This window comes from Vitis riparia, chromosome 4 (genome assembly GCF_004353265.1).
Source record: "Vitis riparia cultivar Riparia Gloire de Montpellier isolate 1030 chromosome 4, EGFV_Vit.rip_1.0, whole genome shotgun sequence".
Taxonomy (NCBI): Eukaryota; Viridiplantae; Streptophyta; class Magnoliopsida; order Vitales; family Vitaceae; genus Vitis; species Vitis riparia.
In genome coordinates this window covers 20784302-20908946 of record NC_048434.1, presented here as the reverse complement: position 1 = coordinate 20908946, position 124645 = coordinate 20784302, and the positions used below count along the sequence as shown (strand labels likewise).

At 35.0% G+C, this 124645-nt stretch overlaps 14 protein-coding genes, 2 long non-coding RNA genes, 1 other non-coding gene and 2 pseudogenes across 30 annotated transcripts; 7 read left to right on the top strand and 12 right to left on the bottom strand.

Annotated features, from left to right (window-relative positions):
- Positions 1 to 1567: 1567 nt before the first annotated feature.
- Positions 1568 to 4995, bottom strand: LOC117912263 (jasmonate O-methyltransferase-like). Its single transcript, XM_034826791.1, has 4 exons — positions 4863 to 4995; positions 2877 to 3287; positions 2517 to 2783; positions 1568 to 2129 (listed from the first exon to the last, which is right to left on the bottom strand). Exons 1-4 carry the CDS (start codon positions 4950 to 4952, stop codon positions 1782 to 1784), a joined length of 1116 nt encoding a protein of 371 aa, XP_034682682.1. The 5' UTR covers positions 4953 to 4995; the 3' UTR covers positions 1568 to 1781.
- Positions 4996 to 15017: 10022 nt separating this feature from the next.
- Positions 15018 to 16149, bottom strand: LOC117913314 (annotated as a pseudogene).
- A 6890-nt stretch (positions 16150 to 23039) lies between these two features.
- Positions 23040 to 30617, top strand: LOC117912259 (cell cycle checkpoint protein RAD17). 8 transcript variants are annotated; one of them, XR_004650997.1, is made up of 14 exons: positions 23040 to 23440; positions 23992 to 24049; positions 24497 to 24582; positions 24688 to 24735; positions 25557 to 25610; positions 25914 to 26016; positions 26712 to 27028; positions 27114 to 27468; positions 27796 to 27921; positions 29085 to 29283; positions 29365 to 29425; positions 29584 to 29807; positions 29970 to 30380; positions 30491 to 30617. XR_004650997.1 is itself a non-coding variant. In XM_034826781.1 (14 exons), the coding sequence occupies exons 2-14, from the start codon at positions 23258 to 23260 to the stop codon at positions 30007 to 30009; spliced, it is 1854 nt and encodes a 617-aa protein (XP_034682672.1). In that variant the 5' UTR covers positions 23040 to 23149; positions 23247 to 23257; the 3' UTR covers positions 30010 to 30617. The 8 variants fall into 8 exon arrangements, 7 of the variants coding, with proteins under 7 accessions (XP_034682672.1, XP_034682676.1, XP_034682671.1 ...); XM_034826781.1 differs by having other exon boundaries at positions 23040 to 23149; positions 23247 to 23440; positions 29970 to 30617; XM_034826782.1 differs by having other exon boundaries at positions 23112 to 23126; positions 23247 to 23440; positions 29970 to 30617.
- An 804-nt stretch (positions 30618 to 31421) lies between these two features.
- Positions 31422 to 37884, top strand: LOC117912266 (L10-interacting MYB domain-containing protein-like). 2 transcript variants are annotated; one of them, XM_034826793.1, is made up of 3 exons: positions 31422 to 31533; positions 36391 to 36744; positions 37073 to 37884. In XM_034826793.1, the coding sequence occupies exons 2-3, from the start codon at positions 36391 to 36393 to the stop codon at positions 37613 to 37615; spliced, it is 897 nt and encodes a 298-aa protein (XP_034682684.1). In that variant the 5' UTR covers positions 31422 to 31533; the 3' UTR covers positions 37616 to 37884. The 2 variants fall into 2 exon arrangements, with proteins under 2 accessions (XP_034682684.1, XP_034682685.1); XM_034826794.1 differs by lacking the exon at positions 31422 to 31533 and adding an exon at positions 31948 to 32281.
- Positions 37885 to 38067: 183 nt separating this feature from the next.
- On the bottom strand, positions 38068 to 42103 carry LOC117912257 (protein ALTERED PHOSPHATE STARVATION RESPONSE 1). Its single transcript, XM_034826779.1, has 4 exons — positions 41202 to 42103; positions 40774 to 40979; positions 40462 to 40688; positions 38068 to 39262 (listed from the first exon to the last, which is right to left on the bottom strand). Exons 1-4 carry the CDS (start codon positions 41896 to 41898, stop codon positions 38479 to 38481), a joined length of 1914 nt encoding a protein of 637 aa, XP_034682670.1. The 5' UTR covers positions 41899 to 42103; the 3' UTR covers positions 38068 to 38478.
- A 24-nt stretch (positions 42104 to 42127) lies between these two features.
- LOC117912269 lies at positions 42128 to 42635 on the top strand. The gene is made up of 2 exons (XR_004650999.1): positions 42128 to 42345; positions 42539 to 42635. It is a non-coding gene; the product is annotated as an uncharacterized LOC117912269 (long non-coding RNA).
- Positions 42636 to 45826: 3191 nt separating this feature from the next.
- Positions 45827 to 48779, top strand: LOC117912265 (probable L-ascorbate peroxidase 3, peroxisomal). The gene is made up of 9 exons (XM_034826792.1): positions 45827 to 46182; positions 46612 to 46736; positions 46964 to 47013; positions 47160 to 47225; positions 47303 to 47351; positions 47632 to 47714; positions 47807 to 47886; positions 47988 to 48171; positions 48276 to 48779. Exons 1-9 carry the CDS (start codon positions 46025 to 46027, stop codon positions 48483 to 48485), a joined length of 1005 nt encoding a protein of 334 aa, XP_034682683.1. The 5' UTR covers positions 45827 to 46024; the 3' UTR covers positions 48486 to 48779.
- Positions 48780 to 48900: 121 nt separating this feature from the next.
- LOC117912261 (protein POLLENLESS 3-LIKE 2-like) lies at positions 48901 to 61172 on the bottom strand. Of its 2 annotated transcripts, XM_034826789.1 has the most exons (5): positions 60906 to 61172; positions 50515 to 50708; positions 50193 to 50405; positions 49941 to 50096; positions 48901 to 49862 (listed from the first exon to the last, which is right to left on the bottom strand). In XM_034826789.1, the coding sequence occupies exons 2-5, from the start codon at positions 50677 to 50679 to the stop codon at positions 48972 to 48974; spliced, it is 1425 nt and encodes a 474-aa protein (XP_034682680.1). In that variant the 5' UTR covers positions 50680 to 50708; positions 60906 to 61172; the 3' UTR covers positions 48901 to 48971. The 2 variants fall into 2 exon arrangements, with proteins under 2 accessions (XP_034682680.1, XP_034682679.1); XM_034826788.1 differs by lacking the exon at positions 60906 to 61172 and having other exon boundaries at positions 50515 to 50766.
- LOC117913313 lies at positions 54615 to 58111 on the top strand (annotated as a pseudogene).
- Positions 58776 to 60909, bottom strand: LOC117912260 (protein POLLENLESS 3-LIKE 2-like). Its single transcript, XM_034826787.1, has 4 exons — positions 60710 to 60909; positions 60388 to 60600; positions 60135 to 60290; positions 58776 to 60056 (listed from the first exon to the last, which is right to left on the bottom strand). Exons 1-4 carry the CDS (start codon positions 60872 to 60874, stop codon positions 59166 to 59168), a joined length of 1425 nt encoding a protein of 474 aa, XP_034682678.1. The 5' UTR covers positions 60875 to 60909; the 3' UTR covers positions 58776 to 59165.
- Positions 61173 to 68108: 6936 nt separating the features above from the next.
- On the top strand, positions 68109 to 69259 carry LOC117912276 (myb-related protein 308-like). Its single transcript, XM_034826806.1, has 2 exons — positions 68109 to 68494; positions 68577 to 69259. Exons 1-2 carry the CDS (start codon positions 68232 to 68234, stop codon positions 69040 to 69042), a joined length of 729 nt encoding a protein of 242 aa, XP_034682697.1. The 5' UTR covers positions 68109 to 68231; the 3' UTR covers positions 69043 to 69259.
- Positions 69260 to 70023: 764 nt separating this feature from the next.
- Positions 70024 to 71725, bottom strand: LOC117913528. Its single transcript, XR_004651109.1, has 2 exons — positions 71375 to 71725; positions 70024 to 71283 (listed from the first exon to the last, which is right to left on the bottom strand). It is a non-coding gene; the product is annotated as an uncharacterized LOC117913528 (long non-coding RNA).
- Positions 71726 to 73419: 1694 nt separating this feature from the next.
- On the bottom strand, positions 73420 to 78127 carry LOC117912310. The gene is made up of 3 exons (XM_034826849.1): positions 77992 to 78127; positions 75177 to 75290; positions 73420 to 73788 (listed from the first exon to the last, which is right to left on the bottom strand). Exons 1-3 carry the CDS (start codon positions 78007 to 78009, stop codon positions 73633 to 73635), a joined length of 288 nt encoding a protein of 95 aa, XP_034682740.1. The 5' UTR covers positions 78010 to 78127; the 3' UTR covers positions 73420 to 73632.
- A 26-nt stretch (positions 78128 to 78153) lies between these two features.
- TRNAI-AAU lies at positions 78154 to 78227 on the top strand. The gene has a single exon. It is a non-coding gene; the product is annotated as a tRNA-Ile (tRNA).
- Positions 78228 to 78890: 663 nt separating this feature from the next.
- LOC117911990 (proteasome subunit alpha type-7-like) lies at positions 78891 to 82162 on the bottom strand. The gene is made up of 3 exons (XM_034826389.1): positions 81869 to 82162; positions 80873 to 81287; positions 78891 to 79325 (listed from the first exon to the last, which is right to left on the bottom strand). The coding sequence occupies exons 1-3, from the start codon at positions 82039 to 82041 to the stop codon at positions 79164 to 79166; spliced, it is 750 nt and encodes a 249-aa protein (XP_034682280.1). The 5' UTR covers positions 82042 to 82162; the 3' UTR covers positions 78891 to 79163.
- Positions 82163 to 85050: 2888 nt separating this feature from the next.
- LOC117913039 (histidine kinase 1) lies at positions 85051 to 95505 on the bottom strand. Of its 5 annotated transcripts, none has more exons than XR_004651074.1 (14): positions 95033 to 95503; positions 94192 to 94434; positions 93297 to 94088; positions 92822 to 93069; positions 92045 to 92204; positions 91560 to 91686; positions 91319 to 91408; positions 89327 to 89521; positions 89171 to 89240; positions 88901 to 88943; positions 88291 to 88431; positions 86480 to 87676; positions 85429 to 86234; positions 85051 to 85288 (listed from the first exon to the last, which is right to left on the bottom strand). XR_004651074.1 is itself a non-coding variant. In XM_034827904.1 (14 exons), exons 1-14 carry the CDS (start codon positions 95216 to 95218, stop codon positions 85256 to 85258), a joined length of 3645 nt encoding a protein of 1214 aa, XP_034683795.1. In that variant the 5' UTR covers positions 95219 to 95505; the 3' UTR covers positions 85051 to 85255. The 5 variants fall into 5 exon arrangements, 3 of the variants coding, with proteins under 3 accessions (XP_034683795.1, XP_034683793.1, XP_034683792.1); XR_004651075.1 differs by having other exon boundaries at positions 85051 to 85279; XM_034827904.1 differs by having other exon boundaries at positions 85051 to 85279; positions 86106 to 86234; positions 95033 to 95505.
- A 2140-nt stretch (positions 95506 to 97645) lies between these two features.
- On the bottom strand, positions 97646 to 102168 carry LOC117912638 (protein EARLY-RESPONSIVE TO DEHYDRATION 7, chloroplastic-like). Its single transcript, XM_034827325.1, has 4 exons — positions 100781 to 102168; positions 99627 to 99793; positions 98359 to 98443; positions 97646 to 98010 (listed from the first exon to the last, which is right to left on the bottom strand). The coding sequence occupies exons 1-4, from the start codon at positions 101656 to 101658 to the stop codon at positions 97827 to 97829; spliced, it is 1314 nt and encodes a 437-aa protein (XP_034683216.1). The 5' UTR covers positions 101659 to 102168; the 3' UTR covers positions 97646 to 97826.
- An 88-nt stretch (positions 102169 to 102256) lies between these two features.
- Positions 102257 to 104177, bottom strand: LOC117912639 (alpha-mannosidase-like). The gene is made up of 3 exons (XM_034827326.1): positions 104088 to 104177; positions 103387 to 103458; positions 102257 to 102553 (listed from the first exon to the last, which is right to left on the bottom strand). Exons 1-3 carry the CDS (start codon positions 104151 to 104153, stop codon positions 102359 to 102361), a joined length of 333 nt encoding a protein of 110 aa, XP_034683217.1. The 5' UTR covers positions 104154 to 104177; the 3' UTR covers positions 102257 to 102358.
- A 7367-nt stretch (positions 104178 to 111544) lies between these two features.
- Positions 111545 to 124145, bottom strand: LOC117912637 (alpha-mannosidase). Its single transcript, XM_034827324.1, has 29 exons — positions 123760 to 124145; positions 123586 to 123669; positions 123198 to 123286; positions 122923 to 123097; positions 122586 to 122705; positions 122415 to 122498; positions 122257 to 122328; positions 122013 to 122126; positions 121061 to 121161; positions 120855 to 120948; positions 120338 to 120505; positions 120129 to 120215; positions 119284 to 119349; positions 119140 to 119196; positions 118769 to 118988; positions 118370 to 118506; positions 117404 to 117469; positions 117246 to 117305; positions 116952 to 117023; positions 116225 to 116272; positions 115999 to 116118; positions 114956 to 115021; positions 114680 to 114792; positions 114487 to 114571; positions 113269 to 113379; positions 113100 to 113195; positions 112968 to 113015; positions 112443 to 112511; positions 111545 to 111981 (listed from the first exon to the last, which is right to left on the bottom strand). The coding sequence occupies exons 1-29, from the start codon at positions 123967 to 123969 to the stop codon at positions 111793 to 111795; spliced, it is 3021 nt and encodes a 1006-aa protein (XP_034683215.1). The 5' UTR covers positions 123970 to 124145; the 3' UTR covers positions 111545 to 111792.
- Positions 124146 to 124645: the final 500 nt, after the last annotated feature.

The following is a 124645-nucleotide window of genomic DNA, read 5'->3' as shown; positions in this document are numbered from 1 at the left end:
TTATTAAAAGCACTTTTCAACTAGATATTTATCTTAAACTTTTCGACTAGAGTGTATTTGATAATGATTAAAAAATATATTTTTAGTCTTTTTAATATTTGAAAAATAAAAATTTTCAAGTATTAGAAATGTCAAAACAGTTTTTAAAATCAGTATCAAATGCATTCTTAATTTAGTTGTGTTGATAGATATTGATTAGGCAAATTGTCCAAATGAAAAAAACAAATAAAATAAATAAACACATCATACTTTTTACAAACTAAGAATATTGAAGAATAGCTTTCATCAACCCCTAAACCAAACAAAAAAATGATTTAAAAAATACATATTTAAATAAAAAATTTCAAAAATTCTTTTATTCCATTCTTTTTAAATATTCCAAAATGATAAATCTATCATACCTCATAGGTAATTCTTGTCTTAATTCTTGTCTTATAGAGAGAAGGAAAGCATACCATAAGTCAAATTGGCCTAATACCTAAACCAAAGCCTAGCCTTGACCTTAAACAATAATGTTAACGTGGTCACTTTCAAAAAAACTATCCTTCAACGTTGATTTCTATGTAGTTCTCATTACAATATTTGTTAGAAAGAATAAGATATACTATAAAAATAATTAAATAAAAATTAAAAATCATTATTATGAGAACCAAAATTTTCTCTTCTAGAATTTTAATTCATTTGGTTCGATTGTAGGATCGTCGTGTCTGAATTTTTATTTATCAAGGATGATGAAGTGTATGATAAAATTTATATTGCTAGATAAAAGTGTAAAAATAAGATTAAATGTAAAAAAATAATATCAAAATATAAAATACTGAGATTGATTTGGACAAAAAAAAACACATAAGATCTAAATATATATATATATATATATATATATATATATATGGTATGAGGTGATGAGTTACTCCTAATTTGTCCAGAATGGACCAAATTGGTATATTCAATGGGATAGAATATTATTGCAAAATTGAAAAAACTAAAGAGATGATAGAGCATAGAGCATAACCTTATGGTTGACTTAGAAGTAAGGATGATTGTGGGAGCTCCCTGAGTTGAATGTTGGATAGTAGCTGAATTTTTGTTTCACATTGTCCAAGTCGAAGAGACACCCATCCACAACAAGTACACCAAAAAGTCAGCCTCAAGGCACGTTTTTGGCAAATGAAAAGAAAGCCTCAGCTAGCCGCCCCTCGCCCGCTTGCTCTTCTTGGCTAACATTTTGAGATTTAGCTCTGAGTCTATTTGGCAATGATTTTAAAAGATAAAACTTTTAAAATACTAAAAAGGTTATGTACGGTTTTTAGAATCATTATCAAACATACTTTTAATAATAAAAAATATATTTTTTTGTTTTTAAAAAATAGAAAATATGCTTTTTTTCTTCTTAAAAACGGAAAATATGTTATTTTTAGAAAATATATTTTAATTACTTTTAGTTGATTTCATATAGTTTCTAAGCCAGCCTATAAATGAAATAAAAAATAAATAAATATTTTTTGGAAATGATCAGGGTAAAGAAACTTTTTTTTTTCTATTTTACGAAACATTGTTTTACAAAACATTAGAACTCAAAATCTGTTTTTCAAAAGCACTTCTCAAATAGAGCTTTGGTCTCTTCCTCCACCCTCCATGTTCCTCGTATCCAAACAACCATTAGGATATAGGCCAATAATCAACAGATCCATGGATCATGTACAGATGCAAATAACTAAACAAGTGTCTGAGAGGCAAATGCAGTATAACAAGTCATGGAAGATTGAGACTTGAGAGTGATATCAAGCCTTTCTGGTCATGGAAACAAGGACAGAAACATGCTCCACCTCCCTTGTATCTGCTGCAATGATCTCAATGAGCCTTTTAAACAAAGGGTCCATGATTTCGGCCCCGAAATGACTTGCCAACATCGGCTCTTGTACTGCTTTCATCGACTTTGCAATCTTCTGGGCGGTTGTTGGCCTATCATAATTTTGTCCGCCACTGGCACTGTCCCATGGTAAGACCATGATCTCAAGGCCGTCGATGCTAAAGGATCCATCATTCTCTATCTCAGTTTCTAGGTCCTCTGTGTAAGGTTGATAGTATGGTGCATTGTAGGAATCTAATTTCTCCTCTGCAATAAGCCCCTGTTGGAAACACCATTCATTATGCTTATTTTTTGGTATGAGATGAGGAAATAGAAGTGCACAACTAGGGGTGAGCAAGTTTGATGGGATTCGTGCATATGGCTCGATCATAACATGTTTTTCCTAGGTTTGGATCGAGATAATTAGGTGTTGATTCAATTCGTGTCATTTGCGAATTGAATCACATTTAAAAAGCGTATTGGTTAATCTAATTATAACGTTAAATTATTTAAGTTATATTTGACTATAGTCCAATTGAGTTGTTAAATAAAAAGATGGAATTGTTAAATGGATTATTTACGTAGGGTTTGGGTAGAACTATGCAATACTTTGCCTAGGCTGGTACACGACAAAAACATGAATTGACACCCTACGTAGAACACATACCTCTGAAACCAACCCCTGCAACGCCTGTGCTAATAGATCCCACAACAGACAACTCTCATCTGAGACAGGGTCTGGGGTTCGTCTGGCCATGAGCGACAAAACCATGCGTCCTCCGGGGACTGTTTCTTCTGATCTCAACTTAAGAAACAAAGAGAAATCCCTCTGGAACTGAGACGCGTAAGCATCTATCAGGGCCGGTGAGCTTGTTTTTGAAAGATAAATCTTCCCCTTGTTTGTAATTTGCTTGTTAAGAAGCTCTGGAGGAACCTGTGAAAGGATCAGCGTAAACCCAAGCAAGAAGAGTGAGTCAACATTGTAAGGCACTGTTTCTTTCTGGGTCAATTTGGATAATGAGCTAACCTGGGACAGCCAATGGAGACTGCAAGAAGAGTGCACAAAGTGTAGTCTCCTGGATGGAAAAAGCTTGTGGTAGAAAGAACCCGGAACAGCAGCAACATGACATGGCCCAAACTCCTCTCCATTTTCTTCCTTCATCTTTTCATGGAATGCTGGTAATGACTTGAACACAGCATTGAAGTCATTCCCTGGAAGATCATTCAAGAACACCCAAAAGCCTGGTGGTGACCGGCCTAGTTGGCGACACCTCTTGTAGATGATGGTCATGATTTCGGAGACGGCGAAAAAAGTATTTGGGCCCGATGAACAGCCAAGGTCTGCTATGGCGACACTCTCAGGTAAGGTGCCGGTGGTGCAACATAAATCTAGTACTGCTTGCTCCAGCAGGGGCATGGACTTGGATAGTAATGCAGCCTATACAACACAAAACCAATAGATTATTTAACAGTTCATAAACATGACTCAACCAATTAATTTGAAGTTACTATCACCACCACCATGGCCGCCACCGCCACATCCTCTTCAACCGCCTCACCACCTACCACCGACATCCACCCGCATCATGGCCACCACCACCATCACCATAACCATCCAACCAAAACAACAAAATCCAAAGTTCTATAGATTACAAATCTTTTGTTTTCTAATCCCCTCATTTTCAAATCCTTTAGGCCGATGTTTGATTCCAGGGAAAGAAAAAAAAAACTTGGAAATTTTTTTTTTTCACATTTGATTTATGCTTAACAAAATAATTTTTTCATTTTTTATTTTACCATGAAAATATAAAATAAAATTAAATATAATGGAGGAAAATAAATGACATGGATTTGGAGAAATGTACAAAAATAATTTATTTATTTTAAATCTATTTTTTTTCTCTCATTTTTCTTTAAATTTTCCAAAACAAACATAATTTTAAAAAATTTCAACTTTTCAGACCTTAAATAAGTTACCTCATTTATAACAATTACCGTGAGCCCAAGTTCCATAATGTTGTCCTTATACCTAAGCTTGCCTGGCCAAATTGCCCCAGGCCCTGAGCCTAGGAAAGCCAAGAGACTCATATAAAAAGGCCAGCACGATCCGTTCAATTCTGTTGGGGCTTTGTTTTATTTCTTCTAAACTCAGCCACACAGATTTTGGTTTGCTTCTTAAGAGAGCATTATCCCATTCTCCAAGAAATTAAATCCTTTTTCAGAATAAGGGTAATTTAAGATGGTATTGAAAATTGACTTTGGAGAGGCCAAAAACTCATGTTTAAGTTTGATAAGAACTTAAAGTAACTTTTTATCTAATTTCATTAAGAGAGTTATGACTTAAAGAAAGATCTGAATATGGAAGTCATTAAAAATGTTGCATCCCAAATTTTCTCATATTTAATAAAAATTTTACAATGCCAATATTTAGTGGTAGAGCAAGAAAATCACTGAATGGGGTCAAGACTTGAAAATTTATATACAGGTTAACTTAGTCCAGTGACTCCACCCCAATGGCAAGCGCTCAAGCCCTTTGAAATGAAGAGTAAATGGTCTCAAATCCTAACTCCGCGCTGTCAATACGAATCATTATTACCCTTTAAAAATCTAGACTTGGCTTCAGCATCCACAAAAGGAAAACCACCCAAAACCTTAATATGGTGTTCTCTTATGATCTGACCTCCTTGTCACAATCCTGCTAACTATTAATCCAAAATTTCAACTTTCTCTCACTTTCTGAAGAGTTCCTCTACAAACCAAAGAATTCTGAAAAATCAATTTCAGCTTGCATATTCAAGTTGAGCCCTTTGATGCCATGGACATCTAAAAGCTGTTAAGCTATTTAGTACTGAAACCATCAAAGGAGCTGGCCGCCCTTTCACCAAAAAACACAAACACAGAGAGAGATGCCATGGACATCTAAAAGCTGTTAAGCTATTTAGTGAAACCATCAAAGGAGCTGGCCGCCCTTTCACAAAAAAACGCAAACAGAGAGAGAGAGAGAAAAACCAACCTGTGATTTGGAGTTACGGGCATAGCTTCCCTCTCCGACACCTCCTTTCATGCAGATAACTTGTTGCACTCCCATGCTCTCCTTCTTCATCTCTGATCTCTCCTCTGAACTCTCTCACAACACATCCATCATTGACAATGGCTTTATAAAATAAACTCAGATGGGTGCGGATTTGGATTATAATAATGGACAAGTCAAGACGGGTTTGTCCCGTCCTGCATTGTCTAAAAGAACCTATGGTGGTATTTGTTTGTTTACTTAAGCTTAAATAAAATAAATATTATTAAGTATTAGATAGTTTATTTTTATTAAATATTAAAAAGTTAAAAAAATTTAATATATTAATTTTTTTATTTAATAAAAAATTATAATAGATCATAAAAAAATACAAAGGCAAACTAACTTAAAATTTGAAATTATATTATTTTTAACAAAAAAATTAAAAAACCAAACACTTCCTTTTTTTTTCTTTCTCTTTTGCTTTTGTTTACATCACCCAACAACTTTGGATTCGCCTTAAAATATATAAAAAAATAAAAAAAGAGAAAAGAAAAATTGTTAACTACTCTACCCACCGATATTCCAGCGAGTCCAAGGAAAAGATTCTCCGCGCATGCAGCCAAATTCGAAACCCAGCCTGCTTCCATCATATTTGTGTTCTGGTCCAACCCTACTGCACTCCTACACTAGGTTGCCCTAATGGTGAAAAGCTTATTAAATATAGCTGTGAGTTTGTTCGGATAAAAATAGAAAATTTTGTATCAAAAAAAAAAAAAAAATTTATTTACATATATTTAAAAAGCAGATAGATGAAAACACTCTTTAAAATTTTTAAAGTGTCTAAAATTAGGGATAGTAACGGAACATGTTTAGAATTTATCATTCTCATTCCATCCCTTGTTATTTAAAATAATTGTCATCTTCATCCCAAAGTTAAATGAGGAGAGGTGGAGAGTTTAACTACTTTTTTAAAAAATTTCAAACTTTTTAAAATTATGTTAAAATAAATATATTTTATAAATAATTAAAATATTAAAATTTTTATAATTTATTTCATTTAAAATTATTTATTATTATTATTATTATTATTATTATTATTATTATTATTATTATCATATATATATACATATATATTAAAAATAGAAAAATAAAAATTAGATTTAATTAAATTTTAAAATTAATTTGATATATAATGGGAATAACACAAAGCAATACCCAAATGGTTTTGAATCCATTTGAGTTTTAAAAAAACTTTCAAACTCATCTCTAATTCATTTATTTAAATTCCAAGCTTGTTTAATTAGGGGCAAGATGGGGTGGGTATTTGAAAAAACTGTCTCATTATCATCACTATTTAAAATTTTGAATTTTTTTTTAATAATATATGGCATTTTTTTTATTTTTTTAAGTATTTATATATTTAAAAATAAAAACAGGAAAAAACTTTAAATTATTAATATTTATACCAATTTTATTTAAATAAATTCTAACCTTGTGATGTTCTCTTAAAAAGAGGTTTTATGTTGCGAATTTTTTTTCTATAAAATGGGTTTTATAAGTACATAATTTGTTCTCTTAATGAAATATTCTCACGTAATGAATAAAAAATATAGTGAAAAAAAAAGGGGAGGGAGATAGAAAAGTTGAAGCTAAAGACTCTGCTCTCTTTGTTAAAGAGACAAGAGAGAGATATTTAATATATATATATAGTGTTCAAAGTACATGGAGACAGGCTGTAAATAACAGCTGGTAAAAATAACAACTTAATAACAATAAAGCTAACAACAAGTGGGCTTCATCTCGTGACATCAGTAACCAACTCCTCTGTTCTCCTCTGTTCTTGGCTTATCAGAGGGGGCAAATGCATGGTGATCACTGTGGGCGTGACTGAACCTTTGATTGAAACTTAGAGAGCTTTAGAATTTTAACCATTTCTGTAAATTTATATTGAATTGAGCTTTACGCACTTCCAAACACATAAGCACATTGTTGAATAACCATAAATCTTGTGTTATTTTATATCTGTTTTCTAGTGTAGTTTTTTCCTCGATGTAAACTTGATTGAAGAAGCAAATTGAAGATATTTGACCCATTTGGAAGTGATTTTAGGAAACATTTATAACATTTCTAATACTTGAAATTTTTTATCATTCAAGTATTAAAAATACTAAAAATATTTCTTAGAATTATTGTCAAACGAATTCTAAGAGTGTATTTGGTAGCGATTCTATGAAATGTTTCTAGTCTTTTTATACTTAAAAAATAAAAATTTTTAAGCGTTAATAATAATAAGAACACTTTTTAAAATCATTGTCAAAAGCATTCTTAGAGTGTGTTTGATAGTGATTTGAAGAAGTGTTTCTAATCTTTCTAATATTTGAAAATTTTTATTTTTCAAATATTAAAAATGTTAGAAACATTTCTTAGAATCATTACCAAATACACTTTTACAGTTTGCTTGATAATGATTATAGGAAATATTTTTAATATTTTTAAAATTTTTAATACTTGAAATTTTTTATCATTCAAATGATAAAAAGAATAGAAACGTTTTCTAGAATCAACGTGAAAAACACTTTAAAACATTTTGAAATGATCATACGTGACAAAGAATTTGTTAAACAACTTGTACATGGAGAAGAAGTGGTGTCTGTGGAGGCCTTATCCCATGTGTCCACCCACGAGTACATCCACGTGTCTGTCCACGTGGCATTATCCCAACTGGGCCACGTGACAGTTCTTCATCACTACTCGGACAATCTTCAATGCACCCGGGGGAACATTTTGTCTGGACCATTTGCGCCACTGAACGGCCCGCATCCCCCTAATAGCCTCAAATCTTCTCTAATATGCGAGACCCTAGTTAGCTGACACGGTGACACCAGATTGATTGATGACACCCTTTCTATCCTCACGTCTACTTCAGTAGACACACACATCAAGTCTCAGGTCACCAACAAGATTGAAAGGATGACAAACTATGTCATGACACGCCATCTGACACAACCCCCAACCATCCTGCAAATATAATGATTGTCTTGTCACTACTGCGCAATCATCACTACAATGACCAGCTCAGCCCTATTGAGTCATTCTCCACCTTTGAACACTATAAAAACCTTACTATAATAGAATAACATGGGGGGACACTGTGAGTTCTATGATCTCTCTTTCTCTTTTTCTCTCTCTCTCTCTCTCTCTCTCTCTCTCTTTCTAAGGGTTTCCATTCTTCCTAGCATCTGACTTGGGCTTCGGAGGGTATGCCCGGATAACCCGTCTAGACATCTTTGTGCAGGGAAACAGGAAATTCAGATTCTAGCATCTGAACGAGAGCTTTCATTGCCACCTCAAAGGGAGGAATTCATCATCAGTTGACCAGGTATCAACATTGACACCGTCTATGGGAATAAAATACAAATGTCAACACTTTTCAAAAGTTGATCATTGGTCATGGGTAGCGAGAACTATTTCAACTGGCGCAAAAGTATGGAAAGACGCTCGCGCGAGAGCGAGAGACAAATGCAATATCTACTCCTCGAAACAAGGAGACTCAGGGAGGAGAACAAAGTGTTGCATATTTAGGTGTCCTCATCGGGTCCTCCTCATAACTGACAGCTTAGATGTTAGCGCGCAAATTCCAGGCAGAACGAGGAGGCTATGTATCCTGGGAATGCATAGCTCCCCTATAATGACCAAGAAATGCAACCTGAGGAAAGGTCCCCGTCAGTTTACCACACGCAACAAAATAAGAGCTCTGACTCTACTCGCGTCTCAACAAAAAGGAAACGCGATAGGAAGTCCCAGCTATCGGATGCAATGCGCGCAAGGCTAGGGCCTTAGATGCCTGACATGGGAGGAAAATCGCATGTAACGATGACCCAGGAGGTGTATCCTAGTCCCTCAGTTGCACCGGTCGTAACTGACTAGCTCCCTCATTTGCCAGTGCAACAACCCATGGAGGATTTGGTCAGTAGGGGTCCCCCCCCCCCCACTCTATCAGTAGGCGATTGGATGACATGCTCTCTACGCCTTTCAACCTTTATATCATCAATTACGAACCTCTAAGAGGGTTCATGGTTCCAAAATTCTCTACATATGATGGAACCAACGATCCATTTGACCATATCATGAACAACAGGCAACTCATGACCCTTGACATAGGGAATGATGCGCTACTATGCAAGGTCTTCCAGCTAGCCTCTAAGGCCAGACTCTTTCATGGTTCCACCACCTCCCAATGAACTCCGTGAATAACTTCTGGAATCTGTTGAAGGTCTTTGTGGGACAATATCTATGCTCAGCATGACATAAACAAAACATTAGCACCCTATAGAACATAAAAATTCAGGAAAATGAGTCATTGAGGGAATTCGTGAAGCGATTTGGGCAGGTCATGCTCCAAGTGGAATCTTACAGCATAGACGCCATCCTGCAAATTTTTAAAAGAATTATCTGCCCGGGTACACCCTTCTTTGAATTTCTTGCCAAGAAGCCTCCAATGACTATGGACGATTTGTTCAAATGAGCAAAAAAATATTCTATGTTCGAGGATGATGTTCGCGCAACTACTTAATAGGTCCTGGTCACCAGTCGACTTGCCAAAAACGACTCAGCCAAGAGCTCTAAAACCATAAGCCAACGGAAGCAATTGACTAGGGGGCAAGGTCGATAGCAACAGTCAGACCAACCTAGTCTCACCCCCCTCAACATTTCATACAAGAAACTCCTCCCCATGATCCGCAAGCTATCTGATTTTAGATGGCCAAAGTCAATAAAGACGGATCCGGCTAAGAGGGATTAGAGCAAAAAGTGTGCATTTCACAAAGAACATGACCATACCACGGAACAATGTAGAAGCCTCCACTACTTGGTGGAAAAATTAATAAGAGTTGGGCATTTGCAATAGTATGTCCTCTTGGAAGAAAAACATGAGGAGGTAGGCCGAAATCTGACCACCATGATCCCCACAACTTTAGCGGCTCTTAGATCCGTAATTAACTACATTCATAGGGGGACCATTGATGAGGAATACAACTCTAAATGGAAGAGGCAAAGGTTACTTCATGTTGCCTCCGTACAAGAACGTGTTAGTTCCATCTAAATGGAAGAGAGCATGCGCCTAATAGATAAGGTAATCACTTTTCCCCCAGTAGACCCCAATCGAATGTTACAACCACATCAAGACGCCATCAGCCTAACACTAGGGATCAACAATTTCGATGTAAGGTAGATTTTAGTTGACTCAGTTAGTTTAGCTGACCTATTATAGATGTTCACATTTAAACAGATGGGGTTCCCACCATCAGTTCTAGAAAATCCCGGGCGAATACTGTCAGGATTCAACGGAGCTTCTACCACCTCTTTGGGCGATATCGTGCTACCCGTCTAAGCTGGGCTGGTTATCTTGAACGTACAATTTTCGGTGGTAGAAGACCTATTCCCATTCAATGCCATCATAGGGTGCACATGGCTACATGGCATGAAGGTCATTCCCTTTACATATCACCAAATAGTGAGTTACCTAACCGAAGACGGACAGATCAACCTCTATGGAAGCCAATTGGTAGCACACTAGTGTTATCAGGTAGCACACGAGTTCGAGTCCGCCACCAATAACGAACCATCCACAGAACCAATGGGTGTGATGGAACAATAGCAATTACAGAGCCCGACAGAGAGAGATCCACTTACAATCCATACATCTCTTAGAGGAAAGTGATCACTTTACCTATGCTAGCTCCCTCTTAGAACCGAAAGAGTTGCAAGCTCTTAAAGGAGTACTTCAGCAAAATGAAGATGTCTTTGTGTGGACCCATTCTGACATGTCCGGGATCTATCCTTCAATAACCTCACATCGGCTCAAAGTTATACCTTCCTCACGGCCTATACGCCAGAAGGTCCAACGCTTCCATCTGTACAGGCAAAAGGTCATTTAGGTTGAAGTAGACTAGTTGTTAGCAGTAGGATTTATAAGAGAGGTTGAGTATACGGAGTGGTTGGAAAATGTGGTGGTTGTCCCAAAGAAGGGGGCTAAATGGCGAGTCTGTGTCGATTACACCAACTTGAATGATGTTTGCCTAAAGGATAACTTCTCATTGTCGCTGATAGACTAGATAGTGATTCCACTGCAGGTCACGTGATGCTCTCTTTCATAAATGTTTTTCCCGGGTATCACCAAATTCCTATGTACCAACCAGATAATAAAAAAACTGCTTTCATAACACCACATAGACTTTATTGCTACAAAGTCATGTCGTTTGGGCTTAAGAAAGCCGAAGCCACTTACCAAAGGCTAATGACAAAGATCTTCAAACCTCTAATCGGACTCATTATAGAGATGTATATTGACGACATTGTGGTGAAGAGGAGAACCAGAAGTGAACATGCCCGACATTTAGAAGAAACCTTTCGTTTGATGAAATCATACAACATGAAGCTGAAACCGACTAAGTGTGTCTTTGGAGTCAGCATAGGCAAGTTTCTGGGATTTATGGTTACACAAAGGGGAATAGAATTCAATCTAGACCAAATCAAAGTCGTCATAGAAACATTCCCACCAAGTTCCAAAAAAGAGCTGCAACGCCTCACAGGCCGCCTAGTTGCGTTGGAACGCTTTATAGCTCATTTCATAGACAAACTAAGGCATTTTTTCCTCACACTAAAAGGAGCCAACACGATCGGATGAATAAGTGACTACGAGCAAGCATTTGGAGAGATTAAACGCTATCTTACGCAGCCACCCATTCTGAGTAACCCTCAGCTAGGCGAAGAACTGTACATGTATCTAGCGGTATCTGATTATGTTGTCAACATTGTACTCTTTCGCCACGAGAAAAATAAAGAACAAATGCTCATCTACTATGTAAGCAAGGTCATGGTTGACGCAAAAATATGATATTCCAAGATGGAGCAGACGACTTTAGCCTTAAAGAGTAATACATAGAAGCTTCGCCCTTACTTTCAGGCCTATCAAGTAATTGTGCTCACAAATCAACCACTCAGAAGTATCTTGCATAAACCTGACCTGTCTGGAATAATGCTGAAGTGGGCCATAGAATTGAGCGAGTACGAAATCAAATATCAGCCCAGGTTGGCCATAAAGGGGCAGGTCATGACTGATTTCATAGTTGAGATCCCTCAGAAGCCATCTCAACTCGCAAGACCTAGTGAAGAGGGATGGCGGATTCTCCAAGTTGACGGAGCATCCCGGGTCTTGGGGTCCGGAGTGGCCCCTTTTTTACAATCACCAATTGAATGGATGGAATATGAGCGGACAAGCTGAAAATCTTCTTTCTGCTCATCTTAATGGTATAAATAAATAGGATCTCCAGCAAGGAAAGATCCAAGTGGTATAACATATTCAAAATGTTGCACCCCATCAATATCCTGATTGCGTTCGGATGGAGGAAGGTTGGAGGAATCTTTGTAAAATGGAGAAACTGTTTGAAAAATGAAGGTAGAGAAAGCGGAGCCTGACATTGAATTGCTCATTGCTAAATACAGTGGCGTTAAATGGCTTCTCCTCAATTGACATTGGGTCACCACCTATCAAGCAGATTACAATCCCATACAGAACGTGGAAGAGCTCCCTGAACTCCCATTTGGTAAAAAGTTCGATGGACTTATTCGCATCAATGCGTCTAACACCTTATCTCGTTCGGACACCCTTCTTGCCCTTACCAGTCGTGTTGGTAGAAGGAACATCCCCTCGTGATGACATTCTAAAGCGGTGGGTCGAGTAAGACCTGCACGACACAACGACCTAACATCATAAAGCAGTCACCCGACCCTCCTACTCATAGGCAATACCTCAACTATTTAGGGGCTAGCTTACACTGGCTCAAAGCCCATACCTGGACAGAGCCCTTAGCTCAGCCTGCAAGGTAAACCCCAGCCAAGGGTTTCCCCCTTAACCATACCCTATAGGGGTCTTGAATCAAACAGAAGTGAAACCACGAAGAGCAAACGCCACCGGACCTATCATCGATGACGGTCTCCTTTCCCCAGAAAAGTACTAATACAACCCTACATTTTATACGTCGTAGTGTCTATATTGTGTCACGCAAAACCACAAACTCAAAATAATCCCCAATAGCAACTAAATATGGAAAAAAAATGTAAAAAACCAATATGAGGGAACAAGGTCTTACCAAAACTTAGAAGAAGCAACATTGACAGAAACTGAGATTTCCTAGGCTAAAACCAGGAAAAATTGTAGGACCACCGGAAAGATGGATGACCACCAAAGATGCGGCGAGACAGAATGAAAGTGTCATTGTGAAGGTAAACGATAAAGCGATAGGAAAGCAATAACTGGATGCAGAATGCAGAGGGGATAGTGGCGAGAGAAAAGAAAACCTTGGAGATAAGAAACGTCCAAATGAATCCCAAAAGGTCTGGGGTCCCCTATTTATAGGAGACCAAACCCTAAGGATCCTAAAAGGCAGTCATCAGGCAACGCACCCCAAAACGACACGCCACTTGACAAAACACCTTGACGAGAGTATCCCTCATGTAGGCAATTGACACGTGTCTCGCCCACACTAGGGAGGCTCCAAAGGACAATCTCAACCCATCCACCTCTGCCCGAACATAACTGCACGTGCTAACAGGAGGGGGGGGGGGGGGGGGGGGAGGGGGGTGCATTGTGGGGGCCTTATCCCATGTGTCCACCCACGAGTACATCCACGCGTCTGTCCACATGGCATTATCCTCACTGAGCCACATGACAGTTCTTCATCACTACTCAAACAATCTTCAATGCACCCAGGGGAACATTCTATCCGGACCATTTGCGCCACTGAGCAGCCCGCATACCCCTAATAACCTTAAATCTTCTTTGATATGTGAGGCCCTGGTTAACTGACACCAGCTTGATTGATAAGACCTTTCCCATCCTCACGTCTACTTCAGTAGATAGACACGTCAAGTCTCATGTCACCAGCAAGATTGAAAGGATGACAAGCTATGTCATGACGCGCCGTCTGACACAACTCTCAACCGTCCTGCAAATATGATGATTGCCCTGTCACTACTGCGCAATCATCACTACAATGACCAGCTCAACACTATTGAGCCCCTCTCTACATTTGAATACTATAAAAACCCTACTGTAATAGAAGCACATGGGGGACACTGTGAGTTCTATGATCTCTCTCTCTCTCTCTCTCTCTCTCTCTCTACGGGTTTCCATTCTTCCTAGCGTCTGACTTGGGCTTCAGAGGGTGTGCTCGAACAACCCGTCCGAACATCTTTGCGCAGGGAAGCAAGAAGTCTAGATTCCAACATCTGAATGAGAGCTTTCATTGCCACCTTAGAGAGAGGAATCCATCCTCGGTTGACTAGGTATCAATAGTGTGATCTATGTATGGCAATAAGTGCAGACCTACCACAATGCTTGAAAATGCATTCAATTGAATGATTTGAAAATTTCACGATTCAAGACAATATTTTTAGAAGAAGACAAAGCGAGTTGTTGTTGACATAAAGCAATGTTGAAGTTTGATCAAGTTATTGGAGCTTTGTTTTTTTTGGGAAAAAAATATAACAAAAATGCTAAAGAGATTGTTTTTTTTTTTTTTTTTTTGAGTCTTCACATTTTCTAGGCAACTAAATTGGGAATGGTTCTCGGTAGTCTTCTCATGAATGTGTCCATATAGAAGACAATGTCGGGAGCCCATGATTAGGGTTAGGAAGGCTATGATAGCTTTAGAACAACATACTACCATGTACCTTACTAAGTCAAGTGGCCAATTCTTTTTAACTTTGTTTCGATTATTACTTTACTTTTTCATATTTTCAAGTTTCAATGAGAAATTCAATGAAAAAAATAGAGAGATGGTAAAAGAAGAAATAATTAATAACTTTCCTTGCATAGTTTTGGCAAATAATAAAATAAAAAATCAAGTTCAATTTATTACCTTTCAAGTTCCTAGCCACCTTTTGGGCAAATGGAAGCCTTACCTAGCCAGCCCCCTTGCCCACCTTATCTTCTGGGCTAACATTTTGACATCTGTTCTTTCCCCCTATCGAAACAAGCAGTAGGATATATAGGTCCAATAATCCATGGATCTTGTACAGAGAGATGCAAATAATTAAACAAGTGTCTGAGAGGCAAATGCAATATGACAATATTGAGATAATTTGAGAGTGGAATCAAGTCTTTCTGGTCATGGAAACAGGAACAGCAACATGCTCCACTTCCCTTGTATCTGCTACAATGATCTCCATGGGCCTTTTAAACAAAGGGTTCATGACTTCTGCCCCGAAATGACTTGCCAACATTGGTTCATGCACTGCTCTCATCGCCTTTGCTAGCTTCTGGGCACTTGTTGGCCTGTCATAAATTTGTCCACCATTGGGGCTATCCCATGGTAAGGCCATGATCTCAAGGCCGTTGATGCCAAAGGATCATTCCTTCTCGATTTCAGTCACTATGTCCTGTGAAAGGTTCATAGTATGGTACATTGTAGGAATCTAATTTCTCCTCTGCAATAAATCGGAAACACGATTCATTATGCCTATGTTTCAGCTTGAGATGAGGAAGAAAGAAGTGTAGAACACATACCTCTGAAACCAATTCCTGCAATGCCTGTGCCAATTGATCCCGCAACAGATAACTCTCGGCCGGGACTGGGTCTGGGGTTCTCCTGGCCTTGAATGTCAAAACCATGCGTCCTCCAGGGATTATTTCTTCTGCTTTCAACCTGAGAGACATAGAGAAATCCCTCTGGAACTGAGCCACGTAAGCATCTATGAGAGGTGGTGAGCTTGATTTTGAAAGATAAATCTTCCCCTTGTTTGAAATTTGCTTGTTAAGAAGCTCCGGAGGAACCTGTGAAAGTATCAGCATCTAAGGCACAATGTTCTTTGTAGATGAATTTGGATAATAAGCCAACCTGGGAAAGCCAATGGAGACTGCAAGCAGAGTGCACAAATTGTAGTGTTCTGGGTGGAACAAGCTTGTGGTAGAAAGAAGCCAGAACTGCAGCAACATGACATGGCCCAAACTCCTCTCCATTTTCCCCCCTCATCTTTTCACGGAATGCTGGCAATGACTTGAACACAGAATTGAAGTCATTCCCTGGAAGATCATTCGAGAAAACCCAAAATCTTGGTGGTGACCAGCCTAGTTGACCGCACCTCTTGTAGATGATGGTCATGATTTCGGAGACGGCGCAAAAGGTATTGGGCCTGATGAACACCCGAGGTCTGCTAAGGCGACACTCTCAGGTAAGGTGGTGCAACATAAATCTAGCACTGCTTGCTCCAGCAGGGACACTGACATGGATGATAATGCAGTCTATACAACATAAATAAACCAATTAATTTGAAGTTACTATCACCAACATCATGGCCGCCGCCACCATCGACCAGCATCATCCAACCAAACAACAAAATCCAAAATTCTGGAGATTACAAATTCTTGGTTTTCCAATCCCCTCATTTTCAAATCCTTTAGAAAATTTCAGTTTTCCTAAAGGGTGTTCAGTAAATCAATTAATAACTAAATATAATTTCAGTTTTCCTAAGTTCAGGAAAATTTCAGTTTTCCTCCTTTCATGCAGATGACTTGCTGCATTCCCATGCTCTCCTTCTTCATCTCTGATCTCTCCTCTCGAACCTCTCACAAGTCACAACACATCCACCATTGACCATGGCTTCATAAATAAGCTCAGATGATTGCCAATTTGGATTATAATAATGGAGAGAGGAGCCTTGTCTAAAGGCAAATACTATTTTATTAGTCTTTTGTTTTCCTTTCTTTTGTTTACATCACCTAGTAAGTTAGCAACTTGGATTTTTCCCCCCGCTGCATGCAGCCAAATTTGAAACCCAGCCTACAAGTTGGGAGAATAATGATATCGTCTAATTTAGAAATTTGATTGAATTTTTTAACATTTCCAACTGTTACCTTTCTTTTTCTTGTGTGAAATTGGTTTCAGTACCTATCCATACTCCAACAAGTCCAAGGGAATATTCCCCATGTTTGCACAGTCAATTTTGAAAATTAAACCAAGCTGCTTCCATCATATTTTGTTTTCCGGTCCAACTCTACTGCACACCTAAGCTACGTTCGTTTTATCCCTCAAACAGCTAATTAAGACTCAGTTTTAGGGATTGCTTTTAACCTTGAAAAAAAAAAATTAAATATTTGATATAATTTACTAATTTAGAAAAATGTTTTTAATAATGTGAAAAATTACATATAATTTTAAAAAATCATTTATAGTGTTTCATGGATAAACATAGAGTTCGTTTAACGATGATTTTAGAAAGTTTTTTTTTTACTATAAGGTGTTTTCTTTTAAATAAAATTATTTTATAGTTAACAAAGTTTAGGAAATACTTTTTATCATTTGAAAAAATCACTTGTAGAGTTAAAAAATCATTTAAAATATTTTTTTGGAGAAATACAAAGTGCGTTTGACAGTGTTTATACTTAAAGTGATTTTTTTGTAAGTGTTTTTAGGAGTATCACCTATTAAATGTTTTTTCGATATTATAAGTGATTTTTCAAAATTTTAAAAGTGTTTCCTAAAATTTCTCAAACAACTATTTTTTAAAATATAATAATCAAAAAAATTTTAAAAAAAATACTTTTTAAGCTAAAAGTGCTTTCTAAAATCATTGTCATAAGGGCTCTTGATAGATGATTTTGCTAAAAACACTTCCATTAACAACACTTTGAGGAAAAATGGTTGAAAGCTATATTGTTACTTGATCGCTAACTTGATAAGAAATTAAACTCTTTTATGAAAGGATAAAACATATCTAGATAGAATGCTATAAGATGTTATTATAAGAGAGTGACACAAATGACAATGTTGATAACATGTTCATTGAAGCCATATTTAGGATTTGATTTTAAAGTCTTCAAAATCATTTTAATAATATTTTTTAACATATTTAGAGTTCGTTTGACAGTAATTTTAGGAAATGCTTCAAATATTTTTAATACTTAAAATTTTTTATTATTCAAGTATTAGAAATATTATAAACGTTTTCTAAAATCATTACTAAATACACTATTAATTATTTTTTTTATTGTTTCCACTTTTTCCGATTATGTTAATTATTTACTACTCAACCAAGTTTATATATAAGTTTGTGATATTTTTTGATAAAAGTAATTTTTATGAAGGTTTTTTTTTTTCAAGTCAAAGAAGTATTTATTGTGAGAATTTTTAAATTTATTTTATAATTAGGTAAATATTTCTTAGGGGAAATCATATAAAGGTTCACTAACAAACAAAATAATATAGATTTTTTTTTAAAATTTTAAAAAGTAATTTAGGAAACATGCACTCTAATAATAACATAAACAAAATTTCAAGATTACCCTTCACTTTTTCTCTCTCTCTCTTGTTAACTAATGTATGTTTTTCTTTTTCTTTTTATTTTTTTTATAAGAAAATTGACATGTGAATGTAAGTAAAATGTGGCCATCAACATGAAACATTATTTTTGTTTTTTTTTTTCCTCAATCTTTATTTTACCTTTTGACTTTTATTTTTTTTATAATATGTCACTAACACATTCTAATAAAATATTTTTAATTTCATTTTTCTTCACTCTTTCATTTTCTGATTTTAATTATTTATGAATACTTTAAATATATAATAATAATAATAATAATAAAATATAATAAATAAATAAAGACAAAAATAAATACATAATAAACATATTTAACTTTTTTACTTATAGATATGTAAATTCGTCCTGATTTTAACTTTTTTTCTTGATTAAAATATTTAATAATTTTAAGTAAAAAAGATAAAAACTTGGTTGTGGTTCTACCATTTTGATTTGTTAAAATTTTTAATTTTTTATTATATAAAATAAAAAATAAAACACATTTTTCATAAAGAATTTGTATTTAATCATTTTTATTAATTTTATTTTAATTTTATTAAAAATTAAAATTTTTGCATATCTTAACATAAACCAAAGAACAATGATATATTTTTTCCACTATAGTGATACTTTTAACATAGTAGTGCTACTTTTTTCACAAAAGAATGATATTTTTTCTCTAGAAAATAAAAAAAGATTGGTACACCATTCCCATCACATTGGTACAATTAATATATTTTAGTGTTACTTTTTTTTTTTTCACAAAAGAGTGGTATTTTTTTCTTTCAAACGAGTGTGGTATTCTCTTTTCCAAAGAGTTATGTCGATGGATGCATAACAAAAATTTTAATTTTTAACAAAATTAAGAGAAAAAATATAAATGATTAAATACATTTTTTTAATGAAAAATATATTTTATTTTTATTTTATATAAATAAATAATTTTACATTTTAACAAAGCAAAATGTTAGATGTTAAAACCACAACCAAGTTTTTATTTTTTATTTTATTAAAAATATTAAACATTTTATTTTATTAGTCTTTTGTTTTCCTTTCTTTTGTTTACATCACCTAGTAAGTTAGCAACTTGGATTTTTCCCCCCGCTGCATGCAGCCAAATTTGAAACCCAGCCTACAAGTTGGGAGAATAATGATATCGTCTAATTTAGAAATTTGATTGAATTTTTTAACATTTCCAACTGTTACCTTTCTTTTTCTTGTGTGAAATTGGTTTCAGTACCTATCCATACTCCAACAAGTCCAAGGGAATATTCCCCATGTTTGCACAGTCAATTTTGAAAATTAAACCAAGCTGCTTCCATCATATTTTGTTTTCCGGTCCAACTCTACTGCAGACCTAAGCTACGTTCGTTTTATCCCTCAAACAGCTAATTAAGACTCAGTTTTAGGGATTGCTTTTAACCTTGAAAAAAAAAATTAAATTTTTGATATAATTTACTAATTTAGAAAAATGTTTTTAATAATGTGAAAAATTACATATAATTTTAAAAAATCATTTATAGTATTTCATGGATAAACATAGAGTTCGTTTAACAATGATTTTAGAAAGTTTTTTTTTTACTATAAGGTGTTTTCTTTTAAATAAAATTATTTTATAGTTAACAAAGTTTAGGAAATACTTTTTATCATTTGAAAAATCACTTGTAGAGTTAAAAAATCATTTAAATATTTTTTTGGAGAAATACAAAGTGCGTTTGACAGTGTTTATACTTAAAGTGATTTTTTTGTAAGTGTTTTTAGGAGTATCACCTATTAAATGTTTTTTTTTGATATTATAAGTGATTTTTCAAAATTTTAAAAGTGTTTTCTAAAATTTCTCAAACAACTATTTTTTTTTAAAATATAATAATAAAAAAATTTTAAAAAAATACTTTTTAAGCTAAAAGTGCTTTATAAAATCATTGTCATAAGGGCTCTTGATAGATGATTTTGCTAAAAACACTTCCATTAAAAACACTTTGAGGAAAAATGGTTGAAAGCTATATTGTTACTTGATCGCTAACTTGATAAGAAATTAAACTCTTTTGTGAAAGGATAAAACATATCTAGATAGAATGCTATAAGATGTTATTATAAGAGAGTGACACAAATGAGAATGTTGATAACATGTTCATTGAAGCCATATTTAGGATTTGATTTTAAAGTCTTCAAAATCATTTTAATAATATTTTTTAACATATTTAGAGTCCGTTTGACAGTAATTTTAGGAAATGCTTCCAATATTTTTAATACTTAGAATTTTTTATTATTCAAGTATTAGAAATATTATAAACGTTTTCTAAAATCATTACTAAATGCACTATTAATTATTTTTTTTATTGTTTCCACTTTTTCCGATTATGTTAATTATTTACTACTCAACTAATACGTTTGTGATATTTTTTGATAAAAGTAATTTTTATGAAGGTTTTTTTTTTTCAAGTCAAAGAAGTATTTATTGTGAGAATTTTTAAATTTATTTTATAATTAGGTAAATATTTCTTAGGGGAAATCATATAAAGGTTCACTAACAAAAAAAATAATATAGATTTTTTTTTTTTAATTTTAAAAAGTAATTAGGAAACATGCACTCTAATAATAACATAAACAAAATTTCAAGATTACCCTTCACTTTTTCTCTCTTTCTTGTTAACTTATGTATGTTTTTCTTTTTCTTTTTATTTTTTTTATAAGAAAATTGACATGTGAATGTAATTAAAATGTGGCCATCAACATGAAACATTATGTTTGTTTTTTTTTTCCTCAATCTTTATTTTACCTTTTGACTTTTATTTTTTTATAATATGTCACTAACACATTCTAATAAAATATTTTTAATTTCATTTTTCTTCACTCTTTCATTTTCTGATTTTAATTATTTATGAATACTTTAAATATATAATAATAATAATAAAAAAATATAATAAATAAATAACGACAAAAATAAATACATAATAAACATATTTAACTTTTTTACTTATGGATATGTAAATTCGTCCTGGTTTTAACTTTTTTTCTTGATTAAAATGTTTAATAATTTTAAGTAAGAAAGATAAAAACTTGGTTGTGGTTCTATCATTTTGATTTGTTAAAAATTTTAATTTTTTATTATATAAAATAAAAAATAAAATACATTTTTCATAAAGAATTTGTATTTAATCATTTTTATTAATTTTATTAAAAATTAAAATTTTTGCATATCTTAACATAAACCAAAGAACAATGATATATTTTTTCCACTATGGTGATACTTTTAACATAGTAGTGCTACTTTTTTCACAAAAGAATGATATTTTTTCTCTAGAAAATAAAAAAAGATTGGTACACCATTCCCATCACATTGTTACAATTAATATATTTTAGTGTTACTTTTTTTTTTTTTCACAAAAGAGTGGTATTTTTTTCTTTCAAACGAGTGTGGTATTCTCTTTTCCAAAGAGTTATGTCGATGGATGCATAACAAAAATTTTAATTTTTAACAAAATTAAGAGAAAAAATATAAATGATTAAATACATTTTTTTAATGAAAAATATATTTTATTTTTATTTTATATAAATAAACAATTTTACATTTTAACAAAGCAAAATGTTAGATGTTAAAACCACAACCAAGTTTTTATTTTTATTTTATTAAAAATATTAAACATTTTAACCCAAAAAAAGTTTAAACCGCGGTGAAGTTAAATCTACAAACAAAAACTTAAAACCATAATCATCAATTCTGATTTTCACATGAAAATTTAAAAATATTAAAAATGTAATAAAATTTATAAAATAAAAAATCTTATGTTTTAGGAATATAAAAAATCTTGTGTCCTAAATCTCTTAATGTGTTCTTATGTATTTATTTTTATATTAAATTTGTGCTCATTAATAATTTATAATATATTATTATTTTATATTTAAAATGTTCATAAATAATTAAAATAAAAAATAAAAAAATATAAATTTGTGGAAAAAATTGAAATTTAAAATTTTTTATGAAGCCAACATATTAAAAAAACAAAAAGTGTTCGAAGTATTATGGAGGGAAAAAAAGAAAAAAAAGAAAAATCATATGACATAATTGGTTGCCACATGTCAATTTTTTTAACATAAAATGAAAAATTATGTATATCCAATTTTAATTGATCTCAATTGATTCTTCGTTACTGCTCAGAGGAGAAGTAATAGGTAGGGATGACAGGATTTGAACCCGTGACATTTTGTACCCAAAACAAACGCGCTACCAAGCTGCGCTACATCCCTTTCAATTGGTCTACAGTGTCATTGTAGAGAATACCTGTCTTGTTTTCCACATCCTTATTTCCTCCATTGATATACACAATTTTTCTTCCCATTTCTTTTTTTTTTTTTGGGTGGTGAGTGATGTAAAAGTAGAAAAAAATAAAATAAAAATCGATGACAATCGACAAGATGGGATGATGAGGGTAGTTTTGACATATTAAGGATTTTTTACTATTCAAATGCATGTTTTAAAGATTATTTTCTTCAAAATGAAAGAATTTCAAAAGCAAAAATTCAAAATTTAAAAAAATTTATTTATTTTTAGATAGGAGACTATTACATTATTCTCCCTATTTCTTATATCCAATGGAAATTCCTTTTTAGTAAATATTTTGGTTAGTTATGAATCTTATGATAAGACTTTTTGTTATTCAAGGGTTCATGATTGTGACTATTATTTTAAATAAAATAAAATTTCCATCAGGTTGGTGATTTACAGCTATTAAAATAGACCGCGATGCACCGTAGCATTATTAATTTCCATCGGCTTCTCGGCTACGCTATGATAATTGATAAACACCCGCGTTTTTTCGAACCCGCGAGCCCTCTCTCTATATATTAGATTCCAAGCAACTTTGATCTCCATTCTACGATCTCGGTTCCTCTGTTTTTGAAGTCTCGGTACTCTCTTTACGATTCTCAATGTAGGGTTTCGTTGAAGAAGCTCCATGCTGTTCTAGGGTTTTTGTTAAATTGCAGCTGCATTCATCCGTACGGAAGTATAACAGAGTAGGGTTTCAGGGGTGACAGTAATGAGCAAGAGGAGCACCATTGTGGTTTCTTCATCGGAGGATGAAGATAAAGATGGTTCATTCAATTCAAAGCGGGGTTATTCGAAGTGCAAATCGAGGCGTAAAAACCCTAGCGGAGCGAAGAAGGCACGGATTTCTGGTTCTCGGCCTCGCTTGTGTAGAGATTCCAGTGTGTTCGATGAGGTATTTAATATGTTTAATATATTTAATAAATGTGTTGTGGATTGGTGAACATGGTTGAATCGTTCTCGCTGGTTTGGAATTGGTCCAAACTGAACCTGGTTGTTGTTTTGGTGGGTAATGAAGTCTGGAAAGAAATGAGTTTGTGCTGATAGAGTGGATTGAGACTGTGGGTCTACTCAAATGTCGAATTTGTAACGATTTGACAATCAGTTATAACCCTTAGTCGAAGCATAGAAAGAAGTGTTTTTTCATGAAGAAATTAGTGGAGGAAAAAATCCCAAAATGATTATACGTTTCGAAGTCTATGTTCTATGTGAATCCAATGATGATTTGCTTGTTTTGTGGAGTAGGTTTTGCTTTACATGCGTACTATATTTGAAGAACAGGTTCTTCAGTGGCATACAAACAAGTATTGCATGCATACAGCTTAAATGAAAGTTTATGATTTGCAGATTCTTAATATCATTTCATTAAGAGAATTGGGTTGTTCTGTAATCTGATGTTTTCTCTTAGAGTACTTACAATTTGCAGTTTGACATTGTATGTTGCAGATGAGATTGTTTTGTGAAGAATTTGGTGAAGGGCTTACAGGTTTCAAGGTATCTGCTGGTATGCTATTCTCATAGTTTCTTCTTCTGAAATAAATTGCAATTGGCTTGAAGCTGTAGCTTATTTTCCCTAGCACATTGTGGACTGTTCTGCATTCATTCTGTGCTTGTTGGAGGCAGAATCTCTTTGTAAACTGATATTATCATCATCATCATCATCATCTTTCACATTTAGGACCATGATGCAACTTATCCACATGCCAATGCATAATGATGTTTATTTGATATAAAACCAATTTATGTCCCTATATACTAGAAGCTTAGGAGATCAGGTTTGGAATGTTTTTTATGTTTAAGCAAAATCTATGGAGCTGGTATTGGTGATATATTTACTGATTCAAATTAAAGTTATGAATTCTACATTGTGGTGTGAGACTTCTTGTAATCCATTTATTTCTCGTTGATCTCTGAGCCATTTTAGCTGAAAGATAGTTGAAACATGAATCAGGTTCTAGTAGGTGTGGAGGAAAGGAGCTATGGGTTGATAAATATAAACCTCGATCCTTGGAGGAACTTGCTGTTCACAAGAAAAAGGTCAAGTTAGTTTATGTTGTTTCACAAACAGGAGTATTTTAGTCAGTTTGTGTTGTTTTACAAATATGAATGTTTTAGTGACAGATCATGCCCTTGCTTTTGCAGGTTGAAGAAGTTACAGAATGGTTTGAGAAAAGATTGAGAACTTCAAGGGTATTACGACAATATTACTTATTTTGACATGCTTCATTCCTCCATTAAGCATGAGAAAACTAGTTTTGAGATTCTATATTTCTATAGTTTCAGTAAAGACACTGAATTTTACTGAGTCGGGAACTAGATTGTGATGGGGTGTTTAGGATCTAGTAAATTCCCATGGAATGGATTATGGATGTCTGATTTTTATTTGCCATTTTTGAGCTTGGGTTCTTATGAAGGCCTTTCAAAATACAACTTTTTTTTTTTTTAATTATGACACAAGTGACTATAGAATTATGCTGATTTAAAGGTTTGCTTTGGGTTGTTAATTTCAACTAAGATTGGCAATGTTGTAAGAATTGTCAAAATCTTTGCTGATACTGCTGGTGTCTTTCAAGGTGGCTTAAAATGGTATGGAATTGTTAGTAGAATTCATCCTGCTGACCCAGATATTTGGGCCCAGTTGAATGATGATTATGATGATGCTTATTATGAACCAATAATTCCTAAAAATGTGGTGATTATAGATTTCATGTATTGCACTTTATAACACAGATGTACAAGTTAATTCAATCTCCTACAAGGGTAAGTTGCCTCCAGCACATGGACTTGGGAACATAACCAGCTTTGGTCCATGTTCTGTTGTTTCGAGACCCATGATAATGCATAAAAGTGAAGATTCTTAAGGTTATTGTGATGGACAAGGCTGTTATGTAACTAAAATTATAAACATTAAAGTGCTCATATTTGCATTAGTTGTGTTTCCTTTTCTTCCATTGCCGAGGCTTATTGTATTCCATTAAGATTGTGGCTCAAGTTCTTGTTGTTGTTTACAGGAAGAAATGTGCAATCTTCTTGTCATCACTGGACAAGCTGGAGTTGGGAAATCTGTATGTTGTAGCTCTGTTTTTCCATGTCCTAAATGATATTCTCATGTTCAGCATAACTTGAACTCAAGTATTGTTGCTTGATGTCGTGTATGGGTATTCACATAAGCCTCTTAAAAGCATAACCTGGAATTATATTGATAAAATTGCAATTTTCCTTGCAAATTGTTCTAGCTTCAATTTGTAGAAGAAAGTTTTATGTTGATAAATAAATAAGAATACTGCAAAGGGTTTAGTTTAGTTTTGTACTGCTCTTATAAGCATAACCCACTGACATTCTAAAGAATTATGAATCAAACCTTGTAGGCAACTATCCATGCCATTGCGTCTCATCTTGGAGCGAGATTATGTGAATGGAACACGCCTATTCCTACTATATGGCGAGAACATCTGCATAACACAAATTCAGGTATTGCACTTAAATGTTTTTCATTGAGTAACTAGAGGCATGCTTAGGTCAGGCTAGGGACATTGCAAAAGTCGGTGCTTCATTGCTCAACTTATATGATGTTTCTGTGGATCCCATTCTTTTGAGATTGGAATTGCTCATTGCAATGCATTGAACATTAAATTGGCTATCTGCCCAGCCTGACCCTGCATCCCACCTAATGGCAGAATGCAGGAATTTTTGTTTATTTTCTCTCCCAAAGTTCACTGCAATGTTTATTGGATATCAGAATTATATGCATGCCACATCTAGTTGACCATCTATCTCCCTTGTAAGATGAATGGGATGCCACAGTTTAATTATTGCTTTTGAATAAGTAGAATGGTGTGCACTCTGTATGGTGAACATATAGGTATCTAAAAACAGAGAAGTGGTTGACATCTTTTAGCAGTGGGAGTTAATTATTATGCGGCATATATTTTTTTGGCAATTTCTACTGATTCATAATTACTTTTGGTAAATCCAAATTTGGGGCTCAAACTGCAACAATACTTAATAAGTCTTATCTTTTTTTTAATGTCCTAGAGGTTAAAAGATTTTTTCCTTGTAGGGACTATATTGTTGGCAGTTTCTGTTATATTGCTAAGAAATTATGGGTGCACAAATTATTATAAGATTGTTATTTTCTCATAGTGACCATGTTATGACATAACTAGGGATACGCTACACATCTAAGTTGGATGAGTTTGAAAGTTTTGTTGAGAGGATGAGGAAATATGGTTTAATCCCACCGTCCTTTGCTGGAGAATCCAAATCATCCGTCATACTTTTAATTGATGATCTTCCTGTGACCAATGGAAATGCTTCTTATAGAAGACTTCGCAACTGCTTGCAACTTCTTGCGCAATCAACTCAGATTCCAACGGCTATATTGATCACCGATTATGGTAAAGCTGACTCTGCAGACAACATTGCCACCGCCCGTTGCTTGGAAGAACTCCAGTTGTCTCTGGAGAATGCTGGGGCTTGTAAGGTTGCATTGCTTGACCCGTTTGATTTGGTGTTCCCTATTTTCTCATTATTAAATGCTCATTTTAAACTGGTTGTGGAAATTTCAGATTGCTTTCAATCCCATCACAAGTAACTCCATTAAGAAGACACTTTCTAAAATATGCAGACAAGAGCAGTGTGGTGTGACTGCCGATCAAATTGATCTAATAGCAAGATCTAGCGGAGGTGATATCAGACATGCAATTACATCTTTACAATACTTCTGTCTGAAACCAGACCCGATGCTTTCTTTATCTTTTTCCGAGCCTGCCCGCACTTATTCGAAAGAAAAATCAGATGAGCTCAATCCTTTGGATGATGGATTTTCTTTACCCTTTGGCAGAGATGAAACACTTTCCCTATTTCATGCCCTGGGAAAATTTCTGCATAACAAAAGAGAGAGTGAAAATGCAATTGCCCCAGGTCTGTCCTGATTGTGATGTGGTTTCTACAAGTTGTTTCACTGTTGAGATGCATGGTTCAAGTCCTATGATTCATGATCTTTGCAATTTTTTTAATTAAAGATTCATCCTCTGTTTGGGTTTGAGGCCTAAAGGACCCAGTGGTCATCCCAGACTGGCACTTCTGGGTCACTGGTTTGCCAGTTTGATTTTGATAAAATTGTAATTCTGGAGGAACAATTTCATTTTGTAGTGCCTCCAATAGGAGCTGTGGGTACAAAATTTGGTGAGTTTTAGTATCATGTACTTGTTTTATCCTCTTTTTTAAGCTCCTGTTCTTGTATTGAAGGCCAGGAAGCATTTCTTGTGAGGGAAAGATTGACAAGATTACCATTAAAAATGGATGCTCCAGAAAGGGTTCTTTGTCAAGCACATGTGCAAGCAAGACCTGTTGTTGATTTTCTGCATGAAAATGGTGAGCTTCAAGTTGCTCTCTTCTTGAATATTTTTTTCCATCATTATTTAGGATTGTAATGTTCTGCTGTTTATACTCAAAAACTGTTATGTGGAAGCATTCAGGATTCTTGCTGAGCTTACAAATAACTGAAGTGACTGTGATTCTTCACTTATTATTCCTTTATAATTCACTGTTTTGATTTTCTTTAACTGTTAATGTGGTGAGCAACATTTGAGGATGTGTATTGAAGTTTTTGTCATGCGTGTGTGTGCATTGTTGGACAAACAAATTTCCTACAATCTTAAGCTTTCAATGTATATCATGCACTCTAACATTCTCCCTTGTGATCCCATATCCACATGTGGAGAAAGACATAGGCATACACAAACCTACAGATAAACAGACCACAAACATCCTCCTTTGGGCTTAATCAAGTGGGGGAAATAAACATGTGGTAAGGTTCGAACACATGACCTCTCACCCAATGAGGCTTTTATACTATATTGGACAACCAGATTTTTTAAAAAATTTATGTTGGACAGCCAATTTTCCTACAAGCTAAAACTTTTAGAATTTGGGTCCACAATGTATATTATACACTCCAACATGTATAAACTCTAAAACCAGAAAAATTGTTTGTTGGTTTGTTGGCAGATCACATGAAGGCTCTAATCTTAATTTCACATAAGGAAAAAATGAGAAATTTGTGAACTGTAGAAAATTTGGTTGAACTTTCTGAAACAATGATTTGAATAAAAAAATTAGGATTATGACCTATCAAAAAAAAATAAAAATAAAGGATTATAATCATATGTTGAAATTCAGTTAGAAAAATTTGACTATTCAAAATTTCTAGAAAACCATAGCTCACCCGGATGATAATTCCATCAGCCATAACTTGAAAAGTGATATAAATTTTGTGAATTGTGGATGAGTAGTCCTCAATTGACACTGCAAGAAGCTGACTAATAAGATTGGTAAAACATTATTGTGATCTACGTTGCAGCTGCCTTATTCACTACTGAGTTCATCTACTGTAATGTTGTAAAAGTTTAAGAGGAAAAAATTCATTGGTACATGAATGAGAAGCAGCAAAATGTTGGCAACTTGTGTTGCTGTTGGATTTTTTCCTATTCAGATGCCACAGTTTTTCAATGCTATTGTGTGCAATTTGCTTGCAGTTTTAGATTTTCTGAGTGAGGAAGCAATTGATGATGCATCAGCTGTGGCTTCATATTTAAGTGATTCTGACTTCCTTCTTGCTGCTCATCGTGGAATGTTAGCCACAAGTTATGAGGCAGGGAATGTTCTACAATCAGCTGCTGCTTCAGTTGCTGCCCGTGGAGTGCTATTTGGAAATTCACACCCATTGGCTTCCAGGTCCTTATATGCTTGAATTAATTACTTTTGTATGAACGATAACAAGTAGAACTTCATCACCAATTTTTTTTGGGCTTGCAGGTGGCATGCTATTCGCCGCCCAAAGCTCTGGCAGGTTGAGCAATCCTCACTACATAATAAGGTGGGTACAAATAAATTTCTTCCTCCTTCAGGGGCAATACCCAAGAAAATCATTAATTGGTTTCATGCTCATGAAGCAAGTTGCAAATTAAATTCTGGTGGCAATTGTTATAACTTTGCTTATCATGTTTTCAATTTGCCTTCTGATTGTGATTGCAGTGTGAGATACTAGGCCAGAGATTGGTTGCTTTGAGCACATCTAATGTATCAGTTATTGCTACTGAGTATATACCTATGTTTAAATGGCTTAGATATGGAGCATCTGGGGGTTTTGAAGATTATCAGGGATTAATACAGGGCAATGAGACAGAACTCGATGACAATGATAGCATGATTTTGGATGAAAAGGAAAATGAGATTTCTGATGATGAAATAGAAGATTGGTAAGCACCATGAGTGACTTCAGAAGCAAGTTAGGCCTCTGAATATCTCTCAACCTGTAAAGTAGCTCAATTTGACTTTGCCCAGATCAGTTAGTATTTTCAGTTCAAAAGCATATCTGATTTGAGGCATTCTCCATTATACAAGTTACCCTGGAAATGCAGGGAACCCATGCCAGTCCGCAAGTTGAAGACCATTATGTAATACAAACAGGTGTGTTAACCCACAATGGAAAACCTTGGCAAAACATACAATCCTTGTCATCTAAAGGTTCCAATGGTTTGGAGAACTCAAAGTGCACAGTAACTGCCTAGTGAAGTAGAGGCCTTTTGTTGTACATTTTCCTGATATTGGCCACTTTGGTATTCTACTTGCATATTTCCGGATGGCCTTCACCGAATTTGCATTAGCTATTCTGGAGTCCACATGGATGGTAAACGGTAAGCTCATATGGCCCAGCACATGGAAAATTAGTGGCACAACAGCATTTCAGGAAAAATTCAGATGCAGACTGCATCTCTGGGACAACCCATCAAGCACTTGTTGCAGGATAAAAAATTGACAGGATAAAGCTGGTACAGTTATGGCTCGGACCCTCTTAGATAAGATTTTGGTATTTGTTTCAGTGTAATTTTTCCTTGTGTTGAGCATTATTTTCTTCTTTTGTTTTCCATGGTGCTGACAGATATTAACCTACTCTACCAATGGAGAGGATATGACATCCAAATCCACTGATGCTGTCACTGTAAAGAAAGTTGAACTCTGATGATGCCTTCAATAAGATGATTGGGTTTCATTTTTCATACTCTCTATTTTATATCTCTCCCTTTGACATTTTGTATGGTTACCAATTTTGGCACTACTGAAGATTTATATTTGGAAGGATAATCTCATCCCTCCCACCTACCAAGGATACAAAATTTTCTCTTCTCTTTTATTTCTTTCTTATTTTTCTTCTAAAATTTTGACATCTAGTTTTCATTGATGAGACCTCAGCATTTCCAGGGCTTTTAACCAAAAAGTCAAAAGAAAGAGTTGGTAATTTGGTGGAGACTAGCTCCCAGATATTAAAGGAAAATAAATATCGGAATAATTTGGAGTTTATTTATTTTATTTAAATATTAAAATTTCCAAATTGCTTAATATATTTTATTCAATTTATGTCATATTTATCATAAAAAAAAACGAATTTGAATTCTATATGTATATATTTTTTTTCTTAGGAAATTTAATAGCGAGTATATAAGAAAAGAATAAAAGGAAAATTAGAAAGAAAAAAAAAAAGAGAGAGGTGAAGAAAAATAAAAAATAAATTATTTTTATATATTTATTTAAATTTATTTTATTTATATAAAATTTAAATATATAAAAATATATGGCTTTTTTATATTTTAAAATTTATTTAATTTTTTAATAAATCAAATTTCAAAATTTTTTATTATTATTATATTTTACTTTCATAGAACGGGGCCCACGATGTATCTATCGATCTTTTTTTTCCTTTTAATGATTCAAATTTAATATTTTTTATATATAGATTTGAGAAAATTTTGAAATTTTAATAATTAAGGTAAACTTCAACCAGTAAACTTATTATATTTTATTTGTTTTTCAGTTTGAAAAAAAATGGGATTGGTTTTCACCGCTGGCTTCAAGTGAGGAAGAGACAGGGAGCGAGAGCGCGGGAGGAACAGAGACGAAACAAACGGTTACGGCATCTTCCTCCAGGTAACCCTAAACCTAACCCTAACTCTAACCCTAATCGTAAACTCATTTTCCCTTCTTCTCCTCATAGAATTAAGGAACCTTGTATGACAGAATCCCAAGAGTTTTTTGAGGGTTTTATATTGATTGTTGGATGATGAACAGAGATTGCAAGGTTTAGAGAAACAGAGGAGGAAGCTGAATGTGTGAATTGAGAACCGATTGGGGATGCTCTCCTGTTTCTATTTCAACCTTTGGCTCAATGCCCCTCTAAACTCTATCCCGTCTGGGCGGAGTTCAAATACCCAAATTCCCTCTCAATGAAATTCGAATTTTGTGTCAATCCCTTTTCTTCCCCTTCCCCCACCCAAAGTTCGCTGTAGAATTCAAGGATAGGCTAATTTGGTGCTAGGATTAACTAAATAATTGATTTCTATTCAATCAAACTTAGCCCTTACTGTATTCTCATAAGGACTTTAACTCTCAAACGGCTACCGCCTGCTTCCGTGCATATCAGACATCTATACCTATACCACATAGACACCCCAGCGCAGGATCCTCTCTCCTCCTGTTGCTGCTCTCTTTTAAGAGAAATGCCCATCTTTACTGTATAGAAAGCTAATGTCAAGTTTCTTTTTCCTCCTTTTTGCGGGTCTCTCAAAAGATGATTTCTATTCAACTTTGTTCGAAATAATTGCCTTACATTGCCCGTGTTAATGGAATTCCACCTCTTTCAAACTTGCCTACAATTTTGAGCGTGTGTTGAAACCAGGTATACAAGCAAACACACTGTGGGTGTTACAACCTTTACTATACTATTTTATTTCATCAAGTGCGGTTCTTGAGATAGTCTTTTTCTTACTTCCTGATATGATATGATGTTTTTTGTTTGTTTGTTGTTGTTTTCTTTTTTCTTTTTTTAATTCTTCTCTTTCATACAGAGCTGAATCTGGGTTCGCAAAAGTTTAGGCTCTTAAATATGACAATTCTTATTCTAATACATTTTCCATGGGAGATTATATAAATATATGGACTAGAATGTTAAAAACTCCAGTAACATGTACCTGAATTTTGGCTAATCTTTATGCATATGTGCACCCTTCTTTACTTGTATTGGAGGATAATTTTACTAGATAACATTCAATTAAATTCAAATTTATTAGAAAATTCCTTTATTCAGGGGCCAATTCAACAGATCCCTTTACCTAATCTCTGGCCCTTTTTTTGCTGTCAGGGAATAGGTTGAGTTGAAAGCACTGTCAGAACTTAGAATCAATTTTTAAAACTTAGACTTGAATTTGGCATTTGAAATTTAAGATTTGGTTTCTACATGAGTCTCTAAACGATTTGGCAGGTTTTGTGTATATGAGCAACCTAAACTGCAATTTGGGGTCTGTCCATACAGCATCCTATTTTTAACTAGCTACTGGATCACCAATGTCCTACCCAATTAAAACAAGGGAATAAATCTCCTTGTTGCCTGGGAACTTGCATGATGTTGGTTGTTATGTTAGGGGATATAGGAGGAATGTGACTATACTGTCTCTTCCCTTTTTTTTCTTCTGTTTATCTGCATTGAGTTGAAATTGGCAAGCCTCTTTTTCCTTATTTATTTATTTATTTATTATGTTATTACGTGGAGCATCAATAAATTATTTCTTTGTGGGGGAGTTGATGTGAACATGCGGAGGTGGTTTTGTTTCCTATCCTAATTGATTTGCATGCAGTTTATATGTTGTACATGCAAGGATCGGTCCTTTGGAATCTTCTAACATTGGAGACATGTAGTGTTATTGGCTCTATAACCTTTTACAAGTGTTATGGAGTGCTTATGGGAGCTAATGTTTCTTATATATACTATTCCCTTAGAGATGTGGGTGTTGTGAGTGAATGCAGATAGTCTTTTAGTGTGAAACGGTATTGATTCTTTTAAAAGAGGGTATGCCATGACATTTCTCATGATTATTAATTACTAAATTAATAAATTATGATGGTTAAATTACATAATAAATTATGCATTTCTTATAATTATTAATTATTTACTAATTATCTATTAATAAAATTGACATAATGTCTTTCATGACTAAGCAAAATAGAGAACCTAATAAATTTCAGATCTCTTCTTTCCAATGTCTCCCAACTACTTTATCACCTACTTTCATTTCATGTTTCGACAAATTATAGATATGAATCATTTCTCCCTTTTTCTAGAACTATTGTACATCAATAGTTCAGCCTTTAGCAGCTATGCATTTCTCATTATTATTAATTATTAAATAATTAACTATAAATGAAATCGACATTATGTTTTTCAAGGCTAAGCAAGATCGAGAACCTATAAATTTCCATGTCCATGGTTCTTAGCTACTTCTATCACCTGCTTTAATTTCATGTTTCTATGAAATTTATTTAAGAATCATTTCTCCATTTTTCTAGACCCACTACACAAATGGTTAGACCTTTAGCACCTATAGGTAGTTTTGGGCAAGTTTCCTTTGAAGTGGATACCTAAATGCCAATTATGACTCATAGTAATTTATCTTCCAAGGCAGGATGGTTTTTTTGCCATTTGAGACATTAATTTACCTAGTAAAATATCAACCCTCTGTGCCTAATATCCTAGAATATATATATTTTTTTTTTGATAGGAAAAATAGAATAAATATACTAATATAAGTGTTTAACGAAAGAAGGGGGTGCAACCTACATACACACGAAGTATATGGAAACACAAACAAACAAGAAAGAAACAAAACCACAAACATTGACTGGTTAACCAATCCCTATACTATTGACAAAATCTAACAACCTTGATTAATCCTGGGAGCTGGTCCTTTAGAGATCCTTCACCACACCGAGAGTCATGCCAAAACTTGACTTTACATCCATTATGTCACAAACGCAAATGTTCCCCCACAATTTTTTATTTATTTATTTCGCATTGTATGGTGCTTAGAAGCCCTTTAAGCTAGCCTATGTTTACCCACACAAGATTGCAACAAGAAAGGGATAAGGCAACATGAGACTATAGGGTAACTCTGCCCCAACTTGTATTACATCTATAACGAATTTACAAGAATACTCAGCCTTCTCTTAAGCAACACTCCCACACTCTTTCTTAGTGAGCTCATGCTTTGAATGGCTAGAGGGCACACCTATCTATAGGCATCACCAGCCAACAACTGCCCACATATCTATGAACAAATTATTTGAATTCAAGTTCAAATCCTTTAAAATTCAAAAATTCAAACTCAATTTTTAATTTCAGATGTTTTCAGCTTGTCTGCAAGCTTTCAACCATTTTCACATGTCCATGATTGCTTTTGATCTTGCCAGCTACAAGCTGCATGCAATGCCTTCTTTTTTATGGCTGCCACATGTTCCTAAGCTCAATAGCCCATACCACCATTTTAGGGATTTAGTTGCTACCTTGTACTTGTGCTTGCCACCTACCTTCTTATGGGAGAAATGTGCTTGGCTCATGCCAAGTGTTTAGCCTCATTCTCTGCTCACTAGCGTCAAGCCTGTAGTGCTGGAAACCCCTTCCTTGGTCCTGCCGCAATACCAAGGTCCCCTTCATGTGCTATGTTTACTGTCAGTCCACTGATGTTGTGAGCATCAGTCTACTTGCGTTGTTTGGGTAGCCCATGCATAAATCACTCGTTGCTCGTGTCTCTAGGCAGCTCATGTGCTAAGCCCTCTCTTTGTTCACATGTTTGCAATTTGCGTGATGCTAAACCCCCTCTTAGCTCATTGTCTTGTGTTGCTATGTTGGCTGATGTCTGTGCCAATCCATCTGGTCCTTCCAACCAAGTCAAGCATGCTCATCTGTGTGCCATAGCCATGCATGGTGTCATTGTGCTCAAGGGTTGCACGACACCCCATGGCATTGTGCTTAGCATGCTAGCAAGGCTCACCATCGTACCTTGCTCATGTCCAAACTCCTCATGTCGTGCCTTTGATGTGGCATAGTTTGTGTCACCATCATGACCTTTAGTCATGCAGCCCCTTCCAAAAAAAAAAAAAAAAATCCAAAAAAATCAAAATTCCACTCAGAAACCTCCTCCTCTTTCAAGAAAAAAAAAACCAGCCACCCAAAATCCCACACTTGAATTCTGGTTGTGTTGAACCACACCACGTGTTGCCTATACTAGCAACGTGTGTTGCACCTCAAGATATCACCAAGCCTCCATACGATCATTCGTAAGCCTCGGTCATCACCTTGCCTTGCTCAATAGGAATTCATGGGGTGCAAGGTGCAAACTCATGAGGCCTTGGTGCCACATCTTCTAGGTCAAGGTGTTGACACATTACCAATAGAAAAAGGGCTTCTAAATTTGGTATTCTGTTAGTGATCTTTTCAAGGTTTTGGCTTGTGACATGGGCATAAATTTCATACTTCTATATGTGAAAAAAGGTAAAATGAAAATCTCCATATGCCCCATGCTTGCTAATGAGTATTGCATCTTTAGAATTGTAACCTGCTCATGCATGATAGTATAATGAACACTATTGGAGTGATTCTCAAAAATATGGGACACTTCTTGAAGAATTTGACAGAGGTCTGCTTTGGGTGGTGGAGGCTTTGGAGGTTGAAGAAGATATTTTGCAGCACTCACATATGCTTATTTTCAACTTCTCCTTTTTCCTTTAATTTTTAGGGACATGGGCCATTATTCGTCATTCTAGACTTCTAGTACCTGTTGATATTGACTTCTCCCAGTTGCTATATACATATAATAGGGTCTATAAAAAAAAATATATATTACATATAATATGGATTCTTTGAGCAGCCTTCCTAATTGTTGTTTCTTGTGATGTTGGCTATGCGTTTGGCTATGTCTTCTGTTTCGTTCTTATATTTGTTCCGTGGTATTGCAGATGGCTAGCCGGCCCACTCGATTGAGGAGACCATACCAACAGCATGAGCAACAGCCGAGGGCTAAGTGGACAGCATCCCTCACTAAGATACTTGCAGACTTGATGGTTGACCAGGTCCGAAAGGGGAATAGGCAGAACAATTCTTTTGGAAAGAAAGCGTGGAAATATATGTGTGATGACTTTTTCAAGAAAACAGGATTGAAATGGGACAAGGAGCAACTGAAGAACCGGTATGCTGTCTTGAGGAGGCAATATGTCATTGTCAAGTCACTTCTTGATCAAAGTGACTTTAATTGGGATGAAAACACAGGCATTATCACGGCCAAGGATGAAGCATGGGACAACTACATTAAGGTATGCTCCTCTCACTTGTTGCCTTATTGTGAGCAAAAAATTATGCCTGCCTGAGATGGAGGAACCTTCTTTCATCTCAAGAGATAGCAGGAGGCTTCTTGGCTGCATGGGGTATATCTGTCTGTAGCAAAATTTTCAGGGTTATATACTTATAATACCAAAAGGGAAAAGTGTATTCTTGAAAATTCCACAGAAAATCCATGAAGCCAGATTCATCAATGATATCCTTAAACACAATATAGTTGGAGTTCCTCCAAGATCAGGAGGGAGCAGATTATACTATTTATTTATTGTCCATCACAATGTTCGGATGGAACTTACTAACCAGGAACATCCTGATGCTGAGAGTATGAGAAGCGCTGGCTGCCCAATTTACAAACAGCTATGCACAATATTCTCAGAATCAGGAGCCAATGGGACAAATGAGCAATCAGCTGAACATGAGGAAGGAATTCCCTATGAATATCCTTGTCCAGAACCTTTGAGCATGCACCGGGAGGAGTCCTCATCAGAGTCAGATGATGTGGCTGAGATGGCAGACGGGCAAGACAATTTTCAGTCTACTCTACCTACTGGAATTAGTTCTCGCAAAAGAGGCCGCAGAGGAATTGACAATGTTATTGCAGGGGCTATACTGGAAATGGCAGCTGCTTCAAAACTGAGGACAGCTGCTATAAAGCAACGGAATGCCAAATTCTCTATAACCAACTGTGTTCAAGCATTGGATGAGATACAAGGTGTTGATGAGCGTGTCTATTTTGCTGCTCTGGATTTATTTGACAACCCCAATGCCAGGGAAATATTCTTGTCTCTCAGGAGTGACAAACGGTATACATGGCTGTGTGGTAAGTGTACTGTCTCACCTAGTTAGTTCCATAGGCTTATACTAAACTCTGTGTTTGGTGCCATCTGTTCTATAACCTAATAAGCACCAGATAGCAGACTTTTTTTTGGTTAACTTCTATTGTTATACTTCAATCATTGCTGAAGGAACAATTTCTTGGTTTAACACCAAGCCGGATACAAGCCCCTAGGGATTTTTCCATCAATTGTAAGATTTTGGTGTTGGCAGCTACCAATGATATCATGTACATACCTTAGCTTATTATGGCATCTGAATCTCTTAACCCTTGCAAGATATTTATTTTTTGAAAATTTTTATTCTGTGTCATGATCTTGATCAAAATTTTCGAAGGTTTTTATTAAATGGCTCAAAATTTGAATTTTTCAATCAATTTTCTATTCAAAAATTGCCACCTCTCATTCATTTCCCACTAATTGGCCACCTCTCAAAACTGTAACCCTCAGGGACAAACCCACACAGAAACTCCCTCTCTGAACAGCATAATAAATAAACAACCCTTTAAAATCCTTCACAAAGATTCACAAAAAGAACCTCTTTTTTTTTTCCTTTTTTTTTTTGGCTTCTTCTCTAACAAAGAGAAAATTCAAACCATTCAAACAAAGGTATAAACCCCCAATTCTACCTCCATCAGGAGAGACTACTTACAAAAGGCTGTATACCTATAATTGCTATTGATTCTGCACTGTGTTTGAGATTGTATCTCATAGATCTGCGCAGGAGGTAAGTCACTGTCAACCTGCATTCGGAAAATTTCTGGGGTTCAAGCCGGCAACTGAAATGGAAATGCAAACCTATAGACAGACATCAAGTTCTGGATTATTTGGTTTTCCAGTATATTGCCCTGATGAGACAGCAGGCAGGATCCTCAATTAAGGCAGTATCCTCTTCACATCGAGCTCTTGGTCCATACACTTGGCCTGGTTGTGAACCGATTCAAATGCATGAGTACATACACTTGCAAAACCTGTCACTGCCTGAAAGACATGTGGGAACCCCATCTGCAAATTGTTCAATGTCACAGACCTTGTTACACTCACTGCCTTTTCATGCTTACTCTTTTCCTCCTCTGCTTTTGCTCTCAAAGTTGCCACCTTTGCTCTCTTCTCTGCTATTGGGTCCTTGCTTCTTGTGATGGCAGATGATTCAGGCGTTGAAAATGGGGATTGTTTGCATTCCAGTGCTCTAAGCTCAACCAGCTTCTTCTCAAGATCTTTAAATGCAGATTCTGACCTCTTCTTTTGTTTTTGCTCGTCAGCTTGTTGGACTACAATGGCATGAATTACTGTTAACAAGCTCTTTATCCCTTCAGATGCCACTTTGTCTGGAACCCGGTCAAGTGCAAGGTGCCATTCTTCACAAAGGGAGTAAATCATGGACTCCTGTCTGGTTTTGGATAGTGGGTTTTTGCTGAACTGAAAAAGGCTAAGACGGAGCCAGCCCGTAAGTGCTTGGATGTAGTCTCGTTGGGTTTTTACTAGGCTGCAAAAGGTTGAGTGCCACTGCTGGACTTCAAGCTCGAGCTGGAGAGTTGATTGCCTGTGAATCTCGGATGTGGGCTCAGTTGATGGGATAGCATTGAGATATTTGAGCTGCTGAACTATGTGCATTTGGACCTGGTGGCACTCGTACATGCTTCTCCACATGCTCATCAATCTGCAATGAAAGTAAAATCAGTAAGAGTGGAAAATAACTTCCATAAATATAATGATCCTAAGCAAATAAATGTAGTAATGAGGATCGAGCACAGTTCATCAAGCTTGTCTAGAAAATCAAAACATGACATATGGCTTAAAAGTTAAAACAACCACAAAACCCTGCCCTAGCTTCTCTACTGTCAAGAGAGAAGTAAATAGACTTTAAATCCCCTAGTAAAGCATTACTGTAGACCATTTGTCCAGTTGAATACCAACCCAGTACATCTATAGTCCCCACCTTACCCAGTTGGCCATGTACCTTATCCAATCTGATGGACCCCATCATAGATGGTACAGTCAGAACCAGAACCACATGATTGCCTCCTTTTGGAAGACATTAAAGCAAAGAGGGTTCACAAAAGATGGTTCCTCACACTAAAGGGAAGCCCAATTGAAGGTTGGGGATAGCCCCAACCCACCCCCCCAAATGGATTACTCAACTGTTGCACGGTCGGGGCTCAGTAAGTCTTTGCAACAAAAGCAAACAGAAGCCATGAAATCAAACAGTAAAAGCAGTCAAAAGCAAATTTGACTGCTTGTACTACCATTGCCCATGGCATATCATCTGATCCCAATACAATAAAGTTGAATTTGACTTTAGGAAGCAACCAAGTCTCAGAGTGGGTAAGTTGTATATCTGCTTCACTGTGCATAAATTCAAACCCCCTAGAGAACCAAACAGGATACTGGGAAAATAGACCCAACCTAAATAATACCTTATATTTTAGACATTGATTTGGGTAACCCTAGTTCTGATAACCAATGGTTCAGAAAAAAAAAAAAAAAAAAGTCTCATCTTTCAAATCTCCATCACCTGCTGCTCTGTGCCGGGGGGGGGGGGGGGGGGGGGGGGGGGCTCTTTTCACGATTTAGGCCAATATAGAGGGTCCCCATTGAGGCCTTTGTATAGCAATTTCTTATATGGTTTAGGCCAAATGTTCAGAAAGCTCAAGCTGTTAACCTTAGACACTTGATAATTCTGACTTGGCTTGAGCGCTTTAATGCATAAGAAGGCAATGTATTCCCTTTCTATGTGGTGCACATTCTTTATATGGTCTTGTTTCTGCAGTGGAATTTCACTAACCCACATGAAAAAATAAGAAATGAATAATACATTCATGTGAAGGTGGTGGTGGTGGGAGTGAGAAGAAGACTAACCCTTTTACGATGTCAAGGAGTTGTGGGTAAAGCTCTGACTCCCTTAATTTGATGATTTCAGTAGAGGTAGTTTCAATGGCCTGGGAAGCAACCATCATCCTAGACTCCAACTTTTCAACCTCTTTCTTGGTTTTCTCAGTCTTCACATAGTCAGCAGCCCTCTTTACCTCCAACTTCCTCAGCTGGGCTACACATTTCTCATGCTCTATCTTTATACTCTCAGCATTCTTCAAAACGCAAGCAAAGAAACAAGACATCAGAGAGAGAATTTCTTTATGGGGTGGTGGACTTGAAAATTTAGGATTATATTACCTTAACCTCTTGGAACAGTTTCTTCTCCCAAGCATATAGCCTCTCCACAGTAGAACAGTGACTGCTACTACCACTGATAATACCCCCACCAGCTATATCAGTAACAACCATCTCTTCACACAGTCTCCCAAACCCATTCAATTTCGAATTCGAGACCCATGGACACCATAATGGATTCGAACTCTTTCCACAGCTATAAACCTTACCTGAAAACAACAGAATCAAAACCCATTACTTGTGTTTCAAATTTTCATTTATTTCTGGGCTACCAAACAAAAGGGTCCACTCAATTGTGCCTAACGCCAAGACAACATAAGACAAAATTAACATTCCTCATTTTCTTTTGTTCTTCCTCATCAGCCAAACAAGGGTAAAGGGAAATCTAAAGCAAACCCATGATCATAGAATAAACTTGTGAAAAATAATACCTCCAGTCTGATTGGAGAAAGTGGACCTTGGAATTTCTAAGAGTAATGAGACTTCGCTACCGGCGTCGGCGGCTTTAAGAAAGTAGTCGTCGACCTCTTTGACGATCTCAGCGAGATCTTTACTGTTTCTTGACACCACCATAGCAAGCTCGCTCGATGTGTCCTTAGAGAACCCACTGACCACCGAAGGCGGAGCCGTGACGTTGGCGGAGACGGCGGTCGTGGCAGGGGCTTCCGACGCCATCGTCGTAGCTTCCCACTCCTCCTCCGTCACGGACCTTGACGAAGACGGCACGAACGGATCCCAGAAGTCCCAGCTGGACTGCGCCGGGGGCGGGGGCGGCGGAGGAGGAGGAGGAGGCGGAGGCGGTAGATGAGAGGGCGAGGCTGTGATGGATGTCCACGTATCGGAGCTGGGACTCATGGGCGGCGGTGGAGGCGGAGGAGAGGGCTGCTGTGGCGGCGGAGAGGGTGGAATCGGTGTGAGATGGTGGTGGTGGTGGTGGTAGTGGAGATTGGTCTCGGCGGTGGCAAACTGAAGGAGAGCAGAGCCAGTGCCACGCAGGGATCTGATATACATACTGTGGGCTGCAGACAGGGCTTGCCTCGCCTTCACAAACTGCTTCATGTATCTCTTCCTCGCCTTACACCTTGAAACCATCTCTTCTCTCTCTATTCTCGAGTAACAACAACCCATTTCTGATTTTCAAAAAACAAAACAAAACCAAAACGTTTTCTGCGTTCTCTCACTTTGGTAAAGCTTCTGAAGCTTTCATCGATGGCGGGTCTCAAAAAGCCACCGTTTTTCTCCTTCACTTCTTTTGGGTCTCAGAATCTTAAACCTCACTTCCTCCCAAACAAACGACACCGTTTCATCTCCTCTCTTCTCTCCCCCACTCTCTGGTTGTGAGGAGGAAAGCAACGGAGCGGCAGTTTTGAGATGTAAGCAGACAAATGAACGTTGGGCAGGGTGCCCAGTGGAGTAATTTTATCAAATAAAGTATTATGACCAAAATGCCCCTAGAATGTGCCTTTATTCACGGCATGCCCTTGGGACGTGCGGAGAACAGGGGAACTAATAAGGAAAGAAGGGAGGGGTGTTTTGGTAACTATGCATTTCAACGGCCAATACAACCTTAGGAAGGTAATATTTCAAAAAATGGAAGATATAAATGTGTTGTATCAAAAAACCAGATTTTACGCAGACAAGGATTTTTTGTAAAAGCGTTTTGCATGGACCCCACTGAAACGACACCGTTTCATTGTCTACAATTTTAATCTGCAAATTGAAATTTGGGGTGTTTTGGGATATTAATAAATTTGCTTGCTTTTTTCAGGGAACTGTGGCACTGGAATCAATCTGTCAGAGAAGAGCATTCCAGGGGAAACTGCCAAAAATATCCTCCCTTTTGGACAACTATACCCTTCTCAAACTTTGCAATTTACAACTTCCCACCTAAAAATATCCCAAAAGGTAACAATTTGTTCTTCTTCTTTTCTTAATTTATAGAGAATCTTAAAATTCTCAGGTCCACATGGGTGCTATTATGATACCTAAATTTGTTAAATTTTTATGTTACATTTTTAGTATGTATCTGTATTTCACAAAATAAGATAAAAGATTGGTTTTTAGTCTTGATCTCATTTTATTTTACTCGGGTTTTAAATTTTTATATTTTGGTGTCTATTTAAATTGTTATTTCTCTTCGTATTTAATAGTTTAAATTTACTTATTCGTACTTAGTATATCATGTACTAAATAAATATTATATTTTGATAATAAATATCGTCTATTTTGAGTCACATAGACATCTAAAATAGTAAAATGTTAAAAAAAGTTCTGTGTTATAAGTTTTTTTTCCTAATCCGACATAAGGTATCGGATTTTGATAGATTAACTTAAATTGAAGTAATCTAATAATAGATGATATATAATCTTGTAATTGATTATAAAGCATTAAGCTAAAGCAACAATAAGAAAATCAAAAGTTGCAGCCTTTTGAAGGTGAAATCAATGGGGGCACCATGTGGTAGTTCCAAATATGTTCCACAATGGTAACTTGGACCTTAGCTAACAAAATCTAAAACAATTGAGCAAGGGGCCACCATCACCACATGGTCCGCATCATACCTTGTTACTAAAATATTCATCACACACCATTGGATTTTTAGGTAAAGTTAAAAAATTTACAGGCTTGTGATTCCACATTCAACATGAGCATGCCATGAAAAAGAAATATTAAATGGGTTTTCATTTTGTTCACAAACTAAACTTATATTCTATGTGTAAAATCACCCTAAAGTAGTACATGTGACTTGAGAATTTTAATATCCTTCATATAATTTTATTTTATTTTTCAAATTTGAGAAAATGAGTTTTGAGCTAAAATAATTCATTTGAAAAACAAAATTTATGAAGTTAAAAGTCTGTTTGATTATGTGATTTAAAAACAATTTTTTGTTTTAAAGATATAAAACTATTTTTAAAATTTTTTAATACTGTTTTGTTGTTGTTTTTTGAAAATAATTTTTAAAAATAAAGTGAAATAAAGAACAATTTTTAGAGAACAAATAGAAATTGTTTCATCAATTTTTAAAAACAAAATGAAAACATGGGTTCATTTGGTCATGTTTTATGAAACTTGTTTTTAAAAACTGTTATAAAGTTAAAGAATAAGAAGCAATTTTTAAAAATAAGTTTTAGAAAACGTAACCAAATGAACCTTAATTTTTCAACAAAATAATTTTTTGAATTAGTGCATTTCAAGTATGTATACATCCATGTGACCTAAGAAATTTTTTTTTTTATAAACATAAAACTCATTCTTTGTGACTACGATAAGGTTATCATAGTGGCTAGCTACGATAAGATTATCATGGTGGCTAACTACATAAAGTTATCATCATGACTAGTTACGATAAAGTTATCGTAGTTACTAATTATAATTTTAATCATCTAAAAAAAATTAAAATCATAGTCATGGATATCTACATGGATGAGAAGCATAAGTTTATGAATTGTTCTGGTAGGGGATTTAATTTGTGAATTTTTTTTTAAATTAAATTTTTATTATCAAAATTTATTTTAAAAAAAAAACAGATGTATTAGGAAATTCAAAAGTTTATGATAAAGGATGCACTATGATTTAATAGTGACATTTTGAAATTTAGGATAAAATATAAGCTATGATTCAATAGCAATAATACAACTTTTATAAGAGTAGGAGAAAAGAATTATTGTTATTTTGAGTCAATAGTTGTTAATATATGAAGAAAATTTTTAATTTAAAATATTAGAGACTTGAAAATTTTTGTATCATGGTTGAAAGGGCTTTGCAAAAGTACTTATTAACGACTTTTTCGTAGGACTCTTTCAAACATTTCCTTGGATACCTTCAATCGTGTTTTGGAAGGAGTCATGACTCATGAGTCTTTTGGTTGAAGAAGACGTCATGGAGGATGACATACTTAAAGCTTTTCCTTATATAAGCAGTCAAAAAGCCCCTCAATTTTATGGCTTTCAAGCTTTCTTCTCAAATTTGACGTTAAATCCTTATTATTATTTTTTTATATATATATATAGAAATGAGGAGTGAAAATAAATATTTTTTTTGGAGAATATAAAAAAAAAAATTATTTCAATAAAAATAAAATTTTACCTATAAATAGAATTTAATTTAACTTTAAGAGAATGAAGTATTTTGGTTTGTTAGATTCAAGTTATTTTTAAAAAAGTTTTTTTTTTTAAACAAAAACAAAAATCTTATTTAAATAAGTTGTTTTAATTTTTTTTTATTTTGTAAAAAAAAACTATAAATTCAATTTATATCATATAAACTAATTTTAATTCAAGTTTTATTAAAAATAAAAACAATTTTGTAATTACAAAAAATAAAAAATAAATATATTTAATAAAATATGAATAGTAATATTATAATACAATCATATTTTTTTATAAATATTATAAATAATGGATATTAACATTTTCATAAAAGCATCTTTGATTTATTTTGTTGGAAATAAATAATAATAATAATAATAATAATAATAATAATAATAATAATAATAATAACGATTTAAAATTAATAATTGTTAATACTATTTTATTTTGAATAAATTTAAAAATAAATAAAATTTAATTTTTAAAAATATAAATGAACGATTTTTTTATTTCATACATACATTCGTTTGCTTATATGGTTTTTTATTTTTATTTTTTTTATTTATTTATATTTTCCATTTGTATTTAAAATAAGTGAAAATAATTTTTATTTATTTTTTAAAACTGATTTTTTATTTTATTTTGATTTTATTTTTTTTAAGAAAACAACAACCAAACAATGTTATAATTTTTCAAAAACATTTTTCGGTTTTTAGAAGTGTTTTTAAATGATAGGGTCAAGTTTTTATTATTTAGCAAAAAAAAGCCTCTCAAATAAAATTTAAAAATAATAATTTTAAATAATGTGTTTTTTTTTTTAAATAAAAAAATTATTTTAAACTATATATATGAAAGTTATTATCAATTTAGGTTTTTTAATCTTCATACCTCGAGATAAGAAGATTTTGAAGAAGAAGAAGACGAAGAAGAAGAAGGAAGGCAATCAGCAGTTGTAGTCCCTTGCATGTTTATAATTGGAATCGTATCCCTTTCCATGCAAAATCAATCCTTTGCTTCCTCTCTCCCCCACCCCTTTTCTTCCACCCATCTCTTTCGTTGTGATTCCCTCTCTATAAAGACAAACTAATCATGGGTCCTCCCTCCACTATCATCATTCCTTCTTTTTTTCCTCTTCAATTCTTTGCAGGGTGGGTGAGCTCCCATGGCAGCCCAAGCCTCAACCTCAGCCTCTGCACCAGCACCAACTCCAGCACCACTTGCTGTAAATGCAGAATACTACAAAGAAATCGAAAGGGCTCGTAGATACCTCCGTGCTCTCATTTCCAGCAAAAACTGTGCACCCATAATGCTCCGTCTAGCGTAGTGTCCCTTAAGTTTAATTTATGCTTCTTTTTCCTTTCCCCTGCATTTCATTTCATTTAGTAAATGTTAGAAGTGACATTTCGAAGGGAGGGGGAGAAAACATAAGTGGTTGCATTTCAATAGACGGGGAAGATAAGATGAAAATTTCAGAAAAATTAGGAAAAAAAAAAGAAAAAGGCTTTTCTAGGTGTTATGACTTATGGCGTGTCAGAAATACGGCCATGAACAGGCCATGAACAAAACGATTCATACATGTGTGTGTGTTTTTTGCAAGGTTCAAATTAACAGAGACTTAATATTTGGCATGTATGGGGGGAGGATCGTGAGCTGATTTTTTGCATTCTGGCTCTATTGGATTTTAAAGTAATTTAGCTTTATTGCATGAGGGGTTTAATGATCAGAAGCTAAATAGCATTTTGTTTGCAGGTTTCATGATGCAGGCACTTATGATGCTCTCACAAAGACAGGGGGCCCAAATGGCTCCATCAGAAACCCACAAGAGCTTAATCATTCTGCAAATAGGGGTTTGGAAACGGCAGTTGATCTTTGTGGTGAGATTCATTTTCCCTTTTGCCCTTGCACACTGGCAACAGATTTGTCCCTCCCTTTTTTTTTTTTTTTTGCTTGTATTGTAATCAGACTCCTTTTAATGAGGTTCAGTGCCGAGATAGTATGATTGGGACTTCATCCCACCACAACTCTCAGTTTTTCCTACTTGAAATTGAAATAGTTTTTTTTTTTTTTTTTCTAATGGGCTCTGGTTCTGCTCTGATGTCAGAGAAGGTGAAAAGGAAGCATCCTTGCATTACATATGCTGACCTTTACCAGGTGACTCTTGTTTCAGAAATCAACTGTTCTGTGATTTAATTTGAATTCATTGAGAAGCTAAGGATAAAAACAAGCTCTGGTTTGCATCATCTTTGCAAGTGGATGCCAGTGTGGTCGCTTTCCTGACTCCTTTGGGATTTTGTCAGCTTGCTGGTGTTGTTGCAGTTGAAGTTACTGGAGGCCCCACTATTCACTTCGTCCCTGGTAGACAGGTTGGTTCATGGAGGAAGCTTTTGATCACCTTTCTCAAATATTACTCCTAATTTTTTCCCCCCTGTTTTTCAACCAGGACTCTTTGTCTTCACCAAAAGAAGGGCTCCTCCCAGATGCTAACAAAGGTTTCCCATTCTGTTTTCTTTATGCTCTCTGGCCTTGTTTATGGAAAAGAAGTCATTTTCCTATTCTGCTCTATAACTCACAGATAATGCATAGAGACTTGAACCTTATCGTTTGTCGAATTCTGTCATTTCACCCCTTGGTCCCCTCTCTAGCTTTTCAGCTGTGCTCCTTCTACAAATTGTTTCTTGGTTGTTATGCATCAGAAATCAGAGCTCTCTTATACTTCCCATATAAGACCAAGCAGAAAATTTACATTTCTCTTATTAAATTTTGTTGCAGGTGCTGACCATTTAAGGTCGGTCTTTAACCGGATGGGTCTTGAGGACAAGGATATAGTGGCCCTCTCCGGAGCTCATACATTGGTAACTTCCTCCACAGATCTGCAGCTATCTTTAAAAAGTTCTTTCAGCATCCACAAATATGCATGTAGTTTTTGTCTGGTTTGGTGTTGTAGGGAGGGGCACATAAGCAAGTTTCAGGCTTTGATGGCAAGTGGACAGAGGAGCCCTGGAAGTTCGACAATTCGTATTTCAAGTAAGGTTTCATTTGAGAATTCATTGATTGGAACGCATATAAATGCAGCAATGTTTCAATTATATATGATGGCTATATGTTATGATTAATATTGTAATCAGGGAGCTTTTGAAATCATCAACCAAGTTTCCTACACCTAGTAATCCTCCAACAGGGTATTCACAGCAGAAACCTTCTTCAGCTGCGGGCGAGGATTCAACAGGGAGGCGATTGTTTATATTTTCCACAGACCAAGCATTAATAAAGGATCGTAAATTCCTAGAATATGTTATGTTGTATGAACAGGTAATGTAGTATTTTGCTGGAACCTTCGTGGATGTTCACATAGTCTCATGCAGTCTCTTGTAACCCTTTACTGATTTTCTTATCATATTTCTGGTACATGGCAGGATGAGGAGGCTTTCTTCAGAGATTATGCGGCATCCCACAAGAAGCTTTCGGAGCTAGGGTTTGTTCCACCTACATGGACTTCCAGGGTAATCACAGCTGTGAAGAACAGTTCAACCATGGCAAAAACTGCTGCAGGAGTTGCTTTTGCGACGACTGCTATAGCCATTGCTTTCTACTATAGACAAAGAAGTCAAAGGGAAGAGGAGTAAAACAGGATCGATCATGTATAAGAAGAAACCATGTATAATAAGAAGATCCCACAAAGATTCATTGAAGAAAACTAAGTTCCTAAACAATTAGGAGCTCCTCATATGATCAAAATTAAATGCCATACACTTTGAAATGAGGAAGAGAAATCAGCATTCACAATATAGAACAAGGCAAGATCCTCATTTTCTCGAGTCAAAATGTTGCTAATGAACATCATCATATGTTTTATTACAGATGTGTGCCCCCCTTTATTTTGAGAGGTAGACAAGAATTAATGAATTGCATCTACTATAACTACTGCTGCTGCTACTACCCCAGCAGGGACTGCTACCATACTCTCTGCATAGCTGCGTACTCCCTCCCTCCCCCCCCCCCCCCCTTCTGCTTGAACAGGAGCCCAGGAGAACAAGATCATCTCCAACCTAAAACCTATATTATTATAGCTTGTAAAAACTAAATTGAATTAGTTGACACTAATTGAGAGGTTAGGCTCTTGGGCTCATAGAGAGTGTTATGTCTTGAAAGACTTTAAGCCTACTCTCAATCTTATTCTGTAAAATTCCAGAACTGTTTCCAGTCTCCACAGTCTTCTTCCCTGTTTCAGTGGCTGAACCCAGAACTGCAGCAATAAGAGCCGCTTCAAACTCCTTGCTGTCTGGCAGCAAGTCTGCCCACTTGTCCCCATTTTCTTCGGGTGAAAGAGATCGCCTTCTAGTCTTATTTTCTGGTTCCATGCATTCCATTAAGGGCTTTCTGAACGCCCCTGTTTCATTCACTCCTATCGAATTAGCAGCAAGCCCTGATCTTGTTCTCTTAAGGGACTCCTGCAGTGGTTTTCCAATTGGGTCCTTGGTCATCTTTGATGAGTAGAATGGCAATGCCGCGACGTTGAGTGAGTTCGCATGAACAGCCGTTGGTTTGGCAATCTTCTGTCCAGGAAGAACCTTCATGACTCTGTTGGTGTCGAAGTTCTCATCCCCAAAATCATCTTGAGATTTGATTGTATTCGTTGTGTGCTGGTCCTTACAAGGCTGAGGCTGCCAAAGCGAGGAAGAACTGAGGAAGGCATCAAAGAGCCGACTCTGTTCGACAGGGTCGCTTCCCTTATTCAACATTTCAGACTCAAGATCAAGCAGCATCTGCCGTGCCCTCTCAAATGCTTTGAGGTGGGAATCTACACCTCTCGGGCCATCTGCAACAGCCGGTTTCACTCTTCTAAGGGTTTCTTTGGCTTCCAGAATCCTCCCTTGCTTCATCAAGCAGATACCCAGATTGCACATCTTGTTATTATCTGGAGTCATTGAAAGTGCCCGCCTGTAGGCATCTTCTGCTTCGATATAGTTGTTCCGCTGCATCAATGCCCATCCTAAGTTCCCCTGAAATGGAAATTCGTCTCAATATGGAGTTTAGGGAGAGATAGAGGACTGAAACTAGCAGAAAAACTGTCTGCTTACCAGTAACCGAGTCGCTTCTTGTCCCACGGACACCTGAAATTTTTTCCCTTGGGATCTGGCAGTCTTGGTGCGCTTCCCATTGAAAGCCATCCCTTGTTGAATCAAGAACAATTTGTGCCTCAAAAGTGCAATTTGATCATCCAATCTCCCGCATCTCTGTCGAATTGAATTTCCAAAAGACAAAAATCAGTACTCAATAATCTTAAATAGCCAGATACAAACAAGTGATAAGGAATTTCGAAAGGACAGGACCTTGTACAGATCCAGAAGGATATTATCAAGAGAGTCTTGGGCTTGATCTGAACAACGACTTCGCAACGATTTAATAGCCTCAATGGCTTCTTCAGCCCTGTTCTGTTGCTTCATCACAATGGCCATGTCCTTGAGCGCACTATCCACTCGATCTCCAGCATTAATGGCGGCCCAAAATAGCGGGATTGCCTTTTCCGGGTCCTTGTCAACCAACTGATGCAACAAAAGCCATAATCAAACCCATCAAACAGAGATCAATCGCGCAAAAGAAGAAACCTCGGTTTGTTGGCAAATTTCAAGATTACCCAGAACGGAAGCTTACCTGAACCTTTTTGGCTCTCACATAAGGAGTGTCGCCAACAGGGACTTTGTGGGTGACATGAAAGGACTCTGATCGAGTTCTTGACACCCGAATAGGCTTTGCGGGAGACGAAGGCGCAGATGTGCTGGGCCTGAAACCAGGGGGAACATTCCACATGTCTTGCATCTTCGGGGGTTTCAGAGAGAGAGAGAGAGGGAGAGTTGCGAGGGGGTTTCAGAGAGAGAGAGAGGGAGAGAGGGAGGGAGAGTTGCGAGGGGGTTTCAGAGAGGGAGAGGGAGAGGGAGAGAGATAGATAGATAGAGGGAGAGAATGAGACAGAGAGAGAGAGGGAGAGATTGAAAAAGAGATTCGAATTCGACCGTTGTATTTTTCTAGCCGTTATAAGGACCCCCTCAATTGTGTCCACGTGCCCCTCCCTCATTTTGTCCACGTGCCCCCCTTAAAAAAAAAAAATTCAGAGGGCTGCTGTGGTGGTGGAGGAGGAGGAGGCGGAGGCGGCAGATGAGAGGGCGAGGCTGTGATGGATGTCCACGTATCGGAGCTGGGACTCATGGGCGGCGGTGGAGAGGGTAGAATCGGTGTGAGATGGTGGTGGTGGTGGAGATTGGTCTCGGCGGTGGCAAACTGAAGGAGAGCAGAGCCAGTGCCACGCAGGGATCTGATATACACATACTGTGGGCTGCAGACAGGGCTTGCCTCGCCTTCACAAACTGCTTCATGTATGTCTTCCTCGCCTTACACCTTGAAACCATCTCTTCTCTCTCTATTCTCGAGTAACAACAACCCACTTCTGATTTTCAAAAAACAAAACAACAACCAAAACGTTTTCTGCGTTCTCTCACTTTGGTAAAGCTTCTGAAGCTTTCATCGATGGCGGGTCTCAAAAAGCCACCGTTTTTCTCCTTCACTTCTTTTGGGTCTCAGAATCTTTAACCTCACTTCCTCCCAAACAAACGACACCGTTTCATCTCCTCTCTTCTCTCCCCCACTCTCTGGTTGTGAGGAGGAAAGCAACAGAGCGGCGGTTTTGAGATGTAAGCAGACAAATGAACGTTGGGCAGGGTGGCCAGTGGAGTAATTTTATCAAATCAAGTTTTATGACCAAAATGCCCCTGTAATGTGCCTTTATTCACGGCATGCCCTTGGAACGTGCGGAGAACAAGGGAACTAATAAGGAAGGAAGGGAGGGGTGTTTTGGTAACTATGCATTTCAACGGCCAATACAGCCTTAGGAAGGTAATATTTCAAAAATGGAAGATATAAATGTGTTGTATCAAAAAACCAGATTTTACGAAGACAAGGATTTTTTGTAAAGCGTTTTGCATGGACGCCGCTGAAACGACACCGTTTCATGGTCTAAAATTTTAATCTGCCAATTGAAATTTGGGGTGTTTCGGGATATTAATAAATTTGCTTGCTTTTTTCAGGGAACTGTGGCACTGGAATCAATCTGTCAGAGAAGAGCATTCCAGGGGAAATGCCAAAAATATCCTCCCTTTTGGACAACTATACCCTTCTCAAACTTTTCAATTTACAACTTTCCACCTAAAAATATCCCAAAAGGTAACAATTTCTTCTTAGGTAAAGTTTAAAAATTTACAGGCTTGTGATTCCACATTCAACATGTGCATGCCATGAAAAAGAAATATTAAATGGGTTTTCATTTGGTTCACAAACTAAACTTATATTCTATGTATAAAATCATCCTAAATTAGTACATGTGAATTGGGAATTTTAACCATGTGATTTAAAAGTCTGTTTCACCATATGATTTAAAAACAATTTTTTGTTTCTAAGATATAAAACCATTTAAAAAAAAATTAAACATTATTTTGTTGTTACTTTTTAAAAATGATTTTTAAAAATAAAGTGAAATAGAAAATAATTTTTTAAAGAACAAGTAGAAGTTGTTTTCATCAATTTTTAAAAACAAAATGAAAATATGAATCTATTTGGTCATATTTTCTAAAACTTGTTTTTAAAATCTGTTATTAAGTTAAAGAATAAAAAACAGTTTTTAAAAACAAGTTTTAGAGAACATGACCAAACGAACCATAATTTTATAACAAAATAATCTTTTGAATTAGTGCATTTCAAGCATGTGACCTAAGAATTTCATTTTTATAAACATAAAATTATAGTTTTGATTACGATAAGGTTATCATAGTGACTAGCTACGATAAAGTTATCGTAGTTAGTAATGATAATTTTAATCATCTAAAAAAAAATTAAAATTGTAGTAATGGATATCTATGTGGATAAGAAGCATAAATTTATGAATTGTTTTGGTAGAGGATTTAATTTGTGAAATCTTTTTTTTTTTAAATTAAATTTTTATTATCAAAATTTATTTAAAAAAAAAAACGAGATGTATTAGCAAATTCACTTACATTTTGAAGTTTAGGATAAAATATAAATAATACAACTTTTACAAGAGTAGGAGAAAAGAATTATTGTTATTTTGAGTCAATAGTCGTTAATATGTGAAGAAAAATTTTTAATTTAAAAGATTAGAGACTTGAAAATTTTTGTATAATGGTTGAAAGGGCTTTGCAAAAGTAGTTATTAATGACTTTTTCATAGGACTCTTTTAAACATTTCCTTGGATACCTTCAATCGTGTTTTGGAAGGAGTCATGAATCTTTTGGTTGAAGAAGATGTCATGGAGGGTGACGTACTTAAAGCTTTTTCTTATATAAGCACTCAAAAAGCCCCTCAATTTTATGGCCTTCAAGCTTTCTTCTAAAATTATTAGAAGCAAGTAAAAATATAGAATGTAAAAAAGAAAATTATTTCAATAAAAATAAAATTTTACTTATAAATAGGATTTTAATTTACCTTTAAGAGAATGAGGTATTTTGGTTCCTTGCATGCAGGTTGATTTCAAAGAAGTTTTTTTTTTTAAAAAAAAAAACAAAAACAAAAACGAAAATCTTATTTAAATAAGCTGTTTAATTTTTTTGTCATTTTGTAAAAAAAAAAACCATAAATTCAATTAATATCATGTAAACTAATTTTAATTCAAGTCTTATTAAAAATAAAAACAATTTTGTAATTATAAATATATATATATATATATAATAAATTATGAATAGTAATATTATAATAAAATCATATTTTTTTATAAATATTATAAATAATGGATATTAACATTTTCATAAAAGCATCATTGATTTATTTTGTTGGAAAGAAATAATAATAATAATAACAATTTAAAATTAATAACGGTTAATATTATTTTATTTTGAATGAATTTAAAAATAAATAAAATTTAATTTTAAAAATATAAATGAACGATTTTTCTGTTTCATACATACATTCATTTGTTTATATGGTTTTTTATTTTTATTTCTTCTTATTTATTTATATTTTAAATAAGTGAAAATAATTTTTATCTATTCTTTAAAAAAGATTTTCTTATTTTATTTTGTTTTTATTTTATTTATTTTTTTTTTATAGAAAACAACAACCAAACAATGTTATAATTTTTCAAAAACAATTTTTGGTTTTTAGAAATGTTTTAAAATCAGAGGGTCAAGTTTTTATTATTTAGCAAAAAAACCTTTCAAATATTTTTTTTTAAAAATTAAAAAATAATAATTTTAAATAATGTGTTTTTTTTAAATAAAAAAAATATATATATATATATATATATATATATATATATATTAAACTATATACATGAAAGTTATTACCAATTTATTTATTTTTTCATTTTCATTGAAACAAATGCTCATTCCATCCTTACATAGTAATTGTATGGAAACAATCTTGGATTGCATCCATAGAATGTTATATTACATTTGATCAACACAACCCTCAAGAGATAAGAAGATTTCGAAGAAGAAGAAGATTTGAAGAAGACGAAGAAGGAAGACAATCAATAGTTGTAGTCCCTTGCATGTTTATAATTGGAACTGTTTCCCTTTCCAGCAAAATCAATCCTTTGCTTCCTTTCTCTCCCACTCCTTTTCTTCCACCCATTTTTTTCGTTGTGATTCCCGCTCTATAAAGACAAAACTTATCATACGTCCTCCCTCCACTATCATTATTTCTTTTTTTTTTTCCTCTTCAATTCTTTGCAGGGTGGGTGAGCTCCCATGGAAGCCCAAGCCTCAACCTTAGCCTCTACACCAGCACCAACTCCAGCACCACTAGTTGTAAATGTAGAATACTACAAAGAAATTGAAAGGGCTCATAGATATCTCCGTGCTCTCATTTCCAACAAAAATTGTGCACCCATGATGCTCCTATTATCAGCTACATGTTCACACACGTTCACCACTCTGAAGTGGTCCAACACCTAACCACGTCCTCCACCAGCCATCTCACATCCCTACGGTTAAGGAGCATGTTCTATTGTCATTGACATTAAGATCCATAGAGACAAATTTCAAGGAATCTTAGGTCTGTCTCAGGAGACCTATATCAATAAAGTTTTAGAGAGATTTCGGATGAATGATTGTTCACCTAGTGTTTCCCCTATAATGAAGGGAGATAGGTTTAATCTAAACCAATGCCTGAAAAACGATCTTGAGAGAGAACAAATGAAGAACACTTCATATGCTTCTGCAGTCGGAAGTTTGATGTATGCTTAGGTCTGCACAAGGCCAGACATTGTATTAGTTGTTGGAATGTTAGGACGATATCAGAGTAACCCAGGTTTGGACCACTGGAAAGCTGCAAATAAAGTGATGAGATATCTTCAAGGAACCAAAGATTACAAGCTTATGTACAGACAAACAAGCAATTTAGAGGTTGTTAGCTACTCAGATTTAGACTTTGCTAGCTGTGTTCATTCGCGTAAATCAACATCTGGATACATTTTTATATTGGCCGATGGAGCTATATCTTGGAGGAGCATTAAGCAGACCTTGACTGCTACTTCTACTATGGAAGCTGAGTTCATATCTTGTTTTGAAGCTACTTCACATGGTGTATGTCTTAAGAGTTTCATTTCCGGGCTTAGAGTTATGGATTCAATATCTAGGCCATTGAGTATATATTGCAACAATTCAGCTGTAGTCTTTATGACGAAGAATAATAAAAGTGGAAGTCGAAGCAAGCACATCGACATTAAGTATCTAGCCATAAGAGAACATGTTAAAGAAAAGAAAGTGGTTATTGAGCACATTAGCACTGAATTGATGATCGCTGATCCTTTGACTAAGGGCATGCCACTGTTGAAATTCAAGGATCATGTAGTGAATATGGGACTTAGTTCCCTTATGTAATTTCTATTGTACAAACTCTTATTATGATGTTTTCTCATATTGATGTGCACCTTTATTTAATTTTGAGAAAATTTAACTTCATTGGACCAAAAATGAACATAGGGTTTATTCATTAAGTAATATTGTCACATAAATTATAATGTTAAGAAATGAATACACTATAATACATGGAAGGTAACACTCATTATATTGAGGACTTATTGTCATGATTCATGTATTTGTTACTTAATGTGGATAATTGATGGACTAAGATAGACATTAGGTTAAAGGTGTGGATCAAGTGGGAGAATGTTATCAACTACATGTTCACACACATTCACCACTTTGAAGTGGTCCAACACCTGACCACGTCCTCCACCAACCATCTCATGTCCCTGCGGTAAAGGAGCATGTTCTACAAACTGCTCATAGTGTGGCCAATCAAAAGCAACGTGGTATGATGGGAAGCCATAGTTATATAGATCTCTCATGGTCCCGAATTCATCTCTCTGCTGTTTTTTATCTTTAGAAATACACCATCTAAAAAGATATATCAGAGTTTGGAAATCAAGGCTTGCACAGATTACAGTAACTCAAAACAATGGCTGGAGGTAAGTAGACGATTCTAAGTCTTTTTCAGATTTGATTCATGTTGCAAATGTTCATATACTTGGATCAAATATATATTGCATGTAATAATCTTACAGCTCCGTCTAGCGTAGTCTCTTAAGTTTAATTTATGCTTCTTTTTTCTTTCCCCTGCATTTCATCTCTTTTAGTAAATGTTAGAAGTGACATTTCGAAGGGAGATGGAGAAAATATAAGTGGTTGCATTTCAATAGATGGGGAAGATAAGATAAAAAATTCAGAAAAATTAGGAAAAAAAAAAAAAAAGGCTTTTCTAGGTGTTATAACTTTTGGTGTTTCAGTATGGCCATGAACAGGCCATGAACAAAACGACTCATACATGTGTGTGTGTGTTTTGCAAGGTTCAAATTAACAGAGACTTAATATTTGGCATGTACGAGGGAGGATCGTGAGCCGACTTTTTGCATTCTGGCTCTATTGGATTTTGAAATAATTTAGCTTTAATGCATGAGGGGTTTAATGATCAAAAGCTAAATAGCATTTTGTTTGCAGGTTTCATGATGCAGGCACTTATGATGCTCTCACAAAGACAGGGGGCCCAAATGGCTCCATTAGAAACCCACAAGAGCTTAATCATTCTGCAAATAAGGGTTTGAAAACGGCAGTTGATCTTTGTGGTGAGATTCATTTTCCCTTTTGCCCTTGCACACTGGCAACAGATTTGTCCCCTCCCCCCTCTTTTTTTTTTTTTTTGCTTGTATTGTAATCAAACTCCTTTTAATGAGGTTCAGTGCCGAGATGGTATGATTGGGACTTCATCCCACCATAACTCTCAGTTTTTCCTACTTAAAATTGAAATACTAATTTTTTTTTTCTAATGGACTCTGGTTCTATTCCGATGTCAGAGGAGGTGAAAAGGAGGCATCATTGCATTACATATGCTGACCTTTACCAGGTGACTTTTGTTTCAGAAATCAACTGTTCTGTGATTTAATTTGAATTCATTGAGAAGCTAAGATAAAAACAAGCTCTGGTTTGCATCATCTTTGCAATTGGATGCCGATGTGGTCACTTTCCCGACCCCTTTGGGGTTTTGTCAGCTTGCTGGTGTTGTTGTAGTTGAGATTATTGGAGGCCCCACTATTCGTTTCGTCCCCCCCTCCTTTTTCAATCAGGACTTTGTCTTCACCAGAAGAAGGGTGCCTCCCAGATGCTAACAAAGGTTTCCCATTCTGTTTTCTTTATGCTCTCTGGCCTTGTTTATGGAAAAGAAGTCATTTTCCTATTCTGCTCTATAACTCACAGATAATGCATAGAGACTTGAACCTTATCGTTTGTCGAATTCTGTCATTTCACCCCTTGGTCCCCCTCTCTAGCTTTTCAGCTGTGCTCCTTCTACAAATTGTTTCTTGGTTGTTATGCATCAGAAATCAGAGCTGTCTTATACTTCCCATATAAGACCAAGCATAAAATTTACATTTCTATTATTAAATTTTGTTGCAGGTGCTGAACATTTAAGGTCAGTCTTTAACCGGATGGGTCTTGGGGACAAGGATATTGTGGCCCTCTCCGGAGCTCATACATTGGTAACTTCCTCCACAGATCTGCAGCTATCTTTAAAAAGTTCTTTCTGCACCCGCACATATGCATGTAGTTTTTGTTTGGTTTGGTGTTGTAGGGAGGGGCACATAAGCAAGTTCCAGGCTTTGATGGCAAGTGGACAGAGGAGCCCTGGAAGTTCGACAATTCGTATTTCAAGTAAGGTTTCATTTGAGAATTCATTGATTGGAACGCATATAAATGCAGTAATGTTTCAATTATATATGATGGCTATATGTTATGATTAATATTGTAATCAGGGAGCTTATGAAATCATCAACCAAGTCTCTTACAACTAGTAACCCTCCAACAGGGTATTCACAGCAGAAACCTTCTTCTTCAGCTGCAGGCGAGGATTCAACAGGGAGGCAGGCGATTGTTTATATTTTCCACAGGCCAAGCATTAATAAAGGATCCTAAATTCCTAGAATATGTTAGGTTGTATAAACAGGTAATGTAGTATTTATGCTGGAACCTTCGTGGGTGTTCACGTAAGTCTCATGCAGTCTCTCTTGTTACCCCCTTTGCTGATTTTCTTATCATATTATTTCTGGTACATGGCAGGATTTGGAGGCTTTCTTCAGAGATTATGCGGCATGGAACAAGCAGCTTTCGGAGATAGGGTTTGTTCCACCTACTTGGGCTTTTTCCAGGGTATCACAGCTGTGAAGAACAGTTCAACCATGGCAAAAACTGCTGCAGGAGTTGCTTTTGTGACGACTGCTATAGCCATTACTTTCTACTATAGACGAAGAAGTCAAAGGGAACAGGAGTAAAACAGGATCGACCATGTATAAGAAGAAACCATGTATAATAAGAAGATCTCACCTCACAAAGATTCATTGAAGAAAACTATGTTCCTAAACAATTAGGAGCTCCTCATATGATCAAAATTAAATGCCATACACTTTGAAATGAGGAAGAGAAATCAGCATTCACAATATAGAAACAAGGCCTCATTTTCTTGAGTCAAAATGTAGCTAATGAACATCATCATATATTTTATTAAGATGTGTGCCCCCCTTTATTTTGAGAGGTAGACAAGAATTAATGAATTGCATCTACTATAACTACTGCTGCTACTACCCCAGCAGGGACTGCTACCATACTCTCTGCATAGCTGCGTACTCCCTCCCTCCCCCCCCTTCTGCTTGAACAGGAGCCCAGGAGAACAAGATCATCTCCAACCTAAAACCTATATTATTATAGCTTGTAAAAACTAAATTGAATTAGTTGACACTAATTGAGAGGTTAGGCTCTCGGGCTCAGAGAGAGTGTTATGTCTTGAAAGACTTTAAACCTACTCTCAATCTTATTCTGTAAAATTCCAGAACTGTTTCCAGTCTCCAGAGTCTTCTTCCCTGTTTCAGTGGCTGAACCCAGAACTGCAGCAATAAGAGCCGCTTCAAACTCCTTGCTGTCTGGCAGAAAGTCTGCCCACTTGTCCCCATTTTCTTCGGGTGAAAGAGATCGCCTTCTAGTCTTATTTTCTGGTTCCATGGATTCCATTAAGGGCTTTCTGAACGCCCCCGTTTCATTCACTCCTATCGAATTAGCAGCATGCCCTGATCTTGTTCTCTTAAGGGACTCCTGCAGTGGTGTTCCAATTGGGTCCTTGGTCATCTTTGATGAGTAAAATGGCAATGCCGCGACGTTGAGTGAGTTCGCATGAACAGCCGTTGGTTTGGCAATCTTCTGTCCAGAAAGAACCTTCATGACTCTGTTGGTGTCGAAGTTCTCATCCCCAAAATCATCTTGAGATTTGATTGTATTCGTTGTGTGCTGGTCCTTACAAGGCTGAGGCTGCCAGAGCGAGGAAGAGCTGAGGAAGGCATCAAAGAGCCGACTCTGTTCGACAGGGTCGCTTCCCTTATTCAACATTTCAGACTCAAGATCAAGCAGCATCTGCCGTGCCCTCTCAAATGCTTTGAGGTGGGAATCTACACCTCTCGGGCCATCTGCAACAGCCGGTTTCACTCTTCTAAGGGTTTCTTTGGCTTCCAGAATCCTCCCTTGCTTCATCAAGCAGATACCCAGATTGCACATCTTGTTATTATCTGGAGTCATTGAAAGTGCCCGCCTGTAGGCATCTTCTGCTTCGATATAGTTGTTCTGCTGCATCAATGCCCATCCTAAGTTCCCCTGAAATGGAAATTCGTCTCAATATGGAGTTTAGGGAGAGATAGAGGACTGAAACTAGCAGAAAAACTGTCTGCTTACCAGTAACCGAGTCGCTTCTTGTCCCACGGACACCTGAAATTTTTTCCCTTGGGATCTGGCAGTCTTGGTGCGCTTCCCATTGAAAGCCATCCCTTGTTGAATCAAGAACAATTTGTGCCTCAAAAGTGCAATTTGATCATCCAATCTCCCGCATCTCTGTCGAATCGAATTTCCAAAAGACAAAAATCAGTACTCAATAATCTTTAAATAGCCAGATACAAACAAGTGATAAGGAATTTCGAAAGGACAGGACCTTGTACAGATCCAGAAGGATATTGTCAAGAGACTCTTGGGCTTGATCTGAACAACGACTTCGCAGCGATTTAATAGCCTCAATGGCTTCTTCAGCCCTGTTCTGTTGCTTCATCACAATGGCCATGTCCTTGAGCGCACTATCCACTCGATCTCCAGCATTAATGGCGGCCCAAAATAGCGGAATTGCCTTTTCCGGGTCCTTGTCAACCAACTGATGCAACAAAAGTCATAATCCAACCCATCAAACAGAGATCAATCACGCAAAAGAAGAAACCTCGGTTTGTTGGCAAATTTCAAGATTACCCAGAACGGAAGCTTACCTGAACCTTTTTGGCTCTCACATAAGGAGTGTCGCCAACAGGGACTTTGTGGGTGACATGAAAGGACTCTGAGCGAGTTCTTGACACCCCAATAGGCTTTGCGGGAGACGAAGGCGCAGATGTGCTGGGCCTGAAACCAGGGGGAACATTCCACATGTCTTGCATCTTCGGGGGTTTCAGAGAGAGAGAGAGAGAGAGAGAGAGAGAGAGAGAGAGAGAGAGGGAGAGTTGCGAGGGGGTTTCAGAGAGGGAGAGGGAGAGAGAGAGGGAGAGATTGAAAAAGATACTCGAATTCGACCGTTGTATTTTTCTAGCCGTTGTGTCCAGCTAAGGCCCCCCTCAATTGTGCCCCCCTTGAAAAAAAAAAAAGGAATTTCAGAGGGCTGCTGTGGTGGTGGTGGAGGAGGATGAGGCGGAGGCGGTAGATGAGAGGGCGAGTTGCGAGGGGGTTTCAGAGAGGGAGAGGGAGAGAGAGATAGATAGAGGGAGAGGGAGAGAGAGATAGATAGAGGGAGAGAGTGAGACAGAGAGAGAGATGGAGAGATTGAAATATATCAGAGACGAATTCGACCGTTGTATTTACTAGCCGTTGCGTCCACTGGCGGATCCAGCTAAGGCCCCACTCAATTGTGTCCACGTGCCCCCCTCAATTTTCCTTTTAAAAAAGAAAAATCCCTGACGTAAATTTTTTTTAGCAAAACAAAAACCAAAATAGAAACTTTGCTCTCTCTAAAATATAAATGAACATTAATTACTAATAATATACTAAAATTAAAAAATAAAATAAAATCTTATTTAATATTATTCATATTTATTTCTTCCTATCCATTCAATCCTTTTTATTACACTTATTTTTTATGATTGGTTTAATTAAATCATAAAAAATAATACTTGTTAATTTCTTATCAAATACTTATATTTTTATTTGGAAGTAAGAAAATAATACGAGTTAATCAAAATTTAATCATTTTTATATCAAATAAAAGTTTTTAATGAAAGACTTTATTTTCAACTATCTTATATTTACTTATTTAAAAAAAAAAAAAATTAAGGTATTAGTTTAGTATCCATGAAATTCTTAATCTCGACTTTTGAAAATACATAGAAAAATCTAAACTTTTAAATATAAATACAAATAATGAGACTAAGGTATAAATAACTGAGATCAAAGACAATGAGATCTAAAGCCGCACACATCTTCTACTTGAAAAAAATATTAAAATTTATAATAGAAATTATTAAATTCTCTAAAATAAAATTATTGAAATTTTCTAATGATTTTTCTTTTTATTTTTCAATTCTTTTGAAAATTTCCTTTAAATATTCTTGATAATTTATTTATATAAAATCCAAAACCTTTTTTTAAATTGTTCTTAATACTTATAATTAATATTTAAAATTATTTAGTTTTTTTAATAATAATATAAAATACCATTAATTATCTTACAGATTATAAATAATGACTATAATATAATATTTTTCTTAGCTCCACCATTAGTTGTGTCGCTGCAAGGACGAAAATTTTATGATATATTATGAAAATATTCAACATGGCTAGTTAACTACTCAATAAATATACCTATTGATAGTGGTTCTAAGGTTTGGATAAAAGTTTGACACATAGTTTAGACTCCCTAAGAACCTTTGAAGTTAGTTTTGTTCTGAATTTCATCAGCAAATTTACTAGAAAACTCTATTGACCTTTGAATTGGTTTGATTGTACCTTGGTAGATTTCAAATCCTAGAAATCTAATCCTAGTTAGAAATAACTTAATCTTAAGGGCGGAAACAACCAAACCGTTTTCCTTAACAATAGTTTGAAAAGTTTCTAAGTGTTTGAAGTGATGTTCAATAGAATTTGAAAATATAAGAACATCATCAATATATATTAAGAAGAGAGAAAGAGGGAGAAATTGAAATATATCAGAGATTCGAATTATTCGACCGTTGTATTTTATCGTTCTACTAGCCATTGTGTCCACTAGCAAGATCCAGCTAAGGCCGGGGCATGTGCCCTCCCTCAATTTTCCTTCAAAAAAAAAAAAAAAATCCCTAACAATAAATTTTTTTTTTAGCCAAACAAAAACCAAAATAGAAACTTTGCTCTCTCTAAAATATAAATTTTATTTATTTATTTTTTAAAATAAAATAATAGCAAGTAAATATTATTACCAAAAAAGTAATATTGAACATTAATTACTAATAATATACTAAAATTTAACTAAAATTAAAAAATAAAATAAAATCTTCTTTAATATTATTCATATTTATTTTTTCATGTGCATTCAATCCTTTTCATTATACTTATTTTTTATGATTGGTTTAAGTAAATCATAAAAAATAATACTTGTTAATTTCTTACCAAATACTTATATTTTTATCTGGAAATAAGAAAATAATATGAATTAATCAAAATTTAATCATTTTTATATAAAATATAAGTTTTTAATAAAAGACTTTATTTTCAACTATCTTATATTTACTTATTTTTTTTTAAAAATAAGGCATTAAAATCTTAATCTCAAATTTTGAAAATACATGAAAAATTCTAAGCTTTTAAATATAAGTATAAAGAATGAGACTAAGGTATAAATAATTGAGATCAAATAATAAGACAATAAGATCTAAAGGCGCACACATCTTCCACTTGAAAAAAATATTAAAATTTATAATAGAAATTATTAAATTCTCTAAAATAAAATTATTAAAATTATTGAAATTTTCTAATGATTTTTCTTTTTATTTTTTAATTCTTTTGAAAATTTCCTTTAAATATTCTTGATAATTTATTTATATAAAATCCAAAACCTTTTTTTAAATTGTTCTTAATACTTATAATTAATATTTAAAATTATTTAGTTTTTTTAATAATAATATAAAATACCATTAATCACCTTACAGTTTATAAATAATGACTATAATATATATATTTTTTTTCCATGCCGCTCCTAACAAAAGTCCTTAGCTCCGCCACTAGTCGTGTCTCTGCAAGGATGAAAATTTCATGATATATTCTGAAAATATTCAACATGGCTAGTTAACTATTCAATAAATATACCTATACATACCACTAAAATATTTCAACTAGACTTATGAAAATGCTAAAATAAAATGTTAATGCATAAATTAATTTTAATTATTTCCTTTAAAAATTATTCAAATTATAAAAACCATCAAAATAATTTATATACATATATGTATATATATATATATATATATATATATATATATATATATATATATATATATATATATAAATTTATTTAATATTTTGAATATTAAATAGATCATAATATTAATATTAAATATATTTTAAATTCTTAAATTATGTATATTATTATTAAATATCACAAATTATATTAATTTTATACTAATTTTTCAATGAAATAACTTCATTATGTATATTATTACTTCTTTATATATATATATGTATATGAATTTTGTTCAATTTCAATTTTTTTCTCAAATTTTTTATTATATTTCTTCATATTATTGTGTTTTTAATTTTGTGATAAAAACAACTTTAATATGATATTATTACTTCTTTTAATATGATATTTTTGAAATTATGAGTTTTGATTAATTTTCTTAATCAAGATTTTGTATCAAAATATTCATATATATATATATATATATATATATATATATATATATATATATATATATATATATATATATATATATATATATATCCCGATATGTTTGTAAAATCGAATTATTAATATATATGGATCAAGACTGATATTTTCATATTGGATTGTTCGCTCATAACATATTAACACTTAGTAAATATAATTTAATATTTCACTTGAAAAAATTAAAAAAAAAAAGTGACTTACAAATACATATTTATTTTAAATTTAAGGTGTCAAAAATAATAGAATTTGAAATGAGTATTTTGTAATATAAATATAATATTATAAAAAAATATTTTATTTGTACAAATGGAATATAAAAAGGTTTAAATGAAAGTCTAATCTAAATAATTTTACAAATAAGGTGAATTTAATATAATAAGATTTTGATTTTGATAAGGAGATATTAAATATAAATAAAATAATAAAGGATTTGAATAGGAAATTTTGGACGAGGCGGGAGAAAACTAAAATTCAAAATCGTTTCGGCGGTAAGCCGTCCGATATTTCTCGGATATCGGTTGGGCAAGATATTCGGTCCGAGTTTCGAGAGATTTTCACGTGATTTTCGGAGATTTCGGCGCCATCTGAATTCTACGGAAATTTCACCCGTTATCGGCGCCAGGCCGGTCCCTTGGGGATTTTCACGTGATATTCGGAGATTTCGGCGTCATCTGGATTTTAGGGAAATTTCACCCGTTATTGGCGCCTGTCGTGAAATTTTTGGATATTTTCAGGCGATTTTCGCAGATTTCGGCGCCAAGTGGACGGTCGGATCATGGTCCTAAAATTTTTATCCCATATGAAAAAAGAACACGCTGAACCGCTGGGCTTGTTTCACTTTAATTATATATAAAGCACTTTAAATTTTAATATATGCAAAATGTTAAATAAAACATTAAATTAATAATTTTAATTATCTTATGATAAAATTTTCATTTATGTTAAAATTTTAAAAAATCATTATAATAATTTTTTAATGACATTTTTTCTTTTACATTTATCTATATATATATATATACTATAAAAGCCATGATATAGTTTTATCGAAACTTTTTTTACCTTTTTTTTTTTTTTTAGTATTTACCAAATTGTCACAACACTATCTCAAAGCACTGTTATGCAAGTTTTTTTGTAACTTTTTAAAACCTTTTTTATCCAACTTTCTTTTGAATATTTATCAAATTATCATTCCACAGCATGCCATTGACCCATTCTTGATATTATTGTAATTTCAACCAACTCTAACCCTTTTTCCAACTTAGACATATTTTATTACGATGATATTTTATTTTTATTTTTATATTATATTTGCAATTTTACCATTTATTCCATGGCAGTCAACTTTATCTCTTCTTCCCATTTAGACACCTTTTTGTTGGGATTGTGTTTTATCTATATTTTTATATTATATTTATCAAATTATCATTCCTTTTGTTTAAGGTTGCACAATTAATAATGATATTTGTGTAATTTGAGCAAACTCCATACCCCTCTCCCCACTTAGATGTCATTTTTGTAGTGCCCCCATGACTTGCACCATGCAAATTTTGCATATAGTAAAATGATGTATAAAAAAAATGAAACAAATTTTACATGGGTAGTAGACACATAATTTCTCAAAATTTTATCCTTAATTAAACCTTTTTATCCCATTATACAAATTACACATGAAATCACAAAATTAAATATTTTTCAATATTTTTGTAAAATCCAAATATCGATACATTTGTATTTATCAATGTTTCAAATCATGGTTTAAACCAAAACCTAGAAGTGTTCCATTATACCAAGAATCATTCAAACTAAGGACGTTCAACATACATTAAGTTTTTAGGTATCAATGGATCTTTACAACTCCACAATTGTTCTTGGAGCACTTAAAACAACTCTACAAGTGCTTTTCAAACACTTAAAAATGCTCTCTCATAGATTATACAAAATTTTGAAACAAGAAAAATATGATAACTAGCTTTGCAAATTGATTATAATAGAAAGATAACTAGTCTTAAGGTCCGATGAATAAGGTTTGCAAGTTTCAAAATGATTATACTCAAAGTATACCAAAGATCAAAGGTTAGACAATATGATGATTTTCAAGTGATAACATATCAATAAATGAAATTCAAGAGTTTTAAATAGAAGTTTCAAATTGAAAGCTCAAGTTACAGCTAAACTGATCAACAAAAATCTAGTTGATGGACACTTTTCAATAGTTATTGGAAGATATGAATCTCAAACAAGTGAAGTTTTGATCGACGGATCCTCGACTGGGTAAGGTCAAACTTCAACCACTCCTTGTCTATTAGCCATCGATCACTTTAATCCATTACTTGTCTATTATTCAATAAAAAAAAATATTGAAGAGAACTTATGTATAATCTTGAAAAACCTTCTTTTCATTTTCTTTTTAGTTCTATAATGTTAAGTTGTGTAACTTTTTCTCTATTGATCTAATGTGATCTTCTTTTTTATCATACTTGAAAATTAAATGTCAAATGCAAGTCTTCATTTTGTTATCATCGAAACTTACATTTAACCAAATTTTGGATGAACAAGATGAATAGACAGCCCAAGCTTTTGTCTATCCAATTTTTTTACTTTTCAATTTAAAATTTATCCTATCTCTTTAGTATTCAAAATAATTTAAGATCAAATTTATTAATCCAAGAATAATAAGAAATCTCAAGTAAACCATTCACAATAAATCTTTACACATGTACAAATTATAGCTCAATTGACCATAGATACAATCTACTAAATATGAAATATATATATATATATATAATTTTATCTACATAGATTTACTTCCATGTGTCTTATATTGGTTAGCACATATAGTCTTCTTTTATGTCCTTAAAGTAGCACCTTGTGTTCCTTAATGATTTGCTTGGAGTTTTTTTTTTTTTTTTTTTTTAAATAAATTTACTATTACTAGTTTTAAAAATTTTAATAATATAAGTTTAAGAAAAAAAGAAAAAAAATCATCATATTTGACATTATTTAAATAATAATAAAAAGTAAATGCACATTGACCAATGATGATATTAAAAATTTAAAATTGTGCTATTTCAAGTATTTAACTATAGACTCCATGATGTGAGCCAATATGAGTTGGTGATACTTTGGTTGCCACTGGATATCAGTCATGACTTCGACTGTACCAGAAATTTGGTCCATTGCTGCTAGTAAAGATGTAGAAATAATTCACATAATGGGCTGTTCAGGAATCAGGATTTGGCTCAGCTGATGGATTGAAGTGGTTGATGATGAGTGGATGAAGTGTGTTGCAAGGGTCTTGATGATGATGGTCAGAATACCAAGTAATTATTGGACTGACATGCATCACCACTGTGGTCTGGGGTCTGGGGTCTGGGCCTGGGCAGGAGAAGAATCTCCCCTACCGCCCTCAATCCCCTAACCTCCTCATCATCTGCCGATTTCCCCAAGGTCCCTCCCCAATCCTCCTGTCTTCCAAGCTTGATCACAATCTGATAAAAAGGGGATAGAAGTATGTATCTGAGTTGCATGAACAAAATTCTTAACCATGGTGTTAAATATTGAGTGAGGTGAGTCAAGGCTCAAGATCCGTCAAACTCGATAAACAGTAGAAAAAGATCCGAATGATGAAATGACATCCACACACAGTGAAGGTGGAGGAGGGTGGGTGGGACACCCTCGAGAACTTTAATTCTACCAACTCACGTTTGGAGCAATTATTGTTACCCATTATCCGCAGTCAAAATCCTATAAAAGGTCCCCCACCATTCAATCCTCTAACAATGGCAGCCGGAGCCCCCGGTATCCCCAACCCACCTCCCTATTAGGATCATCATCACCATCACAACTAATACTACTGCTACTGCTGCTGCTGCTTGCTGCCATTGATGGGTAGGTCTCCCTGTTGTGAGAAAGCTCACACTAACAAAGGTGCCTGGACTAAAGAAGAGGATGACAGGCTTATCACCCACATCCAAGCTCACGGCGAGGGCTGCTGGCGCTCCCTTCCCAAAGCTGCTGGACTTCTCCGTTGCGGCAAAAGCTGCCGTCTCCGCTGGATTAATTATCTGCGCCCTGATCTTAAGCGCGGCAACTTCACTGATGAAGAGGATGAGCTCATTATCAAGCTACACAGCCTCCTTGGTAACAAGTACGTTTCTATAACTCTTGATTCACTCTTCATCACTCAGCTACCGCTCATGGAGGTTTTTCCTTGTTCTTCTGCTGTTAAGGTGGTCTCTTATAGCCGGAAGATTACCAGGGAGAACTGACAACGAGATCAAAAACTACTGGAACACCCATATAAGGAGGAAGCTACTGAGCAGAGGGATTGACCCCTTGACGCATCGACCCATCAATGAGCCAGCTGTGGACGTAGCCACCGTCTCTTTTGGTGGAGTCCTGAAGAAGGAAGAGGTGATGAGTAGTGGGTTTGGATGCAAAAGCCGAAACCCAGATGAAGAAAACTGTCCAGACTTGAATCTTGAGCTCAGAATAAGCCCACCCCATCATCACCCCTCTCCGCCAGTACTGGACAGCAGAGAAAGGAGGATGCTTTGTTTCTACTGCAGCCTGGGATTAGAGAAGAGCAAGGAGTGCAGTTGCAGCAGCGGGAGCGGTAATGGCAGCAGTGATGATTTCTTGGGTATGAATAATGGTGTTTTGGATTACAGAAATTTGGAGATGAAAAGAGATTGAAATTTGTAACTGTAAAATAGACACAAAGGAGGGGAGAAAAGTAGACTGCTATCAGGGATGAATTCCCTTCCAACTGTTCAATTCTCTATCCCCTTGATATATGTAATTATTGAGTTCATGATGCAAGCGTTGATAATTTATTACCTATGGAAATTGTTCTGCAAAAGATTGAGGAATGTCTGTTCATATATTGAATCAAAATATCCTATTGCCTTAATTGCTTCATTGGCTTTTATATTCTGGGTCATAGAAATATCCTTTAACATCGGTACTTTTCCAACTCCCATCTCCACTACAATCTGTTGGATGTATGTAATAAAATTTAAATCATTAAATAAAATAAATAGTATCTAAATACGAGGAATAACAAAGCTCGGATATAAAAATTTGACTTACTTTCTTGTACCTACTACAAAATATACAATTTAGTTGTATCTTCATTGACTGACAATTTTTCATCCCTTCCCCCAATGTTTGGCCAACCGAAGAATAGCATATATAAATGTCATAAAAGTAATGACAATTTTTTCCTTGGTATAAGAATACGGAACCTCAGGAGAAAATGAATACCTGATTTTTTAATTATTTTATTAATAAAAAATATTATATAAATATTCTTAATTTTATAAAGTATCATTAAACAAGTTATTGCGGGTTGGAAACATACGGGAGTGTGTGTCCTTAAATGTAAATGGATGAGAATGTTCATTTCATTTTCAAAAAAATTCATCCTTACTGGATTTTGGTTGGAAATTTTGGGTATCTCATTTAATTGAAGTAGTTGATAAGGTTGTGAGAGGAGGAGAAGCAAGGAAGAGGAAGGCCAAGGAGTTAGGTGTCCTATCTAGTCGGTGTATAGGGGAGGGGGAGGGGGAGGACGCTATCAATAACCATCAACATTTATTGCCACCATCTCCCACACTTCTACCAACCAAACAATAATTGTGGCAACCCAACACACAAATCAACAAAAAGGGATTCTCCAACATAATTTTGCTGGTTTGGGATTCACTCTGTTTTTATACTGGTTTTCTTCACCATGGACAATGGGCTTTCATTATATTTTACCTGTGCAACCACTCAGATTAGCCATGCCATGTTAAGTTATAATACATGTCTTAAGAGGATAATGAGAGCTCACCTTATTGTTAAACCAATCAAAGCTAACCCTCTGTCATTAATTGCCCTAAATGCTTGATTAAAATATGTTGGTTCCATGTTTTTCGTTCAATAACCATTGTTTCAGAGCCCCAATCAAGGTTCACGGACTCACCTGACAATATCTCTGATGGGTTTTATCATATCATACATATTAAGAGGGGAAAAAAATGAAGCTATCTACCATATGGGATGCCTTCAAAGTTTAGATTGATGCTGCACAATATTGAAATGAATAAAAAAAAATGACAATTTCTCAACAACAAATCAAATATTGTGTCACCATGATATTTCCTTAATTAGTTCCTAGATCACTCTACATGACACCTAAGGGGCCATTTCTCCTAGCATACTGCAACCAACATATGCAAGCAGGAACAACTAACTATATCTGACTGAATTTTCCTTCTTCACAACCTGACTGTCATAACACAGGAGGATTGAATATGTTAATTGATGATGATGTGCTCATGTCTCTAACACTTCATGTGTGATTGCGATGGAAAGCCCATGCTTTACCCATTTCGGTTATGATAATAAGGATGATTTAACAAAGAGGCACCAGGTAAGCTAATACAATGTGTGCTACCACCCTGACAGTGACTAAGAGTGCTAACCACTGCACCAATGATGATAATTTGTCGTCTTCCATTCAAACTATAGAAAAGAAATATAACGACTTTGAGTCATATCATAAATATGTAGGTAAGATAAATTTCATGGACATGAATTGAAGCTAGAATCAACATTGTGCATGGGATTACGGATCAAATTGTGGTGAATTGTGACATCAGGGAACATTTTGGACACCCTCGTCAAATCATATAACCAACATTATCATACCTAACATTCATTATGTTAATTTGGTAACACCTGCAGTAGTACATTCTAGTCATGATAATAACAATTACATAACAAACACTATTGAATGTTGTTGTTAAAATGTTGAATTTATGGTCATATAAGATACACGATACGGTGAAATGCATGAAAACACATCACCAGCCCGGTAAATGGTTATTGAATCACACTCTGAGAGGATGCCCAAAGAAGATGAGAATAAAGAACATCTAGGCTTCCTTCCTGAAAATTTGGAACAAATATATGAAAAAGGGCATGGACTTCAGTTTTTAATGTTTCCCAACAAACTTTTAATTTGGAATAGGAACTTAACCTGATGCTAATTCATGGATCATGCACGGGACTATATTAGTTCATCTTCCACTTGATAACTGACAAAAGGGAAAACAAAGAACCCTATCACTCAATCTTGGCAAGAGATGCTAAAATACTTTGGAAAAGAACACAGAGAAAAAGGAGTAGAGCTTGGACAAGGGAAAAACAGGAGGAAAAAGGACAAATAATTCTCTCTTGCCTAGAAAGCAAAAAATGAGGCCCCATAGGACCACGATTCAAAGGCCAATGTGGGTGGTAGTTCGAGGACAGTGTAGCCAATCAGCTGAGATAAAGCTAGTACCAAAGGGCGGTAGCTGCGGAGGAGCTAAAGCCCAAAAAGCAAATGGCCCCTCCACAAATAAAAATGGATTTCACTTTTATGTCTCACCGACCCCTGGCCTTTTTCAAAGATGTTAGGTAGAAAGATTCGAAGCTTCTGATATATATCCATTTGGGCACGACTGTAAAAGGTTGCCTTGGGACCTTCAATGTTAACTAATTTAATATGGCTACTTCCTTCAACCAACATCTTCTTTTAAAATTAGTCAATTTTTTTTTTTTTTCATTTTTGATAGGTAATCTTCTTTTAAAATTAGTCATGCTACATAATTTTTTTTCACCCAATCAACTTCACTGATTGCACACCAACATTGTAACTATACCTAATCTTTTTCCATTTTTCTTCCCAAAATAAAGCAGATACCAGAACTACTCATTCATCAGTAAAGAAAAATGCTGAGCCAAGATCAGTGACAATTAACATTCATCTTTTCAAGCCTATAAATGCAAGTTTGACTAAAAGAACTGTTCAAATGTCATGCCTTTTTCCACAGATGATGTTAGGTGCATGTGCTTTTCGCTTGAAATTAATCTAGGATGTCTCCACTAGTGAAGATAAGCAATTACTAATTCAAGGGGCGCCGTTCAGGTAGCCTAACCATTCATTTCTCCCATCATGCCTACTCTCTCTCTCTCCGAACACATTTTTTGCTTTTTATTTTTGATTGGGAAAAGAAAATTTTAATAATAAAGCGGCAAGGCTATGGGATTATCATTGTTACTTCTCACACTAATGCCCTAGTAAGAGATTTTGTGGTCCTAGTTCAATTGAAAATAATCCACACCTACTTAATCAATAATATGCAGACCTACCAATCATGCACAAGCCTTTGCACAATGGACCCAACTGGTTCCCCTTTCCAGGCCCCCCCCCCCCCCCCCCCCCCCCCCCCCCCCCCCCCACCTGGTCAGCATCTCTAAATATTCAGTATCTTGATTACCACCATCAGTGTAGGCCAATGCTAAGTCCAGCTACCTGGGTTACGAATAAATATAGATTAGGATTGGCAATGGGGCAGACAGTTTCAGGACTACCCTATCCCACCCCTAATGGGATGCATTAGGAGGAGGTGTAATTAGCATAGGAGCAAGTTTGAGATTTTATTTTAAAACCCAGATGGGTTTAGTTATTATATCAATCCATCCCTCCTCATTCCAATTATATGACACGAAATTAAAATTTTCCTCTTTTTCAAAACACATGTAAAATAACAAAATAAGTTAATATCCTATAAAAACAAAATAATTTATGGAAAATTTTATTTATTTACAAAATAATATTGAAGAAAATTTTAAACCAAGCTGGAAAGGAGGGAATGGAATCTAGTTCCCCCTGCCCCATCCCACCCGGCTCAGGTCTGGGATGAAGATGAAAATATATTTAGATAATAGTGGCCAGGTCAGGATGGGGTGAACCAATTCGGGACCCACCTTATTTATGTCCCTAATATGGATCTATCAGCAACTCACCCTAATGTTCAAAGTTAAAACAGTAAAGTCTGCATGTATGCAGGACCTGAAAGCTTTGTCATGGACCAACCCAATACACCTCTAGGCAGCCTAACCAAGCTAAGCCTAAATTGCCATACAAACGTTCAGTGATGAAAATGGTCCTGCTTTTAGAAACAAAAATAAAATTTATGTACTTAAAGAGAACTAGCATAAAGAAGGCCTCAATTATGAGATGAGAACTAGGCTCTAGAATTTAGAAATGATAACTCATGGCCTAAGCATTCAATATATATATAATCAAGGATAAGAATATATAGTTTTCTAGATCACATTGCATTTATCCAAGATCAGAAGAGGAACACAATTCACGTACAAATGAAAAGGGTAAATAAACAAATAAACACCAGGACAAAAGGCAAGAAGGACAAGATGGCCATGGCAGCCTACAAACAACCGAACCTGCAACTAAGTTTGTTTTAGGCTATAATCCATGGTTCCCCGGAAACTATCTGCCTTATCAAGTCTAGCTGTCCCTGAACTTGATGATTCACCCATAGCATCAGGAGAAGCTGCTGTTTGGGATGACTCCCTCTTCAGAGAAGTTGGCATGCCAGAAATTTCCTAAGGGGTAAAGAGTAGTTGAAAAAAATCACAACCATCACCCAAACAAATAATCAGGTAGTACTCTTAAACTGAAGCAAGGCATTAATACTCATAGTTTTTAATTCGTAAAACAGATCATATATCATTTTTCTTTTGCTTTAATTTTTTCGTATCATGCATCATAAGTATTTTTATATACTAAACAATAAACAAAAAAATATGCATGTATTGAAGTATGAAGTACAGAAAAATATATAACCAATTTTATAAAAGATAATAGGATTTAAAGAGTTAAACCATATTGTATCATATGAAAACATGAAATACTAGAGTTTTGAAAAGTCCAATTTAACAAATATGACTTTAATGTATAGGTTCATTACAAAATGCACAAAAATAAACTTCTTAAATTTTTATATATGATTTTTAGTTCCAAATTCTAACTAGGCATATGTACATATATATGTTGTTGATATATATACATAGATGTCTTGTCTTTATGTGTCATCTTCAAAGTTCTAACTTTTCATGTTCATTATCATTCTTCCCCTAATGAAAAATAAATAAATAAATAAATAAGATATATATTAAAAAAAATTTATTCACTAATCACTATCATTGATGATGTTAACATTCAAACCGTTTAAATGAAAATTTTCCAAAATTTATTGTAAAAATAAATTTGCTTAACTTCTAATGTGGTCCTTAATAACAAGAATGTAGCTCTTCATGTAGGATTATTTTACATCTTTCTCTCTTTTATGATCAATTTCTGACAGTTTTGTATATTTTATGATAAATTCTTTTAATAAAAAAATGAATTAGATTTTTTTAAAAATTATGAAAAATAGTTGAAGATGTATGTATATTGCACCATTATATCACATATTGTATCGTGTATTGTGTATCATATATGTATTGATAGAAAAAGGAAAATGAAATAGTCAAGTATAAAGTAAAAAAATATATGATATGTATTGTAAAATACACTTTAAGATAAGATATGAATTTAGATACTCTTCAAGATATATATCTATATATATCATAGTATCATATCATTATTGTAAGTTTTTAAAAATTATGTTGGTTTGTAATGGCTTCATTAATTAGATGCATCATCCACTTGCCTAAGTCACCTATTAGATGAATCATGTAGATTATCTACATGAGAAACATCAAGTTTTCTACATCTAAATCATCAAACATATTTATTTTCAGATAAAAACACAAAATAAATAACCCATCAAAGGTCCTAATGGTTATCACCTAGCACATTCATAGATGGAACTATCCTTTTATTCGATGTCATAAAGGAAACTATTCTTGCAACAATCAAACTAAGCCAAAAACGAAAAATAATTGCTACTACTGCTATCCAGAAAATTGCAAAAGACACTCCAAATTACCTTCATTAAATGCAACCTTAAGTCACAAGGCCGAACTTGATTTCCAATACATGCCATCACGAATTTTGAATATTGAAACAGAACATCAGCAGCAGCTTGTTTTTTTTCTTCAACCTACAATTGCATTTAATGTTTTATAGATAGCATCACAAGAAAAAAATTCAATACCAAAAGAATTAAGTGATTAATGTGAAAATGACAAACTAACTGATGCAGATATGTCCAACATCAGTAACCACTAAAAGGGTGGACCTAAGCATTTTTCCTAAATTATAGAATCACAAGTACTCAATTAGCCCAAAAAAAAAAAAGACTTAGAAGCCAGCAATATAATTTTCCTTTAAAAATAAATTTTCTAAATGCTGACTTTTATTTCAGGAAAAATAAAATTAAACAAATACATATATGCAATATGCATACATTATATCCACATTCATCAACTCAAATATTCATTGGAAATATCATGAGTCATCAGTATCAAACAACACCATAGGCTACCTATAAATAGCTTTTAAAAAATCAAGAATGTTTGGTTTTCAACATGCATTTTTGAATCTACAAAATTCAAAATCACTAAACGGCTAGACAATTCTGTATCAAGCTTTTTCTAACTCTGCAAGGAAGACCTACAGAATTGTCCAATACATCCTTTCCATTAGTGGAACAAAGAAGCTCTCTAGCCAAAGCAAAGCAACATAATGGATCGCCTTCATAAACCCTTAGAACACAATCCATGGTTCAAAATCGCAGTATTGATCATTGACTTGGAGGGTTCAAGGCACATAGGTCTCGACGTCTTGGTTTAGTATCGGGCAATACGCAAAATAAGATAGTTGAGAAGTTCAAAAAATTATAAAAGTATTACAAAAATTATTTTTTAAGAATAATATAATTAAATAAATTAAGAAACTAATAAACTTAAAAATATATTAACATAATAATAAATGGAATGATTTCATAAATTATTAACAATAAATTAGCATATAAAATAATACACCTTATATAATACCATTGCCATATAAAATAATTCATTATCTAAATTAAAGTCATTCATACCATACTTAACATATAAAATAATAATTTTCAAACTCCCAATTCCAAATACTGTTGGCATATAAGGCAAATTGATGCAAATACATGAATACTTGAAACAATAAATTATTTTTGTATAAAACAATACATTTCGCCCTTTTCTTCAAATTCCCAACCCCAAACACCACTTATCCATGCCACTTACCCACACCACGAGAGAGGTTACCCAGTTTGTAGAGGCAAACACTACGGAGATCGAGCAAGGAGAGGCAACACTGACATGCAAAGATCATCGTCAATGAAAGAACATGATGTTTCTCATTGTTCAATCACTACAACGACAGTACCAACACAAAGATGTTCTTTCTTCTTCTTCACTGCCATGGGTCTTTCGAAGAGAATCTCTTATTTTCTTAGTTTTTAGAGATTAGGGGTTTGTTTGGCAACTGTTTTTAAGAACAATTTTCTATTTTCTAGAATAAAAAATCGGGAAAACAAATTTGACAACCAAAAATTGTTTTCTGCTTTTTGTTTTTAAGAATAGAAAACAAAGTATTTTTAGATAATATCTTTTAGTTTTTTTTAGTTGTTTTCATTTGTTTTTTTTTTATTTTAAAAATAATTATATAAATATGTAAAATAATTAAAAATAAAATACTAGGCATAAAAATTATTTTCAAAACATATTTAAAAATATTAAAAACAGGTTAAAAACATTTTATTTTCAAACAAACTTTTGTTCTACAAAACATCAAGAACAACTTCAAAATTTGTTCTTAAAAAATTATTTTTTAGAACTGTTTTCGAAAACAATTACCAAGCAAACCCTAGATTTCTCAGTTTTGGTTGCTCTTAGTTGTGAATTGAAAGGGGAAAAAAAAATATTTTGGGGTTTAATTTGAGAATATTTCGATCCTAGACAATTCAACTCAGAATCTCGTCCGAGTCAATTTGGAATCTTGACTGAATCAACCAAGTTTAACCAGTTCTTGGTTAAGTCTATGCTGAATATGGTATCGGGCATCGGACTCAGTGCAAAAAGGTCCGAAGCGGATACAACTCTCAACCTTGACACCATCTAGTCAAAGCAAAACCCCATAATGGATCATCTTTGAAAACCCTAAAAATACCATCTAAAGATTCTAAACCACTCTTCTCCTCCTCCATCGATTCATCTGTACTAATCAACCAAACTCCCGTAAGAAGAGCAACTCATTCACAAGATTTCAACCCTGCATCTTTATATCCAATCACGATTTTCCCATGTCTAAAGACTACTCCATTATCAGCAGATCCCTCTATGGCTCTTACCCAAAATCAAAAGAAGTTAATAAAATCCCACTGTTCCTTTCCGCTGAACTATAATAAACAACCGTTTATGTCCGTACAACTACCCAGAACCCCCCAATTTATCAATCAAAGGAAGAGAACACAAGGGCAAAAGGCCCAGATGAAACTCAAAAACACTCATTACAGGAAGCTATCCCCAACCTAGTTGACAACAATTCCATGACTATAAATAATTAAAATAAAAAATTCCAAAATATTTATTTCAGAAAAAATCAAAATTTTTAGCTATTCATCAACCAACAAAATGAATCTAAAACAATGCATACTGAGTTTGACATCAGAAAATCTTCCCAAATACATAATGATTGCTTGACGATGAATGATAAGGAGGGATTTCCAAGGGTTAGCGGTAAGAGTAAACGGGAGAATAACATGTTATGCGGAAGTAATAATACGAAGAATGTATAGATAAAGAAACAAAGCAGGAACCGACCTCGTAATCGTCTTTCATGGCCGAAACAAAACCGCCGTCCCCCGATCTTCCTCCCAGATTAGTTTTGATTGTGGCGAACTTGCTTGCCTAGGTAGGGGTGATTTCAGGTATTATTGTATCATATTTTAGATAAAATAGTATGTAGATGAAAACATCCCAACTGGCCTATTAGCTCAGTTGGTTAGAGCGTCGTGCTAATAACGCGAAGGTCACAGGTTCGAGACCTGTATGGGCCATTCTATCATATTTTACAAATATTTATTTTTCAAAACCAGTGAAAACATTAAAAATAGTTAAGTTGTTTTTTCCTTTCTCTTTTTCTCCTCAATATATGCCCATTTTAATCTTTTTCCTCAACATCTTTCTTTCTTTTTTCTTTTTTCTTTTAAATTTGAAAATTTAGTGAAAACTTATTCATATTTCAATTCTTTTTACTTAGGAAGTATAAAAAGAAATAAATTTATCCTCAACTCTGAAAACCATGGAGAACATCACGTCCTGCAACATCAGAGTAATGAATTCCGCAATCCGACCAGCTTACAATGAAATGGAGATGAAATTCTAGCTCCTTGTGGGGTTTTGTTTTGAAACGAGTCTTTCTTAGAAGTGCTAAGAAAAGGAAAATAAAAATAAAAAAACAATTTAATTATATTTATTTTTATTGTGAAAAATCTAAAAGAAAAAAAAAATCAAATACAAATAAAACTAATAAAAAAAAATTATAAATTCATAAATTATTTAATTTTAATATAAAAGAGTTAAAATAAATAAAATATAAAAATAATTTATTAACTTTAAATTTATTTTTTACTTTTTTCTTTTTATTTTCTTCCCCTTATATTTTTACCTCAAATTTTCTAGAAACTAAACGAAACCGCTGACCTGAAAGATTAAAAATCAACTAGAAGCAGGCACCGCAATTCACTAAATTCTTTGTCCCAAATCAGTTTCACAACCCATTTGGAGAGAAGCTGTTAAATTGATTTTTAAAGTTCATGGTTGCAATACTTCTTAACAACATTGAAAATGCTGACAATGACAGTCGCTCTTGCCCACACCAAAATCCAGGACATAGTTTTAAATTTTGAAAAGTTCTACCTTGTTTTTAACTCTTTTAAGGAAGTTGCAAGGTAGGATAAGCATCAATGGAGAAGAAGGGGGAAAGGCAAAGCTCATGTATCCTTTGGAGGGCCCTTCTTTGCAGCCTCGGCAGCAGCCTTCTCTGCTTCAATCTCAGCAACAATGGCATCAATTTCAGCCTCATCAAGTTGCCGCAGACCATGCTCCCTTGTCATCACAGCAATTTCTATGTTCTTTCCTCCACTCTCAACCACCTACATGTAATAAGATAACACATGCCAAAAGTTATGCTTCTGAAATCAAGATATACAAATGTACAAGCTATTGCCCTCATTAGGCCCTAAGTGAAAAGTCCCAACCAGATAATTACAATATCAACAAGGACATTAGTGCTGAAGCAGTGTCCAGGCACCTCTAATGACTAACATGCAGCAAGTTTTAGTGGTGTGGACCCATAACCTGATGATAATCATGCCAAATATTAACATGTTCATATAATTTGTAGTACTTTCTAGTAACTACTTCTAGCATTGTGAACACAACAATAATAAAAATAAAAAGGTAACTAGATCCTCCACCTTTATGGACCTGTGTTTATATGGGAGTGTTTGGGTGGAGTGCATGTGTGAAGGAAAGGGAGACGGGGAAGTGGAGGAGCGAGATTTTTTTTTTCCACATTTTTCCTTTAATTGGTACTGAAATTGGACAGACAAAGATAAAAAAAAAGAAAAAACACCAATCTAAGTGCCTCATACTCAACAATCTTATTACATGGTTGACAATATATTTTTTACATAAGAATGATTGATAACTCATATGACATAAATATTTTGGGAAGGCAGAAACAAATGTGTTTCTGCATTACCAACACCTGATCACACCTAAGGAGGCCTGAGATATCTATGCATCAACTTCACAATATAAGACTTGTGTACTTTATTCATAGAATGCTAAAAAAAATAAAGAAGAAATCTTCCAACTGCTTAGTATGGATCACCACTCAAGAATTTAGACTGTTGAACCAAGAGCCTATACACATAGTAATCGATCATTCTGATAGACCAAAAACTTAGAACATCTATGACTTTTCCTAACTCATGACTTAGCATATTTCACAGGACCAACAACATTGCTCCTAGGCCTTGGCTCAAGTGGTGAAGTGGGTGGAGTAGAGAGGAAGGTTTGGAATTTGAATCTCCAGTTGTCTGTTTTCTTTTTTTGATAGGAAAACAGATAATAGATAAAAAAAAAAAAGCACCTAGAAAAAAAGGGGGCATAATCCCAGTACACTGGAGTATTCTTGTATAGATATTCAAATACCTAAATAAACAAACTCTGTCATAGTTAGATTTTGTTATACAGCAGCACCATTGAAGAGCAAGCTGATAAACCAAGAGATTTGAACCAATAGATTGATTACTGACAGGTACGGTATAGAATTGACACTGACTCACTCAATGTTATAGAAAGCAGGTGACAATTTACATTGAGTATTTTTATACTGTTAGCAGTATTTGATAAGAGAGAGCAGAACATTTGGTTAGTAGCAATTAAGTAGTGACCGTTGATTCATTGAGTACAAGGAGGGGCAGGGTCACTGGACCTTTATCATTTTGGACCTTTATTTATTTATTTATTTGATATAGACGTAATTTGTGCTGGATGCAAGCAACTATGGTAAAACTATGAAAAACCTATACCACTAGCCTCAGAGAATAAAAACAAGGGAGATTATGTGCAACAAACTATGTACATATGAAATAACAAGCAAAGAAGCAGGCAAAAAGCCACTCTCAACCACTTCAAGCAATGCACGAATTGCAAGCTTCACAGTTTCTTGCCCGGAAGTTTCTTTATAGTTTTTCTCCAGGAACTCCCTCATCGAATTAGAGTTTCTCCCAGTTGCATTAGCTTTCCAAGCAGAAAATGTCCCTGATGGATCTGTCTGATATAGAGATGGCACACCAGTGTATGGATCAAAGCCCACAATCAAAGTTGAAAGGCCAAATGGTCTCACACCACCACTCTGTGTGTACTTTTGCTGAAGACCCGCAATATAGCGTGTAATATACTCAACAGTTACAGGGTCCTCAACAGTAAGTCTGTGGCTTTGGCATTCAATCCGTGCTCTGTTAATTAGGACTCGAGCATCTGCCTTGAGCCCAGCACAGGCCAGTGCAATGTGATCATCCAGGTTAACAATCTTCCTAACTGTTCTGCAGAACAGAACAGAAAAATAGTCAGCACAAAATCAATCCTAACTCCTAAGAAAAATATAATTTAAAACGCCACCCTAGTCATAACTATGGCCAAAAATTGCACCCTAAATAAGTGAATCTTATATGACTACTGGTGACAGGAAAGCAACAAGGCTGGACCTCTTCTAGACATCTGCAGTAGAAACGTACAGCATCACCAATCCACAAGAACTCCACCACCGGTTTCCTCAACTTGTATTTTTTTTTTTTTTTTGTTAATTTTCCGTATAAAAGATACAAGCATGCCACAATTTCACTAGTAGAAATGTATCAGAAATTTATGGAATTTTAAAACCTCAATGAAATGTAAGTTTGATTAGACAAGTATGTTTACATTTCGCTTTTGTAGAATATGAATCGGCCAGCCATACTTGTTCCAGATGTGGGCACTTGAGAATTCAAAAGAAGACCTCATTTTTCTAATTTGTCTAGTGAAGAGACATGGATGTCTCCAAAACCATCAAACCCTAACCCTACCTTCATTTTGGTATTTACACAAGAAAAAAAGAAAATAAAAAAGAAAAATGAAAAAAGGAGACCTGGAGTCTTGGAGTTTGGCGGTGGACTTTTTCTCAACGCCGAGAACGATGGTGTCTGTGCCGCGGACGCCGACGGCGGCGTTGCCTTTACGGACGGCTTCGAGAGCGTACTCGACCTGAAATAGATGACCATCTGGTGAGAAGACTGTAATCGCCCTATCGTATCTGGCCATCTTTCTTCTTCAGCTTCTTGTTTCTTTCTTCCTTACTCGATTTTTTCTGGAATCTCTGCAATTCCCTCCTCTTTCTTTTCAATGTCAAGACTTAGGCAACAAGTCACTCACAGATTCACCGTCTCGCTGCAAAGTCGATTTGAAATACGGACCCATTAGGTGGCTTAACGACCAATTGGAGACCGCCACGGCAGTGGTCCTTGGATAGTTTGGTCATTTAATAACCAACTAATTGTTGTTATATTTGATTAGAAGGGTAAAAGGGTATTTGAAAATAAAAAACCGGATAAATAACATTCATCTTTTAAAGACATAAAATATTAACTCCTTAAAGAAAATGCTTCCCTTCCAATCAATTTTCCAATTTGGGAGGATCGTGGTCGCTAACTAACCATACCTCATTTAACAAAGTTTGAGTTGATCGGTTTACATTCAAAATTTATTTATAATGTCTTTAAAAACTTTTTATATATAAATTTAAATAATAAATAGAAAAAAAATTCAAAAAAATAAAAAATATATAATATAATATAAAATGATATTTTTGCTCAAAAATCTAAATAAAATGAATATTATTATATAAAATTGCATATATTATAAATCTTATAAAAATATTAAATTGAATTTGAGTTAGGCTTGGATTGTTTGAATATTAACCTAAGTTTAACTCAATTTGAGTTTGAGATTAAGAAAACCTAACTTACGTTTAACCCAAGTATTGAAAATTATTGTCCAAATCTACCCAAATATCTAATTGGGTTCGGGTTAGATATAGTTAATCCAATCAAGTTGCATCCCTACTAATATCTCATGTCAAATAATTTTTGAATAAAAATTTTAAAAGTAAAAATATCAAAATAAAGGTATTTATGTGAAAGTTTTTTCTTTCTTTCTAATTATGGGTATTATCTCATCATTTTTAATAAAATATTTATAAGATAATGCCCATATTTAAAACTAAATAAATTTCATATATATATAATAATATTTCTTTTATTTGTAATATGTGTATTGTTTTTATATGATGGGTCTCATAATCTCTTTAATATGATTTTATTCAATTTTTTTAATTCAATTAAAAAAATAGTTTTCACATTTCTTAGGAAAATTTTGAAAATAACAAATTGATGTGACATTTGGATATATTTTTGTTTTATGTTTTTACATAATTGTAAAAAAATCTCTTTAAAAACAGTGAAATATCAACAAAAAAAAAAAATACTACTTCAAGTTTTAAATTTTTTAAAAGTGATTTTAATAAAATAAAATAAATTTATACCTTTTTATATAAGAGTACATTTTATATACATTTTAATACTATTTTTTGTCTTTAAAAACAAAAAATAAAAAGTGGATCCTAATGAATGACCCTTTTTTGGCTTTTTCTTTTTTTATATATATTTTTACTTTTTTAATAAATAATCACCCAAACATACAAGAATCTACTTATTCTTACATAGATATTATTTGTTTTGAACTTAACAAGTCATTATTGAGTTAAAAATAGTTTATTTGGTAAAAAAGGAATACACATAGGTGGTGTTTGTTTTTTTGGCTTTTTGCTGAAAGCAATTTGTTTTCAGAATTTAGGTTGTTTGTTTTTTTACTTTTTCATGACTTATTATAAACTTTTTACTAAATAGAAAAAGCCAAAATATATAGCTTTTTCTAAATAAAAAAAATAACATATTGATTTTTCTTTACTTTTTAATATTTAATAGAAATAAAATACTACAAAAACAAACAATCTAATTTAACACTATTAAGCGTTAATGTTCTATTTAGAATTAAGTAAAAAAACAAACACCACAATAGTGTTTCCTATTTGATATGAAATATCATAATCACATTTAGAAGGGTTACTCAAAACACTTGCTCAATATCCCACATTGAGATTATGAATTGACTACTATCTTTTGTAATAACATACTCTTAGATATTGTTCCTTTTAAATCTAATAGATTTTTACAATTTTAAAACAATCACCTTATGGACTCATTGTCAAGAGTAGGCCCCACACATGGCATCGATGCTTGATAGCCCAACCTGTCAGTGTGCCCCGTGTGCATTGCGAAGCCCCCTCATGCCCGCTTGCAACATATAAAATATTGGCTTTGACTTATATTTTCTTTAAAATTGAAAAACAAATAAACAAGCAAAACAAATATGACCTTAATGTCACAAAATACTTCAAATGATCCTCCCCATGGGCTTATATAGAAGGAAGAAAGCTTCTGGAAACTCCTAGAGCCATCTACATTAAGACATTGGTGGGAAGAGTGTGGAAGGTTCTAGAGATGCTTAGAAATGTCTACACATCTCTACACTATGGTGGAAGGCATGAGAGGAGTTCAAGGCTTTCTAGAGAATTCTAGAAATCTCTTGTATATTCTTGTACATAGGGTTATACATAGATTAATGTAGGGAGTTCTAGAATATTCTTGATTTGTAAGAAACCCTTCAAGGTTTCAGAGAGTTCCATTAGTGCCTATAAATAGGTAAAGCCCTCATTTGGCCAAGGCACCACCCAAATCACTTCCTAACCAAGCAAGTGAGCTTTCAAGCACTTGTAAAGGCTTTTTTGAGTTAATAAGAGCTTCCATTCTTTAAAAAGTTGCCTACTAAGCTTCTCAAACTTCCGAGTCGTGAGCATCTTAGCCTAGCAAGCTAAGCGTTGGGGGTTAGGCTGACTTAGCAAGATCAAACGTTTTGACTTGCCTAAGTGCCGCACGAGCTTAGTGAACGATTAAGTCCGTGACATTAAACTATAGTTTGGATGTATTTTTTTTTTAGTTTTGAAAACAAAAAGTAACTATAACTTTTATATAAAAATACGAACTCCTAAGAAAAAAAATACAAATAGACGCTAAATTAATTAATTAAAAAATATGACTTTTTTTTACAAACTTGGGTGTAAACAAATAAACCATACAGAGCCCCACGATATCAAATTACAGCTTAAAACAATCCAGCAAATAAGGTTTTGTTTTGAGTGTGAAATGAGTGGAATGAAGAACAGGAGAAGTCTTTCATTTTTGCTATAGAATTCAAGAGAGTTTGAGTTTGCACCAAAACACAGAAGATGAGAAGAAATGAAATAGAGCTCCTGGAACTGGAACCAGGTTCATACAACATCCATATTCTAATCAAAATCCTCAACTAGTATTAACAGTGAATTTTCCTTTTCAACAGCAAGTTGTTCCCAGAATTCCTTCTATTCACCATTAGGCCTCAATTCCTGCATGAACTGGAATGAGATTGGGGTTAAAAGTATCCCCAAAGCCAGTAAACGACAATAAAACTTAGGGAATAAAAAGAGAGGGAAGGAGTCTAGAGGATCAGAGTAACAAGATGGAAAAAGAAAGGGAATTTACTCATCAACATTACCTATTAGTTACAGCCTTAAAAACAAATTCGATTCATGGTGTTATGGTGTCACAATCTCCTCCATTTGGATCAACAATAAAGCTACATAAACCTACAGGGTTAAATAAACTTCATTTAGCTGGTCAGTTCCTGGCCAGATTTAGATCAGTTTATGGCCTTGGAAACTAATCACCCATCTCTGAGCTGCACTTGGTCAAGCTCTGTCTGCATTAACTCCCACCAATTCCCACATTTCAGAAAGCATCCTACCCTCAAAAAATTAAAGCAGTCTTGTTCCTGCAGTCTACCCAGAATGCTCTGGTTGATACGCTAGTGTACAGTCATATACAAACTGGAAGCTGCACTCATCTGTAGGAGGACACGAAGAACCAACTAAGGAAGTACAACCGTACAAAGATTTCAAATCTTGCATTGCCATATGCCAGTTACACCATCCTTATCCCATCAAGACAAAAAAGGAAAATTGGATTATTTTCTGTCTACTATTATGCCCTTTCGTTTTTTAATACATTGGCGTGCTGCCTAAGCCTGCAGCTTGTTAGCTATTGCTAGTGTGATTATGCAGTTGTGCTGACTGTGACAAAACAAAGTTAGGCCATTCTTTTTGTAAGTGAAAGAATGGTAGACACCATCAGCCTGTAGTCAATTGGCTTTGTAAGATAAGCATCCATACCAACCTCCAAACATTTGGCTTCATCTGATGACATTGCATGGGCTGTCAGTGCAACAATGGGAATGTGCAAACTTGTTCCCTCTTCTGACTTTCTTATTGTTTTTGTTGCTTCATAACCATCCATCTTGGGCATCTGTTTGTCACAAAGACAATAAAGTTCAGAAGATGCACATCATAGTTCAAAATGCAGATGTTCACAGAATAAAATTATCCAGTTCCTAGGATTATGGTATGTTCCATGTTAGTATATACATACCAAAGCAACATTTTGTTAGCATTTCTTCTGGAATTTCTCCCAAAAGAAAGCAAAAACATTTAAAATAGCAAAACTATGATCTTATGAAGCATTGGCAAAATATGAATTTAACAGTTCCTTACTTGACAATCCATTAGGATCAAGTCATATGGCAGGGAATCATGGATTTGCGTTTGACACCTTGTTCTGCCATCTTGTAAAAGACATTTCCCTCTACTCTCCTCTGCACCAGGCATACATTTCAAAGCATCTACTGCCTGCAGTCCATCTCCTACAGCTATGACTGTTGCTCCCATTTTTTCAAGCATTATGGTTGCGACTCTCTGGAGAACTGGCGTATCTTCAGCAAGCAGTATTCGTAAGCCTTCTAGAGATTTCTGTCCATTCACAGTCTTTCCTGAATAAGAATTACCACGCTCTTTCGGACAAGTGCTGATCAAATGTTGTTCTTGGCCTCTACAATTTTCACATTCAGCTTCTGTTGAAGGGGATGTGCTCTTGTTGCATATCAACTTGTGTCCTTCATTTCCAGCATCATGTGAATTTGGCCTTACTTGATGTGGATCCTCTGTCCTCAAATTATTTTCTGTTGAATATACTTGAGTAAATTCAACTAAACAACTGTTAGCTGTCTGGTATTGCGATGGACAAGGTTTTCTGATCCTGTCTTTTTGTTTTTCTGCAATATGATATGCATTGACAGACTTATGACTACCCATTTCAGACCTATCAGAATCATCAGAGCTGGGAACCTCCTCAAAATGGGTAGAATCAATTTCAAGAGATTCATGCAAATCACCTTCTATTCTTGTACTTTTCAAACCATTCAAAATTCTCCCTTGCATTTCAAGATCCCTCCCCTTTATGACAGCTTCCAAAATATGCACCACTTTTGACTTGTATAATGGTTTATTAACCATTAATAAATGCCCTTTCCTGCGGAGCTCCATCTTTATGAAATTGGAAGTATCATGGTTTAGTATCCATGCGAACCTTGCTTTTCCATGGTATTTGTCAAGGAAGTTAAGCTGTTCCCTCCATATATCTGTGCTCCAGTCCAGTAGCCCTATGTCAACAATTATGACAAAAACTGAGGCCCTTGTGTCTTGTATGTTTGGTGCTTCAGTTTTCAAAGGTTCACTTGGTAAACATTGCATAACAAGGCCACCATTAGGAACTGAACTTCTGGCTCGAAAAAGTTGCCCCAGAATTTGAGTCAGTTCATTCCATTCTGATGCTTCCCAAGTGAACACACCATTCTTCCGTAACCACTGGGACATAATCAACCTACCCATACTACCACTTAGTGCAAGCAGTACCTGCATTCAGATTTTGAACAATTTTGTGCACATAAGTTGGATTGAATCAATATGTTTTCACCTCAACTGAACATGAACCTACAGTGTTGATCATGTGGCTTTTCCTTGTTTAACTAATTCTTGTTGTCCATTTTTTGTGGGGGTGGGTTGTTGAGAGAAGTTCCCAAGCTGACAGAGACAGAATTTTCTGCTTACTGCAGATGACTTGTGTATCTGTGCACATGCTTCTCTTTTTTTTTTTTGGCATTGTGAAATAAATCAACAACAAATTTGTTGGGAGCAAGCTTATACTTCTACAGTATTGTTGCACCGTGTAAGTGACTAACCTTTTTTAATATAACATACAACCTACAAATGCAGAATGCATTATACAATAGATACTAGAAAAATTCAGTTGAAACGCCTAGTCTTAGTTGTGTTGCTGAAGGGAAGGAGAAAAAAAGAAAGGTGTATGTGAGTCTTCTGGGTGTTGATGCTTTAGTTCCAAAAATATAAACTCAAATGGACTAGATGATGAAAATATAAGTCATAATTTTTTTCCTATCATTAGAAACCAAATAGTGTGTTAAGAGGTAACAAAGCCATAAATGGGAAATGAAAGCAACTTTACTCACTACTAGGCTATGCTCCCCAAATTCTAGTTGACAATGCTGTCCTGCTCCCTCTATAGGTGTATTGAGAAGCAAGTAGAGTTGCATTATAGTCCCTGGACTATTCTTCTTCACAACCTTGATTTCTCCACCCATCTTGTTAACCTGTGAGTACCTCTCACATCAGAAAATAGAATAAGGATATTCACATAGAAGTAGAGGGGAGCATAAAACATTGAAAAAAAAGAACTAATTTGTCTTTCACTGAATTGTAGTGATGCATTAGTTGCAGTTCAGATGTTGAAAGATGAATTGACACATGCATGACAGACATCTAAGATCAGTGTGCTATGGGCAATTAGGCTCTACAGAAGATGCAAAAATACAAATGGCTGTCTAAAGGTTGAGTAATTTGCAAATGAGGGTGATATAATCAGGATGAGTGAATGGATAGGAGAACTACTAGGACTATGAAATAGTGGTGTTGGACCCCTTCAATAATTGAAGTTATCCATATGCCATGGAAAGGAGTGTGGTTTCTTCTGAGACCTAAATTGAGAATTTATATTGTTGATGCAGAATGATTTTCCTTGTCATGCATGATAGATACATATAAGTTGTAAACTTAACTCACCAAAGTTCGAACAATGCATAGGCCAAGACCGGTGCCACCATGACTGAAAAATAGAAAAAAAGAAAAAAGAAAAAAGAAAATCATAAAGTGGAATATTCAATTTTCAGTTGTTCCGTGGATCATTTGCAAAAGCATTGGTGTATAGTATGTTTCTTATGGCATTAAAACAATAAACCAACATGAATACTAGAATGTGCTTTCATTAATTAAATCCTTCCAATTCACAAGTGCATCAACCAGTGAGGACAGTGAAACTTGAATACTACTTACGTTCGAGTTGTTGAGGGGTCAGCCTGCTCAAAGCTTTCAAATACTGACTCCCATTTGCTTGGATCAATTCCTGCAAAGAAATGTTAGAAAGAGTGAGTCACTAAGAAGCAGAAGGTTTAATCTTGCAGTAGTAGCAGCTAACTGTAAAGCCCATACCACAGCCAGTGTCATCCACTTCAAACCAAAGAGTCATCTTGTTGTTTTTCTTGCAAGCCCTCTTGGCATGGTTCCGATGTTGCTTGAACTTTGCTTTAAGTGCAGATCGTGATGCCTTCTGATTGAGGGGAAACTTCCCAGAGTTACCATAGGCATTTGAATTCTCACACCATCCTCGCAGAATAATGTGACCCGCTGTAAGCATTTGAAACTTTAGTTCATGTGAGTTTGCTTTCCTACAAAATTGATGATGTGGATTGATACAGATTTACAGGGATCCTACGATTTTGGATGAAATTACTTATCCACAAGAACTCTATTTTTTTGTTTTCCCTTTTATTTATATTGCCATATATGCACTCACAAAACAGATTAAGGTTTGCCATATTAGATGTTGTGAAATGGTGGCACAATCTTTTAAGAGGGGTCATAAGTGCAAAATCATATCAAGCTCGTAAGCTAACTTATTCATCCATAAATGAGAAAATTTGACCAGGACTTGAAATAATTATTAAAAAAAGAAAAAAGAAAAAAAAAAGAAGCATTAGCAGAAAAGTGTGTGCAGATTTCTTTGATAAGTATTTATATTGACTAGTGGAAACAGAGAGGGTTGATACATCCATAAACATAAATGCTAACAACTTAAGATATATGAAACAATAAATTTAGTATATTTTTTAAGGAAATGGATGTATATCGCAATCCATATTTTATCTTAAGTGTATCTTATGATACATATATGAGGTTAATTGCATGAGTTTTAAAATTGAATTTTTATTTTATTTATAATTAGTTTTACTTTTATCTTTTCTCCCAAAGGAGTGTGAAAACACATAAGAACTCTTGAACGGAAATGGAAAAGAGATCTAATTCTAGTTCCTTCAAGTATTTTTCATAATTTTAAAGAACAATAGAATTGAAACTTTTTTGTTAAAAGAATTATTATATTAATTGTTTAAAGTGTACAAAAATGGGTTAGAAATTGATCACAAAGGGAAAAAGAGGTCAAATAATCCTACATGAAAAGCTACATGGTTGTTATCAAAGGCCATAATGGAAGTTAAGTAAATTTGTTCTTACAATGAATATTGGATAATTTTCATTTGAATGTTTTGAATATTAACACTGAAAATGATGGGGATTGGTGAATAAAATCTTTTACTTAATATACTACAAATTTTTAATTTTGTTTTTTTAATGGGGAAGGAATGATGGCGAAGATGAACAGTTGAAACTTTGGAGACAACACATAAAAACATATATGTCAACATATATAAGCACATATGTCTAATAATAATTTGGAACTAGAAATTTAAAAAGTCTATTCTTGTGGATATTGTGATAAGCCTATACATTAAACTCTTTTTTTTTTTTTTTTTTAGATTGAACTTTTTAGAACTCTAATATTCAATGTTTTCATACCATATAGTATTGTTTAATTCTTTAAATCTTATTGCCTTTCATGAAATTGGTTATATATTACTCTCTATTTTATGCTTCCAATATATATATATGCACATATATGCATATTTTTTCTATTTATGCTTCACTGTATAAAAAAAAACTTACGATACACTATACAATATGATACATAATATGGAAAAATTGAAAAACAATACACGATGCATTTTACAAGTTAACAACCATGACCATAAGAGCAAATGGCAACTGAAATGAGAAATCAAGATAACTCTCCTCTTATAAACCTTCTATAAATTGAGGAATAGAAGAAACCCCTAGAGAAGAAGAAAACTATATTATCTTCAACCTTGTGCTTATCCATAGCCAGGAGAGCCAGAAAATGGTTGACATGTTGGGATATGCTTGTAGGCTGGTGAAATATGAGAGACATTAACTCTTTTTAACTGGGATTTTAAGAAATTTTCCCTAAAAAACCATGAATAATGAGTTTTTCCTTCCCCCATTCAATTACTCAAGCTGCAATATTGCACAACTAGAACTTGCATTTAGCAATAGGAAAGCTGAACTTACATGTTGTAAACTTGATAGAATTGCTGATTAGATTTGCAAATATTTGAACAACTCTAGCAGAGTCTCCTCGAACTAACTTTGGCATATCATCTACAAAATAAGTATAGAAACCAATAACACAAATAAAAAACAGATATTAGAAGACAAATGATCATTTTATTCAACTGGTTACCTCAGTTCTTTCAGATTTATTATTAGAGTTGTGGTGGAGGGCTTCAAACAATGAATATTATTGTCATACCTGAGAGATCTAGAACAGTCTCCACATTGTGGTTAATGCACTGCACAGAGAACATATCAACGAGTCCTTCAAGTTCTCGTCCCAAGTCAAATTCAGCATCTTCCAGAACCAGTTTCCCAGATTCCACCTATATGAAGTTTTTAAAGATGGTGCAAAAATGAGTTTCAAGGGAGAATTTCAGTTTTTGGATTAAAACAATAGTACTTCAGAACATATTTCTGCTCCTAATTATATAATTTTTGAAACAACATTGTTAACTAACATAAGCTTGTACCAAGCACATGGATGTCAGCAAGGCCAGCTAACCCTCAAACTTTTGATAAGGCAGTTGGCTATTAAACATCTGATCAGTGTTTGCTAGCGATTGACTGATTCTCTCACTCAATAGATCATATACAAACTTTTATTATCTTCCTACACATCAATTGTTATAATATACTTATCCTGCCCATAAACAAAACATTAAGCATGTCTTCATAGTGCACCTTGCTGATGTCCAAAATGTTGTTTAGAAGTCGGAGTAGAGCAGTTGAGCATTTACGAATCTGGGTAACTGTTGCATATTGTTCATTTGTGAGACAATCATCGCATATAAGAATGTCCAGCAACCCAATCACTGCAGCCATAGGTGTTCTCAGTTCATGACTGTAACACAACACAAACAATAATTAATCTCCCATAGTAACTGACATAAAACTCAGATGAGTCCTCAAGCATATAGCCTACAGTTTCCTAAGAAAGAAATAAACATCTAAAGAAACAGTGAAGGTTAGATATCAAGATGCACATCAGCAGACCAATCAAGCATGTATAATATCAGTTTCAATAAGAATCTGCAGACCAAAGGCAAGGTGGAAATTAATGGAAACAAGGAATTAGACCTGAAACTGGGTGTCATGTCATAATTTGAATGGAAATCTTCTATGGAAAAGAAAGAAAAGAAAAAAAGAAGAAGAAGAAGAAGAAAAGGAAGGAAAATTTATATCATTGGAAAAGTACTCAAATGAGAATGAAGCTTTCATCACTATAAGGGAATTGTTTTTCAACTGATAAAAAGTGTGGTCTATTATTTAAAGGTCATTTAACTAATTAAATATAAGTTCATGTTCCCATGTGTTATGCTTAAATTGAGTCATATTTGATGCTGCTAACCCCATTGGAAGATATCCCCTGGTCTATCATTCTCGTTCCTCCAATAAATAAATTCACTCCATGTCATAAACTATTTGTCAGTATAATCTAAAAGTCAGATTAATACTAACCTCATGTTTGCTAAAAACTGGCTTTTATAGTTGCTTGATGCCTCAGCCCGCCTTCTTGCATCAAGATGGCTTATCAGCTCTGCTCTTAGTTTCATTTCTTTTGACACTCCATTTGTCAATATCAAAATGCAAACACATCCAATGACTAAAATACACAGAGATGCAGATATTAGTATGATCAATGTTTTGAGGGCTCTCTCCTCGACCTTCCCCATTATGTATTTTCTTGGAATGATGATAACCCCCACCTGCACAAAGTGTTACCTTTTTTAATTTCTTGATAGCTTATAATAATATATAACATGAGCCAATCAACCAACAAATGAAAGCATTGGCATTCTTTAGCATAATGATACACAAAGCACTCCATTTGTAAACTCTTCTACCTGGTCTCCAACACCTTCCTACAAGTTCTTGAAACCGTAGGACCTAAGTTTTGATGCAAGGTAGGAGTAAACATAGTTAAAAAACTTACCATGGGAAGTCTCTTTAAATTTAGAAAAAACGAGTCAATATAATAATGCTCATGACCAAGCTTGGCATTCTCCACGTGAACCACATGACTTGAAGGAAATTTGTAGCCATAGGTTCTTTGGAGCCACTCAGCTCCCAAGCGTATGACTCGATCCTCAGAATCGATAGCCAGCATAAGCTTCGGCCCAGTTGATGAATTTGTTAACAAAGGAGCATTTGTTGAAGTAGCTAGTAAATATCCCTCTTGAGAGGTCAAATAAATGTGCCCACTGTGAACTTCCACAAGTTCTTTCATCAGCTGGCCGACACTATAGAGTGCTGTTGTGACACCGACAACAGCCACTATACTTTGATTGGATGGATCCCAAACTGGCAATGCTGCTGAAAGTAACGGTGAATCTGTATACTTGCTAACTGCTACATGCCAGGAAGCTACACCATCAGGAACTTGTGATAGGCCTGCAATGTTGATTTGATCATCTGGAGGGATCGCTTTTGGCTTTCCTATTCTCTCACCAGATACAGGATCTAGTGGCACATGATACCAAATTGCTGAAATGTTACTGTGTATGGATTGATCATTCCACCCTTGATGAGATGACAGTGTATTGGAATTGTAAGACCCACTGATTGAATAATTGACAAGATCAGAGAAGATGTAGAATGTATTGTTACTCCTGTGATCTCTATGAAAAGCCTGGACAAAACCGTTCCTGTAGTTTATGGTTATCGCATTGAGAGCTTTACGGCTTGCAAATAGTGCCCATGTTACATCCCTCATCACTTCATACAGCTGCTCAGAGTCAGAATCAAAATGTTAATGAACACTATTGCCCAACAGACCAGAAAATATTGAGGAATAACAATTTTAACAGGAGAATGGCTAAGTAATCAACCTCAACTTGTTGTGCTTGAGTAGTGGGTTTGCTATACCGTTTGATTACATACTCTGACAGCTTAACCTGGGCTGTTGTTATTTCAACAGTAGAATTCAAGATGTTCCACATTCTTAATATGGGACGCTGTAGAAGTTCATAGCGAAGGCCGTAAGCTAAGCTGTTTATGGATTTCGTTGTATAGATCCTTGTGAAGTGCCATGTCAAGATTGTTAGCAGTCCAATTAAAATAGCTAGCATGACCTGCAGAAAACCATGAACACAAGGTAATTTGTTGATCCTCCAAATTGGTGTTTCTAGGTATACACAGAAATTATATTTTCCAATACAGAATAAGTTCTTGTAGTTTACAAAAGACGGAATATCTTACAGTTCATGAAAAAGGAAAATACACAAATTATTCCTTTATTGCTGGAAGAGGCAAAAAATCAAGTGCACAATTACGGCTGGGAAAGGGGATATGAGGCCAAAGATAAGAACAGCATCAGTAGAATCTCAAGCAACTGAGAGAAGGCAATGAACTAGTATTGCTTAAGCAGAGATGGGAACGTTTCATGGATTGTGGGTGACCATATAGTTCTGCCATTAAGTTGACACAGTGGCTATTCCTTACCAAGATGCTCTACACCCTCATGTCTGAAATATTCCTCTTGAGCCTTAGCAGGCATAAGATGATTGCATTCAAGATAATTTAATGTGCATCATCAAGATTAATCATACTAAGTTATGCACATCAATATTCACAAGCATGTCTAATTGTATAGTTCATATCCGAGTTAATTGTATTTCATAACAATACCACAAATTCATTATACTAAAGTGCAAAGAAATTTCCACCAACCATGATAGCAAGGCGAGCAACGAAGACACTGTAGTAGGATGAGAGACAACTGTTACTTGGATACTGGAATTCTTCTTGTTGGACTTCCCTATGGAAAATTCTTCGACCATGAGGAGCTTGGTTTCTTCTCCAAGGAGTGACAAAACCAGAGATTCTGTTGAAGACCCTTCTCAGGTGTGATCCCATTGGCTCTGTTGGAGACGGTGGAGATTCAAAACTTACAGGGTGGGTTCTATTTGCTTTCTCTGCCACACCTTCTTTCGGGACTATGAAAATGAAACGAGCTTCCAGTATATGATTAGCAACAATGTTTGAGAGAGAGAGAGAAAGAGAGAGAGAGAAAGAGAGAATTCTTGGGTTTGTGGTTTATTTTACTGCTGGTGTCATTTCCCACTTTATGAAGGCACATTTGTTTGCAATGTTCCAAAGTGAGGGTGTGGTCTTATTCCTCATCCACACCTCCCTCCTTTTTGCAAATGTCTTTGCTAAATTTGACCGTTAATTATGGGAATTTAAGCAGGAAATAGATTCAGATCACTACAATCCTGGGTGTGCCCCATGTCGACTATGGGAACTATCCTATTGGCCCATGGTTGGAAACATAAAGGTTCAAGGTGCCAAATTCTTTCCTTTTCAGGGGTGACCGCCTTCTGCCTTTTGCCTAAGGGGTAAGGTGTTCTCTCTGAGTGGAGTGAGTTGTGAAATGTTCAAGAAATAAGAGTTTTAATGATGCGATCCAACTACAATGATCCCCATCAAATTACAAGTCGTCAATACTGGGTAATCGCCCAAGCAATTAATTTTCCGAACAAAAAAACCATAAAAAAGAAAGAAAGAGAAAAAATAAATAATTAGTTATTACGGCTTATAAAATGATGAGATGGGCAATTTGGCCATATGGGAATCCTGGAGATCCGGGTTGCGGCATAAGGGATGGGGTTACAATTTAGTGACTTACAACTTACAAGGCATAGCCTATGAGCTTCATGTAGAGTCAAATTAGTCCCACAAAAGGCAAATCGGAAATTAAAAAACGGGTTAAAAGTAATAATAAGAATAAGACTAGGTGTTGATCTTATCTCCAGAGGGGGGTAGTGCGGGTCCGATAGCAAGGGGTGGCTAAATTTAATCACACAAAGTATGGGTGTGCATTATGTGGCTTGACTAGGCATGCATCATAGCCTCTAGAACATAAAATTAGTGATTCCAACTCAGTAATCCATCATCCCCGTCCGTATGGGAGGGTTATATGGATTGCTTTGCTTATTAACACCTAACACCCACTGATGCTAAGGCACCGGTGCGTGTTTCACCTTTTAAAGTTTAAAGTAACAAAGGGGATTAGTGGGAATAAATATCTTGAGTTAATTTATTGGTCCTGGTTTTCTTGTCTTCCTTTATCCTTAAACTTGTAAAGCCAGAGCAGATTTCCTTCATGGGTCTGCTGTCCTCTTCCTTTGAGATTATCTTGGGAGGTAAAAGAAAAATCTAGGTTTCATTTTCAGGTTTAGCTTTCTCTTTCGCAAAGCCCATTTCTGTAGGAAAAAGAAATAATAGAAAAAGAAAAGACCGGCATGGGATGGCGAGGTGTGTGGGTGGATGAACCATTTGATAATTGAGGGTGTGTTTGTCCACTAAAGGAAGATCTGATTCGTTTATGTGGACTGAGGTTGAAAAAGTCCATGGCCATTGAGGGAGCTAGTGGAGCAAATTAAAAGGAACACAAACTCACACATACTCATCTCTTCATCCCACGTTGATGCCAGCCAACCCCTTTTATGTACGGTCATAAGTGTGGTATATACTCGTCTTCACTCATACTCGTTACTAATCTTGTGAGTCAACCACGTATTCCAATGTAGTCTACTCTTGTCAATCGTCAAAGAGTTGTTGGGTTCCACCAAATTGTTTGATTATGACAGGCTGGGCCCCTCAGGGTAATGCTTGAAGCAAAGGGTATTGCCATCAACCCTATCTCCTCAACAAGTGTTGATCCCATACCTGATCTTGAAAAAAGTCCCCCAAGATATCATGGCCCCATTGGCAAGGATCCTTGTTGATGCTGATACAAGCACCAGAATAAAGCAGCACGATCTTCTGAATCACGCTACCAAACACATATATTCTGCCTTGTCTCTCTACATGCCCTGCCCAAACCAACGAAAACGATACTTACTTTGACTAGTGAAATACTAGGAACCGCCTCTCCTCATAAATTCACCTAACACACCCTCATAGTTGAGAACTAGTAATCCCACTTACACCATGGGAGTGCTGGGCAGTGGGAACACCCATTTTCATGTTGGTTCCAACTATAATTTTTCATCAGATAAAGAAATCCAAAATCAAACCAACCTGGGGGCACTTCTTAATTTCTCCATCCCAGAACTCCAAGGAAAATGCCACAGATTACTTCAGATCGATCTGGCTCTCTGAGTTTGTATCAAACCTACATGCAACATTTGGTTTGGTGATGGCTCCCTTCCTCTTCCTCGGCACTGTCTGGATTAATGACCTTTTACTGGGACCATTCAATTTCAGCAGGAAGTTTTGAGTATGTCCAAATCGACCCTAGATAACTAGTAACTCATCCTTTAAACCTAACTTTGGAGAGGCCCTATCCAATCGTTTTCCAGTTGATTCTTGTGATAAACTCACATTCATGTAATTCTTACAACATAAAACAAACAAATAATATAACTACAAAGAAGGTACACACACTGAAACTTTCACCTACAGATTAACAATATGCACAGCAGCAATCAAAATTTCAATAATCACATCCTATCAACGGTTACTTGGATCTCTTAGCCACCTTCTCAGCTGCAGCAGCTTTAGCAGCAGCCAGGCTGGTAGGTTTAATAACACTTTTTGGGTTGAAAGCTTTCCGGATCTTAAAAACAGCCCACGCAGCCCCTACAGCATGACCTGCAGCATCAAGCCCTGTATTTGTTGCCTGACCTGCTTGCTCCCCATACCTGCATCATGGTAAATGCAGCCATCCAAATTTATGAGTTCATCCTTACAGAAGGATAATGTCTTACTGTTCTTTTACTCTGTTACGTCAAAGAAAAAGTAACCAAAAAAAAAAAATACTGTTATTTTACTCTATCTGGAAATTTCCAAACAGGGCCTTAGTTTTGAAATCAATAATATATATGAAGGATAGACAAAACTCCAGTTATCACTGCTGGCTTAGAAGTATATAATGGGGGAGGAAATAGTCCCATTGAATAGAGAGGGTCCTAAAGACTTGGCTGATTTCTATTGTATTTTACTTCTTTTTCCTGAATGCTTTAAAATCAAAAATATCATGTGAAGTCTACCTATGTGACACAAGTCCAGTGGTCACAGTGGATGATGTTGACATAACATTCCTTCCGGCTACTTCAACCGCATCACAGACCTTACCTATTTCACAAGAGGTAAAAAAAAAAGAAAAAAATACACAAAAATAAAATAAAACAAAATAAACTGCATTAGGAAGCAGAGCCATACACATGTGGAAAGCACCAATAAAAATTTAACCTAGGGTAATGTTGACCTAGGAACAATTGTACTTGTCTTCAAAGTTTAGATGCCGTAAATGAACTTATTTCCACACAATTCACTCCTATTTTGGGGCTTCGTGTGAGTGTGTGCTGGTGTTGGAAGGTTGGGGCAGTCCAGTGGTGGAGGGATTTGGGACTGACATAAATTTCCATTAAATTATCATTGGAAAGAAGTGAAACCATATTCTATAGGATAGATGGGCTTATGATTTTCCATTAACTTGATCTAGATATTGCTTAAGATGCAGATAATTCAAGTGCTTGATTTCCTATATAAGCACTATAGACATATTCCATCATGGAAAAGCATAGATCAGGGCTTTGCAAACCGATCTGCCTATATCACATAGGTTGCTACAGTAAGCAGAGAACTTGAATAAACTCCCTTCCTGTTGGACCAGCTACCTCTTGGGCAGCATGTTTACTTCATATAAATCTAGTGTAAGACTGGGAAGAGAGCTAAGCTTGCTCTCTGGGAATATCAAGCTTGGAAATTAAAACATATATGAAGACAATGTTCATGCAAAAGGAACTATTCCAGATAGAAAGAATGCTAAATGTCTATAATTTGACAGGAGCCGGGTGCATGGAATTCAAATCATCAACAAGTTTGATCCCTTGTAAGATGAAAAAACATATAAATTGTCCCTTTCCTATATCCAATATCATACGATCTACACGGTGTGAAATATCAACTTTCACCGCATTCAATGTATCTTAACTCAAATAACCAGCTTAAACCTTGAAGGCTGAAACAACATGGTGAAATTTCAAATTTGTCTATCTTATCTATTCACAAGCAGTGTTGTAGTGATTTGTCTTCAAAAACTAAAGCTAATAATTTTCAACTTCCAGAAAAGAGCTGTGTTTAATGTAATTTCATTGCATGATAATCCCAAATTTATACTTACATATATGGAACACACGTTGTTCTAGCGCATAAAATAAATAAAGGTGTAAACAAAGGTTATTAACCATTTTCTCCAGCAATATCTGTTATTAATGAGCATAATAGCATAAAGAGTTTGAGATGATCAACATACTAAATCCATCCAGAGAAGCAAGGACCATTTCTCCAGGCAGGAAGCCAAAAAATTTCTTGCCGACTCTTGAGTTTGCCACAGAACCTGTGAAGAATCCAGAAACCTTCACAACTCCAGAGAGGACCCCAGTAGCTACTTTCTCAGTCACCAATGTGACTCTCTCTACCCTACAGGAACAGTAAAAGCATAAAATCATATGTGGCTGTTTAGTATTAAGCAACTACTCCTAGGAAGACCAAAAAGACCCTGAGAGCTAATCAGCATCTAAGTCCCCGCCTAATGTTCGTGCTAGATGAACTTGTAAAATAATCAAAGCATACTGGTTGGAACTTAAATGGACCTATTTTTTAACAATAACATAGCACCCAAGGTGAAGGTCCATCACTCAAGACAGGTCAAAATTGAAGAAAACAGACCACTACTGGATAGTGAGGGTCCAAATGATCAATTCTGGAAAGGGCAGTGTTTTCACAGGCAATGTTTTGTTACTCCCACATAATAGTTGTTAAAGGTGCACCTAGAACCAAGGTGCAACAACTCCCCCTGCTGTTATGCCTCGTCTACTAGGGCTCAGTTTGTTGAAGAGGTGTATTTTGTCTCTTTTTTTTTTTCCTCTTTTTCTTTTCCTTTTTCCTAAATCCTGAATCCTTATTTTAATATAACATATTTGATGATACATAGGCATATAATAAACATTCGCATGTCCAAATTTATAGTTGTTATAAAATAGTTTGGGTCTCACTCGCTCGTGCACCTCTGGCCATTCTCAACAATGTCCATTGTGAACCCAGCAGTTTATTAGACAGCTCAGATAATAATGCCACCCTTTTAAATATTTCCCTAAATGATACTCTTCCAAAAAATTACCACCATATGTGAGGTGGATGCTATTTTTGGTCATCTTCCATGACTGGATTTTACCTTCATATTCAATTTGTATTGGATAGACAAACATAAAACAACCTTAAGTTTTGTCATGAATGACACAATAAATATAGAAGTGCAAACAAACAACTAAGTGAGAGACAGGGAGTCCAAACTGCAGGTACAACAAACAAAAAAAAAAAAAAAACAAAGCAAAACAAAACAAAAACAATATTAAAACAGATGAACAATGTAAAAACAAGTGTATATAGAAAAATAGCAATCCAAACCTTTTCATATTCTTCATAGTTTGGGGACTAATCTCCGTGTTGGAAGCAGGCGACATCCTTTTCTTCAAAAACTCATTCCCCCATTTCAACCTATCCACAGTCACATCCCCACACCACAAAATCCCCTTGACCAGCTGCCCAGATCCGGCAGCAATCAACCTGGCTGCAGTCCCACTATAATCCTCCACATTAGGTGCCAATGTCGTCCAGTACGCAGAGCTCCTTTCTTCCGACAACTCCTTGTCCTTCTCCAACGGCGACAACTTAACTTCCAACACCTCCATCCCCTCCTTTGATACGTCCACCACCTTGGTAAAACTGCTGTAATGCTCCAAAATTCCATCCAACATCTCCACCAATGGCTCCTGTCCCTTGGGCACAATCGTCAAACCATAATTCAACCGATTCTCCCCTTCGTTCCCCTCATCATCGCTCGAATCCGACCCCGATCCATTCTCCTTCATTGCGCGAAGAGAGAAGAAGTAATGCGAGCCGTCAACCTTCACCGACGCCTCATCTTTGGCCAACGGCCACTGGATCTCCTGGCCGACGCGGGCGAGAACGGCGACAATGTTATTCCCCTGCCAGAGACGAATGATAGATAGATCGCCGGATGCGAGCTCGACGCTGTACTGCTTGTCGATGAGGTGGAGGATGACGCCGGGTAACATGACGAGAACCTCTTCAAGGGATTCAGGAGGAGCAGTAGGGTGAGGGATTTCTGGGAAGAGATTCTCGACCAAGTCTCTCATGTCGATGGAAGGATAGAGAGAGGAAGATGAAGAATTCGGGTTTGAGATGAAGGGAGGAGGGTCCACTTGGATGATCTCAGGATACAGAGAGTTTGGTTTGTTAGGGTTAGGGTTTTGGGAAGCCATTGTTAAAGCGAGAGACAAAGATTGGGAAATGAATGGAAGTTATGTAGAGCGAACATGGCAGAGGGAGAGAGACTTTTGACGTAACTGTCTTGGGACCTTCCCGCGCAGCGTTCGGTTCAATATGGTTTTAATTTTCATGACAAGAATGCCCTCGCTTGTCGGGAGAATTTACGGTGTTGGAAGTGGCTACCACCAAATTTAGGGGGTTTTTAATGGTTGTATCTCATTGCAATTTGGCTGCTATTTTTATTCCACATTCTGAAAACCTGAGAAAGAGTTCCATATTTCATGAAGTCCACACAAGACCTCCACGCCAGAGTCTGAGGCAAGACATGGAGCTACAATTTGTGCCTTTTTTGCCTGTGTTTTTACATTGGCTTCTTGGTACACCTTACAGCTTCAAAACAACACTGCCCTTGTTCTAAACCATAAGTAGCTTCCAACTCCAGGATTTACAGGATTCCAACACTAACATCCTTCAGGCATGGTATCATATCCCAACCCTGTTTTCGAAATTTTTGAGGCAAATATATTTTCTTGTTCAATTCAACCGAGGCCTTTTTTCTTCACCAATGTAAGTTCCCACCAGTAAATAGAATTGAACAGAAAAATCAGAACTTCATGGATTATATAAGCAAAAGTATATTGCCATCAAGTATTGTTGTAGAGTTCAGTTAAACCAAAAATTGAAGATGATATCTCAAATGAAAACTCCTTCAAATTTCAACAAGAAAGTACGGATCTCCATTGGACCAAGCTCAACAACAAGAGTTGAATTATCCACAGGACCTCCTTTGAGTGGAGTTGGTTCCTCTCCACTGTCATCTTCAACTTTCCAGGTCTTCTTTGTCATCTCAGACTTCTCTTGGTTTGTTGACAAACTCATCTCCTTTATCTGCAAGTTTGAATCCCAATCAAGTAATACTAAATTCAAAATTATGGTATGACTCTTGCAGCCAGGTTATGCTTTCAGGAAATCCCAATTCATCCATTACAAAAAGGAACATAGACTGTTCTTGGATAGCATGAACAAGAACATATCCAGAGCCAATAATAAGTGGAGTCAAATATGATTCTAATACCAATGAATAATTGCAATTCCTTCATATTCTTGAAAAACTGTCTACTTTTTTTTCCTATAAAAATTCTATCTTAGGGATCAAGGCATCAAGTTATGAAAGATTACATCCACCATATATACATAAATGCCAGACCAAAATCATGTCTGAGAAGGGGATTCACTAAGCACAACCGACGCATATATAGACTTTGTTTGGTTCCTGGAAAATTTGTGGGAATGAAAATAGAGAAAAAAAAACTAAAAAAGAAGAAGTGAAGGAAAATAAAAATTAGATTTAAAGTCAACAAATTATTTTTATATGACATTTCAAATTCATATCCTTTTTTTTTTTTTAAGACTTTTCAAACTCATTTCAATTATTTTAACTTTTCTATATAAAGATTAATAAATTTAAAATACATAAGTTTCTAATTAATTTTAATTATATTTAATTTTCTTTCGTATTTCCATAGTAAAATCAAATAAGAGAAAATCATTTTCCATATTATATTTTTTTCTTTCCTAAATATTTTCCAAGAACCAAACATAGCCCGACATTTTTTTTCCTTAGCACTTTTATAGAACTAAACATACCGATAGTTTATAGAATATCTAGGAAGGAAAAAAGAACTGGTAAAAAAAAAAAGCATAATAAGAAGCTCATATACCTTTTTCCTAGTAGAAAACATCTTCCTTGGTTCAACTTTTGACATTCTAGAATATTCAACATCTTCACCAGCCTATCCATGTTTCACAACATGAAATATTGATTAGAGAAGTAAATCTATTCCATATACTTAACTATTTGGAACAAAATTACTTCATTGATTGCAGCTTATAAGATTCAACAGATCAATACTCCAAACAAGTACTTGTATTCTTTTAAGTTGTAAGAACAAAAAAGACCTGTCATTATAGTCAGGTACAAAATCCATTAGCTTTTTAAACTGGACATTTATAATTTCAAAAGCCAGTGGTGAAGAACTTAAAAGGAACTGTTAACTTCAAAATTCCATCTTATTATGATCCTCAACTGCAACTTTGTACTCAACATTTTGAAAGAGAACCACATATGGATGTGTTGGAATATGACAACAAAGTTGGTTGAAGACAGGTATTACAGAATAAGCAAAAAAACCTTGTGTATCAGGCAAAAAGTAGTTCGGATGTAAGGATTTATTGAGTTTGACTTGAAATGTGTCAGAACAAGCATTTATTTGTTTCATTGTGTAGGAATATGAAGAAGAGCATAGACCACCAACCTCAAATAGATGTGCCAAACAGAGGAGCACACTTCCATCATCCAACTCCTGCAAAACAAAAGCTAGAGAGAGAGAGAGTAGATTCTACTGTCATTTGAGACAATCACCTGAAGAGTAATCACAGCAACATTAAGGGGTAAACTGTAATTTGGTTCCATGGAACTTGATTTCATCAAATGAGATGTTGTCCAGGACTCTGAATTCTGTAAGAGCAATTGTTTAACAAATTAAGGGGCTATGATGATTAATAAAACATGAGCAGAATCAAGCCATACCTCATGTGTGAAAGCTAAGAGAAGTGGTGAGTAAAATTTTCCTGGGCAGTTTTTCGGCACCAGCATGCACCAGCCCCTAGTGGGTTGATGCTCATATAATAGTTTCCTCGAACCTGAATGAGGTCAAATGATCAGGACAAAGAAACTATTTTATCTACAAAAAACTTATTGGTCACCACTAATTTAGTGCCTCTTCTTAATATAATACTTTTACTTATCAAAACAAAGAACTTATTGGTCATCTAAGTTTGAGTCCTTAATAATTCAGAAGAATCCTTTGAATCTCACTAATGACAATGAAGAATAATTCATCTTATTTATGAATGAATCAGTATATATATATATAAATACATATATATAGGACTCCTTTACACTAAAAAGAAAATAATTACCAAGCTGTACAATCACAAATTCAGGATCAGATTGGTTAGATTTACAGTAAAGAAAAAAAAATCACAATTACCCTAAATTAAATACAAAATATACAAATCATTCGTAATTTTGGATTGTTTTGACTTTCCAACATTCCCTCTCAATTTGGAGAATAGATATATATATATAGGACTCCTTTACACTAAAAAGAAAATAACTACCTAGCTGTTCAATCACAAAATTCAGGATCAGATTGGTTAGATTTACAGTAAAGAAAAAAAAAATCACAATTAGCCTAAATTAAATACAAAATGTACAAATCATTCCTAATTTTGGATTGTTTTGACTTCCCAACATTCCCTCTCAATCTGGGGTATAGATATTATCTATTCCTACCTTGTTAGTGATTGCTTGAAATGAGTGATTAGTTAGTTTCTTGGTTAGGATATCATCAAGTTGCCCATTCATTGAGGCATATGGAATGCAAATCAACCCACTATCCAGTTTCTCTTTTATGAAATGTCTATCAATCTCCATATGTTTAGTATGGTCATATTGAATCAAATTATGAGCAATGTCGATGGCTATCTTATTATCACAATATAACTTCATTGATCATTCTGATCTAATTCCAAGATCATCAAGAATAACCGTTAACCAAAGCACTTCACAAATTCCCTGTGTTATTGCTCTAAATTCTACCTCTGCACTCTATCTAGCAACATGCCAATAACTACTTATTTTTTTAAGTAACTAGATTTCCACCCAAAAAGTTATAATAGCCTAATGTTGAACTTCGATTTGTCATTGATCTTGCCCAATCCGCATCCATATAAGGCTTCCAAGTTTGGTTCTTCGTTGTTCTTAAACAAAATTCCATTTCTTGGGGTAGCCTTCAGATAGCAGAGAACTCTCTATAATGTTTTTAGACGTGTTTCCCCAAGAGAGTGCATGAATTGGCTCACTACACTCACAAGTGCTTGATAAGGTATGTAACAAGTAGATTAACTTCCTAACTAAATGTTGATACTAGCCTTGATCCACTACTACAGATTCAAGTGAATCACCTAGCCTATGATTTTGTTCAATTGGAGTTTCACTTAGCTTGCATTCTAGCATCCTTGTTTCTTTAAGAAGATCAAGAGTATACTTCTGTTGTGACACAAAATTACCATTTCTTGAGTAAGCAACTTCAATTCCTAGAAAATACTTTAATTTTCCTAACTCTTTTATCTCAAAATCCTTGTTCAACCACTGTTTAAGTTGTTTTACTTCCTCCAAATCATCACCCTTGACAATGATAAAAAGGGTAGAATTTGATAAAGAGAGTGCAATCTCCCTAATTCTGCTGAAACTCCATCTCTATCATGGCCTTGGTGAACCTTCCAAACCAAGCTCTAGGAGATTGTTTAAGTCCATACAATCCCTTCTTGAGCTTGCGCACATGGTTAGTTGTAAACCTTTTATTAAACCCTGGTAGAGTATCCATATACACCTCCTCCTATAAATCACCATGTAAAAATCATTTCTAATATCAAATTGCTGTAATGTCCAATCATGGTTAGTTTCTAATAACAATAAAATTCTAACAGTATTTATCTTTGCCACTAGTGCAAAAGTCTACCGGTAATCCACTCCATAGGTTTGGGTACAACCCTTGACAACCAATCTAGCCTTATACCTTTCTAAAGTCCTATAAGCTCTATATTTTATAGTAAACACCCATTTACACCCCATTGGTTTCTTTCCTTAAGGAAGTTCCACAATCTCCCAATGTTTTTTTTTTCTCCAAAACTTTCATCTACTCACTCATGGCGTTTCTCCAATTCTCATCCCTATGAGCCTTTTAGACTGTTTGTGGGATTTCAATGGGATTTATTTGTGTGAGGAAGACTTAGTGTGACGACGACCATTATCGAATGAAATAAGATTAGAGATGGGATGTTGGGTACACTTTCTAGTTCCTTTCCTAAGGGAAATAGGTAAGTGTAAATCTTAAACAACCGCAGATGGAATAGATGATGACAATAAAGGTAAGGTTGAAGTTTCAATACCTGTTATAGGATCGGATTCTTAGACTTGCATAGGTTCAGGTATGGGTAGCTTCAGCCTTTAGTAAACTTGTAGTAATAAGGTGATTGAAGGACTGACTTTCTCTTGAGTATCACCATTGGACTTTGACGTGGAAGGAATCGATGGGTCAAAGTTGGTTGGTTGGGAGTTGATGATGTCAATAGTGCTGGAAGGAAAAATAATAGATGGGTTAAGGAATGATAGATCTTCCTTATCTTCCATCAAAGTCCCCCTTGATGATAAGGACTAGGGAAAAAGGACTCTTGTTCCATAAATGTAACATCCATAGAGGTGAAAAAATTTCATATAGCCTGGTGATAGCATTTTTACCCCTTTTTTGTTGCTAAATACCCAACAAAAACACATTTAAAAGCGTGGATCAAGTTTGTTGTGGTATCGAGCATGGATATGAACAAAGGGCACACAACTAAACACTTTAGGAGGTTGTTTGAAAAATCCATGAAATTTAGGAAAAAACTAAGAGAAAACAACCATTAGACTTTTGTGACCCAAGACCCTAGAGGGAAGGCAATTTATTAAGTGGGAAGCAATCAAAACTATTTCTCTCTAATGCGACTTAGGAATATTTTTCTGCAACAATAAGGCCTGAGTGACTTCTAATAGGTGTCAATTTTTTTTGTTTGACAATGTCATTTTGCTATGGGACATTTGTGAAAGAGAATTGGTGAATTGACTTCTAATAGCTAAGGGCATCGACGACCTCATTTTTTGTCCTAAAATGATGTTTGAGAATGAAAGTGTAGTCTTAAAGGAATTTAACCCACAGAACATATCTTTCATTCAATTTACATAGGAAATTAAGGTACTTAAGGGTTTAATGGTCACAGCAAAGGATAAACTGTTTTGGTAACAGATGGTATTGCCAATGACGAAGAGATTGCACCATGGCATAAAACTCCTTATCATATGTAAAATACCATTGTTTTGAGTCATTGAATTTTTTTACCAAAGTAGTCTACAAGACTACCATCTTGAATTAAAATACCATCTAACAAGATATGGGCCACATTCATGGGTAAGACATCACAATAAATTTCTTTTGAATAACATCCTAACTTAAATGGAACTGGACACTTCTCTTTAATAGATAAAGAATTTTTATTGAAAACTACTTTAAAAGCAAGAATGGGGCTTAGTCTTAAGATTGAACCTAGAAATGGCAAAGTCAAACAACACTTTCATGGTCAAGCCTAATGCTGGTCTTCTTGAGGAAAAAATGATGAGTTAAAAGCTTGAAGTTTCTTGTTCCTAATAATAGGTACAACAAATTTTTTTTTCATTGTTGCATGAAGTCTCTGAGAAAAAATTCAAGGATGCCTTCCCCAAACCAACCCCCCCCCCCCCCCCCCCCCCCCTCCCCTCTCTTTTTTTAGTTGCATTGAATTTAAGTTGTGGTGTTTAACTTGGAATTACTAAGGAAAATCAGTCTAATCAAGCAAGCTAAGTTACAAGAATCACTACTCAATCATGCAAAAAGGCAACTCAGGTATTGACTCATTGCAGCCATGGGTAAGCTGTACTAGGCTCGGTCAGATACTTTGAACCTTGGTTTTCTTACTATCAGCTTTAGTATTTTATTTTATTTAGACTTATAGTATTTTATTTTCTTACTATCAAAGGAATAAAGATTATTCTCAGGAATCAGAATTATTCTAAAAATTAATTATTTTTCTTTCTCATCCTACTTTTCTATATTCTTAACCTAATTTCTATTCTTTTCTCACCTATTTTCTTTTTCTCTTCTACCTAAATTTCCTTGTTTCTTATATTCCCTCTCCCTCAAAAGAATAGGTTTTTTATCTTACATTAACTTTGTATCAAAGAAAAATCAACTGATTGTAAGTTTTGGTTGATTTTAGCTACCAGGTTTAGGTTTCTAAGTATTCCATATGGAAACTTCTTTAATAAAATTCCATTCGTGTTGAAACAGAGGAAAAGGAATTTCATAGTGAGTGATAGGCTATACACTTGCAGTGGGGTCATTTACCTCTATCTTCTTGTTCAAAAACTCATTCCTCACTTCCACCTGTCCACGTCACAAGCGCTTTGCCATCCATCTTCTGCACTAAAATGTTGCAAAATTCCATCCAAATTATTCGCCTGCACCGTTCGTCCAACCATAATTCTTCGGCAAAATCTCAAGCTCATCATCGCTGGAAGAGAAAAGAACCGATCCCGAACCCGTCTCGTTTCGCCAACGGAAGGGCAGAAGGGCGATGAGAAGTGGGTTTTTGGAAGGGGAATGATCTCTCATGGAAGCGAAAGAAGAGGAGGATGCAGAATCAGGGTTTGAGAAGAAACTGATTTCTTAGGGCTTTTGAAAAGAAAACGGAAAAAAAAAAATAAAAATAAAAAAGAAGGAAAGTGATGATCCTACCGTTAACGTCTGGTGAACCTCCCGCGCAGCGTTCGGTACAAAATGATTTAATTTTCATGACGTAAATGCCCCCGCTCGTTGGAAAATTCACGGTTGTAGACGCGATGGAGAATTCCCGCCATATCCAACTATTTGTTTTGAAATTTTAGAAAAGAGACACAGAGATATTAGTAAAGATTACTGTTTTTGAAAACGATTCTAAAAATAATTTTTAAAATTTGTTTTCTAATTTTTGAAAACAAAAATCGGTTTAAAAATCTAAAATATTTTTAATATTTTTAAATATGTTTTAAAAATAATTTTTATAATTGGTATTTTATTTTTAATCATTTTACATATTTGTATAATTATTTCTTAAAATAATCCTTTAAAAAACAAATAAAAATAATATAAAATAATTAAAATATGTTATCTAAAAATACTCAATTTTATGTTATTAAAAATTGAAAATTGAAAACATTGGTTGGTTATCAAATGTGTTTTCTATTTTATTTTTATTTTTTATTCTAAAAAATAATTCCTAAACAAATCCTAAGATTTTAGGAAAAGAAGATTTAAACACGTTTAAATACATTTTCTTTTCAATATAAATATCTTAAAATATTTTATATCAAATAAACATTGGTAATCAATTCAAGTAAAAGAAAAGCATGTTTAGTAATAATTCTAGGAAGTACTTTTAATATTTTTAATACTTGAAAATTTTCATCACTCGGGTATTAGAAATAGTAGAAACTTTTTATAGAATTACTTTCAAATGCACTCTTAAAGCAATTGAGATATATTCACATGTCCTAGTGCAGATGTAACTAAAAATTTGGAAAAGTTGGTCCCTTTTTCAGACTTTAAATTTCATTTTGTTGTGCATGCAACAAGAGAATCACCATATTTGGGTCAGTCAGTAAGAAAGACAAAAGTCAATCACAAAATTGCAATATAGAGATGTGGTTTTGATTCCTCCAAAGCTTCATTGTTAGTATTGTCTACTATGAATTTAATGGTTTCATACCCTTTTTTATCTATATGATTAGGGCATCTTATACATATATAGGTTATGTATATTAGATTATGAAGTCCGAATCAATTTTATTGCAATTTGTAGAGGATGTCGAGGGTTGAGCTCTTTGTTAAATTCATGGGAATCGAGTTGGGCAATCAATTTGCAAGGTTGGAGGGGTAGTGTTCCCTAGTTTTTATTTTTTATTTTTGATGAACGATGAGTTTATCCTCATCGTATAATTAACCATTTTATGATTTAAAGTTTTTTTTTTTCTTTTTTTCATGTGCGGCCAAAATTAAGGAGAGCGAGAACTTACCCATTGATTTATGAACCACATTAAAAATTTCTTATTTTTTTTTCTTTCAATTTTATGCCTAGTTTGGTTAGTAATATTTAGTTCTTGAAAAGTATTAAGGACAGAAAAGACTAAAAAAAATGACTTTTCTTATGTTTAATTGTGTAATGGAAAATATCAAAGAAAATAGAATATGATTAAAATTAATTATAAGTTTATACAATTTTAAATTATTTAATCTTTATATAAATAAGTTAAATGAGTTTAAAATAATACATACATATATATATATATATATATATAATCTATTTTTTTTTTCACAAGACACCTAGATAGAAATATCGAGACATTGATTACGGATTTAACCCCAAACAAAAGGTTCATCATGAAGTTGAGTCGGGCAAGCTTACACCTTGTTGAATATATTGCACCAAATATATATAGACTAAAACTCATCATATAAAATAAATATTAAAAGAATATTTTAAAGAACAAATTAATTATAATTATTTTATAATTAAATAAAATAAATTTTTTAATTGATTACCAAAAATATAAAATTATTATGATAATTTTCTTTATAGTGTTTTTAGTATAATTAATATATTAATTAAATATTAAAAAATTATACATATATCATCATTTTATTTTATATCATTTAATACAATTAAATTAAATAGATCATAATTTTAATATTAAATATGTTTTTAAATTAGACATATTATAATTAAATATCACAATATCATTATCAAATAATATTTAATGTAATTTAATAATAAACATGCACTTATAAATTTCATATTTTTCATTGACGTGTATAATATTATTATTAAATATAATAAATTATATCATACATATATGAATTTCTTGAACAAGACAACTTAAAAATGTCTATTATACTTCTAATTTTATTTCAAAAAATTTTTCCTTACACTTCTATTAAGTTTTGATCAATTTTAGATTCATCAATATTTTGTATCAAAATAACATCCATCAATATATCTCTGATGTATCCGAGGTATCCATAAAATCGAAATATCGATATATCCGTGATTACCGATATTTTCATCATTGGGTTTAACTACTCGCTCTAATGTAGATATTGTCTACTTTAAACCTAATAACTCACAATTTTAAAATATGTTACATAGTTAAGAGAAACTGGCCATAAGTATGGCATCTAAACTTCTTCCACTAACTGATGAAGGAAGATCACAGTTACAGTGCAGGATGCATGGTGGGAAGATAGAGAAAAATAGGTGAAATAATCCTAGCATGGAAGGCAGTGGTTCTATGGACTACAGTCACTTACATACAATAAAGGTATGAAGGACCTCCATGGATTATTTAACAGTTCAGTCCCAACTCAAATGAAGATTACATCAAAAAGGAAAACTCCTTAAAATTCTAACAAGAAGGTGCGGATCTCCATTGGACCAAGCTCTACAACAAGAGTTGAATTATCAACAGGGCCACCTCTAAGAGGGGCAGTTTCATCTCCATTGTCACCTTCAACTTTCCACTTCAGAGTCTTCATCTCAGACTTCTCTTGGTTAGTTGACAAGTTCGTTTCCCTTATCTCCTTTATCTGCAAGAACATAGAAAGCAATATCACCATCATTATCGTTATTTTATGACTCTTGTAGCTCTTGTAGCTCTTGTATGCTGCCTGGATATCCGTATATTTTCATTCCACAGAGGAACACGAACAATTCTTTGGATAACATGGAGAAGTACACATGCTTTAGAGCCATTACTACTGTCTCACACCAATGAATTGTTGCAATTCCTCTGGATTCTTGAAAAAAGAATTCTACTTCTTTTCCTCTTAAAACTCCATAAAAGATATGATATGTATCTTCCTATTGGGATCCTTAAAAGATCTCTGCTTTGGAGTTTTGGAGGCATTAAGTCTTAAAAGGACACATCCTCAACATAAGCACAAATTTTAAATGGATTTATTATGGTCAATTCATTGCACAAATGTGTATATTGGACAACCAAGATGAGGAGGGAAAAAATGAAACGAATGTAAGAAGCTGCACGTACCTTTTTTCCTCTAAACATCTTCTGGAGTTCAACCTTTGCCAATGTTGAATATTTAGCATCTTCTCCAGCCTAACAACATTTCATAGCATGAAATAAGTGGATAAGTGAAGTAGAGTTATCCTATATATTTAACTATGTGGGACAAAATTCCATCATCAATTTTTAGGTCTGGTTTTGGAGTTGTAACAACAGGTCAATGATTTATCAGTTTTTCAAAGTGGACTTTTATCCACTTTGTGTCTTTGTTTTTTATTCCAGAGCTAATTGGAGAAGAATCCAGCAGGAACTATTGTTATCATCTCCAGTATAATCCTCATCTTTGACTTATGTCATCAACATGTTGAAAAGAGAACCAAATGTAATGTGGGTTGAGGATGCCTCCAACAGAATAACCAATAGAGAAGAGGGACAGAGAGAGAGAGAGAGAGAGAGAGAGAGAAGAAGGCTTCATGCAGCAGCTAAAGGTAGTTAGGATGGAATGACTTATGTGTTTCATTAGCAGGTATATAAGAGCATGAAGCACACCTCGTATAAATGTGCCAGACGGAGGAGAACGCTTCCATCATCCAACTCCTACAAAACAGAAAGTCAGAGAGAGAGAAAGAGAGGGAGGGAGACACAGGGAGAGTCCATTCAACCATGATTTAAGACAATCACCTGAAGAGTAATCACAGCAACATTAAGAGGTAAACTGTAATTGGGTTCCATTACTGTTCCCTTTGTCAAGTGAGAAGCTGTCCAGGTCTCCAACTTCTGTAAAATCAATTTTTAATTAAATCAAGGACCATGAGGACTGATAAAATCTGTGAGCAGAATCACACCATACCTCATGTGTAAAAGCTAAGAGAAGCGGTGAGTAAATTTCCTGGCCAGTTGTTCTACGCCACTGTGCACCATCCCCTAGCAGGTCGATGCTCATATAATAATTTCCCCGAACCTGAATGAGGTTAAACACGGCATTAGAAAAAAAATACAATTATTTTTACCTAGAAAAAACTTATTGATCAACAATTAATGATAAACCTGAAAGAAAGTAGTTATTCAAGTAAGTAAAACCACTTTTGACGAGAACATCTGATTTCAAAATGATAAAAAGATGAGCATATATGTTCAAGGCCCAACTGAATTCTTTGAGAATGAACATGCAGACTTTTCAAAAATCATGTACAGATAGAAAAATAAAATAAAATTGCAATGCCTATTCAGGAATCCTATGTCTCAAGCAGTTCCGTAAGCAGTTCCACAGGGAGAATATCATCCTAATCATACATGGCATCCTGTCTGCTCCATTAATCTTTAAACACGAGGATAGGAAGAAAACATTACAAGGTTGTGCCAAAATGGAGCTTAAACATTCAATTTTTTACACATAAATCAATGAAAAGTTTCACACCAAAAAGTCATCTTTTCCATCGAAGACCAAAATGAACTTTAGTATTACTAGAAGGGCAGTGTGTTTGAATTGATTGAACTATCAGAATATTAAAGCTCCATAAGATTAACATGTGTTGTATGTATTTTCTTATTCATAGAATGTAGATATCTTTTATTTTTTTATGTTTTAAAGAATATGATAAAACATATTAAATTAAAATTGCTTTAAAACAATGGGTTATTACTTCCATGTAATGCATAGCCCCACTGAGATGATTATTAGATTCACAAGTCTAGCATTGTATAGCAAGGCAAAAGAAACTTAGACAGGACCTGGAATGGAATGCCATTATCAATAAATGGCAGCAAAAACTAATTAACACTAATCCTGTCTAACCCAACCCCTCATAATCATACAACCAAAAGTAAATGCAAATGATTCCTGCAAAATCTAAGATATCTACCATGAATTTATCCCAGTCATTCTAGAGATCAGCTTATGGAACATACAATGACTGATTTCTCATATCAGATTATCAACTGCCATTTATTTTGTCTAGAAGAACCATGAAAATGAAAGAAAAAAGCAGACAGTGTATGGAGAGGGTTAACAAACTTCTGTTATCAGGTTGCAACATAATAAGATGCTTAGAGCAAGACAATAACATACTGTAAGTCCTTCACATGTATTTTCAACACATGTGGTCTCATCAAGAGCTTCACCCACTCCTCTACCGTCATCAAAGATCATACGCCTTCATACAAAAAGAAGAAATTTCAGTTTAACATGTGTCCATGTCTGTAATAACAGAAGTACGAAAAACATCTAAATGTTGGACAATAAAATAATGTGAGAATTGAACCTATGAAGCATTAGCTCTACTTGTCCATCTTTGATGCTAGATCCTCCAGTGGCACGATCAACCAAGACAGAAAATTCTGATTTCTTATCCGTGGTAAAGATTCCAAGATTAATCTGGGGAAGAAAAGATCAAAATCAGCAGCCCTCTAGTATGCCTCACATTGAAAAGAGTTATGGTTTAATTTACATATGAACTTAACAAAACTGCAATGGATAGCAGCATGGTGTAGATATATCACACTGCCCATTTCAGTTAAATCAGTGTTCAGAAAATTACTGGATAGTAGTTCCCTGCTTCTGGCTGATTCACTGAAAGAGACCAGTCTTCTCTATAATCCCGAACCTGCAAAGAACCATGATTATAGAATTCAATTTTATACTGAAGTGCTCAATTTAGGATGTGAGACTCCACCAAAGAAGTAATGTTTGTTATTTTGAGGATGTAGGAAACTCGCAAAAGAATATGATAGAACAAAGTGATGACAAGACGATAAAAGGAATCACAGATAAAGTTCTATAAAATGATGTTGACATGGTATCACCAAATATGCAAGTTCTGAATGGCTACTATTCCCACTCTACCAATACGATAATCACAATCCTAAGCACACTCCACTGGATATGTTTCTCTGATAGATCATAGATTTCTTGCATGTAAAGACTATGTTAGTTGGACCTAATTCAATTGAATCTTTAAAAAACTGTAGAAAAACAAACTCAAACCTAACTTCTATGCAATTTTCAATCTTGTTCTATTGAAGTCAAGAAGTAAAATAGGACAGCAAACTGCCATCTATAGAGCCTTTTCTAGCCCCAATCATTTAAATGACTTTGGAAACAAATAAATCATCTAACCATGATTTAGATCAAAACCCACCAATTGGAAAAAAAAAAAACAAAAAAAAAAACAAAACTATAAAAAGTTAGAATGCTATTTCTACCAGTTCAACTATGCTTATTACTGGGGAAAAAGACAAGACAAAAAGAGCATATAATGAAAAGTAGTTCTAGCCAATCCCAAGTAGTTGGTTTGGTTTCAGCCCACAGTGAAATGCAGAGCAATCAACCAAAGACTCAATACCCCTAAGTGGAGAGACAAATTTCACTTATGGATTACAGATAAACATATAGAGGAATAAACAAAAGAAAAGATGCAAACTTGAGACCTCTAGTTAATCAACATTCTAGTATTATATTAAACTACTAATTTGTCCTAAAAGCTTAAGTTGTTAGATGATGGATCCACTATAAATACCAGGCTACCAAGAGAAATTGGAAAACTTTCGACATTCAAAGAGAAGAATTGTTTGTGAATGTTACCCGCTTTAGAAAATCCCTTCCGCTAGAATCTGTATAAAACACCTTGTTTGTGACCATATTTGCTGTCATTCGTGTAATGACCTCTTTTCCAACACTATCATCCACAGGGATCGGACCAATCTTCAATTCAGAAATTTGTCAGAACTACTCAGTTCAAGTACATAGATATTAAATTTTTTATTCAGCTTACATAAAGTGTACAAGGTAATCAAGTAAGGTGGCTCACAGTGAATTCAACTTCAGCATGATCTTTGTCTTTGTAAAGTCTGGTCACCTGAAAAGCAACAGAAATAGGCTAGTCAAAAAGAAAGGAAGACAATGTAATCAAGAAGAATTAAAAAGAAAAATTACCAATACTCGATCAAGGTCAAAGATTGTCTTATTCAGCCCTTACATAACACATGGAATTATGAATAAGTGAAGAAGATCCCTGACTGCAGAGTCTAATCACTCTAAAGGTTTTTATTTTTGTCGCAATCCCTGCTATCAAACTAAGGCCCTTTTTTGTCCTCCTCTCTGGTCCTTCCATATGTGCACAACTAGATTCTCGATAAAAAAAAAAAAAAAATTGTGAATGCATATGTAACATAATGTCCATGCTACCTTGTCAAGATTCGGGTATTGGTGTGTTCAATGCCCAAGTTCCCAGATTGAAACATGATATTCTTGTTGTGTCCACTGTTCATATGTGCTACACATTTCAAGGTTCAGTGATTTGGTTATTTACTGTCTACACGTTCACACCCACCATGTGTACAACATGTTTGTGTTTGTAGGAAGGTCTTGACAAGATCACCACTAATTCAAATAACATATTTTCAAGGTAGATGAATATAATTGTGAAACTAAGACAAAAAAAAAAACCTAGTTAAAAGAAATAATTAGCAATTTCAGGATCTTATAATGCAAACAGTTTTGCCTCAATGACCTAAATCCATAGCTAAGATGACAACCTGGTAGATCCATGGACTGAACTGTTGATGGACTTCATCAACTAGTGGCCCACGCATGACCTTCAAGGGCACCTGCAAGTTTAACAAATCATTTTAGTTACTGACAAAGAAGATGAAAATACCTTATTATGGCTCCAGTACTTCAACTATGAAAAGGGTTCACCATACCATTGCCAAATTGTCTGCAACTTTGGGCAAAGTTTCAATGGAAGGTTGTTAATTGAAAAGTAAACAACTATAGCAAAAATAAATAAATAAATAAAAATGAAAGAAAAGACAAAATAGATGGCTTACTGATCTTGAAACAACTGTTGGAGGAGCACCATTAGGCCGGAAAATGTATGCACCAGAAGGCTGCAAAAGAGAGAATATAAAGCACAAGCCAAAAGCCATTGCACCAACTTGGATTCAATTATACAGTCAGTCCTAATCCAAGAACAGCATTTGAGTACCTGGGAATCCAATCCACCATCACTTGAACCATACCAGAGATAGCTTTGCTGTATTGGTAAATCAACCTGGTAAAATGCAAAATCATTAGAGATGCTCTCCAGTTTAACTGAAACAGCCTTCATAACATTTCTATAAACTGAATGCCAAATTTTGTCAGTAGCTTTTTAATTTTTTTTCCTATGTTTTAGTTATGCATAGAGGATTAATGATTTGTCAGCATGTCAAGGATATTGAGGAAAAAAAAAACTGCCACTCTCTATAAACATTGGTTGTAAGACTATAATACAAGTGCCCAATAACCATGAAATACAAGACTGTATAGATCACACATATAAGTAAACCAAACCAAAGAACAGAGAACTCACAAGAAGTATCAGAGGGGCTTGATGTTTCGGCTCTTATGTTCCAAAAGCAGTAAATACCAGTATAATTAAATTGTTACAATTCCACACTATTTTATACAAAGACATTTGTTTGTTATATTTCATCACCAATGATTTTTAATTATTTAGATTATTATATATCAACATCACCATCTCACCATGGGACTTCAATTTTGTAACTTGACCAATTTTAATTTTCCAACAATATCTCTGGGTGACTGAAAGATAGCATCCAACAAAAAGAAGAAGAGTTCAAGAAACAAACCTAGTAAAAATTGAAATCCTTTAAAAGGGATTTTTTTTTATCAAACTAATAGTTTGCTTGTGATTGACTAAGTGTGGAAAAACAGAAAGATTTGGTCTTAACAGGATGATTGTAGTATTCCTGTTCACAGTTAAATTGAACAACTGAGAACCAGACCTCCCTGTGGGGTTCAACCATGAGACTATTCAAGCTAAGGCACAGACATTGCACATGCTCTTAACCATAGGACATTCAAACTGGACTGGTGCTGCTTACCCCCAGTTCATCTTGTCAAAAAACACTGGTTCAACACTTAAAGGAAATGTGAGGCAGCTTACCCCTGTCTTAGAATCAAACATCCGTTCAAGCTGTCCAGTGGTAGAAGAAAAAGACATCTTCAAACTTCCAGGTCCAACTTCAATGGACTCATTCTGAGGACTGTCCATCACAGTGATATATCCACTTCTGCTACTTTCTGTGGAGCAAAAGTAGATGCATACAGAATATAATTAGTTAACAAAATCAGTTACAGCTTGTTCTGCCATGATCTCCCATAATTTGTACTATTTTTCTTTTCACATGTGAGTTTGATGAGATTTAAAACAATGATAAGTAGTGTACTTGGCAATATGAGAACAGCTGCTTATGAAATAAAAATATACATCAAATGACATTTCAGAATAGTATGATATTTAAGAATACTAATGATCTAGAAGGAGAAAATATTGGATATCTACCTTTTCCAGATGCTTTAGAAATGAAGTATGTGTTCCATCCCAGAGGTGGCACAGATACTTGAAACAAAAGCCAGAACTTAGGGACATTTTTTGGTGACCTGCCTAAGTAGGCCTTGGTATAAAAGTTCCTTAAGTTGATTGTAACATTGTCCACCTTAAGATATTGTGCCTCAATCGTGTTGCCAGTAGAATCTTGGACAACAAAGTCAGAATCATTGACCTATGGGAAATATCACTTTCAGGTATTGAAGAGAAAATATCATATTTAATTCACACATACAGAGGAAAAGAAGATTAAAAAGAAAAAGAAAAAGAAAAAATATAACTCTCTTGCTCTAAGATGGGCAAAGCAAAGACAAGCATTCACGCACCGGTATCCTCACAAAGTCAGTACGCTTCCATCCAAGAGGATTATATGCCACTACAACCTGAAATTAAACATTTAAAAATAATGGAGAAATATTTAAGAGAAATTTTAACTATTAACCATGGATCCAGAAAAATAGGAAAATTACCAAACTCTTCCCTTCTGGAATATCTTCCTCAGTTGGTGGACAGAAACTTATGTTGAGTAATTGGCACTGTTGAAGATTTTAACCAGCAAAAAAAAAAAGGGGATAACATCATTAAATTAATGGGGATCAGCTTGAGTGGTTTAGTGGGCATAATTGCCCAACAATGCAAATAACTGACACATACTTGAAATAAAAACACCTATTGCACCATGAATGCTTGGCAGGGGTGGAACTAGAAATGGGATCCGGGGCAAAGGACAGAGTTTAGTTACGGGGGAAGGCGCAAATATGAGCCAAAAAGCAATGTTTGGCTCACCAGTTTGTTTGTTTCTCTTTCAAAACTGAGGTCATAGGATCAATACCTCATTTTGCAGGCTAATTTTTTTATTTTTTTGGGGGGCCATGTGTCCCCTCTGAGCCCTACCTGAATAGGGAATACTCTAACCCTGGGAACCGGGGCCTGGCCATCCTTCGTTTGCGGTCGACGTTTCGGCAAAGTTTGTCCGTCGACAGCTGAATGTTTCGATCTGGTTCGATTCATGGGGGGGTACGACGTCAAATCATGCCAGGCCAAACATGAAAATCGAGGATAGTCACCACCAATAATGCTTGGAGGTGCATTATTTTCAGATTGTGGTGTTCCAAATATATCTTACTTACATTTTCCTTTTGTAAGTCACGTGCACACGGTTATATACAAAACTGTAGCATGACATAAGCTTATGATTGCAGTTTATGCAATTCAAAAAATGCATCTTCTTGTTTCATGGCACAAGTACTTTAGCAGTCACAAATTCAACACCCATGTAGCCATGTGAACAAAGGAAAATATGTGAAATAATTACCTGGCTAAATGACGATGTGGATGCTGCACATTGACCTGAGTTTTTACTAGCTATGCATGAAAGAGCTGAATTCACAGTGGCTTCTGTCTATGAAAAGTTATTGTGTTTCAAAGAATATTAATTAAAAGTTTGGTCTAGAATAAGTAACATAATGCAAGAGGAAAAGAAACAGAAACCACAAGGTTAAGTTTGCAGGCAGAGCAGCCAACCTCAGAAGCCCCAATTGCCAGGCGCTTTGCATAGTCATTTGTTGTGTGTTGTTTAGCAGTACCAGTTACAGCATCATGGTGCTGTGCAATTCCTAAAGCATCCCCCAAACTAAAAGTGTTGGGACCAGTCAAGCTCCTTCCAGCCAGGAATTCAAGCTGGCGTGCTGCCTATTTTACACAAAAAGAAAACTGTTTCAATTCTATATATTACTAAAACTCAAGGCATACACAAAGATCACAAACAGATTAACGAGTGTCATCCATGACCAAGTAGTAGGAAGATGCATCCCCTGTCCACATGGAACATAACCAGTGACTAAATCTGGTACTTTGTGCTCAATATGGATGTAAAACCCAATTTTGTGACCATATGTCTTCATTAATGGACTTTCTTATGGAACATTTTAAACATTCTTTGTGGCGAGTATAGCAAGTATACAGAATAGATCAGAAAGAGCTTCTCCCTTCAACATTCTAGCTTAATATAACTCTGAAGACAATGTGACTCATATCATACCAAATAATATCCACTTAGCATTCGAACATATCGCTTCAAAGCTGGGCGACTAGTAAAATATCCAGTCCAATAAGCATTTATCCTGTCTGCATATCTGTAGGCAACAGTTAGACAACCATAGTTTACAACATATTAGGTCAATAAAACTATTCCCACTATGTTTCCATATCCACAAAAAAATAAATAAAGAATTAAGTAATGCTCACGGGAAATAGTCATGAGTTTTGAGTGGCCATTCTTCATTTGTTGCATGTTTTGCATCAACATACATGGATGGAGTAGAATACAATGCATTCACCCGACCATCCTGTGAAAACGAAACTCATTCAAAATGTACATATTATATATAAACAAAATGCATCAAATGACCAAAAAAGAAGTCATGATCTAAAGGCTAACTTAAAAAATCTTGATAGTAACTGTCTGGGCGTACTTCAGGAATAGACTGAAGGAGCAAAGTGAGTTTAATGGTTTCTGCATCGACAAGATAATGTGTGATACCAAAAATCAAGTGGCCACATGGCTTTTAAACTGGAAATGTATGGCCACTTTTCCCAGGGATTAAGCACTCACTTCAAGTTCTGCATCATCATGATAATATTCGATACTGAAACTCTAGGAATTCAATCATTCAAGATAATGGTTATGTACAATCACCATAGGGAAAGTAGCCATACAGCTTTTAAAACCTAGGAAAACTGTCCCTTCAATTGTTTTTGGGTGAACTCCACAGGTTCTGAAAGCTATATTGCCACTTTTCCTAGGGTTATTGTTCAAAACTATCTTGTAAAGTTGGCTTCCTAGAGTTGCCTCAACATGAGCTCCATGAGATGCATAATTTCTTTCTTAAACAAGGCAAACACCATTTCTGGGCTATACATACTGATTGAATCACAAAATACAGGTGGTATAATATATTGTGAAGCTCATGTTAAGTCACCCTGCCAAGACAACCATGAGCCTCCTCGTTCTCCCATACGCTCCCCCACCCACCCCCCAAAAGAAGAAAAAAAAAAACTTGTTCTACCCCTGTTCTCAACCAGAACAAAGTGCCCCTGCCAGAAGTTTCAAGGCCATTAATCTTAAGTAGCTTGAATGCTGCAAGTTAGTAAAGGCCAGAAGGTAGATGAATTTAATTTTCATCCTAAAACTTCTTACCTTGTTAACATAATGAATTAGTTTGTCCATCTGCTTGAACCAGGTCTCAGCATATTGGTACTGGAAATCATCCCCCATTGTCCACATAATATGGTCTGTCCGTGTCACATTTGCCTGTACATGAGGGTGATGGAAGTTACAAATTTTTGCTTATGAACTTCATGTCAGCTATATGTATGGCTAACATTACTCTCATTAGGAGCTGTAAAAAATACATAAAAAATTATGGAAGCTAAGAGTTTACTTGGACTAAAGCTGCAGCAACAAAATCATTAACTCGCTGTTCAACATTGTAGTCAAATAGATGTGGATTATCCTGCAGTTTCAACATGTACCAGATGAAGGGATTTAGTCAATAAGAAACATCATAACATTGCAACATCTCATTCTCATTGAACAAACCTGGACAGGTATGGAGAAATCATCGATTTCAAAACCGAAACCATTTGGAGGACTATAATGAACAGGAAACGCATTTGTGAATATCTGCAGAGGCCCCACATGTAAACACTGAAGTCACCAACCATTTAAGAAGAAAAAATCCAGGAGCATAGCAGAAGTTGCAGTTCAAACCTGAGATGTGGAACCAAAGGTTTTTGACCCACGCCATATTACTTCAAGAGATTTATCCTCCTTGCGCTTTGCTCTGTCTTGGTAATCAATTCTAGCAAAATGCACAGAATCAAAGCCGAGCTACACAATCAATTCAATAAAATAAATCAAGTGTCAATCCTTGGAAAACAGAAAGAAATGAAAACATTCATCATAAGTAATGATCAAGTGTATAGCTTGCAACAGAGTATAATGGAACCAGAAAAATTGATTAAATTGGTATAACATACTAAAGAGCATAATCATGTTTCTAAAAAACAAAAAGTGTTCACTGTATTGAGTATTATAAATTTTGTACCTCAGCCCCGAGAAGGTAAGCTTGAACTGCAGAGTGTCCAAATGGATCAATCTGCCATCCAGCTCGAGGAGCCTTGTTGAACGCCTTCTTTATCAAGCGATGACCTAGGGTTGTCTGGTCAATCATGTCAATGTAATGGACTGTAGCCTCATCATGCATGCACCAACCACCATTTCTGAGGGCAAAGATGCATCTATCTATTAGCATGTGCCCATGAGAACATAAAGGCTACCAATCACGAAAACATATGACAAGCAGCTTTACTAACTGCATACATGAATTCCAACTGGCCACCATCTACAAGTTTTCCTACTGTTTCTTGTATTTCCTCACTTTGTTCATACCACCATCTACTGAAAAAAGCCTATCCATATTCACATTAAACAATGTTAGGAAACGATATTGAGTTAGAGAAACAGATTGCCAATGCAGATATGATTGGAACAGTATACAATTTGCCTTGATTTCTCCATTGACTTCCCATTGGTGTTTTCTCAGAACTTGATTTTAGTAAATTGCTTTGCTTATAAATCAACCAAGCTAATCACCAATTAAAGCAAATTTGTGACTTCATCAAACCCAAATTAAAGTCAATGGCATGTACAGTCAATCCAAACATGAATACCAGAAAAAAAAAAAAAGAGAGGCAATTTGTGGGTTTACCATCTCAGCAAACACAAATTTTCTATTTTGGTTCCGAAGCAATGACTCCACAACCGAGTCCAACACATTCTCAACACAAGCGCCCTGCACAAGATCACCAAGAAAATACACAATTCACCATAGCTACAATCTAAAAACCCTACAAAAATCACACCCAAAAGAACAATCAATAACCTGAATACTGTTATTTGATCCCACATAGTACTGATCAATTGTCTTCAGCCACCCCACATCGTCATGTGAATGTGGAACCAAATGGACATTCAATTTGCCTTCAAAAATCCCAGCTCCAGTATTGTACTTGATATAACCGCCATTAACTGTCACATATGAGCAGAGAACAACAAATATGCAGAGAAAAGCAGAAGCTGGAGCTGAACCCATATCTCAAAACCCTTATCCCTTCAACCAATACCCATGGAGTTTGCATCCCATTTATACACCCAGTGACTGATAAAAGCTGTCGATGTGATCGGGTGAGACTGTTGACATTTCTTCAATAGTGACAAATGGGCATTGGTTTCTCCTTTGCCCTTTGCCAGCCGGCCCACCTAGCTTGCTTACCATAAATATTATTGCCTTCTGCAGATTTGTCAACACTCCCCATTAAAGTACAACGAGCACGAAAAGAAAAGGGAAAAAACAAACTTGATTTTAACATTGGAATCTGTGAAACAAAAGGAAAAGACATTTTACAGAGTGACAGACCACAAGCAACTGCAAGTCTTCAAAGTCATTAATTTACTAAGTCATAATATTTTAGTCCATAAAGTGAGTAATTATTATTTCTAGTGGATAAACACCTTTGGAGAACAATCCCATGAAGCTAATTTTGTATCACCAACATGAACTGTGAGATGAGCTGTCTATTCCATATATGATAATTAATTTCAACATTTGGTAACGAGTAAAGGGACACATACCTTGTGGACGACAAGGGTCACATATTGGTATTGTGACACAAGGAAGGATCAGGATTAGGATCAGGATCGGAAATTGATTCTCATACCATTTATTATAATTCATTTCCTCTCGAGTAAATATCATTCTCTTTAAAACA

Excerpts from the sequence above, each read along its gene's own strand:
- LOC117912263 (XM_034826791.1), bottom strand. The coding sequence starts at position 4,952 with ATGAAGAAGGAGAGCATGGGAGTGCAACAAGTTATCTGCATGAAAGGA. Across the intron at positions 3,288-4,862 it reads CCCGTAACTCCAAATCACAG|GCTGCATTACTATCCAAGTC; the intron begins GTTGGTTTTTCT and ends TGTGTTGTATAG. Across the intron at positions 2,784-2,876 it reads GTCTCCATTGGCTGTCCCAG|GTTCCTCCAGAGCTTCTTAA; the intron begins GTTAGCTCATTA and ends ATCCTTTCACAG.
- LOC117912259 (XM_034826781.1), top strand. The coding sequence starts at position 23,258 with ATGAGCAAGAGGAGCACCATTGTGGTTTCTTCATCGGAGGATGAAGAT. Across the intron at positions 25,611-25,913 it reads AAGCTGGAGTTGGGAAATCT|GCAACTATCCATGCCATTGC; the intron begins GTATGTTGTAGC and ends CAAACCTTGTAG. Across the intron at positions 27,469-27,795 it reads TGAAAATGCAATTGCCCCAG|GCCAGGAAGCATTTCTTGTG; the intron begins GTCTGTCCTGAT and ends CTTGTATTGAAG.
- LOC117912266 (XM_034826793.1), top strand. The coding sequence starts at position 36,391 with ATGGCTAGCCGGCCCACTCGATTGAGGAGACCATACCAACAGCATGAG. Across the intron at positions 36,745-37,072 it reads CATGGGACAACTACATTAAG|GAACATCCTGATGCTGAGAG; the intron begins GTATGCTCCTCT and ends CTTACTAACCAG.
- LOC117912257 (XM_034826779.1), bottom strand. The coding sequence starts at position 41,898 with ATGGGTTGTTGTTACTCGAGAATAGAGAGAGAAGAGATGGTTTCAAGG. Across the intron at positions 40,980-41,201 it reads TTTCTCCAATCAGACTGGAG|GTAAGGTTTATAGCTGTGGA; the intron begins GTATTATTTTTC and ends TGTTGTTTTCAG. Across the intron at positions 40,689-40,773 it reads AACTGTTCCAAGAGGTTAAG|AATGCTGAGAGTATAAAGAT; the intron begins GTAATATAATCC and ends TGCGTTTTGAAG.
- LOC117912265 (XM_034826792.1), top strand. The coding sequence starts at position 46,025 with ATGGCAGCCCAAGCCTCAACCTCAGCCTCTGCACCAGCACCAACTCCA. Across the intron at positions 47,014-47,159 it reads CATATGCTGACCTTTACCAG|CTTGCTGGTGTTGTTGCAGT; the intron begins GTGACTCTTGTT and ends GGATTTTGTCAG. Across the intron at positions 47,715-47,806 it reads TCTCCGGAGCTCATACATTG|GGAGGGGCACATAAGCAAGT; the intron begins GTAACTTCCTCC and ends TTGGTGTTGTAG.
- LOC117912261 (XM_034826789.1), bottom strand. The coding sequence starts at position 50,679 with ATGCAAGACATGTGGAATGTTCCCCCTGGTTTCAGGCCCAGCACATCT. Across the intron at positions 50,097-50,192 it reads TCCTTCTGGATCTGTACAAG|AGATGCGGGAGATTGGATGA; the intron begins GTCCTGTCCTTT and ends TCAATTCGACAG. Across the intron at positions 49,863-49,940 it reads AAGAAGCGACTCGGTTACTG|GGGAACTTAGGATGGGCATT; the intron begins GTAAGCAGACAG and ends TTTCCATTTCAG.
- LOC117912260 (XM_034826787.1), bottom strand. The coding sequence starts at position 60,874 with ATGCAAGACATGTGGAATGTTCCCCCTGGTTTCAGGCCCAGCACATCT. Across the intron at positions 60,601-60,709 it reads TGAGAGCCAAAAAGGTTCAG|TTGGTTGACAAGGACCCGGA; the intron begins GTAAGCTTCCGT and ends TTGTTGCATCAG. Across the intron at positions 60,057-60,134 it reads AAGAAGCGACTCGGTTACTG|GGGAACTTAGGATGGGCATT; the intron begins GTAAGCAGACAG and ends TTTCCATTTCAG.
- LOC117912276 (XM_034826806.1), top strand. The coding sequence starts at position 68,232 with ATGGGTAGGTCTCCCTGTTGTGAGAAAGCTCACACTAACAAAGGTGCC. Across the intron at positions 68,495-68,576 it reads CACAGCCTCCTTGGTAACAA|GTGGTCTCTTATAGCCGGAA; the intron begins GTACGTTTCTAT and ends TCTGCTGTTAAG.
- LOC117912310 (XM_034826849.1), bottom strand. Across the intron at positions 73,789-75,176 it reads TAAGGTTGCATTTAATGAAG|GAAATTTCTGGCATGCCAAC; the intron begins GTAATTTGGAGT and ends TTTACCCCTTAG.
- LOC117911990 (XM_034826389.1), bottom strand. The coding sequence starts at position 82,041 with ATGGCCAGATACGATAGGGCGATTACAGTCTTCTCACCAGATGGTCAT. Across the intron at positions 81,288-81,868 it reads GCCAAACTCCAAGACTCCAG|AACAGTTAGGAAGATTGTTA; the intron begins GTCTCCTTTTTT and ends TCTGTTCTGCAG. Across the intron at positions 79,326-80,872 it reads CAATTCGTGCATTGCTTGAA|GTGGTTGAGAGTGGAGGAAA; the intron begins GTGGTTGAGAGT and ends TATTACATGTAG.
- LOC117913039 (XM_034827901.1), bottom strand. The coding sequence starts at position 95,218 with ATGGGATCACACCTGAGAAGGGTCTTCAACAGAATCTCTGGTTTTGTC. Across the intron at positions 94,435-95,032 it reads TTGCTCGCCTTGCTATCATG|GTCATGCTAGCTATTTTAAT; the intron begins GTTGGTGGAAAT and ends GGTTTTCTGCAG. Across the intron at positions 89,522-91,318 it reads TTCTATCAAGTTTACAACAT|CGGGTCACATTATTCTGCGA; the intron begins GTAAGTTCAGCT and ends AAATGCTTACAG.
- LOC117912638 (XM_034827325.1), bottom strand. The coding sequence starts at position 101,658 with ATGGCTTCCCAAAACCCTAACCCTAACAAACCAAACTCTCTGTATCCT. Across the intron at positions 99,794-100,780 it reads ACTATGAAGAATATGAAAAG|GGTAGAGAGAGTCACATTGG; the intron begins GTTTGGATTGCT and ends CTGTTCCTGTAG. Across the intron at positions 98,011-98,358 it reads ACTGGACTTGTGTCACATAG|GTATGGGGAGCAAGCAGGTC; the intron begins GTAGACTTCACA and ends ACCATGATGCAG.
- LOC117912639 (XM_034827326.1), bottom strand. The coding sequence starts at position 104,153 with ATGAAATCAAGTTCCATGGAACCAAATTACAGTTTACCCCTTAATGTT. Across the intron at positions 103,459-104,087 it reads TTGCTGTGATTACTCTTCAG|GCTGGTGAAGATGTTGAATA; the intron begins GTGATTGTCTCA and ends AAACATGGATAG. Across the intron at positions 102,554-103,386 it reads TGTTTTCTACTAGGAAAAAG|ATAAAGGAGATGAGTTTGTC; the intron begins GTATATGAGCTT and ends TCAAACTTGCAG.
- LOC117912637 (XM_034827324.1), bottom strand. The coding sequence starts at position 123,969 with ATGGGTTCAGCTCCAGCTTCTGCTTTTCTCTGCATATTTGTTGTTCTC. Across the intron at positions 123,670-123,759 it reads GATCAAATAACAGTATTCAG|GGCGCTTGTGTTGAGAATGT; the intron begins GTTATTGATTGT and ends GATCTTGTGCAG. Across the intron at positions 115,022-115,998 it reads GAAGGGATTTTCTAAAGCGG|GTTCGGGATTATAGAGAAGA; the intron begins GTAACATTCACA and ends GGTTCTTTGCAG.